We start from the raw sequence: 144,179 nt of genomic DNA on the forward strand, positions 1-144,179 counted from the left end.
GCAATTTTTTAGAGAAGGTGTCGCAAAATCAGGCATTTTAGGTCGCAACAATCTCAAAAAATATTTGAAAAATCCTGGAGGGAAAGATAATTGTGCAGTCACCACAGCTTATTCCTAGACTGTGTAGGCTACCACCTGTAGCCTTCTCAATATGTCTAACTGCTCAGAAAATGACTTAACATTTTATATATAGGTAGGTAGGTAACCTGTAGGCTAGGCTACGTGAGTGTCATGCATATTATGTCCAAAATACAGCATTTCTGCAGTAGGCTAAAGTGAAGTAACCTGACCCTAGCCAGATGAATTTCGCTCCGCCTAGCTCCACTCATCCATCTGGGACCAATCCATTGAAGTGTTGCTTCAGAAGGCTGGGCCTAATCAAAAAATGCTTGCATATGATTGAATAAGCCACTTGTCCGTCATCTATTGACGTGCTACTTCAACCACTCACATCGAAGCCAACCCGCCCTGCGTCCTGATTGGCTGAACCATAAAGTCGGTTGCAGAAATCACTCTCAATGGAAGAGGTCCCAGATGGATGTGAGTGAAGCTAGGCGGAGCTAAGCGGAACGAAATTCATCTGGCTAGGGTCAGGTTAAAAGTGAAGTAGGCTACTACTGCAATCCAGTTTTTTCACGTCCAAACATTGCATTTCCAGCATATGAATAGCAAACAATGGGCCTCCAAAACTGCAGTGTTGGCAACTGAAGTAGTACAGTTATTAGTTGTAAATGCACATCAAGCACTATTCTGACTAGGCCTACTGCTTGGAGAGGTTTGTTAAGCAAGGGCTTCTAGTGTAAGACAGGTAAAGCACCCTTTTAGCCTATAGGCCTACCTTAGTAAATACACCTATGTGGATTTGGTCTCTGCATTTATCCCAATCAGTGAATTAGTGAAACACACACAGCACACACTAATCCAGGCGCAGTGAGCTGCCTGCATCAACAGCGGCGCTCGGGGAGCAGTGAGGGGTTAGGTGCCTTGCTCAAGGGCACTTCAGCCGGTTAGGTGCCTTGCTCAAGGGCAACCCTCCGGTTACAGGTCCGAAGTGCTAACCAGTAGGCCACGGCTACTAAGGATTGATTGATAGGTTATTGGTTATATGGTTAAATGTCAAATTGGATGGATACCTCTCCTTCCCACCGGTGGAGGATGCTGTAGCGGGCTACCTGTCCCCATCGTCACCCACTGTACGCCTGGGCCATAGGCCCCACCTCCCCACCCCGCTGGGAAGACACCAAGCCGCCCTGGAAGAGAAGGGCTACCTGGCGGCTGGGCGAGCGGCCTGCTCCATCAACACAGCGGCACTGCTGCAGAGATACCAGGCAAAACTGCTCACTGAGCTGTCATCTGCCCTGGGCGACGACAGTGAAGTGGTGGTGGAGCTGCGCAGGGCAACGGACCTCTCTCTCTCTCTGCCTCACCCGCTGCTCCTCACAGGCTGTGGGGCGCGCAATGGCAGCATCGGTGGCGACACAGCGCTTGCTGTGGCTCTCACTGGCTCAGCTCTCAGATCGAGAGAAGACTCCGCTCCCTGATGACCCGGTGAGTGTGGACGGGGTGTTTGGGGACAGTCGGGATGATGCCCCGGTGAGTGTGGACGGGGTGTTTGGGGACAGTCGGGATGATGACCCGGTGAGTGTGGATGGGGTGTTTGGGGACACAGTCGGGATGATGACCCGGTGAGTGTGGATGGGGTGTTTGGGGACACAGTCGGGATGATGACTGCGAAGTTTGAGGCAGAACAGAAAAGCTGTGTGGCTTTTCAAACATGGATGCCACGCAGCAGCAAGGCCGAACCCCGTGGCTCAGCAACAGGGCCGACAGCAACAGGGGGCATGAAAAGGGGAAGTGGATTTCGCTCTCCAACCCCACCAGCGAAATTCCATGCACAAAGGGGGTGGCAGATGCATCTCTTCAGACCGCCTGCACTGCCGCACTATGAATAGGCCTCAGCGGACCTGTTGGCAGAGGCCTGAAGAGAGGGGGCGGGGAGGAGGAATCCCCACCGCGAAAAAAGACAGCCTGTTGCTCACATGCAAAAACCATGTCAAGCACGTTGTGCCAGTCTTCACAAGCACTACACACTTATGTTCAAAACACTGTCCCTGTTGGCGCAGAAATAAACCATGTTTGTGCAATGTCCCCCTGTAGTAGTAGTAGTTCAGCATCCAGTCACCCATGTTTATCTAAACAATGTGAGGAGCTGCCCTCTGATCACAACCCCCTCCCCCCAAACTGGGGTGGGGATGAGGTTGAAAACAGACATATTGGCCATGAGCGGGGTAGCCCCCGACCAAATATTCAGTGCAAAGCCCAACCTAGCTAACCTGAGTCTCTCCAGATGAATTTCGTTCCTTCCTGAGACTCTTTGGTGAGACTGTTTTGATTCAGACAACAATGGCGGCTTGCATCAGCGTCACGGGTTGGCTTCGATGTGAGTGGTTGAAGTAGCACGTCAATAAAGATGACGGACAAGTGGCTTATCCAATCATATGCAAGGATTTTTGATAAGGCCCAGCCTTATGAAACACCTCTCCAATGAAGTGATCCCAGATGGATGAGGTAGACTCCCTCTTGCTTAAAGATGTGATTCAAGTAGTCCCACAGGGGGAAGAGAATGCAGGTTTTTACAGCGGCTATTTTTTGGTCCCAAAAAAAGACGGAGGCTTTTGGCCAATCTTAGACTTAAGAGTGCTGAATAAATCTCTCATGAAAAGAAAATTCTGCATGCTGACCAACCGCCAACTCTTTCAATTCATAAAGTCAAACGATTGGTTTGTGACACTAGACCTGTTGGAGGCCTACAGTGGATACTACAATCAATTGGCCGGTTTCACACGTGATTCTCACCTGACCTCACGTGTGAATCACACAGCTTTTATTTATATTTCCCCAGTGAAGCTGCAATGACCCAAACAACCATCAGCCTACTTTTGAGTCTGGTTGGAGCTGCTCCAAACGACACGCAGTCTTGCGATAAAACTTGTTATTGTTTATGAAGGTGTCTTTTTTTATTTTATGAAGAGGCATCTGGCTGTTTTGTTTATGTTTGTTTTGCTTTCATTAATGGTTTAGCTCATGAGGTCACAACAGGGACGTTGGAAGTATTTTCTGAGAGGGGGTGCGGATGATGTGAGAGGGGGTGCGGATGATGTGAGCGGGTCCAGGGGTTTCTCCCCAGGAAAAAATAAATACATTTTGACTGCTAAAAACACCATTTTAACACAGTTTTCAGAGGGACAGAAATGGCAACAGAGAAAGCAGTGCCCGTCTTCTGTCTGAACATTGCCTACCTGCAATATCACTTCACTGCTTGACACTACCCCACATGGAGAAATGTCGCAGGTTAACAATGGAGAGAACCTTTCAGAAATTATTTATTGTGTGAATGGGTTAGTAAAACCATAGCTTTTGGTGAACAGAGATACAGATCATCACCCTAATTCATTTATTTGCGCAACAGACCGCTTTCCAGTGAGAGTAAAATAAATGTGTCATCGCCATAGGCTATTTGTTACGATATTTGCTACAGTACTATAGGCCTACTACAACAGTCTAATTTTTCGTGTCAGTTCAAAGACCTGTTATTTCCATTTTTGGATTAGACTAGCCAGTCTCTATGCTGTTTTCATGGACAGCAAGGATGCGCTTCGTTCGTTGTTTTTTGCTTCTACACGTCATCTCCAGTGGTTCAAAACTTGTGTAGACGCACACATTGAATGAGAGCTGACACCACCACCCCTAATTGCATGTCTCTTTATTTGATAACATTAAATTAAGAAAAAAATTCTAATCAGGAAAATGTTTAGATTATTTTTCTTTCAGTCTGCGGTTCCATAATAGGCTACCATTCAATTGTGCCGCAAATTATCCGTGGACTAGCAATCTCCTCGTCGAGGAGGCCCTAAGCCTACAGATCATAGACAGAGAAAGCATGCTCTGGGAACAGAACACAAGTGTCAGTAGTGCGCTTCAGGGGTGGGGGTCCAACGTCACTGGGTCACGAGGCCAGTGGCTACCCCACTTTTGGAGAAAACATAAAAAATAAAAGGTCTCATTTTCCAACGCACCACAAAACATCTGGCCTATTCGTCTAGGGCTTTCTATAGTTTCTGTACGGGCTGTATCATAGATAGATAGATAGATAGATAGATAGATAGATAGATACTTTATTGATCCCCAGGGGAAATTCAATTGTCATGAGACAAACAGCAAGAACAGAATAGGTGGATCTATCTTCATATAGCCAATCTATACAAAATATCAGAAAATGGTTTTGCATTCGGCTTATAGCCTAGCAGATAATAAGACTACCAAATTAATTAAACAAGAAAACTCCATGTCTTTCTTTCCTCCGATTGGAATTATTGAAATTACTGCGCAGAGTGTAAAGTGTGAGATTTCGCCAAATTTCGCTGCCCTGTTTACCGGCAATGTTACAGCGGACTTAAGCTGCTACCTCGTGCCGACAAGTTGTAATACATTTTACGCAGTTGCGTGAATCACAGAAAGTAGCCACTTGAAAATGGGACCCACTGTACTTTCACTTCCGGGTGGTACCCAGACACCGGAAATTTCTGTGGATTGCATTCAGTGGGACAGCGTACCAATTCTGTTGCCTACCGTTCGGGCTAGCACCCTCACCTCGTACCTTCACAAAAGTGTGTGGAGGCTGTGCGTCTGTTCGTCTGTGCGTCTGTTCAAATCCAATCGATGACTGGCTGCTGTGCAGCAGCTCTCAGGGGCTGGCAGTGCAGGAGACCCAATTAGTGTTGTCGCATCTGCATCGCCTGGGCTTTGCGGTCGACATGAAAAAGAGTGTTCCCAGACCCAGTCAACATGAAAAAGAGTGTTCCCAGACCCAGTCAACATGAAAAAGAGTGTTCCCAGACCCAGTCAACATGAAAAAGAGTGTTCCCAGACCCAGTCAACATGAAAAAGAGTGTTCCCAGACCCAGTCAACATGAAAAAGAGTGTTCCCAGACCCAGTCAACATGAAAAAGAGTGTTCCCAGACCCAGTCAACATGAAAAAGAGTGTTCCCAGACCCAGTCAACATGAAACAGAGTGTTCCCAGACCCAGTCAACATGAAAAAGAGTGTTCCCAGACCCAGTCAACATGAAAAAGAGTGTTCCCAGACCCAGTCAGACGTCACGCTATCTGGGCAGGGTGTTGAACTCTGTGACCATGACAGCCACCCTCTCTCAGGAGAGGAGGAAGGCCATAATGTTGTGCGCTGCCCAATTCAGGCTTGGTCAGAGGGTCACTTCTCTTCTCTGCCAGAGGCTTTTGGGCATGATGGTGTCCGCGGCAGTTGCCCTGCCGCTGGGGCTGCTACACATACGGCCTTTTCAAAGGTGGTTCCTGTTTCAAAAACTCAACCCCACCAGAGACAGGCACCACAGAGCAGTGGTGAACTCGAAATGCAGGAAAGCCCTAGGAATTCTCGAGCGGTTTACTGGCGTCTCCACCCGCATGTGGTCGGTCAGATATGGCTGCGTTTTACAAATCTCAGGTGGACCTGTTCACCACGAGGCAGAACATCCACTGTCAGCTGTGGTTTTCTCTAGGGGGCGACGATCCCCCGCTGGGCGTGGACGCATTAGGTCACCCATGGCCAGACATGCGTCTTTATGCCTTCCCACCAGTGCCTCTCATTCCACACATGTGTTGAACAAGGTTGTGGAGGAGAGGAGAGAATTGTTGCTGATAGCACCCTTCTGGCCCAACAAGCCATGGGTTGCAGATTTGAACAGGATGTCGGTGCAGCCGCCCTGGGAGCTGCCTCTCAGGAGAGACCTCCTGTCACAGGCGAACGGGACTGTGTGGCACCCCCGTCCAGAACTGTGGCAGCTCAGAGCCTGGCACCTGAACGGGGCAGGTTGCTAGCCTCAGGTCTGTCAGATGCAGTGGTCAATACGATACCCACGGGGGCATGACCCCACCACATGTGCATTGGGTGTCATATTAGAATTTTTACAGCAGATGTTCAATGAGGGCAAAGCCGCTTCGACCCTTAAGGTTTATCTGGCGGCCATTTCCACATGTCACATGGGCATTGATGGAAAAACCCCGGGGAGCCCTCCGTTAGCATCACGATTTATAGCTGGTGTGAGGCGCCTTAGGGTGCCTCATGAATCTCTGGTGCCCATGTGGGATCTGTTGGTGGTCTTGTGTGCGCTTACAGGGCCTCCCTTTGAGCCCCTGGGAGAAGTGGACATAAAATGTGTTTCATTAAAAGCAGCGCTCCTACTGGCGCTGGTGTCAGCAAAGCGTGTGAGTGACATGCAAACTTTAACTTTTTCTTTCAGCCCTTCATGTCTTCAGTTCTCTATGGATGGAGATAGGGTGATTTTGCGCCCCAATGCTGCTTATACACTCAAGGTGATCACGACTCCTTTCCGTAATCAGGTGATTGAGCTTTCAGCTTTCTTACCGCCCCCCTTTAGCCTAGAAATCTAGACGCGCCCCTAGCGGCAGCAAATTACATTTGCTGCCAGGGCTAGTCTAGCAACTCTCCGTTGGCTTGTGAGCTCCAGAAATCGAAACTTAATCAGGACATTGAAATCGTGTATAGAGTCGTTTGGTGGGCTTAACATAATGATTGATGGCAGAGTTGCAACGGTTTGGCTTGAATTCCCTGCTACTTGAAAACAAATATCCTATTGCGTCCTATTGCGTGCAGAGGGAATTTGAAAGACAACTGATTATCCCGCCCCTCGGACTGAACACTGCGAACGGTGAGTGCCCAGACCCTACATTTTAATGTGGGTCTGGCTCGCCAGGCTAGCCCCCCTTTGCAACAGCGGAAGATGAGCAGATGAGTAAACCCAGTGCGTGCCATCCGGTTTTACATGGAGCGCACAAAGGGGTTCAGACAGGGGGTCAGGATTTGGAGGGTTAGCATCAGCCAATTAGCATGGCATTTGGCCGTCGACATTTTTGAAAAAATGGTGGTACATGGTTGCAACTTCTGGCACCAGTTTTTACATGCTGATTGGTAGATGATAGGCTCATGCACGAGTGTAGTGTTGGGCACGAGCGTCCTCGCGCGTCCATGTTGGTTAAGCATATTTCTGGAAGACGACAAATAAAACGACTGCCTACTTGGATTAAGCTACTGATACTTGACTTAATGCCTACATGGTTTAGGCTGTATTATACCAGACTTAAACTAGAAATGCAATGCCAGAGGAATTACACTAGTGGATGGAAAGCTGCTGAGTTAATGTTGGTGGGGAGATTCCTGAAAAAAACATTGAATCACTTAATCTTTGAGTTCATAAATCCTTGTACCAAAAAACCTTGTGTGTCAGGCGTTCTTGAGATATCACACTCAAGGTGGGTTTGACCATGACATTTGACTTCATCATTGAGTCCATACAAATGTTCACACCAAATTTGAAGCATATCAAGCCGTTCTGAAGTATGATATTAACTTAGCAACCAGCATAGCAACCACCATAACTACCCTAGCAACAGCCTAGCAACCACCTCAGGTACCCTAGCAACAACCTAGCAACCACTTCCACAATGACAACCTAGCAACCAACATAGCAACCAACATGACTACTCTAGCAACCAGCATAGCAACCACCATAACTACCCTAGCAACTTCCTAGCAACCACATCAAGTACCCTAGCAACAGCCTAGCAACCTAGCTAAGTAACATGGTTACTTAGCTTAGTTATTGTTAACATAGTTAGCATTGTTAACATAACTGCTAGCAAACATTAGCTGAGTTAGCTAAGTAACATGGTAAGCATTGTTAGCATAACTGCTGGCAAACATTATTTAAGTTAGCTAAGTAACATGGTTAACATTGTTAGCATGCTAGCAAACAGTAGCTAAGTTAGCTAAGTAACATGGTTAATATATTTAACATTGCTAACATTGTTAACATAAGTAGTAGCAAACATTAGCTAAGTTATCTGTTTTAACACTATTACAGCATATGTTTTGAATTTTAATGCACTGGTAATTCCTTGGATTTCTAGTTCTTAGTTATTATTAAAATCTCTCTTAAGGTGATCCCCAAATATATTGTCCTTCATGTTGGTATTGTTATAGAGTGCAATAAAGATGTTGCCAATCATTTTAATCCTTAAAACTGTTTTTGTTATAGTTATAGTGTGAAAGCCCATTACTCTTTCTATGTTCACATGTATCTCTATGTAGGGGTCATCTATAACGTGCAGGTGATGACAGGTGACGTTCGTGGGGCAGGGACCAACTCCAAAATCCACCTGGTGATGTATGGGAAAAAGGGATTGACTAATAGTGGCAAAGTGTTCCTGGAGGGGGGCACATTTGAGCGTTCTCAGATCGACATCTTCAATGTGGAGATTTGTACGCTGCTCAGCCCCCTCAGCAGGGTGACCATCGGACACGACAACGTCGGGGTCAGCTGTGGCTGGCACTGCGAAAAGGTGTGTGAATATGAATTTGATTGTGTGTGTGTGTGTGTGTGTTTGAGGTTGGCAGGGTATTGTTGTTTCTGCGAGTGACTCTCAAACAGTTTATATGGGTTTGAAGAAGTGATGGATGAAAGGAAAGACATGCAGTAGCTCATATGTTTTGTGTGCTTGTGGTTAATAAGAGAGAGAGAAAATGAATGGTCAACTTATTTGTTCTGACTTTTTTTTCTATTTCTGACTGGTGGTGTGTGTATATGTGTGTGTGTGTGTGTGTGTGTGTGTAGGTGACAGTGTACTGTCCTTTCACTGGGATAGAGCAGGTGTTCCCTTGCAGTAGATGGTTCGATGAGGATGAGGGGGATGGCATGGTGGAGAGAGAGCTCTATGAGATGGTCTCACTCAGACAGAAAAGACTGAAGAGTGAGTCACACACATACACACACACACACACACACACACACACATGACACAAGCGTGGGCACACACACATACACACATGACACAAGCGTGGGCACACACACACACACACACACACACACACACACACACACACACAAACACATGACACAAGCGTGGGGGCACACATACACACATGACACAAGCGTGGACACACACACACACATGACACAAGCGTGGGCACACAAACATACACACACATGACACAAGCGTGGGGGCACACACACACACATACACACATGATACAAGCATGGGCACACACACACACACACACACGACACGAGCGTGGACACACACACATACACACACATGACACAAGCATGGGCACGCAAACATACACACATGACACAAGCGTGGGCACACACACATACACACACACACACACAACACAAGCGTGGGCACGCAAACATACACACACATGACACAAGCGTGGGGACACACACATACACACACACACGACACAAGCGTGGGCACGCAAACATACACACACATGACACAAGCATGGGCACACAAACATACACACACATGACACAAGCGTGGGGACACACACATACACACACACACACGACACAAGCGTGGGCACGCAAACATACACACACATGACACAAGCATGGGCACGCAAACATACACACACATGACACAAGCATAGGCACGCAAACATACACACACATGACACAAGCGTGGGCACACACACATACACACACACGACACAAGCGTGGGCACGCAAACCTACACACACATGACACAAGCGTGGGGACACACACATACACACACACACACACACACACGACACAAGCGCGGGCACACAAACATACACACACATGACACAAGCATGGGCACGCAAACATACACACACATGACACAAGCGTGGGCGCACACACATACACACACATGCCCTGTAGATACATACACAAACATAAAATCTACTGTGTACAGATGTGTGTTAATACTCTTGTCTATCTATATATCTGTCTGTCTGTCTGTATTTAGAGTACCCATGGTCACTATGGGTCTGGACGTCGGATGTGAAGGGTTCAGGCACTGATGCCCAAGTGTTTGTGCAGATCTACGGAGAGAAGGGCAAGAGTGATGAGTACAAGCTCCAGAACAAATCAGACAACTTTGAACAGGGACAAATCGACAAATTTGTGGTGAGAGTCTGTGTGTGTGTGTGTGTGTTTGTGAGCAAGTATTTGTGTGTGTGTTTGTGTGTGTGTGTGTGTGTGTGTGTGTGTGAGAGAGAGAGAGAGATAGAGAAAATTGAAGAACAAGAAAGGGAATCCCAGCATGCTTTGTGCTTCATCCCTGCCTTGCTGCCGTAGGTGGAGATGCCGGACCTTGGACGAGTGCGAAAACTCCGCATCTGGCATGAAAAAAGAAACCCCTTCTCAGGCTGGCACCTCAACAGGGTCTGTCTGAAGCACATGTCCTAACACACACACTGCACACACACACAGGAACACACTCATTCACATGCACTTGTTACAAAACATAGACATTGTACAAATATCATACTCATACATATATACGTTTTTTCTGAAATATGTATTTATGTAAGAGGTTTGTGGTAGTTCATTAATAAACTGTTAAAGCTGCAGTTGGCAAGTCTGACAGATTGAGGGGACTTAGTCAAAATTTTGAATGTTTACAACTCTCATGCCCCTCCCCCACTACCACCGAGCACCTTCTCATCGAGTTTGTGCTCGTCAGTGCGCACCAGACTGCACCAGACTGTGATTGACAGTCAGATCTCACACAGCCTTGCTCTGATTGGACCAGAAGAACCGGGAGCTGTGGATTTTTGTAAAACAAATAACAGGCAATAGGTGGGGGTAGAAGTGCATTTTTTTTTTCTAAATCCGGCTGATTTATGTTGTTCTGTCGGAGCATAGTGTCGGTTTCAGTGATTATGATAAAAAATGTTGCCAACTGCAGCTTTAAGTTTGTGGTGCCTCAAATTACATAAAGATGGACACAGTTTATTACATCCCCATAATTTCTTCTCTGTTCCTCTAAAGTATATATATAAAAAAATCCCCTAATGGGCTTAAAATGGCTTCAAACTTTGCACCTTCTTCTTCATTTTGGGAAATGGGATTGATCTGACCCTGCCCCACTCTCTACAAACTGTTCACCTGCTGCTGAGTGCTGCAGCTCACATGTTTGCTAACTTTGTGAATAACTGTTCCACCCCAGGATTGGTTCTGTGCCTTTATGATACACTGGACTATGAGCCCACCTGGGCTTTGATTGATCAAAACGTAGATCCAAAGCAGAAAACCTCAGTCATGACTTTGACTACTTTCACTCACTTTCACTCATATTTCTTGTAAACAAGGTTAAAAACTTGACTTTCTCCAGAATTGGCCTTTAATATGATTAAATTGGGCCAAGTAGCACAAGTTTGTGTATACATCTGTGCTTGTCTGTGTGTAGGTATCACTGTTGAATACACTAACTAAAGAGAAATACAAGTTTGCCTGTGGCCGTTGGCTGGACATCAACGAGGATGATCAGGAAATCATCAGAGAGCTGCCGGCAACTGGACCCCTTGTCCCAGAGCCATTGCCACGTAAGACCACACACACACACACACACACACACACACACACACACACACACACACAGAAGGAGAGAGAGAGAGACCCTGCATTGAGATAAACCAAGTAATTGGAAAGTAATTGAAAACTACCTGATTTCCCAAGCTGATTTCCCACCTGATTTAGTTAGTTTAGATTTTGTTACATTTAACATGATAAATGTTTTTCATTTGGGTGTATTTATTTCACCAGTCATCAAGTACCGAGTGACAATCTGCACGGGGAAAGTGAATGGGAGTGGCACGGACGCAAGTGTGTACATGACTATGTTCGGAGACCTGGGCGACACGGGGGAGAGACTCATGTTCCAGAGCCAGAACAACGTCAACAAGTTTGAGAAAGGCAATGTGAGTACTCCCGCCTAATCTACAGACATTAGGCTTTCAGTCACCAGGTCCAGTGAAGGAACTCAGATTGTAAACACAGTAGCCTCGCATAAGTCTATTGATGAGAAGAGGATGAGAGCAGTCGGTAGAGTAGACATACAGTAGAGGATCTTTGATCGGTTCAGTAGAGACTGACTTATAAACTAGATTTAGATTTGATCACTTAACTCTACCTGTAACTTTATAAACATGTTAGAAATGCATTAGCGTATGTGGACACACACATATACCCACACACACACACACACACACACAGACATACACACACACGCACCCCCCCCCCCCAAAAAAAAAAGCAGAGATGTGTTTTTGTACACCGTATATGGTGTGCTCTGTGTGCAGGCGGACGAGTTTACGGTTGAAGCGGTGTCGTTAGGCCAGATTCAGCGGATCCGGTTCGGCCATGATGGGAGGGGTGGAGGCTGCGGTTGGTTTGTGGATAAAGTGTTGGTCCGTGAGGAGGGCCAACCAGAATCGTCCGCTGTGGAATTCCCCTGTAACAGGCAGGACAGCCAGCCAATTACATGCTGTTTCTCACTATATCATTGCCTCCCCAGACTCTGTGAGCTTCTGTCATTCACTCAGTATTCAGGAAATACTATTGCGTTTTTTCACTCATACTGACTTGTAGGGATCTTCAGCTAACACTGGGGAGCCGCGGAATGTTCTCTGGGCTTCTCACACATAGCAGCACACACCCTCACACACTTCTCTGATAGCCTGTTTAACTCAGTGGCTAATGAAGTAGCGTTAGGTTACCACGGTTGCTAATGGAGCCTAAAGGGAAACATGAGCTAAACTGCCAAACCACACAGACTCACTCTCTCGCTCTCTCCTTGTTCTTTCTCTATCTGTCTCTCACACACTCACTCTATACCAATTAAACCATTGTGACTCATTCTTGCTGTCTCACACATTCTTTTTTCACACACACATACACATTCTCCCTAAGCTTCTCAGGGCCACATGTACGTACATTTGCGAACGTAGCGTTATCAGCAATTTACGAACGTCCACAACTGAATGGCAGAGCCTACATACAAGCGCAGTTGAATGAAGTTAATTGATGCCAACATTAAAAAGAATCAAACGTTTAGCTATCATGAAATAATACCATACATGATAATATGTCAACAAGCAGGGAGATAATGAAGATCAGTAGTTTTACTCAAACTACTTGTGCACGTAGGCTATGGAAAATTGGTCAAATCTAGCAAGTAGGAAAGTTTAAGTGAATGATGTGAAAGTAAGGGCCCGTCCCAATACCTCCCCTACCCCTAGATTTTTGTCCTAACCCTCGTTTTTGCGCGTGTACATTTTGGGCTAGGGTTTCTCATTACTTTAGGGAGCAAGGGGAAGTGCTATTTTCCCCTTAAAATCAACCCTCAAAATATAGCCAGGACCAATGCAGGCTTAAAACGAAGTGGGAGATGAAATTACCCAGGATACCGTGCGAGCTCAGCGAGCCGGACAAATGTTTCATATATTTTCGCAAATAAGCATATTAAAATTTCGAAATATGTTGGAATATGTTAGTTTGATTCACATCTGATCTTGAGTTTTGGACACTAATGTTAGAAAATATATCACGAAGCTATCTGACGATGTTCATGATATCTGCTGAGTGCTTTGAGAGAGTCTGCCCATCAAATAACGTTATATCTGATCTGGGTAGTTTCGTCAATATTTAAGGTGTGTGTTCTGGCGTTCAAGTGAACACGAATATCTTTGTTGATTAACCAGACGTAGATAAACCAGCACAGCCCACACAACAATGACCGCTGGAACGGGTTCCTGAATGAAAATAGTAGCAGGCTACTACCGGTAGACACGTCGGCGCTGCTCGTGACATAGGTGAGCACGTTCGCTACGCTAATTTGCATATAGTGGTATCCCAATTCATAGAGAGGGATCTTCACCTCCACTTCCCTTGTCGAGGGGGCTTTAATGTTGAGGGCAATCAAAACCAAGTGGAAGTTTTAAGGGGGGAGAAATGGGACGGGCCCTAAGACATTCGAAAGGCTAACGAAAGTTAAGGTTGCTTTTGATAGTACAAATACTTACACAACTGGTGCTCTAAATAGCGATTCTGTTGTCTTTGAAAGGTTCTCTTATTGACGCATTGAACTGCAATTTGGATTAACACCTGCTTTTACAAGGCGGAAGTATTTAGGCGCAGAATAGATGTGCGCTTTCAGGAGCAGTCTTTGTACATACCGCGGAATACATAATAGGCGCTCTTTACTCTTCCCCTCCCATCTTTTTACGCTAAACTCCCACTTTCCCCTGGATCCTCCCATGAATGCATATGTATGACATGAACAACGCAATCTGCCACTTTCAGCTCCCGCGTCAGGCAGTTTGCGCTTTTACATCATTGCGGCCTGTTTGTACATACCTCGCCATGATTTTACACGCACATTGTGAAACAAATACGCCTGAAATGGGCGCAAAAGCGTTTCTGTACATCTGGCCCTCAGTCTCTTTCTCTCTTTTAACCCTCCCCCCCAAACACACACGTTTCTTTCTCTCACTCACACACACACTCACACACACACACACAAACAAACAAATGCACTCATCTCCTGTTCTACTGTCTCTCAGATGGTTAGATCGTAATGAGGACGATGGCCAAATTGTGAGAGAGCTGGTCCCCACAGCAGATGGCCAGCGTCTATTCAGTGAGTTTAAAAACATATACTCACTGACACACACACACTTACAAATACAAACCATACAGATCACACAGACTCATTGTACAAGTAATGACCCATAAAGTCCCACATTGCACATTTCATGCTGGTTCTCTTAGCTCCTGCTGTTGCCATGAGTGGTGGTTTAGTTAATATATATTCACCAAACTGGCCAAACATCAGGTCTGAGGTACATGCCCTTGTCCGTTACAGATGTGAGTTACCACATTGCCATCAGGACGGGCAGTATAAACGGAGCCAGCTCCGACTCCAAGGTGTTTGTGAAGCTCTATGGGGAAAAGGGACACACAGTTAAATCTCTGTTGCTTGTGTCCGAGAACGACCTGGGGAACTACTTTGAGACTGGACAGGTGGACACCTTTAGACTGGAGACGTATGACATTGGGAAGGTGAGGGGGTTTATGAATCTAGTCCTGTACCTACAACTTTACTTACTTACTTTGAACTTAATTTAAAAAAGAGCTTATTTAGTTATTAGCTTACTTATCTTGAGAAAATACATTTGGAATTATATTCTACAACAGTGCAAACTCACACTTTTGCCAATTCTGCCTATAGAAACAGGTAGAAAAACAGTAAAACATAAATGACTTACATTGAAAAAAAAAAAAAAAAAAAAAAAAAAAAATATATATATATATATATATATATATATATATATTTGCTGTTGTCATCATATTTATATCTGTTCATATCTGCCTTTCAGAATGTATTTTGGTTCTACCATGTAAAATGTGTGTGTGTGTGCGTGTACGTGTGTGTGTGTGTGCGTGTGTGTGTGCGTGTACGTGTGTGTGTGTGTATGTGAGACAGATAAACCGTATGCTGATAGGCCACACGAATGAGGGTCTGAAGGCTGGCTGGTTTCTTGACAGCGTGCTGGTCAGTGTTCCAGTTCATGGCCAGCAGTACATGTTCCCATCACACAGGTGTGTGTGTGTGTATGTGTGTGTGTGTGGGAGAGAGAGAGAGAGAAAGAGAGAGGTCAATGGGAGCATCTGAATTGTGTGTTTGTATGAAAAACCTCCTTCTGATGTTCTGAGTGATTGTTGCTATTGCTGTGTGTATGAATATGCACATTTGTTTGTGCATTTAGTGTATGTATGTATGAGTAAAGAGTATAAGGATGATATTGTAGATAACTGTGTGTGTGTGTGTGTTTGTGCGCGCAGGTGGCTCTGCAGAGATGAGGCAGATGGGAAAGTGGAGGTGGAGATCTATCCCAGTGAAGTCCTTGAAATCGAGAAATGTAATCATCCCCTTCTCTCTTTCTCTCTCTTTTTCTGTGTGTGTATATGTATGGGGATAGGTCTAGCATCTCAGCTCGTAGGGCAAGGCTCTAACAAAAGTTCGTGTTCCTAGGATCACAAACGCTGATAAAAAATGCATACCCTGCACTGAAAGTCACCCGGGATAAAAGGGGCTGCTAAAAGACTAGATGTAAACTGGTCCCTCTCTCTGTGTGTGTGTGTGTTTGTGTGTGTGTGTGTGAGAGAGAATGAGTGTGTATACAATCTTCAAAGGGAGCACCTGAATTGGGTCGTGGTGCATGTAACATTTCTTGATATACAGGGGTACAAAGAAAAGATGTTGGAAAAATCAAGGTTGATAAAATGAGTCCTACCCCAAGATGCCCTACATAAAACACAACATACAAAGTTTATGTCTAAAGCTATCAAGCTGTCGGACTTATCCAACCTGGAGAAAAAGCACATAGTGGGGACAACAGGCATGTTCATTTCTCCTTCATGTGACTATATATTATCAAAATGATTTCAAGGATGTAATTAATAGTGAAAATCGTGTGAGCCCAGGGCCCCGTGAAGGATTAATGCAGCCCTGGTCTCATTTACTAGTCTCTTTGTTTGCTTACTAAAGATCCTGACCAGGAATCAAATGTGTGACACTAGATCCTGAACAGGATCATGCCCCTGCTGATAAAGGAGGAAACGTGTTAAACGAAATCAGAGCCTGGCATGATAGCAAAAGTCATGCAGTCCCCATGGAAACTTGAGAGGAAATGGTGTCTCCTGAAGCCATGTTGCCTGGGAGAGAGAGCCTCTTTAATCTGCCCGCGTCTCTGTGCACCAGTTAATCACACCATCTGTCCATCCCAACTGAGAAAAACAAAAACAACACTTGCCCCTTCGGTGACGATGCCAATTCCAGTTGGCTTTGTGTGTCTTTAAAGTCTAACAATATGTTTCATGATGTTACGACCTGTGAAATGGCTCCTGACCTATGGTCAAAACATGCTATCAGTTCAGAATGTCTATGAATTGAATGTGTCTCTGAGGTTTATGGCTTGTTTTACCAACTGAACACTTGAAGTAAGTTTCAAATATAATGGTAGTTTTTAAAGATCCTGTCAATTTCCCTAATAACACTTTTGAGTGTTAATAAATGACAGTTGCACCACTCTCCTGTAGTTTTGATGGTTGTCATTATCTGGTTGATCGATTATTGGTTTACTAACCTTTGCAGTGATCAACTATGAGGTGACAGTGGTGACAGGAAAGGTGTTTGCAGCTGGGACGAACGCACGTGTCTTTCTGCAGATCTATGGCACCGAAGGCAAAACGGAACTGCTCAGACTTGAGAACAGGTCAAACAATTTTGAAAAAGGAACTACAGAGATATTTAAGGTATTTTTGAGTGTCCACATTTAAGGTGGTTATGTGTATTTACACTTAAGTAATGATATTTACAGTAAATGCATGTTTTGGGTGACTTCTATAATGATAATTGAAGTGTATCTGTTAAATGTATGTGAATGGGGTGCAGGCTGTGTGGTAAGGTGTTTTTAAGGTGTTCAGATGTGTGTCTGTGTAAAGGTGAGAGCCTTGCGATCTGGTGTGTACGAAAGAGGAGTCAAAGGATCCTTACAGATCTTTACCTTGTCTGAAATGGAAACCTTTGAGCTTCAAGATTAATAGCATTGATAGCGTGTGTGTGTGTGTGTGTGTGTGTGTGTGTTTGTGTGGTGTGTGTATGTTTAAGTGTGTTTGTGTGTGTGTGTGTGTGTGTGTGTGTGTGTGTGTGTGTGTGTGTGTGTGTGTGTGTGTATGTTTAAGTGTGTGTGTGTGTGTGTGTAACTGTGTCATGTGAAAGTGAAACCTTATGGACAAACAGTCCCCATGTACAGAAATAATATACAAGGCAGGGGTTAAAACCTCCCAATGCAGAGATACCTTAAATACAATTAAAGACAAATTATTTTTATTATGTGTAGTATAGTGTAGTTAGTATTTCCTACTGTTATAGTATGGTGTTACCATTTTTTATGGTTTCCATTGTCTGGTTGAATTGATTATTGAGTGTTGAACTGAGTAGGCTACTGAATTCAACATGTGTTCTCTACAAATTCACCGCAAGCTTACAGGTGTGGTGTTATAGGAACGTGTTATATGTGGGATAAATCTCTGTCATTCTTAATCTCTTAAATCGACATTCATGTACATGTTTTTGTTTTATTGACTACACCAGATCGAGGCTCTGGATGTAGGGCGGGTCTATAAGATCCGTATTGGGCATGATGGCTCGGGCGTGGCCGACGGCTGGTTCCTGGATACCGTCCACGTCAAACGACTCATCATGGCGCTAGTGCCAAAGGAGGAGAAGAAGGAGGACAAGAAAGAGGATAAGAAAGAAAAGAAAAAGAAGAAGAAGAAGAAGGATGAAGAGGAGGGTCCAGGAGAGGAATGGAAGGAGGTGGTGAAGACTTTCACCTTCACGTGTGAACGCTGGCTCGCCCGAGATGAGAACGATGGAGAGCTCGTAGTAGAGCTGCTGGCGGATGACTACGATGAGCTTGAGGGTACGACGATAAACAGAGAAAGAGAGAGAAGCAAGGACAGAGAGAGAGAATCAGAGACTTTTTGTTATTTTGTTTGTATGGTTTTTTGTTAAATTTCAGTGATCAACCATACAACCAATATTTGTATGTACAGAAACTGTTATCTAAACCTATGTGAGCAGGTACAGGGAATCACTCATTCATAGTTGTGAATGTGTGTGTGTGTGTGTCTACTCAGAGAATACATATGAAGTGCATGTGTTTACGGGGACTTCATGGGGTGCTGGAACCGATGCCAAAGTTTTTGTCAACATCTACGGGGACAGTGGAGACACAGGAGAGAGACACCTACGCAAGTCCAACCACCTCAACAAGTTTGAGCGTAACCAGGTGCTCTGTTCACACACAGACACACACACACACACACAGACACACACACACACACACACACACACACACACACACACACACACACACACACATGGTTTCTAACCTTTGCCCTCCAATTATGCTTTTCTAAGGAGGATACGTTTGTGATTAGTGCGATTGACCTCGGGCCATTAAAGAAGCTGCGCATTCGTCATGACAACAGCAACGCAAATGCTGCTTGGTTCCTTGATCGTGTTGAAATCATTGATTCAAAGGATGAAACGACGTGAGTTTCTATTAAAAAAATACACACACAAACATAAACTGTGCTGTCCTGTAAGGATGACAAGAGAGGACATATTGGGGAAAAAACACACAACGATTAAATTTATTTTCTGCAACATAGCTTTTTTTTTGTATCTACCTGAGATTGGCTCTGGTAGAAAACTTGGGGACTATTTATGAAAACATTCTTTAGTCTTTGTCACTGCCGAATAAGATAAAGTTAGCCTTTTGTAAACGTTATACTTTTATTAACGATTTATTAACGATATTAACGAAAAACAAGCTTATTTTCCCCCATAGACTTTGTATTTGTATTATGACATCATAGAGCCAATTAAACTGAGTTGCACTTGTTCCAACTGCCATCTGCTCAACTGTTTCTAGGCCCTCTTCCTCTCTGTGTCTAAAACTGAGTTGCACCTGTTCCAACTGCTATTTGCTCAACTGTTTCTAGCCCCCCCTTTCTCTCTGTGTCTCTCTCAATTCAACAAGGATACAGGGCACCTTCCATCCAATTTTCTCTCCATTCATCTACTTCAAACCGCTTTATTTAGCATGGCAACCACAATATCTACCCTAGCAACCATCTCAATTACCCTAGCAACAATCTAGTAACCACTTTCATATTGTTAATTTAACATGATTACCCTGGCAACCATCATAGCAACCACTTAGCATAGCAGCCACTATATCTACCCTAGCAACACCGTAGCAAGCAACCATCTCAATTACCCTAGCAACAACCTAGCAACCACCACTATATGTGATATGATATGCTGGTTGCTTGGGTAATTGAGATGGTTGCTAGGGTGTTGCTAGGGTAGATATGGCTTGTGGATATAGCTTGGCAGTTCTGTTTGTAATTAAAAGATAACATGGGCCTGGTAGCCACCTAGCTATCTGAGTGGAATGCGCTTCAATCGGCATATCATGTGCTTCATTTGGGAGACATGGTTTACAAGATTGCTGCTAGGGCTGGGATAAACGATTATTTTTTAAACGATTAATCTAGCGATTATTTTTTCGATGCATCGATTAATCTAATGATTCATTTTTTCAGTCCGATTCGATTTCGATTTGATTCGATTATCGATTATCTCCCCATTAATTCACTAATAGCAACTTATACATGTTTATTTACACATCTGAATGAAAAAAGGTAGCATTCAATAAAGTTCAGTAGTGTATGTCTAATTGCAGTGCCATTTTGAGAGTAATTTTAAGACGTTCGTGTGGGAATCCTTGCAATTAACATTAACACTGTTAAAAGGCTGCTGATGTGTGGATGCAATTCATAACGTAGTTAGTTCAAATAACGGTTCGTACTTTGGACAAGCACTTTTGAGTCTTGGAAAACACTTTTCCATTTACATCGGGATTTTGCAAACATTCAGAGTCAATAAAATGAGCCCTGCATGAGTAACGAATAAGCAGCTGCAAGTAAGCATGCTAAACTTGACAACCAAACAGTATTCTAACGTTAGCTTTGAGATACTGCTTGATTGCATACTGTAACTTAACTTAGTTTAGTCTCCTCAATGTACTGTGTTATGATAAGACCTTAGCAGAGTTTACTTTAACTTTAATTCAGCAGTTTTAATGCTGCAAATTTGCGCAGCATGGTCACGATGCTAAGCGGATTTAATAGCAATTTAGCCCACTGTGTTCTACAGTGCTTCTATGTGGCAACAACAATCCTTCAACAATCGTGAATATTTTGTTAAATGCACATGCAGAGGAGGAGCAGCGGGCTCGTTATGAGAGAGAGCGGGCGGGGCGAGGAAAGACTGAGTAAAAAGTGCAGCTCAATGAAATTATTTGATCTTAGGCTATCTTTAATTTAAATAGTAGGCCTACAACATAGAACATCAATGTGTGGTGGCCGGTTTTGATTTCGTGGTGCCCAGCCACAGATTAGTCAACGTATGGAAAACACTGAAGGTGTAAAATTAAAAATATTTAGCAGCACACGTTATGCTTGACGAATCGACGCTCATATTTTGCGTCGACGTATTTTTTTGCGTCGACGTCATCGATTACGTCGACGCGTTGTCCCAGCCCTAATTGCTGCGCTTCTGAAACAATTTGTTAAGAGTTTAATACACCAATTTAAGTTTAATTTCTCTGCTAGTTACGCCCCTGCTGTAAGTTGTAAGTCAATAAACCTTTTCCAGACCCACTCTAAATCCTAATTGAGAAGGTATGCGTGCTAACCAGGCTGGGATAAAGTACTTCACATTTAATATATTTATCTATACAGTATCTCACAAAAGAGTACACCCCTCACATTTCTGCAAATATTTTATTATATATTTTCATGGGACAACACTGAAGAAATGACATTTTGATACAATGTAAAGTAGTGAGTGTACAGCTTATATAACAGTGTAAATTTGCTGTCCCCTCAAAATAACTCATCATACAGTCATTAATGTCTAAACCGCTGGCAATAAAAGTGAGTACACCCCTAAGTGAAAATGTCTCATAAATTGTGCCCAAAGTGTCAATATTTTGTGTGGCCACCATTATTTTCCAGCACTGCCTTAACCCTCTTGGGCGTGGAGTTCACCAGAGCTTCACAGGTTGCCACTGGAATCCTCTTCCACTCCTCCAGTCCATCACCTTTACCCTCAGCTTCTTTAGCAAGGCAGTGGTCGTCTTGGAGGTGTGTTTGGGGTCGTTATCATGTTGGAATACTGCTCTGTGGCCCAGTTTCCGAAGGAAGGGGATCATGCTCTGCTTCAGTATGTCACAGTGCATGTTGTCATTCATGGTTCCCTCAATGACCTGTAGCTCCCCAGTGCCGGCAGCACTCATGCAGCCCCAGACCATGACACTCCCACCACCATGCTTGACTGTAGGCAAGACACACTTGTCCTTGTACTCCTCACCTGGTTGCCGCCACCCACGCTTGACACCATCTGAACCAAATAATTTTATCTTGGTCTCATCAGACCACAGGACATGGTTCCAGTAAACTGTTTTCAGCAAACTGTTTGCGGGATTTCTTGTGCATCATCTTTAGAAGAGGCTTCCTTCTGGAACGACAGCTATGCAGACTAATTTGATGAAGTGTGTGGCGTATGGTCTGAGGCTGACCCCCCACCCCTTCAACCTCCTGCAGCAAAGCTGGTAGCGCTGTTAGCAATCTTCTCATAGCTTAGGCCATCTTGATGAAGAGCAACAATTCTTTTTTCAGATCCTCAGAGTTCTTTGCCATGAGGGGCCATGTTGAACTTCCAGTGACCATTATGAGAGAGTGTGAAAGCGATGATACCAAATTTAACACACCTGCTCCCCATTCACACCTGAGACCTTGTAACACTTTCGAGTCACATGACACCAGATAGGGAAAATGGCTAATTGGGCTCAACTGGGACATTTTTACTTAGGGGTGTACTCACTTTTGTTGCCAGCTGTTTAGACATTAATGGCTGTGTGTTGAGTTATTTTGAGGGGGCAGTAAATGTACACTGTTATACGAGCTGTACACTGACTACCTTACATTGTAGCAAAGTGTCATTTCTTCAGTGTTGTCTCATGAAAAGATATAATAAAATATTTACAAAAACTTTCGGGAGATACTGTATGTGTGTGTCTGTATGTCTATGTGTGTGTGTGTGTGTGTGTGTGTACATCAGGTATTACTTCCCCTGCATGAGATGGCTGGCCGTAGATGAGGATGATGGTCAGATTGCTCGTGAGCTGGTGCCAGTGGACGAGGCCTTCATGCACAGAGAGGAGGAGGATGATGATGATGAGGAGGAGGGGGGCTCTTCACCCACTCTGGGCCTCGAGCAGAAAGGTCCGACAGACACACACAGTGGGGACTCAATGACACAATCATCCAATACCTATCCATACAAAATATGTATATAGTCAACACATAGATACTGACTTTATTTCCTTTGGTACCAGTGATGTGTGTATAGGATTTCTACATGAAGTAATTCATATTTGTGTATGTCCATGTTTATAGCTATGTCTACCACATTTACTCTGAGAGTGAAGACAGGTGAAAAAAAGTATGCTGGGACTGATGCTAATGTCTACGCCATCCTGTATGGCACCAAAGATGACACAGGTAGAGACTGTACACTGGTACACATCCAGGTCTCTTGTCTCATTCTTTCCCTATTTAACTTGTACATTAGCATATATGTGCAATACATGCAAATATGTCATCAATGACAATGCTAATTTTAAATGTTCAAATTTGGCCTCATATGCTTATATGTTCTTATAAAATGTGAATGTACATATTAGTGTGATTTCCTCATTGGCAGGGATAATCAACCTGAAGGCCTCTAAGACCCATAAGAATAAGTTTGAGGCAGGGATGATTGATGAGTTTACAGTGGAGGCAGTGGACTTGGGTAGACTTAAGCGGCTTCGTATTGGTCATGACAACTCAGGTACATGAACATTATCTCATAAATACAGATAAACAAGCGATGCAACATTTATCATTCATTTGACATTTAACTTTCTGTTATTCTAACCAGATTTTTCATCCTTGCATGTGTCCCCATTTCGTGTATCCTGTTTGATGTGATGTATAAGTATAAGTATATATACTTTTTTGATCCCGTGAGGGAAATTTGGTCTCTGCATTTAACCCAATCGGTGAATTAGTGAAACACAAACAGCACACAGTGAACACACAGTGAGGTGAAGCACACACTAATCCCGGCGCAGTGAGCTGCCTGCTTCAACGGCGGCGCTCGGGGACCAGTGAGGGGTTAGGTGCCTTGCTCAAGGGCACTTCAGCCGCGGCCCACTGGTCGGGGCTCGAACCGGCAACCCTCCGGTTACAAGCCCAGAGTGCTAACCAGTGGGCCACGGCTGCCCCACAATGTGATGTGATCAGTGTGTATTTCTGTGTGTTTATAAACATGTGTGTCTTTGAGTGTTTCAGGTGGCTCTCCAGGCTGGTTTCTGGACTGGGTTGAGATTGACGCTCCGTCGCTGGGGGAACGCTTGGTCTTCCCATGTGGCCTCTGGCTGGACCGTGGGGAGGAGGACGGGGCCATTCAGAGAGATCTCTACCCAGCCCACCTCCAGACACAACACTACACACCATGTAAGGACTCTGTGTGTGTGTGTTCAGTAAGAGAGTATGAGAGAGTAAGATGTAATACTAGCCTCTGCTGGTTAGACATAGAGTGTAAGCACATTTAGAAGTTAGCTAGCAGTACTTAACAGTAGTTAGCTACAAATAGCTCTAGGACAGTGGTTCTCAAAGTGGGGTCCGCGACCCAGAGGGCAGGTGTCCGCAAAATAATTTGCTTTAAATGATAAAGTTGCGGTTTATCATTTAAAATAATTATATCGACAAATGGCGACCATTTTCACCAATAAAACAAGTAAATTGTGTCTATTTGCTCCCACCCACATTAACGATTATGAGGGGGTCCTCAGAAAATTTCCTTTGAAACCTCCCTGGAACCAAAACATTTGAGAACCCCTGTGGATAATGCTGTGTACATGTTTATAGGCCCCCTCCTATCTGTTTTTACATGTGCTCATATGTGTTTGTGTGTTTGTTCTAGTTGTTCCGTATGAGATCAAGGTTTTCACTACTGACATCTTCGCTGCGGGGACGGATGCAGATGTGTTTATTGTTCTGTATGGTTGTAATGGCGTGTGCACCACCCAGAAGTCTCTATGTGTCAATAAAAGAGAGAGGAAAATGTACTTCAAAAGAGCCGCAGAGGACATGTTCATTGTAGAGGTGCTGTTCTGCACACATTTACACACACACACACACACACACACACACACACGCAAACACGCACACAGTCACTTTAATAACAATTCACACTGCTCTGTGAGGATTTTTTGTTTGTGCATATGTCATACTTGATGGAATGTGTATTTCACATTAGTCACATGATCCATTGCTTGATATAAATGACATTGTCAATGCTGTGTCAGTAATGGCTGCTTAAATGTCCACAGTTGGAGGATATTGGTGATATTATAGAGAAGATTCGTGTTGGTCATGACAACCGTGGAGTGAATCCAGGCTGGCACCTGGATCGGATTGAGATTAGACGACTGCTGAGAAAGGGAAAGGTATGTAAACATACTATGCATGCTGACTGTACAAACAAACAAACAAACAAACACCAACACAAATGTGTGAAAAGAAATGCTGTTGCTTGATTGATTTTCATAGATATCATGTCCTTGTTAAGGTTTTCACAAAGTGATGTGTGTGTGTGTGTGTAGGGTTCAGAGACAGTGATATTTCCATGTGAGAGATGGCTGGCCACCTCAGAGGAGGATGGGGAAACAATCTGTGAGCTGGTGCCCTCTGACATCATCACAGAGAAACTCGCACGAGATGGAACTCTCAGAGTCTCAGAGATTGAGGTGGACGACGCTCTAGAGAGTAGGTGTTTCTGCATGTGCAGGCCTTACACATATATTTATATATATTTATATTTTCATTTGTTTGTTTGTAAATACCTTAGCTTAGCAATGTAAGCTAATGTAGTTTGAGAATGTTGACTTGGGCCAGACAGATTATGATGATAAGAAATGTTATTGACTCATAAACACATGCACACATGGCAGACATACTGTATGTTTGTGTATTAACCTGAACTTGTGTATGATTGTGTTTGGTGGTTGTAGTTCACACCTACAAAGTTGTCGTAAGAACGGGTGACATGTATGGGGCAGGGACAGACGCAAATGTGTTCATCACCATCTATGGAGATCTGGGAGACACAGGGGAGAGGCAACTCAGCAAATCAGCAACCAACAGCAACAAGTTTGAGAGAGGAGCGGTAAGACAAGAAAGACACTTATACATGTGCAAAGTGCAAAAAAGTCACACACAGTGATATGAACTGCATGTACAAATGGGAATAAACAGACAAATACAAAGGCCCTCTAACCCAAAGCTTAGATGTGATGATGATGTGTTTTTGGGGTGTTTTTTTATTTGCAGGTGGATGAGTTCAATTTAGAGGCTGTAGACCTTGGACAGGTGTTCAAGATCCGTATTCGTCATGACAACAGCTTACTGAGTCCTGACTGGTACTTGGAGGAGGTGGAAGTGATGGATCTGGACACAGAGGAGGATTTCCTCTTCCTGTGTGAACGCTGGCTGTCCAGGAAGAGAGAGGACATGAGAATCTGCCGAGTGTTCTACGTAAAGGTGTGTGTGAGTGTATGTTTGTATGAAAGTGTGTATACTGTATGTGTGTGAGAGTGTTTATGTCTCTGAGTGAGACAGGGAGAGATGATACTGGACAGACAAGGATATGTCTGCTTTAGTGTGTATAAGTGTGTGTGTGTGTGTGAGAGTGTGTGTGTGTGTGTGAAAGAGAGTGAGAGAGAGAGAGAGAGAGATATTTTGCTCTAATGTTCAATCTATGTGCTTTTGTAGGGTTATGAGGGTCCTAGGGATGACAGTGACTTACGGGGACTGGACAGCAACATGAACCAGAGAGACAAAGACAGCAGAGACGAGGAGGACAGTTTATGTGAGCAAAACACCCAAGCCCATTTATTATGTGCATAATGTAGAAACAATAGAACTGCCCTGACAAACAAAATATTCACATTCCAAACAGCCTGCAGATGACTTAATATCAATACATTTATAGAATTGACATAGAATTAACCCTGATGAATATTCTGAATCAGTAAATGTGTGCCATATTGTCATCTCTCTGGGACTATCATATCTCGCTCTACGTATGTTACCACCAAGTAGGTATTTATTACCTGATTAGTTTTGTTTCTCCCCATGGGACAGCACAGGTCCAGAGGGCACTTTACTAAATTGCATTGGATGATAGGAATCAAGTTCCTGCTACATATTAAGATAGTCATTAGAACCCTACCTGGAGCTATGCTTCATGCATGCATTTAAAACAAAATGGAAACTGGAGACCAGAGCAAAAGGCATTATTTATGCACAGTTGGACGAATGATACCACAGATGAGAATTAATGGAAATTATAAACAGTGGTGTGTGTTAAAATGAATTTAGGCAGTGCAGAATGATTCTGCATTATTCATCATCACAAATGACACCATCTAGGGGCAATTCCATGGAAAATTACATTTTTTTGTAACATCCATAATGCCAATAAAATGTAATGGTATGGTATGATGTGAATGATTACATGAAATTTGAGCATTTGCTATTTTTGGCTGGAGAATGTAAATGAGAAAAAATGCACAAAAAAATAATGTTATCATTCACATCATACAAATGCCAAGGCATTTCACTGGCGTTATGGATGTGACAAAAAGTCCATTTTCCGTGGAATTGCGCCTAGACAAAGACAATTTGTAACTCACACTCTGAGTGGGTGCATGATGATAATCAAAAGTGTCAACAGCTCACAAATATCTGCTTGGAAACACCAAGATTTTGGGTTCTATAAGAACATGGGACTTGGATCAAACCAGAGAACATTGCCACCCCGGCTGCACTCTCCACTAACTTTACCCTCTCCCACACCCCTCGCCCATCTGGACGAGGAGGTGGGACAGTCCTGCTAATCTCCAACAAATGGAAATTCACCCCGCTACTGCCTTCAAACAAATATGTCTCATTCAAATTCCATGCCATCACAGTGATCGCCCCAGCAAAACTCTACGTGCTGGTCATCTACCGCTCTCCAGGCTAACTAGGCGACACACTAGGCGACTTTATGGACGAACTTGACACTCTGCTGTCCTCCATCCCTGAGCATGACTGTCCGCTTCTCGTCCTCAGCGATATGAACATCCACTTAGACGCCCCAGGCTCAGCGGACTTTTTGGCCCTGATCCATTCTTTTGACCTCAAACTTGTTCAAAGCCCACCTACTCACAAAGCTGGCAAAGAGCTTGACTTGATCCTGACTTGGAACTGCAGCACAGACACCATGGTGACGCCTCTCCATCTTTCTGACCACTTCTTCATCCAGTTCAACGTCAGCCTGACAGAACAGCCTCCGGCTCCTCAGCCGATGGTCACGTTCCGCCGCAACATCCGGAACCTGTTTCCAACCCACTTTTCCTCAGTGGTTGCCTCCGCTCTTCCTCCACTCAACACCTTCTCGAAAACTTTTCTCAACCTTCAAATCGCTACTCAACCCTCAGCTGCTTCCTCCTCTATCCAGCCTTACTGCGGATACCCTTGCCTCATTTTTTACAAACAAAGTGGCGGCAATCAGCAGTCAATTCTCTACATGCCCACACAACGCATCAGACTCAGATACCACACTCCTACAACCTCTAGGGGCTGCTGGAACATCTTTTTCAGCATTCGCGCCTCTCTCCGAGAGTGAAGTATCTAGACTCCTGACATGTAGCTGTCTTACCACATGCTCGCTGGACCCTATACCTACGAACCTACTTCAGTCCATCAGCACGACCATCGCACCAGCTATCACACATGTGATCAATGCCTTCAATCAGCGTTCAAAATGGCCCAGGTAACACCGTTACTTAAGAAAACTTCTCTCAACCCTGCTCAAGTCGAGAACTACCGCCCTGTCTCACTCCTGATTTTCTATTGAAAGGCATTGAACGAGCAGTCTCCAAACAGGTCTCTGACTTCCTTTCACAGAACAACCTTCTGGATCCAAATCAGTCTGGGTTCAAAAGCGGCCACTCTACCGAAACGGCTCCGCTGTCTGTAACAGAAGCCTTAAAAGAAGCCAGGGCGACCGCTCGGTCATCAGTATTCATTCTGCTTGACTTATCGGCTGCCTTTGATCACCGCATCCTCTTTGCCTCTCAGACATAGCTACATGGATGAAGGCACACCACCTCCAGCTGAACCTCTCAAAGACTGAACTGCTGGTCCTCCCAGCTAAACCTACCATACACCACAACATCAACATCAAATTTGACTCCCTGTCTGTTTCAACTACCAGGACTGCAAGAAATCTAGGAGTTGTTCTCGACAACCAACTAACCTTCTCAGATCATGTTGCCTCAGTCTCCCGGTCATGCCGTTTCACACTCTACAACATACGGAAAATCAGGACTTACTTGACTCAAGATGCTACCCAACTTCTGGTTCAGGCAATAGTCATCTCACGACTCGACTACTGCAACGCCCTCCTGACAGGTCTCCCAGCCTGCGCAGTGAAACCCCTTCAGATGATCCAGAACGCGGCGGCGCGCCTGGTCTACAACCAACCCAAAAGGGCACATGTTACCCCGCTGCTCATCCAGCTACACTGGCTACCTATGGCGGCCCGCATCAAATTCAAGGCTCTAACCCTTGCCTACAAAGTAGTCTCCGGTTCTGCTCCCACCTACTTGAATGCCCTCATACAGACATGTGTTACCTCCAGACCGCTGCGCTCCTCAGACGAATGACGTCTAGCTCTACCACCGGTATGCTCAGGCCAATCCAAACTTTTCTCATCTTTTGTTTCTCGTTGGTGGAACACACTGCCAGTTCCTACAAGGGCAGGGACATCCCTCTCCATTTTCAAAAAACTCCTGAAGACCCAGCTCTTTAGAGAACATCTTCTCTCATAGCACCACTTACAACAAGTCTTGCTGATGCTAGCACTTACCAGCCGTCTTGAACTTGCACTTATTCTTACTGTACTCTGCCGTTTTTAAATTGTCTTAAAATTGTTGAGAGAATTGCTTTAAAACTTTTTTACAACTGTTACCATGTTGTTAGTCGCTTTGATTAAAAATGCGTCAGCCAAATGTAATGTAACATGGGAACCCATAATTGAAGACTTCCAGAATGTGTGGGCGTGCGTGTGTGTGTGTGTGGGCTGGCTAAGCTTCTATGGTGATGTTGTGTTGTGCCCAGTGATCCCCTATCACTTCACTGTGACGACGAGTGATGAGGATGATGCGGGGACCACCAGCCGTGCATTTGTCATCATCCATGGACGAGAGGGAGCCACAGACCGTATGTGGCTGAAAATGCCCCAAGAAAAAAACTGCTTCTTGCCTGGAGCTCTGGACAGCTTCCATTGCCAAGGCAGTGATGTGGGAGATATCAAACGAGTGGAGGCAAGATGCATAATTCACCATACAATATCACTTTTGTCATTAAAACTGTATTGTTTAGATCAGTGGTGCAGTCTTCTCCTGGTTCGGCTACAGGTTTCCACTTCAACTGAGCTTGATCATATTATCATATTCCCTTTACAGAAGATAGTTATCCACATTTTTTAGGTTTATAAAATCTCTGCATTTTAAAGAACAAATAATTACAATACTAATGTAATTTCCATCCATGTGTTAATAGCTGGGTCATGATGGAGCAACTCCCGAGAGTTGCTGGATGGTGCATGAGTTGTCAGTTGCCGTGCCAACGAAAGGAATGAAGTTTGTGTTCCAGTGTAAGTGCTGGTTGGCCAAAGACCGTGGTGACGGTCTCACTACCCGTGTGCTCCACATCATGGATGCTGTTGTCATCTCCATTGCACAAAAGGTAAGAAACACACATTCACACATGAATTCTGCGAACTGACACAAGAATATACAATAGATCCATTTTTTGTGAACACAGATTCTGATTTACTTACTTTATCTGCTTTTTTCCCCTGGCTTAGATCATCTATGAGGTAACTGTGGTTACAGGTGATGTGCAGAATGCAGGAACAGACACACAAATTTACTTGACTATATTTGGGGCCAACGGAAGCTCAGATGAGAAGTTGCTGCCAAAGAATGAAGACAGGTTCTCACCCCACACTCTCATTCTCACACACAGGGTTTATTATTATTAATAGTGGTACAGTGAAAGTGTGAATTTGTGTGTGTGTAGATTTGAGCGTGGACAGGAGGACACGTTCACTCTCGAGGTTGAAGACATTGCACCGCTGAAAAAGATGCGGGTCCGAGTTGACGCCTCTGGCAGCCGACCCGACTGGTTCCTGGAAAGGGTGTGTGTGTATGTGTGTGTGTGTGTGTGTGTGTGTGTGTGTGTTGATGTATAGGCGAATGTTGCATGCGTTGGATGTTGCAGTTGTTGGTGTGTTGTATAGGCGAAGGTTGCATGTGGAGGTTTGGTTTCTAATGAATGTGTTTGCATTTTATTTATTTTTTTGGCTAGCTACCAACACTCCTGAAGTGTAACTGAAACAGCTTCACACCTTTGTGGGCACATTCTTGGCCTGTTCTCCCCTCTCTTCAATATTATAATCTGACCCGCATCACTTTAGAGGGAGTGTGAAGCATCAAGTAGCCTAAGACATATTTGGCTTTATGTGTGTGTAGGTTGCCCTGCGTAACGTACAAACTGATGAAGTGGCAGAGTTTACGTACTCTGAGTGGCTGTCGACCACCCTTGGCACCAAAAAGACATTGAGCGCTGAGATGCCTGCTGTCATAGACGAGGAAGAAATGATGGAGCTGACCAACTACATTGTAAATGTCAAGACAGGCGAAGCCATGGGTACGCACAGATACACACACTACCTATCATACACAACACACACACACTCCCTGTATCATACAACATTAAACTGTTGACTCTAAAATGAGCACACACACATACACATACAAAATGTGTATAGGTTAATGTGGGTTATTCACTCACTATGATGTGACTGGCTGCTGTCGTTATATGTATGGCTTGCAGCTTATGTTGTCGATATGACATGTTTAGGTGCAGGGACAGATGCCAATGTGTGGTTAATGATCTTCGGTGAGAATGGGGACACGGGACCGCTGGCACTCAAACACTCCAACAACAATAACAAGTTTGAACGCAAACAGATGGACACCTTCAGATTCCCAGACATGCTCAGCTTGGGCGACCTGTCCAAAGTTCGGCTATGGCACGACAATGCAGGTGCGTCCATGCAGGGGCAGCGAAGTAATATACAGCTCTGGAAAAACCTAAGAGACCACTGCACATTTTTCTGCTGTCATCCTTTGGTTGCTGAGTTGACAGTCATATTCAAAATTGCACATTTGAATATAACCGTCAACTCAGTCAAATGCCACACAGCAACCGTAAGATGACAGCAGAAAAATGTGTAGTGGTCTCTTAATTTTTTTTAGAGCTGTATACTCCAGTCAATTTGAACACAGTTTGAACCAGATCACATAAGATTACCCAACTAACATGTGCGAGTGGATCTTATGGTAATTCACCTTTGTCATGACTGTAAATATGAATATGGTTAAAAAATAGCTGTGTGTGTGTGTGTCTAGGCCCAGCTGCTGGTTGGTATGTTGACTACGTGGATGTACGAGATGACGTCCTGGATCAAACTTTCCGTTTCCCATGCAAAAGGTGGCTTGCCAAGAATGAGGATGATGGACAGCTGATACGAGAGCTGGGCTGTGCCAACAACGACATTCTGGACCTCAATGAGAAAACCAGTAAGTGTGTCTTAAGGGGGTACCACTGAACATCAAACGATATCTTTTGTAAGACCATTAATGTACATCCATGCTTAGAAATTTCTTATAAAACTTATATATATATTCTATTGACCATAAATAGTAAAAATAATCCCCTCAGGTTAATGGATAGTGAGCACAAAAGCATACGTAGACAGTGAACACATATGTTCAGCTAATGAAGTTTGTACATTGTCAAATTAGTCTAGTGTAATACATACATCATATGTCTCTTGGTGAGGTGTTTCTTATGCACTGATGAACTGTTATATGAACTGAAATGTTTTTTTATGTCTGGTAGAGTATGAAATCATTACAGTAACCGCAGATACAGATGAGGCAGAGACGCGAGAGAATGTGTGGATGATCTTGGAGGGAAGGAAGGGACGTTCCAAAGAGCTTGTTCTAGAAAATTCAGGGAAGAAAAGGCGATTCCTACGGTAACGTGTAGGCCTAATGTGCCTTTGCTACATCATTTTGAATGTGTACTGTATATTGTATTTAATACATGTGAAGTTCTTTCATGTCTATCAAATTGTATGTGTATTGATGTGGTCATTTATATTTAATAACATTTCATTTTTGTGCACACACAGTGGGAGCACAGACAGATTTGAGTTCTCCTCTAAGGTTGTGGGTGACATTGCGGGTATCTGTGTTGGCCACATACCCAAAGATGGGAAGAAGCCCAAAATTGAAGCCTCTTGGCATGTGTTAGAAGTCACTGTCAGAGAGAAAGAGCTCGGAAACAAGTAGGTGGACTTTGAATGGATAAGTGTGATGACACAGAAACAAGTACAGCAACACCAGGTTATGTTGCTCCGTAAAGCCAGATTGACTATATTTGTATGCACAAGATTAATGAGATAAAATAGCCTCAGGCATAAACTGTGTATTCATTTTGAGAGATTCCATGTAGTAGAAGATGTACTTGAATGTAGACCCTTTCAAGCAAAGATTCTAGAGCGCTACGCTCTAGAATCTTTGCTTTCAAGAGAGTTCCATTATCAGGATCATAGTTGGCCCCACAAGGCTTCCATTTTAACATTCCATATGTTATCTTAACCTGTTGAGGAGTACGGTCACAAATATGTGATTAGAATGTTCACGAACCGAGAGTTCCACATTATGATGTCACAATTACCCTCAGAGATTTTCCCCATAGACTGTATAAGGAATACTGAAACTATAGATTGTTTGCATAGAATTCTAGAAGGAACTAGGAAAATAATTCACTCCTCAACAGGTTAATGCAGAGGAAGTAGATTGGGAACCAAATAGAACGTTCAAGCATTGTTTTTGTTTTTATTGTTGAAAGGGTCTATACCGAGTTATTGCTTAACTCTCTGTCTCCCTCAGGTACATATTCAACTGTAACGCTCAGATTCCCCTCTCCTCCAAACGTGACGACCCTGTGACGTTCGAGTGCAGCAAGATCGTGGAGAGCTTTGCCTCCAAGGCCCGCAGCCTGCGCCCAGTCAGGTACGAGATCATCGTGGTCACGGGTGATGAGAAAGGGGCAGGCACCGATGCCAACGTCTTCATCACACTCTTTGGCACAAACGGGGATTCGGGCCGACGGGCCTTGCGGCAGCGCCTGCGAAACTTGTTTGAGCGCAACCGGACCGAGCGCTTCACGATGGAGATGCTGGACATGGGCGATCTGACGCACGTGATCGTGGAGCACGACAGCAAGGGCTTCAACCCTAGCTGGCTGCTGGAGCGTGTGGAGGTCACCAACACCGCCAACGGAGTCACCACCATCTTCCTGTGTGGGAAGTGGTTGGACAAGAATCGGGCAGACGGACAGACGCGCCGCGTGATCTACCCCAAATACTGATGTACTGTAGGCTTACCCATGTACTGTGACTCGGAATTTGACAATAGGAGCACTGGCAGACACAAATGTGTGAGCTTAACATCCTGAAACAGGGTGCAGTTGAACTCCTTAAAGTGCCTTAGACTCACTTTACAGCCTTCATGGCTATGTTTGCCACTGCTTTAGTGGACTACTTTTGTTTCTGTGCTTCAGAAGCTTATTTGGTATACTATGGGCCAATGACTAAACTGTTCACTAAAATGCTTTGACTTGGTGTCTGCTAATTGTAAAATTTAAATTTCCTCTATCTGTCTTCAAACTGCCCCGAGTTGCCATTTGCAATTTTCAATTGTTTTATTCTACTACCCTTGACTAGGCCACGTTCACATTACCAGGCCAAATCCAAATGCTTCAGTTAATGTGACACATATGGGTTTTCTTTCATAACAGTGTGAACAACACAAGTCACATGGAATCTGACTTTTTCAGCTCTGATTTGGGCCACTTCCATATGTGGTACTAAATCAGATACAGCTCCCGTTTTTTGCAATGTGGCCTCAGTGTGAACGGTCATTGACATTCGTTATCACCTGCTTTTGAATTTGCTGGCTATCAATTTACAAATGGCACTCCCTGTTCAGTGTCCGTGTGCACTTCTGGAAGGTAGCGTGCTGTGTTGTTGATAGCCTGTTGATCCTTTCCACATACAGGTCAGCTCAGGACTTCCACACTAGTCCACACTGGAGTTTGGAGTTGATAAAACAAATAAAAAAAAAGAAAGAAAGAAAAAAGAAGATAAATCTGAATTGAGCATGTAAACATATAGTCAGCATCATGTTTTCTCTCTAGAGGAGTTACCCCTGATGAAATCGACTCAGTGGAGACCTCTGTGAATCCTCTAAGGCAGCACTGTGTCACTGCCTTCACTACTACATAACTCAGGCACATGCAGATACCACAATCTCCCTGACCTATGAACCCTACTGAGGTGAGGGTTACCAGACCTTGCCAGATATGACCTAGCAGTGCCAGGCAAAGCAGACAGACACAGCAGTTCCAATCTGATGTGCGTGGAGAGAAATTGAGGCCCGTGATTAACTGAATGTTGTGACAACATGTCTGCATGAAAGGGTGTGGAGGAATAAAGGTGTGACCCATGTTTACCTGGGGTCATTTAATTACATTAAATTATGACATTGTCTTTTCTGTCCTCGAACAGCTGGACGGATACAGAAACCATAGAAGCAAATGCTATTATTAAGTACATGGGACAATGTGTGCATGGGAAACAGGTTACCTTAGAGTTAATAAAGCCTAGGTTACTTATAATTCACAGAAAAAAGCCATGTGCATTACCACTAAACTACAGTATTTAGAATGAAGCTGCCTTGTAAAACTGCTGAAAGACTATGTAAGCCACATCATACACATGGACACACACAAATAGACTAGAATCCAGTCTTTAGATAACTATTAATTTATTTTAAAATATAATTTGAAGGAAGTCTGGCTTATTATAAACAAAGAATATTATAAACATTCCTCCTAAATACTGATGAAGGAAAATGAGCAGAGGGGGGGGGGGGGGGGGCCCACCAGCTTTTTCTACTTTGTCACCTACAGAGTTTGACAGGTACGATCTTTCGAAACGCCATGTTATTTCCCATAGACATTTGACGACCGGAAGTTGGATGGATACGGAAGTTACGGAGGTGGGACTTATTCTGGAGAGGTCTATAACAAAGGCAGCCCAGAGTTCGAGGATGCACCAGCGTCACATACTGTAACAACATAAGTGGGTGATTCTCCAACTACAGGCACTTTTGTGTCCTTGGCCTTTTTTTGTAAATAAACAAACAAACAAATGCACAAATACATTGTAATTATGAAGTTCATGTTCCAACATCCCAGTAACTACCAAATCTTGCCCCGGTTTTCTTTTAAAAATGCTTTTTCAAGGCTGTTTATTAGCAGATTTTGCAGTTTTATGCTCGTCTCCAACCCAGACTGGCCCTCTTTGAATGTTAAAAAAATATATTAAAGGATAAATTTATGAATAAAAAATATGTTTTAATATGTTTGTCTTAAGGACAAATAAAATATCATACCATCAGAATTCCATATGTATATCACCATTTTAAACTATTTTTGGAATAAAATAAGTCTGTCCCCAGGTTTCCCGTCATTTCCACCACCCTCAACAAAATCCACCTTAATAGACCCACTTTAAATATTTTATTTATTTGGTAACCATGGAAATAATAGTTAAAAGGAAGTATTAGTTGAAGGTGAAACTTCAGGCACATGTGCTCTTCAGATCAAGATAACTTAAGCTTTTACACAGAGTATTTTTATTCAGCTTCATTTCCACCTCGGCTGTAGTTCGGCTGAATTATGTACAACAAATATGAAAATAATGTATTTATGTTTATTATGAGTAAACTATATGCTAAGTCCAAAAGTAGCTAAGCCTGAGGGTGTGCTAATATTGCAGAAAAACTGCTAAAATGTCATTTCCAACTCTGAGAAATTACAGGGGTAGCTTTGGACATGATATATGTGCCGTTTTTGTGCGATATTGCATGTTCTAATGACATATTTGTGCTTTTGGACTGAGAACTTTATACATCACCATTCCAGTACACTCTATATTTATTTTTATTTGTCTATATTTATATTTAAGATGCCGAAATCGATGGCCCAGAAGTCACAGGAATACAGAATACAGAACAAAAGCAGATCCAGTTAAATATCAACAGAAACTAGAAAAGGACAGAGAAAGATATCGCAGGAATAAAGAAAAAGGGATAGTGAAACCAATTTCAGAGCTCTCCAGTAAGGAGAAGGAAAGAAAAAGAAAACAGTAGAAGGTCAATCAACAAAACCGGCGACGACATATAGCCACTGCAAATGCTGTGTTGGCCACTACGCCACCAAACACACCCCCAGACACTCCCCCCGTAGTGGAAAGATCTACATCCAGGGGTAAGAAGAAAGTGAGGAGAGATAGATCAAAGCTTTTCAGAGATTTGTCTGGGGTTAATATAAAGCTGGCTGATGCCTTGAGAAAAGTCGAAAAATATAAGAAAAGGTTCGCTAGACTACAGAAAAAAATCAGTCATAATGACTCGCCACGGAGTAAAGTGGCAAGACAAATGGCGGAGGGACTAAAGAAACTAAGGAGGACTCTAACCTTTCAAAACACCATCACTGCTCAGTTGAGGGACAAATATAGGAAAGAAACCTCTGCCAAAAAACAGCAGATGATAGCCAAAACTGTGTCTTCTAAAATTCTCCAGAAGTACAGGCTAATGAAATTTGCACAGAGAGAATTGGGTATCTCAGCAAAGGTCTTGAAGATTTTTTAACTTTTTCACAGTTCTCCAAGAGGCGTCCCTTTTGGGTGGTGCAGGACAGAGACACATGTCTCTGTAAAAGACATGCCAATACACAATTCATGGCAGATAAGTTGATGCAGTGTAAAGTGATTAACACAAACAACGTAGACGACCTCATGGCCACGCGCTGTTGTGAGAATAGCATGTAGCGTGATTGTGTTAATTGCAAAAACAAAGAGCTGCAAACAGCCTCTTTTGATGGTGGTGAGAATGTTTGGTGGCATGAGTGGAAGTTCATTACTGAGGAGAGAGAGAAAAAGAAAAAAAAATGGGCCAAATGTAAAGTTTCAAGCGCATTTGACAGTCAAGACCAAAGCTTGTGACACACTGGAATCTTTACTGGAAAAATTCTCATCTGTGCTGAAAAATAAATTTGGGAGACACGCATATAACATGAAGCACCAGTACACAGCAATCCGCCATTTCAAGGATAAGATGGTAAAGGGAGACTTAATTTTACATCTGGATTTCTCCGAGAACTATTTTTGCAAATATGGGAATGAAATCCAGTCAGTGCAGTATGGTGACTCTCACCAGCTGGACACATTGCACACGGTTGTGGCCTGGACGACACAGGAAGTGACGTCCATGTGTTCCCTGAGCGCCTCCATGAGGCATGATCCTGCAGCCATTTGGGCCCACACCAACAAAGTGTTGCAGTTTCTAAAAGAGCAAAACCCAGAACTGACAACTCTTCCAAACCATGTCTGAGTATAAATAGCTAAATATTTCATCACCCCAGAAATAGTTCTGTCCATCAGTATACATTCGTTGATAGTAGCCTACATCAGTGGATTCTCTTGCTGCCATACCTGCACAGCCTGTTGCACAGATTAATTATGCATGACCTTCCAAGGTTAATCAGTGTTAATCTCATAGTGAGGGATGCATTTGTCCATTGGCTCTCTCTGAAAAACATTGGAAACACATGGCTGCATAATTGCTCACTGTGCTGTTACAGCTATTATCACACATTCTTTTTAACTCACAAATACAGCAATGTGTCTTCTGTGTCAGGACGCGGTCTGCACCAGCCCCATCGCCTTCTATTCATGTTTGTCTGTCTGTAGCAGCAGGGTGGCTGGGGACCTGATAACCTGATGGGCTGTAGGATAAGAGGGCCTGGGCTCTGCAGTTTTTTCTGGACTCTTCTCCTTTCTTCCGTCGGCATTTTGTTTGGTTTTACACATACCCTAGACACACAATGTTTGGTTTTACTCCATTGCACTGACTTTTATATTTCACCTTAATAAACATACTGTATTGTTCCTATTTACGTGTAGAACTCCCTTTTGGTTCTCATGACTTGAGCATGTGTGACATCTGGGACTAGCTTTGTCTGTCTTACATACTTGGAACAGATTCTTAATGGTCACTTTCTCTTGCACAGAAAGGCATTCAGACAGACTCACACAGACACACACACACTCAAATGAAGAAATCCGAGCTACATGGGATTAAATAAGCACATACTCCAGAAGCAGTGCAGTCAGACCAATCAAGATTATTGTCACCAATGCAGCTATTACATATAACGTTTTTATAATATCTTACAAACTCATAAAAGTCTCTCTTAAACTCCATCATCCATCTCTGTGACAACTAAAGACATGGGGTTGATAGCTCAGAGAAACTGCACACAGCCCAGATGTGCCATGGGAATGGGCACATGGGCATCTCTAAAACTGACACAGTGCCCACACAGAGCTGCTGTGCCATGTCTGATGTTTCAGTCAAACGGGCATGAGGGAGCTGAGATGAAACCACACATAAACACCCACAGAGAAACGTTCAGCAATCTTCCCAAAAAAGTCTATATTTTTGTAGTGGGAGGAATAGCATTAACTGGCATAATTCCCAGCTGTCTTCCAGTCGCTTGTAAAGACATTGCAACAGAGAGTGATGACTGCTAAACGGCCGCAGTGCCACTGATGGAAAGCTGACACGACACCCACAAATCTGACACAAGTGGCACAGTGAGATGATGTGTTGAATGCCTTGATTAGAGGCTCGTTTGTGCTCTCTCTCTCTCTCTATGTGTGTGTGAGCGTGTGTATCTATGAGAGAGAGCGCTCCTCTTCCATTGTGTGTGAGAGATTTGCTCTTACATTCCATTTTATCCATACCAGAATAACATACAGTAGTTGTGTTTGTAACGTTACCTTGCTTAGACCTCCATGTCTCTCAGCCCTAGTGAGTCACGTTTGTGTAGTTGGGACTCTTGCCTTTTACTGGCTGTGGACTGGCTGAGGTCAAAGGTTCAGTGACCGGTAGCGGAGGAGGAGAGAGGAGAGAAACAGTAGTGGGGTGGTGGTGGCTGCCAGTGGTTTAGGTGGACGGTGCTGCTGGCAAATGCCACATTAAGAGGATAAAGGTAGAAGAGGCAGTGGCCTCAGGGATGAGGGCAGTGGCCTCGGGGAGAGTGGCCTCTGTCAAGTATTGTGATGTTGAAGATGTGCACTGTATGCGAGGAGGTGATGCTCTTCTCATTGACAGACAGGCACAGACATCCAATTGGTTGGACAGGAGTGTGAACATGTATACCCCGTTGTCTTGACAGTCAGTCACTCCAGTGGTGTTATGGTAATAAGAATGACTTATGCCAAAACATGTGACTACGCTATAGTCGATATGGTGTGAGAATGAGTTTGAGTGTGTGCTCAAAAGGTAAGGTGTGTCCATGTATGTGTGTGTGCATGTGTGTGGCTGTGTGCGTGTGTGTACAGTATGTGTTTGTGTGTGTGTGTGTAAACCGCACACACACACACACAGATGGAATAAATAAAAGATGCCCACAAAAGAGAAAAAAACGGCCCAGTTTGGAAGAGCCAGGTGACGAATTGAAAGAGAAGGAGACGAAGGCGAAAGGAAAGAGCAAGGCAGTTACCCACACCTCAGACGGGGAGACGGACAGGGGCACGAGCAAGAGCCACCCGGAGAAAAAGAAAAAGAAGGACGAGAGTGAGGAAAAGAAGAAAAAAGAAGAAGAGGAGGATGAAGGGGAAGACGTAGAGCTCGAGGATGAGGAGAACAACAATGAGCCCAAACGAAAAGAAAAGAAAAAGGACAAAACAGTTGAGGAGGACGATGGGAACGAGGGAGTGAGAGAGGAGAAAAGGAAAAAGAAGAAAAGCACCTGCACAGGGAAGAAAGAAAGGGAGAAAATGGGCTCAAAAAAGAAGGGGAAGAAGGGATCAGACAGCGATGAGGACAAAAAGGGAAAGAAGGGAAAGAGCACAGCGAAGCTCTCAGATTATTATGAGACCTACCACAACCAACTTCTCAACTACGAGTCGGAGTCCTCAGATGACTATGAAGAGGAGTATTACCGCAAGAAAGGTAAGGAGATGAAGTACAACATGGTGCAGCTGATGCTCCAATGATGTCTGAAAGTGTGTAAGAGTGGCATTGAATTTGTGATTACAGAAACAATCAAAAATCAGTTTTACCTTACTGAGAAAAAATATCCCTTTTTGAAGAACTTGCTACCCTAGGAAATCATATTCAAAAGTCTGGACACTGCTTAACGCATGCTGATTTTGATTGGCTCATGACCTCTGGGTGGCTACGAATGGCTGAGAAGAGCAAGCCTCCCCCTCAACTTGCTGTTAAAATGCTTAAATTATATGAAACAGAGTAGACTGAACTGCAGTTGCATTCAGAAGTGGTTATCTGGAGGGTTAGTATTCTCATTACTCTGAACGGTATCAGTATTTTAGGCTTGATGTGAGCTGTAGATCAGCTTCACCAAGAGTGGCAGCCATTTTAGAAACCATTAATTTCAGCCACAAACGCCTTAAATGATTGATTTAGGGGGCTTAGGGAAAATCCTTCCAGGAAAAAAACAATAACACAGCCATTTGTTAGAATTGTTTTCCATGTTATTGAGGCTCTTCAACACAAGATAGAACCGTAGTAGAAGATTCATTTCACTTAATTACTTCTGGGATTTGATCCAATTGGACAAACCTTGTTTAGTGGTCTGCTGTGCCAAAGTTGGGAAGACTGGTCAAGTTCCATATGACAATAAGTGTGTAGATGTGAGATGCCAAATTTGTGAGGAACAGTGATAGGCATAGATTTAGCTAATCGTCTCCAACTTCAGGCCACTTAGTGTAATCTTAAGTGGAGGGGGTGAAGTTGGAATTAATTCACTATACTTAAGTGAATGGAATCCCATAGTGAATTGCACTTTACTAAGGAGGCACTTCTACAGAGGGGAAACCCAACCACCACTAAAACACACATGAGAGGGGTCTATTTACCATTCTGTGGGCATACAATTGTCAACCTTCAAAAGAAGACATCTGTCATTCAGTGATGTAGCTGAATGTCTCTGTCCATCTCAGTTGATAGTTTTAGGGTGCAGGATGTGGAAGGTGCAGGAAGAAATAGTGGGAGCCAGTAAGTTCTAGTTGCTTGCTTCAGTAAAAAGCTGCTTTACACTGGATGTTTTGCAAAGATTTTCTAACTCCTATTTAGTTTAAGCACTATTCCTCCTTGATAACATCTTACTCACAAGGGGGTACTTGATTCAATGTTTTCACATTTCTGTGCATCTTTCAGTTTACCAGGCAGCTGAAACCACTTATTCATGCTCTCTGACTGGCTCTGACTAGTCTTTCTCTCTGTGCCTAGTTTATGAGGTAGTGACAGTAACAGGTGACGTGAAAGGAGGAGGGACTGATGCTAACGTGTTTGTCACCCTCTTTGGAGAATACGGTGTCACTCCCAAAGTTCACCTGGCCAACAAGTAAGTTTGTTTTACACACTATCCATCCATACAAGTCCTTCTGTTTTCGCCAATGAGTCCACTGGACCTCTATTCATTGATTCATGTAATAGTGTCAATGAGTATGTTCTTTTGGTTAATCATTAATTGGCAAACAACTAGTTCAATGAATAAATTGTTAAATGACCCAAAGGTGCAATATGGCTTTGACAAACATTCTTCTAGATCAACATAAATATTCACAATCCTTTAGAATATTAGGGTAGGCATACCTTATCTTTTCATGGTGTCTGTAGAAACGTATCCTATTTTCATATGATAAATAAATACATATTCCAAACTTGTGATATAGCTCCAGTAATTGGTGATTCCAGTGAAATGAGCTCATATGTAAGTGATAATGTATAGAACGCCGGTCATTATTGGGAAAATAAGTCCCGACAGGGCGAACCAGACCCCAACACGCCAGCAGAGGGGTCTTGCTTCGCCCTGAAGGGCCTTATTTTCCCAGTAATGACTGGCGTTTTATACATTATCCCACTTATTATACGGCCAAAACGAAAAAACCCATGAACATGCACTCAAACAGAGATTGATATATCATAAACAAATGCCTAATGTGTTGGCAAATTTCTCACATTGGGGTTATCCTGATTAAGTCGGACTGCCGAAACGTTGGTTAATAGTTTAAAGAGAAAGGAGTGTATGGCTACTCTTCATTAGTTTAGTCTTATAACGGGATTCAAGCATTTTTCATCAGGCAGGTCTCCTTTTATAAATATCACACAAATGGAGGCTCATTAAGAAAGAAACAAAGAAGGTTCATTAAGAACGAGATGTAATGTGATACTTCTTCCTAAGGCCTTGCATATCCACGATATTCTCCAGCCAACAATGGCCGTCGCCATGACACCTCAGTATTCAGAAATCCGGTTTTCTATCTCCGGCAGTAGCGGCGCGTTGATTTTAATGTGGCGGTAGACAGTGCTTGACGTATCCTAAGCCGTGTAAAAGCAAACTTTTATATTTGTCTGTCAGTCATATTATATCAAATATCCATATTGAGTGCAGAACATTTCAAAATAAATATAAGTTGAAGCATATTCTAGTTAGCCTGCTGAGACTGCACTAAGTGCATATAATGTATATATATGTTTATAATGTACAGAATGGACAGAAGATGAAAACCGGACAGATTTCCGGTTTCATGAATGAATGAAGTTGGATAAAAGAGGAAAATATGATTCTACTGAGATTATGACGGATGATGAATATCTAGTAGTTAGGCATAGAAAGCACCATAAATTCAGTACGCAGGTGGCCGTATATAGCCTATTTCTGCTTCTATAACTGCATTGTACTCCTCCACAACTAGTTTTTCATCCCTGTGTCTTATGGAGGTGATAAGAGAGAGAAGTGTCAATCAAGGACCATGAATATTTATGAGACATGCTCACACGCACTCCCCCCTGTCCAAAGAGGCCGGGGAGAATTCATCCCACAGAATAAGAGAGACATGTTTCAGTTATACTGAAATTTAATACAGACTATTTGGAACAAATTGATGCATTGGAGAGATACTTAAAAGCTGATGAATACTAGAGAGCGCACACACGCGCACACACACACACACACACACACACTCTACTGATTGAATCTGGAACGAATACTCTGGCATAACAATTGTTGCCATAGTGATGTTAATCTTTGATTAATACCCCCCTCCCATTGCCTTCTCCTCTCCAGCACTGAAAAGAGGTGCCCCACTAAAGTATTACACACACACACACATAAGCATGTATGAATGTACATGAATGTACCAACACACAGACTCTCTCTCTCTCTTACACACACAAACACACACACACACAAACATGCAGAAACACTATCCCATACACTTTTACACACAGACACATACACAAATCCTGAGACACTGCATGTCTCTCTGTCTTCTGAGTATGATACTGTATGCAAGGACAGCCACATTTAACCATGGCACTGCTTACATAGGCATAGATGTTTGAACACACACACACGCACGCACACACACATATCACCGTAAGAGCTTGTCAACTCTTCAGTAAAGGAGCAAACTTTTCTTTAAACTACAAAATATCTTAACATGCATTCCGTTCCAGCTTCACATTCCATTCAGCTTCACAGTACTGTTGTTCTGACATAGGCAGCTTCCTTCCATAGGAGTGCATGGTAGGATCATGTCAAAATAAAAGTCCCTTTTAAAGTGAAGTGCTCAATAAAAGTCCTTTGTCCTTTTTACAAGTTTTAACATTACTTTGCATAAACAAACTATAAAAGTATAAAACACATAGTATGAAAACACACTTATTTAACAGGGTTATCTACAGCATGACATGATTAGCCACCAACAAAATATTTTACCAATTAGGTCCACAGACAAACATAACATTCAAGTAAACAATATAAAAAGTAAAAATAAGAAGGCACATACAATGCAGAAAATAAGAGCAGCAAAATTTGAGTTGAAATTGTGCAATTGTGCATACAGTAGACAGTCAATATAATAGTGCAAAAGTCAGGCCAATAAATGGCTGAGGTAGTTCTGTTTGACCTAAGTATGCAAGTGGCATAGTGGTGCAAGTTATGTAAGAGCAGCAGAAGTGTGTTCAGAAGTGTTTTCAGGACAACAACAACCAGGCGCAAAGTGTGCAAGTGTACAAGTGGAGTAGCGCAAGTGGAGTAGTGCAAGTGGAGTAGTGCAAGGCAGCCATTGTGGGGCGTTATGTAAGGGATAATGTATAGAACGCCGGTCATTACTGGGAAAATAAGTCCCGACAGGGCGAACCGGCCCCGACGCGCAGCGGAGGGGTCTTGTTCCGCCCTGAAGGGAAGGAACAAGACCCTTATTTCCAATGTATTTCTGCATAATGTATTTGAGTTTATGTTTTGAAAAAGGAAATTTAAGGATTCAAATGACTTTTTGCATTTTGGTTGTGAAGATGCCTTTGTGTTGGATCTAGAGCCAGAAAAAGCTGCACTATTTGGTAGTAGAGCATGAAATTGCTCACATAGAAACAGAAAAGCCACACACATGCATGTGCACACATGGCTGGACAAACACAATAAAATATGCATACAAATAGATAGATTACTTGGCTGGGAGTTGTTTATATTGACTAATGATGATGTGACACCATGTCTTAATTTAGAACCAAACATGAGAACAGACAGAATATCTGGCTCAGTCTCTCATGTGGGTTTTGTTTCTTCCCTGCAGAAATGCGTTGGCATTCGATAGAAATAAAACCAATGTATTTCGAATAAAGACACACAATGTGGGGACTATACAGAAGCTAAGGTACTCTCTCTCTCTAACACACACACACACACACACGTATGTGGATGTGGATGCCTGGACAAGGCCATACACAAAAACATCACTAGTGCTTGAAAAACATGTATATGTACAGTAGACGATACAATTCATTACTGTATGTACAGTACCCTCCAGAATTATTGGCACCTCTGTTAAAGTTGATTAAAAAATGGTATAAAAAATATTCTGTTGGTGTTTTATTGTAATCTCACAATGAACAATTACGAAAAATCCAACCTTGAAGGGAAGCACAACCCCCCCCCTCTCCTCTCCCCCCTTCTCTCTCTCTCTCTCTCTCAACTGTTCCTCTCTTGCCTATTCCCACCATGGTATACTGTAACAATATATAGTACTACTGATTACTTATTGACATTAACCATTCTGATTTTCAGTAATACTAACCCACTCTACATCTCTCTTTCTTCCCCCTTACTGTACCTCACTTGTGAGGTATATCATCACCAGTCATCAACCATCCGTGATGGTCTCACCCATCTCACCTGAAGTCCCATCCCCGATTGCCCTATTACTGCCCTCTATCTGGACTCCTGGCCCGTACAGCCTAGCGACCCACCACCAGCCTATGGCAACTCTGCCCGGATTACTGGCCCGTCTGCCAACCCACCACATGCCCCTCGACAACTCCCTTCCCCTGGACAATTCCAACGCTGGACTATTGAACTTTCTGTCACTAAATCAGGAGTAATAAATTACCATAACGGATACGTAATCATCCCACCTCTTGTAACTTTCAGCTCAAGTGCTTTTAACACCATGTCTTATTCTCTACACCCGACTATCATATGCATTTGTCATGTATACAGACCTTACTGTCATGTACTGACCCTAGGCAGATGGGTCAGGCCCTTGAGTCGTGGATCTGCTCGAGGTTTCTTCCTATATGTATCTCCAATTCTAGGGAGTTTTTCCCTCGCCCCTGTTACCCATGGGCCTCTCTCTTGCTTTTCTTTTCTTCCTTTCTTCCCTTCTTTCTCTTATTGCCTACATACTGTAAAGCGCCATGATACATGTGTTATGTTTTGGCGCTCTATAAGCACAATAAATTAAATTAAATTAAATTAAATTAAGCACATTTTTTTCGAGAAAAAGGAAAATCTCATAAAAAAATAAATATTTTTAATGAAAACACGCTGCTCACAATTATTGGCACCCCTGAAAAATCTTATATACAAAACCGGAAGCATATTCCTGTCTAATTTCAATTTATTTAAGTTAATCAGAGTGTCTGTAAACTTTCAGAAGTAGTTCATGACTTTCTTTTTCACTATGGTATGAAAATAAAGTCACACAGAGGCTAAATCCTGTAGTCATTTTTCAACATCGGAAAGACAAGAGAATACACTAAATTTAAATAACAAGAAAGTGTGTTCACTGTGTTGACATTCGTAAGTCAGAGAATGTCTATGAAAACTAGGTACTTTGTTGAAAGTTCTAATCATCTGGAAATGTGACAAACATGCTTGGACAAAGACCCATAGTTATCTTGCCCCCACGTACAGTATGGAAGATGGTAAGATAGGCAAACAATTCCATAGGAACCACTGTTGGAGAGTTACAGACTTAGGGTACGTTCAGACTAAGCGTCTTTTTCTGACAAAAGAAGTTATGCAAAAACAAAACAAACAACCTTCGAGGCATTCATGTCTCCAGGCATTTGGCGCCGTTAAAGTTAACGTCTGTTATTGTAGAAACATGGCGTGATGTGTGATGTAGGCCTATGACATGAAGCAGTAACATTCCATTGCACTAATATTAATACTGAGAATTTAGATATTAAAATCATATACCAAATAATATTCTAATGACATATTATAGCCTAATGACATTACAAAAAAAAGTTGAATCCTTGTCTCAATTTCTGAGTCTGAATGGTCTGAATCTGAGTCCTAGTCCAAGTTCGAGTCATTCAGTGCTCAAGTCCAAGTCAAGTCACGAGTCTCTAAATTTAGCTCATGACTCGGACTCGAGTACTACAACACTGGATTATAATGTAAAACGGACGCTGGCAGCTGCGAAAAAGACGCTTAGTCTGAACATACCCAAAGGTATCATCTTGATACTGTAATGAAAACGGCAGAAGTGACTTTGTGTGGAAGTTTGGTCTATTGTCAGATGAAAGGAAAATTGCGCTCTTTGGCTAGAAACACGTTAGGTGTGTTTGGCATACATAGAAGAATGACTATACTGAAAAGAACCCCATGCCTAATTGGGTGGCTGTTTCTATTCCCCAAGGCCGTGGGAACCTAATTAAGGTACATGGTATCATGAACACCAAGAAAAACCTGAACATTTTCAAAGGAAATCTGTCTATCTCTGCCAAGACACTAAAAGTTAGTCATGACTGGATCATTCATCAGGTTAATAAACCAAAACAAATGCCCAGATCAAAACAAATATGGTTTGCTGAACACAAAATCAAGCTTCAGACATTGCCATATCAGTCCCCTGATCTAAACTCCATAGAAAAACAGTGGGGTGAGTCAAAGAGGAGAATGCACAAGTGTGGGAATCTGGACGATCTAGGGAGATTTTGTGAAGATGAACGGTCTTAAATCCCTTGCTTTGTATTCTCCAACTTTATGTGGTGTCACAGGAGAATATTTCAAGCTGTTTTATTGGCAAAGGGAGGCTTAAAGCAACACCAAAGAGTTTTGTACCTTAAAATAATGTTTCCAAAATCGTTTCAGTGGTTAATCAACTCGTAACAGGGTGAATGGCACTTCTGCATTCGCTTCGCGGCCCTCTATCGGCTATAACCGCACTATGTAAGTTTGCCAGATCGGGTAGTGGTTCTGTAGTTCGATGGAATGAGACATAAGAAACTACAAATTTGACTTGCATCTGATGTCGCAATACATCGTACTTTCATAAAATCATGCAACATATTCTACCTTGTCTGACATCGTTATTTGCAAAGCCAGTGCTGGATAAACAATTAGCATGCGTGCGACAGAGGAAAAGTTCTTTGGTGTTGCTTTAAGAAAGTATTACAAGCAGGGGTGCCAATAATTGTGAGCAATGCATTTGTTAAAAATAGTTATTTCTTTATGAGATTTTCCTTTTTCTCAAAATAAATTTACTTTCCTTCAAGGTTGGATTTTTCCTAATTCTTTTCATTGTGAGATTACAATAAACCAACAGATTATTTTTTATACTGGTTTTTAGTCAACTTTAGCAGAGGTGCTAATAATTCTGGAGGGTACTGTATATTATATTGTGTAAATGTGTATTTTTGTATCCATGTCTTTGTTTGTGTGTGTGTGTGTGTGTGTGTGTGTGTGTGTGTGTGTGTGTGTGTGTGTGTGTGTGTGTCTGTGTGTGTCAGAATTGAGCATGACAACACAGGTATGAATGCGGGCTGGTACCTGGACCGTGTGATGTTGACGGAAGTGAGTCGACCACATCTGCGCTTCTTTTTCTCCTGTACCAACTGGCTGAGCCGGGAGCTAGGAGACACACTCATCTTCAGAGATCTGCTGGGCACTCTCAACCCTATGGATGTGCCCAAACGTATGCCACAACACAGCATTCACACCACAACACAACCAGCAGTCATAAATACTGTACCTACACCATATATCCTTATGCTATTGTGCATTTACACAGACATGTCTAGATTTCAAATGTCTTCAACACATTCCTTACAAATACTGTACACCTATTTAACACTCCAAACATTCATACAGCAGATTGCTTTCATACCAAACTTGAGCATTCAGTCATCTTTGAAAGTATAAGATAATGAAAAAAGTTACTGCAAGAGCTAATGGAGGACTGAAAGTACATAAGCCAACAGTTAGCTAGGATAAGTTTACCTGTCTTCCCATCTCCACACACATGCATGGCCACATACCTTAGGACACAAAAGCTTTGTTAATCCCAGGTTGCAGGTTACAGGGACATCCCTGCAGTCACTCAATGTGACTTGACACATGAACATCGCACACTTGCACGTGCACAGCTTATAAATGTCTTGTTTTGGTGAGATTTGGTGAGAACCTTTTTTCAAGTGTAAGTAGGTTTTATCCATTGTAATAATTTGTAAAAATATTAAAAGATATTGTAGAATATTATTTTTTCTGAAAATATGAACAGATTGTAATTATAATTTTTTAATTTAACCTGTACAGTAGTCAACAAAGTAGGAGGTGTTCCTCATGCGTCGCGCATCATTCAAACACTAACAGAAACAATCAGAACAACAGAAGCAGATAGAAAGCCTAGGAGACGAACAAGTAAATACGAATACAACAACAAAGAAACTCGAAAGAGGTTGATTGCTCAGTCCAAAATTTCTACCAAAATAGGATTCTAGACTAGACTTCCGGTGAGACTTCCTGGTCGCCTCACACTGAGCTCCTACCAAAAGCCCTTTAATTGGCAGCTTAACTGCTTGTTTCCTGCAACAAAGTTGCTCATTTAACATATTGGATAGTTTTGAATACTAGTACCGTGAAATGGCATCAAAGAGAAGTGCAAGTTCGCCTGCAAAACAACACTCGGGCAAGCGTTTCAAAGCTAGCCTTAGCTCAGGAACCTCACTAGCTAGTTTACTCCCGGAGGAAATCTCCTTGCTAATCAAGCAGACAGTAGAGGCGGAGAGGGAGACACTACAAGACCTTGTAACCGAAATACTGAGTGAGACTTTGGCTAGAGCACTAACTACGGTTGAAAGTCAAATAGCTGAAAACGGAACGTTACTGAGATCATTGAATAGCGACATCAACGCTCGGCTAAAGTCGATACAATGCAAGGAGTGCCTCGTCAGACTAAAAAAGATACCAATCACTGTCTCACAGAGCTGGGTAGTCTCAGAATAGAAAGAAAGTCACCGAGATGGAAGATAGGTTGAGAACAGGGTTCAAATTATCTTTTTGTCTTTAAAGGGGTCTCTCTATCTCATAAAAAGTTGGCACACCCCGCGCATAACAAGGCAATACAATTAAATAGTCTAGGCTTAAGACTACAAAACAGGAGATATAATGGTAGCTGCCTCATAGGATGGCAGTAGCACCAAGGGAGTAGCTGTGTTAATGAGACGTAATCTGACTATAAACATAATTAAAGTAAGCTCAGATGCTTCAGGAAGGCTAGCATTCTGTTGTACCTCCATTGAAAGAAGGAAAGTAGCCTTTATTAGTATTTATGGCCCAGCCATCTTTGCCTGTGCATTTTTTCAGAACATTACAAAAGAGTTGTTAACTTTAGATGAGTACCACCTGATTATTGGTGCAGACATGAATACAGTTTTTGACAACACCCTAGAGACACGCCGCTCCGTCTGGCATCATGTTTTTGTTTGTTTTTATGTAATGTTCGTAATTTTATGTAATGTTCTGTTATTTTTTTCGTATTTAATTGTCAAGTTGAATGTTTTCACCCTTTATTTACATTCATGAGTATCCAGCTACATTTAATGAGTTAAGTAAAATACATTCACACACGCAAAATGTTGATGTTGTGGACATTCCTTTATTCTGAGATACATCAATAGGCTCTCAAAACAATCCCAAACAGACATAAGGTCTTTATAGAGCAAATCCATATAGATTATTTGTCAAATAAACCAGTAAAACAGAATTAGGGGATGGAATATATAACATTCACACTCATAGCTCATATTTTTAAAATAAATCAGTGAAAAGTATCCTGACAAACAAGCAGCATTTAGCATTTTAATGCCTTGGTCATATTTCATAATTTAAATTCTTCTGTAGGTTACCTGATAGCACAGTTTAAGACGCATGAGCGTGACATTATTCATTTTTGCAGCCAATCACTGCTGTCGTTTTATTTTATTGATTTGATCTTAGTCATTAGAAGCTAAATTCTAAGGCAGGCCCTAGGTAAAATCCAACAAACCGCATTCACCCCACAAGCCAATAGTTGAATAGCCCTCTCCTAGAGCTTTTGAGATATTGCCACTGCTCCAATGAAAGGCACTGTTAGAATGCTTGGATCAAGCCAGGTTCAGCATAGCATATGCCACTGTCTGCTCACGTTGGTGACCGGACCAGGGCAAGCACACTTTCGCAGTTCCTGCTGGAAATGCAGTCTAGTTGTTATTCCTCCGTTTTCTGATGGTATCTGTATTGTTACAATACCTCATATACGTTGTTACCTACCAATACAATAAAAAATTGAGTACAATTATTCAATACTGAAATGATATTCTCTCCCTCGTTCCACCTAGTTACCAACGATTGGTTGGCTAGTTATCTTGGGTGTGTCTGGACCACTTGAGGCTGCTGCAGACACGACAAGTTGATTTGTCCATTCCCTTCCTAGGGGCTATACTACTCGATTAGTGTCAAGGCATGTTGCGCTCTAAGCCAGGGTATGCTTATGAAAGTGGCTCTGTTTTAGCGTCACTTGTATCACCATGGTGTCTTATGCTGCCAACGAAACCTGGTCGGCAGCAGGTTATGTGCAGGTTTCGTGTAAGATTCTGTCATATCCTATCTTACAGGTGGAGCTCCGCCTCTCCAAAAGCCAGGCGCTTTAACAGTGTTGTGTGTGCAAATATGCCACTAAGGACGTGCATACCATACAACATCCGATGACAATCGATTTATTTGATGTTATAGGCTAGACACTATATGGGCTCTATCTTGCACGTAGCGCTATTGACTTTATACACTGGCACTTGTATCATTCCTATTTTGCATTGAACGCACAGCGGAATTTTCCCTCCACAGACGCAGGTTGTTAAATTAGGAAATGAATTTGCGCTCCTGGGGGGCTGTTCAGCGAAAAGAGGAAGCGTGTTCCGGAGCAAACATTCCCTGGTGCTATTTTGCAGATTCAGAAAACACTGACCAGGAAAAACCTAGTCTAAAGTCAGTGGCGGAATTAAATTAATTTTTTTTAATTAATATATTAGGTGCGAATTCCATATGTGACTTTCCGGACATGGGGAAATTGGCCAGGTCCTTGGTAAAGATGACTAAAAAGTGTAGGATTTATATTTACAATGACATTGAAATATGCATCATGTAATTCATAAGACTTAAATTAACAGGTTTGATCCTCTGAAATACATTTTGACGCATTTTTACATTGTTGAGAGCTCATGAAATGGACCGGACGCAAAAAGCACCGGTTTCGTAGAATGACCCGGTTATTCAAATGCTATTTTAAGGGCGCATGCATGGCCACAGGGGCGCCTGCAGGAATGTATGAATATATGCACACCCATCTACTGACACCCCTGAGCACGCACTGAAACAATCAAAGCATTGATACTATTTGTCCGTTTCCCGGTTTTGTTTGTGTGTTGGTCATCTAAAAAGTAGCCTATATACAACACCCACATGCAATATCTTCACAACAACGCCTAATAACGACCTATTCATTTGGACAACTTTATACAGCGCTATAAAGGCTAAAGTTACCTTTAGTTTTGTCCCAATTTACGGTTGTTTATGGCTTTAAACATCGTGTTAGTTAGTAATACATAATTACAAGGAAAAATACGAGGGATCATTGTGGTGTCCATGAAGATGAGGGAAAATAAGCATACTGTAAATCTAGTGTACACAACATTTCCATGAATCATGGATCTGTTGATGACATAAATTAAATGGTCCAAACCTATAATTTATAAAAATGAACCGCTGACAAATAGATTACACAAGGAAATGGCAAACAGTGTGCAGACTGTGTGTGCAGGCCATATGTCTATGTTTCAGTTTATCTTTTGTTGTTTTCGTTTAAAATTTGGATGGGCATTTACTTCACTTCATCCAACTACTGTACAGGTCACCCCTGGAGGATATCTAAATATGTTTTATGTCCACATAATACAATATTCAGTTTGGATGTGTTGTTTGTAGGCTACACATTATTTGTGTGTATTTGAGTGCAAACATGTTCTTTTTTGCAGTGAACAGATACATGGTGAGTGTGTCTACACCAGATATTAAGGGCAGCGGAACAGACGCTGATGTGTTTCTCATCATCTTTGGAGTGAAAGGAGATTCCGGTGTGTGCATGTGTTTTATTTTATTTTATTTTATTTTAAAATAATGCAACCTATTGTATTTATACAGAGTATTTATTTACAGTATGTGTGTGTATGATGTACAGTGTGTAAGTATGTCATGTATATGTATGTATGTATGTATGTAGTAATATTTGTGCATGTTTATATGTTTAGGTGATCGTAGGCTGGACAGTAAAGATAAAGATAACTTTGAGAGGGGAGGTGAAGACAAGTTCGTTGTTGAGGCTCCAAATCTGGGTCGTGTACAGAAGATCACTATTGGACACAACAACAAGGGAAACTCAGCTGGGTGGGCCTGTGGGAAGGTATGCACGCACGCACATTATTACGTCATTCATGGCTCACAAACAGTATACGTTCAGTACTGAAATGAGGTGCTGAGAGGAAATGGTGTAAATCTAGAGATGCCAATTATCTTAGTAACTACCAGTCTTTGTTATCTTCTTTTGCATCCACACTTGCAAAAAAGGCATTCTATTAGAGCAAGATTTCTACTTTCAAGTCTCTGCTCAATCCTACACTACCGTCATCATCTACTTCACTACTACTTCAGCAGATGACTTTTTTACTGACAAAGTTGCTTAAATAAGATCCCAGTTTGATAAGCCTTTACAGAGGGCTTTGCCTTGTGTTAACATGGTGGCATCATTGGACTCTTTCTCTCCTCATGATGAAGAAAAGGTTTCTCTACTGCTTGAGCAAAGTCCTCTTGATGAAGAAAAGGTTTCTCTACTGCTTTAGCGAAGACGTCCAACAACATGCCCTTTGGATCCTGTCCTGTCTACTCTTCTGCAGTCTATCGCACTGCTCTTCTGCTGGCGGTCACACATGCGTCCACAAACTTGAAAATCATGACAAACGCATAGTCAATAAGTGAAGGGAATAAATGACCATCAGATAAAATCTGAAAACTGAGGGAAATGGGATGTTTGCCAAGTTTAGGCTTCAAAACACTGTCCCTGTTGGCGCAGAAATAAACCATGTTTGTGCAATGTCCCCCTGTAGTAGTAGTAGTTCAGCATCCAGTCACCCATGTTTATCTAAACAATGTGAGGAGCTGCCCTCTGATCACAACCCCCTCCCCCCAAACTGGGGTGGGGATGAGGTTGAAAACAGACATATTGGCCATGAGCGGGGTAGCCCCCGACCAAATATTCAGTGCAAAGCCCAACCTAGCTAACCTGAGTCTCTCCAGATGAATTTCGTTCCTTCCTGAGACTCTTTGGTGAGACTGTTTTGATTCAGACAACAATGGCGGCTTGCATCAGCGTCACGGGTTGGCTTCGATGTGAGTGGTTGAAGTAGCACGTCAATAAAGATGACGGACAAGTGGCTTATCCAATCATATGCAAGGATTTTTGATAAGGCCCAGCCTTATGAAACACCTCTCCAATGAAGTGATCCCAGATGGATGAGGTAGACTCCCTCTTGCTTAAAGATGCGATTCAAGTAGTCCCACAGGGGGAAGAGAATGCAGGTTTTTACAGCGGCTATTTTTTGGTCCCAAAAAAAGACGGAGGCTTTCGGCCAATCTTAGACTTAAGAGTGCTGAATAAATCTCTCATGAAAAGAAAATTCTGCATGCTGACCAACCGCCAACTCTTTCAATTCATAAAGTCAAACGATTGGTTTGTGAAACTAGACCTGTTGGAGGCCTACAGTGGATACTACAATCAATTGGCCGGTTTCACACGTGATTCTCACCTGACCTCACGTGTGAATCACACAGCTTTTATTGATATTTCCCCAGTGAAGCTGCAATGACCCAAACAACCATCAGCCTACTTTTGAGTCTGGTTGGAGCTGCTCCAAACGACACGCAGTCTTGCGATAAAACTTGTTATTGTTTATGAAGGTGTCTTTTTTTATTTTATGAAGAGGCATCTGGCTGTTTTGTTTATGTTTGTTTTGCTTTCATTAATGGTTTAGCTCATGAGGTCACAACAGGGACGTTGGAAGTATTTTCTGAGAGGGGGTGCGGATGATGTGAGAGGGGCTACTGCCTGGGTGCAAAAGACATCATGCTACTTTATAATAATTCACATTACAGGTATTTGTCGACGAACGACAAACGAACACTAACAATTAGGCTATGTTTAAAGTTAGCTTCTCGGTGAGCATGTTGCGACTTGGCAGTATACAATGTAGTATACATGTATACAATGCCTACCCCAGTCAGTTAGGCTATTGCATAGTATTATAATCTGTATAATTGGGTTGATTGCGAATTTCATGTGACCGCGCTGCACGAAAATTAGTGTCAGAAGTTATTGCTCCCACTCCGTCGTAGGTGCTTGTCTGCATGTCAACAGGCACGGTTTCCAGCAGGCTACATGAGTTTTTTCAAGGATTGTATAAAGAACAACAACGAAATCAACTTAGCCATTTAGATACGCTTGTAGTTACTTCTTTACATGCGCCTATTGGTCGCTATTGCAGTGGAATAGGCATAGTTTACACAGAATGCCAGGTAGATTTGTCGACTAACGACAAACGAATAAAATAGGCTTCTGTGATGGACATTATAGAACATAGCCTACACAGTGCTTCTAATGATTAAGAGGGATTTATTTGTCACATAGCCTACACAGTTAGGCTATATAATAGCCTAGCGTTTTTAAATTGCATATAATCCGTTGCCATTCACTGTATGGCTGTCAAATGAATAAATGTAGGCTACTTCTCACGAAAACAAAGCAGCATGGCCATCATCACCTGAAACGAGCACAACGAATCAGGGAAGGGAACATGGGCTTGTACCTCATCTGTTTTCAGATGGTTCCGCAACACACTACAGACACACAGTCCACATTCGTCCAATGTGGCTATGGAGCAAAATGAGTTCGGGGTCTCCAGCGGATCCAAATTGCTCCTTTTTGGATACGCTGATCCGATGGTCTAATGTGGAAGGGAGGGCGAATCGTAACAAAAGTGCGTTGGATACATTTGTATCCGACATAGTGTAGATGGCCTCACGTCACGTCACGTTCGTGCGCACAACCCCGGGCAGTCCGAGCCAAATGGATAGCACCATAAGGAGAGGGCGAAGTATCTAGTTTCGGAAAGGGCCCATGTCTCATGCTTTGCAGAGATATGAGCTCACTTCCTGTTTCCTGAAAATGTTTTTGGCTGTGTCTCAAACCGCATATACATTGGGCATTACTTCAAATTGGCCAGCTTCCCTCGCGGTCCGCACGTGACATCACACGGGATCACGCAACTTTAATTTGTATTTTTCCAGTGACGCTGCAACGACGCTGCAACAACCCAAACAACCGGCAGATGGCTCTTGTGAGCAGGGTGTCTCGTAAAAAGAAATGGAGCCTGGAAAACCCTACACAGACTTCACTACAGACTTTAGCAGACTGGTTTAGAAATAATTTATTAGCCAGAAATATGCCTGCCCTAATAAAGAAATATTTGGTTAATATGCCCTAATAAAGAAATATTTGGTTAACTGCGAGTGAATCCCATTTGCAGCCGTAGAAGAAACGCAGGACGAATGAAACATTCCGGTTTTCTCCGAGTGCAACGATGATAGACAGACATCATTTAGACAAAATATAGAGCATATTAACCTCTGTTGCTCAGCCAAATGCTTTCCTGTGCTGTTATCACGGAGTTACAGGCGATAAACGATTTTTGATGGTCACAAGTGTACTTCATTAGCGGTTTATTTTTTTATTATTAAAGAGTGTTTTTCATTTAAAGGTTTGACTTCGTGCTTATTCAGTAGAGCATTTAGTGCTCTCCCCAATCCCAGACGTTTACATTGCATGTTTGTTTGTAATGGATGCAACCGTGAGATACGCGCTTGACGGCAATGAGTTGTTAACAGACATGAACCAAGAAATATAGCCCAGCAGCAATCTATCTAAAATAACACATACTTGAAATACCATTCATGATATGTTGTCAAATATTGAAGTTGTGGGAAGTTTACATAATTTAAGCTGTAGGCTATGTTTCATTCGTCCCCCATGCTGTTTCATTTGTCCCAGCCAGGAGGGACGAATGAAACAAAACACGTTCGACTTCTCCTTAAATAACTCTTGAACGGTTTTGTTCAGAGCTACATGCAACTGTATTTGACAGAGGACAGATGTATGTATGTCGCATAGGCTACTCAATGGTGCTATTTCACACGCATTATAGCGACCCCCACTCACCGGGGTTAGGTGGAAGGTGTTAATAGCCAGGGCTTTGAACCAGATTTTTTTGTCAGTTGGTTCGTTCTGAGCAGAAACAGTATTTTAACGTTTCCGGTTTTGGTTCCCACCCTAAAATTGACGTTCCCGAACCGGTTAGAACAAAAAAAATATTGTTCCAGAACCGGTTAATAACGTTCCATGTCAGCTGTCGGAAAAAAATATATGTATGCTTTCAAAACGGCTATTAATAGTCACAATATTGTCTTTTAGACTCTATCCTACAAACACTAGGCCTCTGCTTTATACAAGCTGCACCAGTGTCTTCATATAGCCTTTAGCCTAAATAGTTTCCTGGTCAAACAAAGAAAGTATATTTTTGGTGGGTACTGTAATATTTGATTCATGGATGCCTTCCCATTGTCTAAATGCCAAAATGAGGACTATTATGTTTATCCAAATAAATTAAAGCTGTAGCCTTAATGTTAATGCTAGGTTTTTCCAACAATGTTTGTCACGGCCTAGTAAAAAGAGAAAACAGGTGAAATGAAATCATTGAGATTTGGAGACTTAATAGGCCTTTTGATTGCCTGCTAGAGGCAAGCTCTGTCTGTCTGCACTCTCCATGCATTCATTGAATGACAGGTGGTGACCCTCACCATTTCACTGAAGACACAAAACTTTCCCAGGAACAAAAAAAGAACCGGTATTAACCGGTTACCACTATTTTAAAAAATCGTTTCTGTTCCGGAACATAAAATAATCATAAAGTTTCTGGTTTCGTTTCTGTTCCTAGCAAATTACAAAAGTTTCTGGTTTTCATTTTCGTTCCATGAACCGGTTAAAAGCCTTGTTAATAGCCTATTGTAGCCTACAGTGGACTAGGGCTGTCAGAATTGCTCAAAAATGATGTTTGAATTTTCCCTCTAAAATAAACACATGTATTCGAATATATTGGAATCTAGGCTATATTATTTGCGCATTATGTCAATGACGCGCATCACATCATCTGCTTTTAACTTTTTGGAAACTTTTGAATCAACTGAAAGAAGATAAATATTTTTCGTTAGTTTTGGAAGTTTATTTTTACGTAGCCTACAATAGCCAGTTCCGACAAAGCCGAAATTACTCCTTTTGAAACAATGAGTGAGCAGGCTGCGCGTTTGTATGGTTATTGCTTGACAGGGAGGGATCCCAAGCAGCTTTCAGCCATAAGGCTACTTTGAGAACATTTCCTAATTCACCCGACACTGATATTCGGCATAGCCTATAAGCAGTTTAATTAAATGTAATGTTAGTTGTAAACCAGTGGTTCTTAACTGGTCTGGCTTTGGGACCCACAGTTTCCGATGTTCATTTAGTCGCGACCCATATATTTGTTTAGTGTTCAAACCAACAGATATGGTGAACTACAGGGTAAGACATGCACAGTAGGCCTACCTGCAGGTCTACTTGTTTGGAGCATGCTAATGTTTGGCATTACATTTGTGAAGTCTTCAACTCCTGATGTAACCTTTCAAAGTACTCGACAGGTTTGTCTTTTTCTTTTTTTTTTTTTTTATCCACAAGCTCCACCACCCAGCCAGAACGGTTCCGCGACCCACTTTTGGGTCCTGACCCACCAGTTAAGAAACACTGTTGTAAACAAACAGGCTACTTGGTGAGGCTTGGCCTCACAGATGCGCTCATGCCTTAGATGGCAAGAAAAATCTTCACGATATAGGCCTAGCCTATTAACTGACCGCCCGATTCACGTTGGCTGGGGGCAGGGGGGGCCATCAGACATTTGTGCCCAGGGGTCTATGAATTGTTAATCCGGCTCTGCCCCCAACAAATCTCACCTATAGCGCAACCATTTACATCTTCATAAAATAACTTGCCAGATATGCCTTCATAGCTTTGGGCTTCATTCAGCATTTTGTTCTTCCACTGGAAATGACTCTTCAACATTTGGTGCCTGCTGCATCCTTTCTGTTTTTATTGTTTAGAAAACGTTTGAGGTCTTGAGGTAATGCATTAAACATTGTTTGCTGGTAACCCTCCACAAATAGCCTACAGATTCTTGCGTGCGTACATTCTCTATTCTCTCCAAAATATGACCATTCTATAGGCTGACCAAGTGCGTATTTCTGCGGCATAAAGCAGATGTATTTGTTTATTGTACAGAAAAATAAAAATAACCCGTCAAGCAGTCAATTGACTACATTGCATTCAAGAAGTAGGGCAAATTAATTTACGAAACCAAAACGTGGGTCATAGTTGTCTAAGCCTCTATTGCGTAGCCTGTTAAAAATGTCGCTAGATAGTATTAAATCGCCAACAACATTGTTTTCTGCAGAAGCCTACCCTAGGCTACAGATTAGTTCTGAACAGTTATTTCTCTACTGGCTCAATTATCAAAAAGGTGCTTTCTCTTCGTCCTCTTTCCGTATAGAGACGTTAGAATAAATTAACGTTTGCGATTGACAACGTTGTGATAAGTAGGCTATAACACTAAGTGAACTTGAATGCATCAATTTTGAACAAAGTTGTGTAGGCTACACTGCGCCAGTTGTAGTCTAATAGTTCTTGCACAAGACACTATTTTCGTTTTGTGGAGCGGCACCGGTAGGCTATCAAAAGCAGATTTCGATTTTCGTTACCACTGTGTAGCCAAGCCTTAAGCCATACCCAAGTACCCTAAATCGAGGCAATGTTTAATTATGCATGATATTATTTTGTTATTGAATTTGTAGGCTGGGATTCCTCTCGGCAACAATTATGTTTAAAGGTAGCCTTCTGCTTTTTCAGAAGGGGCGGCAGGCAGGCTACTGACAGAGCGATGTACAGTGGCAGAGTGACGCACATTGGCTGGAAGTGGTACTAAAGTTTCATGCAGCTTCACGCCGCGTAATGCGCGACTGAAGTGGCCATTTCAAAGTAATGCCCACTGTACTTCTGTCAGTACACTGCTAGTGTGCACTGAGCATTTACTTCGGTACTGCCAGAGCCCGTCTACGGAGAGCCTGGCCACTCCGTATTAAGTCCCATTGTACTGAATTTTGGTTGCAGTTCCACCAGAGTTCCACTGGGGGCGATCGCCATGAGTGCAAAATGAATGGGAGTCAATGGAGCTAGACGGCTAAATTTGTCTCTTTCACCTGATTGTCGTTGACAAATCTCAGATTTGATTGTAGTTTGTATAACTTCAACATGGATTATAGGACAAAAGTTGAATGAACGAGTACTTATGTCCTTTTGATTTCTTACAGGTTGGGTCGTTGTTGCCCATAACACGCTAGCATTGTGCTAATGAATGACGTCATTGACACGTTTGAAAGGCTTTTTAATACAATTAAGTGACTTTAAAAAATATAATACTCCACCAAAGTGTATTTTCTTTGCCTCCCCTTTCGAATACAATATTCAAATTACTTGAAAAAAATATATATCTCGAGAAAAGTGGATTTTGAGGGGTACAGCTCCATAGACCTCCATTCATTCTGCACTCGTGGACGAGTGCCCTCATGTGGAACCACAGAAGGAACTGCAACCAGTTCAGAAACCAGAAGTTTTCCGAGAGTGGAAGTTGGTTAGTATTGTTCGAAAGGGAACACATGTTAAAACACTTACCGGAAGTGTAATAGTAGTGCAAGTAGTAGTGCAAGTAGTGTCCATTGTTCCACACTGAACTTTTTAACCGTTATTAGGGCGTCATCCGGGTACTTTCAGTGCACTGAGTTTTTGTGTTATCTGCACTATTTACTTAAACTAAGTATTTATAGTGTGCAAGTAGGCGGTTTGAGACACAGCCTTTGTGTTTCTGACAAAATCCAATATGGCAGCAGGATTGATAATGTTGACATCAAATTTTGCAATGTATCGGCCTTAGGGCCACTCGCAGGATTAACAGACTAGATTAAATCTAAACACACAAACAGTTACAAGCCAAAATGCATTTTTGATCATTGCTGCTCCCCCTAGCGTGTATGTCAGTCAAATGTAGAGGTCTAAATGTAGAGGCGGCTTCGCTGCCAATTTCCATTGGCTGTGACAGGCGAACGCTTTTGAATATGGCTTCAGAAAGCAATACATTTGTGAGGCTTGGGCTGAAGATCAAGTGGTTCAAGTTTGGTGACGATCAAACTAAATTTGTGACCTGTAAAAATGTAGTTTCGTTTGAAATAACATCCAATTTGGTAGAAATTCCTAACATTCCTTTATACTTCGCCTAAACTTAAAGAATCCCTATGCAGGTCTGGTTATTCCTTCGCTGTTTCAGGGTTTTCGCCGGATTTGGGCTCGCATTTTTCACGACATAGCTCCCCCTGCAGCCTCGGTAGCAAGTCACTGCTACGCTAAACTCCCACTAGCTAGCAAGCTAGCCATCAAGAAACCAAGCTAAACACATACAGGGCTTACAATAAAACGGTCGAGCAAACACATTGTTCAAGAGACTATCAAACCACATTACAAAAACGAAGTTCACCCAAGGGTTGGCTACTTACAATTTCAACAGCAACAAAGCCAAGTCGGCGTCCGTTTTGCAGTCTTCTTAGAAACTACAATCTGACTACATTTTCGAGGCGCGATTGGATACTTCCGCTGAGTCACATCCGGATTTACCCGGTCCGGGATCAGAAAGTTGCATATTTGTTTTTTCCGCGGAGAAGCGATAGAGGGAGACGAAGCACCCACCAAACAACCCAGAAAGTGTTGTAGAACCATCAGAACAACCTGCATAATTAAGGTCATTTTTGCTAAAATTGTTGCATAGGGCTTCTTTTGTCCATGTTATATTCGAATTTGATTAATACTCAATGCTAGACAGTGTCTCTGCTCTGTTATTATGGAAGTTGCATAAATCCACGTTGTTCTATTATATGTCGTTACATAATTATAGTTTACAGACGCGCACAGGCATGCATTGAATGAATGCTCATACCACCACTTAATTGTATGCCTCTATGTTTGATGCCACCAAATTAGCCAAGTATTTTCTCCTGATTGCAGAAGTTTTTCTCTGCGGTTCCTTGATCAATTGCGCAGCAAATTATCAGATGAAGCAGATGAAGGGTCTAATTTCATTCCGCGGCTCCGTGGGCCAGCAGTGTCCACATTGCGGGCCGGTGCCGGTCCGCGGCCCGTAGTTTGAGAAACGCTGCTCTAAGCAATGTTGGGTAACATCATTCTGACAAAACAGAGAGCTAGCTCGCCCCTTCCTCCAGTACAACAGAAACTCTCCTGACATGCATCTCGTAGGCTCGATTGGCTGGATCATTTTGTTATGTTTAATGGACCAGGTGGTTTTTGTTGCCATTTTTGGAGCCTGCTGTCCACAGAGACCACATTTTTTTACTGTGCAGGGGACAGGCAGCTAGCAGATGGTGAGGTGATGTTCGCTTTATTTAACAAAAAATGTTTTAGTTTAGAAGCCACTTAGAGCACCTTTAGAAGTCTCTTAGAGCACCTTTAAGCTGCAGAGCTATAATTAAAGCAATAGAATAACATTTTAGCTATTAACAATTAAGCATTTTAACATTTAAGCTTTAAGTTATAGCTACAGCATCAGACTAACGTCTAAACTACAGTGCAGAGGAGACTATAGTTAGGAGTTACCACTGCATCTGTCAGTACTAGTACTAGAGGATAGGAGTGCCTACATGATAAGTAGGCTACTAGTCAAAGTATGTATGGAGAGAAGTGGCAAAAGAGGAGGTAGAGAGGGAAGTGGAGAGGGAGGAGGCGAGAAGAGGGGGAACATCCACCACCATACCTCTTGATTGCCTTTGTTGGCCTGTATGTAACCATGTGGGGCACTGATCACCGCCGTGACCCCTCACAACTCTCATGGCGGAAGAAAGCTGCATAATAATGAGAAAAGGTAGAAGCACAATGGTTGCCTATGCAGCTTCACTATCTTTGTAAAGATTTCAACCATGTAAAAAGAAAAAATTGTCAGTTGTCAAATCAGTTTTGTTTTGTTTGTTTTTTTGTATGTGTTTAGGTGGAGATAGAAGACAAAGGAAATAAAGAGGTGTATGAGTTCCCCTACGATGATGCCTGGTTTAACATCGACGATGGTGATGGCAAAATACAGAGGGACGCACTGGTGGGAACAACAGGCCTGTGTACCGGTAAAACCATACACAAAAAACAATTAACAAGAACAGTCTTGAATAGACTGAATTGTATTAGAATTGTAATTGTTTTAATTAAATTTTGATGCTTTATAGTAACACAATGTAGTCAACATACTGGGTTCCCCTTTTAGCACTAAGTGGGTCCCCAATTTGTCTAAATCTGATGGAAAGGGTCATGATCTTACCCACACATTACATAGTTCAGTGCCAAGAACTCTGGGCGTGCATCCACTCTCTCTGTGCCTTCTGCTTCTGCTATCCTTTCAGTGACCGGAATACAGTATGAAAGCAGGCTTTGAGGACGTTTTGGTCGATAAAAGGATTTACTTTCCTCCAGAAGCTATCAAAAGGGACTTAATTATGCTATGGATGGGTGTATTCACTTCAACTTAGAATACATACAAGGTGACAAGCAGTTGTGGAGAGTAGCCGTGCAAATCCCACTGACGTTAATGCTAGCTAGCTAGCTAGTGGAAGATTGATACTAAGATATGTTAGGTTACGTTAATATTTGATGTAGTAAGAATATAGTAGTTGGTTAATGAGCATTTTCATCTTGGGATTTAACAGGGAACCTGTGCCCACGTTGTTGGCTTAGTTACCTACATTACATCGAGCTGTTGCAAACGCGAGAGACGTCCTGTAGGCTACTTTTGATGAAAATATATCCCGTTTTCTAGCCTCTCGGGGTACCGGCTATCAGTATTACACGTCCCCAATGCAAAACGTTTGACCATGGTTATCCGTCGGGGTTTTTTGAGTTAATAAACTCCATAAATAACCATTAATTTGTCATTTTATGCCTGCCCCCTGTTGTTTCCTTTGGAGTTGTCCGAGCTGATGTCCGAGTCCCGTTGAGGCTGGACTGTGATTGGCTCATCAGCGTTCTAAGGGTGGTGCTTAGCGACAGGTCAATTAGGTTATGTGTACTTTTAGTGACTGTACACTCATTGACCTGTAGATGGTGGTGCACACATATACACAAGCACACACACACACACAGGCACGCACATACTATCGGTATCGGCAATTAGAACGGCCAATACATAATTACAAATTCAGTAGGATTAAAGGAAAACGAAATATTCATCATCATTTGGCTGCATTTCCTGTATTGGGGTTACGTAGTCGTTTGTCCACCAGATGGCGCATCGTTGCAGTGAGACGTAATTTTGTTGGAAGTTAATCTAAAGTGGGTTGGAAAGACAATAGACGCTTCCTACAAGGATGAGAATAATTTGTGTCAACTCGCCGCAATGTAGATTTATTAACGCACCCAAGATGATCTGCATCTCCATTTAAACCAAATGTTTTAGAGCGCACGTTGAGAGTTGTATCCAGGGCAGGGCTGTAGGCTACCTACACATATTAGTTGCACGTGCTACAAAAATCATTCTTTGCGATGGATGATTTAGTACCAACGTTACACCGGTCCAATACAGTTTTGCCTATGGCTATACCGTGAGACTGAGACGCTTTTTGTTTGTTCGAAGTGCGTGTTTAGGGTGTGAGAGGGGAGTCGATGTGCTTTGATTCAAGCTTGGTAGTTGTAGTCTATGCGATTAAAAAGCATGTGTGTGTGAAGTATCCAAACAATGATAACACTTTCATTATGGCTGCTTTAGCCACAGACCTTCAGCTACTGTACAGTGGGTCCCATTTAGAAGTGTCCACTTCATTCACGCTTTCCGTGATTCACGCAGCTGCGTGAAATGTATTAGAGGCTACTACTAATATGCAAAACTATTGTAACAAACGGCAAAGTTGTCTCAGAATGGTTTTTATTGGTCTCACACCAAAACACACAAACACATAATACTGGGCCATACCTGACCCTTATGCCCCAGCACTGAACATCTACTTTAGGCTCTATCTCAAACACACACCAATCAACCCTGGTTATGAATACTGCAGCTGCAAACATAAACACAACAGACATGACATACGACATTGTCAACCCGTATGGTTATTACATCAACATTACACACATACACACATTGCACAGCATCATGGGAGCACAGTCATAACCAGCTAGGCTCAGTTCATTACACTATTAACTTTTCGCCAAGAGGTGGCAGCTTATGTCCGCTTGATACTGTAAGCCATTGGTTCCCAAATGAGATTTTATTTGGGTCGCCAGCATAGCCTAGTGACAATTTATGTTGTGTAATAGGCCTAGAATAGGGCCTACCTTATATAGCTTATAGTTTGTTAACAGTCACTATTTGTCATAACTCCCTCTATGCATTTTTGGATTTAGAATAGCTCTGAAACCGGGGGGGGCAAACACATCGCAGAGGGGGCGCCAGTCCGTGGATATCTCCATCGCAAAATTAAACAATATTTCTATCAAGGTGAACCCAGCCTGATCTGCCGGCGATTTGTTTTTCGATTACTTAAAAGATTGAGCTTGGTCTGGCGAAAGCCAGACTAACCATGGACCTCACAGTTGCAAAATGCAAGGGAACATGAATCAGCCTATATTTGCACGAACAATAACAGCCAGCAGCTCTTCAACTTGGCCCGTTAAAATGTGTATGAACAGTCTAGCGATGCATTTCATGAAGGCCCTTTTGGACATGTCAGTTATTTGCACCACTGGGTAAAACTGCATTTTGTTTTAGACTACTGGTATTTAAAGGAATTATCCGGAGTAAAATGCACTTTAGATCAATTTACGGATGATTGGGAGTACATACATTGAGTTGACATCAAAATCATGTCATTCGGATGTGTTTTGAGAAAGTTCGATTTTACCGTTTTTAGTCAAAACTTGTTAGCCTGGAAGTGACCAGGGCAAGTCATTTCGCCGCTACAAAACGCTATTTTTATACCTCTTCTACAGTTCCAAACAACATTACATTACACTTACGTGGTAGTGAGTAGAGGGTCCCTAAAGCCAAACTGAAGTATCCCGAGGTCTTTATGTGGTCGGATAGAGAGTCCAGAATGAATTTCATCAAGCCAGTACCTTTCCGGAAATGTTGCTGCTGCAGCTGGCGTCTTTAGGGGAAAGTCCGTAGGAGTCGATTGCCGAGTGTGGAGTAACACGCTCTGGAAATTCACAATTTCGTCGCCGTTTTTTTTTTTTTTTTTAAAAACATAGTCTAGTATTTCTTTCGAAATTGAAATGAAGTTGTATGGACTGGACTATGTTTTTTTTTTTTTTTAAAACGGCGACGAAATTGTGAATTTCTAGAGCGTGTTTCCACAAATGGACCACAAAAAACGCCCACACACGACTGAACGTGGGGAGGCAGCGCGACAAAATGAAGTGTCGTGCAAGTGGATCGGTACCGTTATGGTACCGATCCACTTGCACGACACGTCATACGCATGGGGTCGCGCTGCCTGGCCTCGTTCAGTCGTGTGTGGGCGTTTTGTTTAAAATGTCAGTTACCAGCTCATACTACCTCGTTCATTTGGATTCATTTGCATAAAGATGGGCTTCGCCCAGCTTTTTGACGCGCGACATATTTTCAAATGCAGCGCTGCCTTCCCTGAATGCTTTGCGGGCACGTTAAAGTCGCTTGACGTCACCCATAGGACTAGAGTGGAATGCGACACAACAAAATGAAGTGTCGTGCAAGTGGATCGGTACCGTAACCGTACCGATCCACTTGCACGACACTTCATTTTGTCGTGACGCATAGATGTCGCGCTGCCTCCCCACGTTCAGTCGTGTGTGGGCGTTTTGTTTAAAATGTCAGTTACCAGCTCATACTCAGTTCGTTTTAACGTATCTTAAGTGTTTTTCCACAAATGGACCACAATTTTAGGCATGTACTTAACAGTATACAACACATTAATAGCCTAAACAAACTATGCAAGCCATTTCGAAATCTTGTTTTATTTAAACTACTCAAAGCAATCTCAAATCCTCACCAGAAACACCAACAGTCAATATATTCATCCAAATCCTAGTTTTGTTTGTTTTATGGACTACTAGGTGGTCGTGGAAGAGATTGTTAAAACATTATTTGTCTTGTAAGCGGAACCAAAGTTTCACAGGCACCGTTGTGGTAGAACAAAGGACCTACAACCTCGTCCTTGTGGGCTTCGCCCAGCTTTTTGACGCGCAACATTATTTCAAATGCAGCGCTGCCTTCCCGGAATGCTTTGTGGGCGCGTTAAAGTCGCTTGACGTCACCCATAGGACTAGAGTGGAATGCGACACAACAAAATGAAGTGTCGTGCAAGTGGATCGGTACCGTAACCGTACCGATCCACTTGCACGACACTTCATTTTGTCGTGACGCATAGATGTCGCGCTGCCTCCCCACGTTCAGTCGTGTGTGGGCGTTTTGTTTAAAATGTCAGTTACCAGCTCATACTCAGTTCGTTTTAACGTATCTTAAGTGTTTTTCCACAAATGGACCACAATTTTAGGCATGTACTTAACAGTATACAACACATTAATAGCCTAAACAAATTATGCAAGCCATTTCGAAATCTTGTTTTATTTAAACTACTCAAAGCAATCTCAAATCCTCACCAGAAACACCAACAGTCAATATATTCATCCAAATCCTAGTTTTGTTTGTTTTATGGACTACTAGGTGGTCGTGGAAGAGATTGTTAAAACATTATTTGTCTTGTAAGCGGAACCAAAGTTTCACAGGCACCGTTGTGGTAGAACAAAGGACCTACAACCTCGTCCTTGTGGGCTTCGCCCAGCTTTTTGACGCGCAACATTATTTCAAATGCAGCGCTGCCTTCCCGGAATGCTTTGTGGGCGCGTTAAAGTCGCTTGACGTCACCCATAGGACTAGAGTGGAATGGTCACGACAAAATGAAGTGAAGTACAAGTGGATCTGTACCGTAGTAAAGATGAACTGAACTGAAATAATCAACATTGATAAGGAGGATAAGCGCCGCGCAGCAGCAGTTTGTGACGTTGTTTGCCGATACTGGTGACGGCGGCCATGTCCTGAAGTAGCCTAAAGCATGTAGGCTACTGATTCCTAAAACATATACAAAGTCCATTCTGTGGCTATTGAAATTTGGGTATATTGTGTTAACTGTAACCCACCCTCTGAAGCCTTTCGTGACACATAGAAAATACTTTTTAATGAACCTGACGTGTTCTTCATTCTCTGATTCTAAAAATGTAATTTTTAAGTCATTAAAACTTAATACAAAGTGGTTTTGAGCCATTTTAAATCGCTGAGCTACAGCATCGGGTGTTCGTAGACTGTGCGTTCCTCCTACGTCTATAGACAGCCAGGGCATATACATTTCTTCTACGACTGCAAACGGGATTCACTCGCAGTTAACCAAATATTTCTTTATTAGGGCAGGGCAGGCTTATTTCTTGCTATTAAATTATTTCTAAACCAGTCTGCTAAAGTTTGTAGTGAAGTCTGTGTAGGGTTTTCCAGGCTCCATTTCTTTTTACGAGACACCCTGCTCACAAGAGCCATCTGCCGGTTATTTGGGTTGTTGCAGTGTCGTTGTAGCGTCACTGGAGAAATACAAATTAAAGCTGCGTGATCCCGAGTGGAACTGACAGGGATTGTTTTGTTTAATAATAATAATAATAATAATAATAAATAAATAAATACATTATGCTGCTACCTTCTGCTTTTCCAAAATACAAATGTAGCCTACAGGTGTACCTTTCATCATTCCAGTTGCAATGGATGGACTGTGATGAACTGCCCTACTTGTGAATGTTTAGAGATTTTAAAGGTTTTATCACAATGCTACACATTTTTTGGCAAGTGCTACAAATCTATTTACCTTTGCAGCGCCAGTAGGCTCATTTCTGTGCGGCCCGCAAACACACATGCCAAACAAGCATACACAAAAGTTTCACGAGTGGGGGATGGAGTAGAAGATGGAGACAAATTGATTAATGTGATTTATTTTCGCGGAATTGATGTAATGGACTTAGCGGCGGTCATATTATGTACCGCTATGCGGTACATCTAGTTATAACTAGAACAATCCTTAAAACTGTTTTTGTTATAGTTATAGTGTGCAAGCCCTTTACTCTTTCTATGTTCACATATATCTCTATGTAGGGGTCATCTATAACGTGCAGGTGATGACAGGTGACCTTCGTGGGGCAGGGACAAACTCCAAAATCCACCTGGTGATGTATGGGAAAAAGGGATTGACTAATAGTGGCAAAGTGTTCCTGGAGGGGGGCACATTTGAGCGTTCTCAGATCGACATCTTCAATGTGGAGATTTGTACGTTGCTCAGCCCCCTCAGCAGGGTGACCATCGGACACGACAACGCCGGGGTCAGCTGTGGCTGGCACTGTGAAAAGGTGTGTGAATATGAATTTGATTGTGTGTGTGTGTGTGTGTGTGTGTGTGTGTGTGTGTGTTTAAGGGTGGCAGGGTATTGTTGTTTTTGTAAGTGACTCTCAAACAGTTTATATGGGTTTGAAGTAGTGATAGAGGAAAGGAAAGTTTCATATGTTTTGTGTGCTTGTGGTTAATATCTAAAGATTGTGGTTAGTATCTAAAGGTTAAGCACATTCACACCCAGAGAATGAGAGAGAGAGAGAGGGAGAAAATGAGTCTATAACATTCAGTGGTCAACATATTTTTCGACCTTTTTTTCTATTTCTGACTGGTGGTGTGTGTGTGTGTGTGTGTGTGTGTGTGTGTGTGTTGTTGTGTGCGTGTGTGTGCGTGTGTAGGTGACAGTGTACTGTCCTTTCACTGGGATAGAGCAGGTGTTCCCTTGCTGTAGATGGTTCGATCAGGATATGGGGGATCACATGGTGGAGAGAGAGCTCCCTGAGATGATCTCACTCAGAAAGAAAAAACTGAAGAGTGAGTCACACACGTACACACATGCCCTGTAGATACACACACAAACATAAAATCTACTGTGTACAGATGTGTGTTAATACTCTTGTCTATCTATCTTTCCATCCATCCATCTGTCTGTCTGTATTTAGAGTACCCATGGTCGTTATGGGTCTTTACGTCGGAAATGAAGGGTTCAGGCACGGATGCCCAGGTGTTTGTGCAGATCTACGGAGAGAAGGGCAAGAGTGATGAGTACAAGCTCCAGAACAAGTCAGACAACTTTAAACAAGGACAAATCGACAAATTTGTGGTGAGAGTGTGTTTGTGAGCCTGTGAGTGTGAGAGAGAGAGATTGAGAGAATTGAAGAACAAGAAAAGGAAACCCAGCATGCTTTGTGCTTCATCCCTGCTTCATTGCCGTAGGTGGAGCTGCCGGACCTTGGACGGGTGCGAAAGCTTCGCATCTGGACAGAAAAAAGAAGTCCCTTCTCAGGCTGGCACCTCAACAGGGTCTGTCTGCAGCACATGTCCTAACACACACACACACACACACACACACACACACTACACACACACACAGGAACACACTTTTTACATTCACATTCCACATGGTACAAATATACATAGACATTGTACAAATATCATACACTTAAGTTTTTTTTTCTGAAATATGTATTTACAGTATGTAAGAGGTTTGTGATAATTAATTTATAAACTGTTAAGTTCATGGTGTCTCAAATAACATAAAATGGACTCCAGCAGTTTATTACATCCCCTTAATTTCTTCTCTGTTCCTCTAAAGCATATATTTAAAAAAAAAATCCCCTCATGGCCTTAAAATGGCTTCAAACTTTGCACCTTCTTCTTCATTTTGGGAAATGGGATTGATCTGACCCTGCCCCACTCTCTACACACTGTTCACCTGCTGCTGAGTGCTGCAGCTCACACATGGTCACTGGCGAAAAGCTTATTTAAATCTAGTGGGATGTCCAGTTCACATTGGGAGTGTTTTCGTTATCAAACGTTGGGTGGATGGCAGAACAAGGCGTTCCTATGTTACTTAAACAGTCATAGGTGTGTTTTGGGTGTAACATCATTTAAAGAGAAACTGTGCAGTATTGCCAATTTCCTCGCTGTTTTCTCGGTTTTTGCTTCTTTTTCACTGGCTCTATCATGACGAATGTCTGAGGAACTCCATCTTCAATATGTGTATTTAAATGCAGTAAAGCAATTCGTTACACTCCTTATACTTCCTGACACTGAGGCCGTCGGCACGCCAGCCCAAAGTTGCAAGGGTGGTTTTTCCGCTCACAGGTGCTAGAGGGAAGCGAGACGGCCACCATTCAACCCGAAAAAAGTCATATAACCACTCCAATGACTCCGAAGCTGTTAAGTCAAGTTACTAAGCTAAAAAAAACTGCATATTAAGCTAAAAAACCTGCATAGTTCGCCTTTAAATCAATGAGAATGACATCTGTCATTCCCTTTAACAGCAACTTCAAAGAATGCATCGGTATTTTAATAGTCAGCGGTGCATTTGAAGGAATCTGCTTGTGAGGCCGTATGGAATAGTTATTCAGTATTGGGGCAGCCGTGGCCTACTGGTTAGCCCTTTGGACTTGTTACTGGAGGGTTGCTGGTTCAAACCCCGACCAGTAGGCGGGGCTGAAGTGCACTTGAGCAAGGTACCTCACTGCTCCCCGAGCGCCGCTGTTGTTGCAGGCAGCTCACTGCGCCGGGATTAGTGTGTGCTTCACCTCACTGTGTGCTGAGTGTGTTTCACTAATTCACGGATTGGGATAAATGCAGAGACCAAATTTCCCTCACAGGATTAAAAGAGTATATATACTTATACTTATTCCACTAAACCATGCTTTACTAAAAACCTAGCATAGTATAGCCTACACGCATTTGAACTCGTCTATTATTTGAAGTCATTGGCAAAGTGAAACTAACTTCACTGTGGTGTCAATCAACGACAAAACAGTTATACACAGTTAATTACTTTCCCTATTGAATGACAATGGGTTCGAAAACATAGCCTGGAAAAAACAACACTTAGCCCACCCCAATAATGTTCGAATGACTGAATAAAAAAAAACATTTATACTGCAGAGGAGTTGCTTACATCTGGTGTCATATTGGCCTCTCCGTCATTACCAATTTGCAAATGATGGGGAATAACTACTCATTGTGAAATGTATTTCGTAATATCTTTATTCTAATTATGTTTCCCATTGTAATTGTGTAATTTGTAAAGTTTTGCCTGGATGTGCACTGGTGCGCGTTAATGGATGATAGAAGGATGGTGCGTTTGATAATTCGCTCTTAAAATAACATATGACAACTCGTCATGGACTTCTGACCAGGTTTCTCTTGGTCAGTGGCGTAATGCGTTTTAGATAGTGTACAATAGGGTTTTTTAGACAACGCGCCAGACCACTCCTTACAGTAGGTTGTTAATTGCCACACCCCTTGGCACATTGTTTAAAAAAGAGAATGTGCAAAATATGAAAATAAACTTTGCACTGGGAAAATAAGTTTTTCGCCATGCGCCAGTGTGAAAATAGGGCCCTAAGACTATGAACCCACCTGGGTTTTGATTGATCAAATCGTAGATCCATTGACTACTTACTTCACTCATATTTCTTGTAAAAGATGTAAACAAGGTTAAAAACTTCACTTTCTCCAGAATTGGCCTTTAATATGATTAAATTGGGCCAAGTAGCACCAGTTTGTGTATACATTTGTGCTTGTCTGTGTGTAGGTATCACTATTGAATACACTAACTAAAGAGAAGTACAAGTTTGCCTGTGGCCGTTGGTTGGACATCAAAGAGGATGATCAGGAAATCATCAGAGAGCTGCCGGCAACTGGACCCCTTGTTCCAGAGCCATTGCCAAGTAAGACCACACACACACACACACACACACACACACACAGAGAGAGACCCAGAGACCCTGCATTGAGATAAACCAAGTACCGGTAATTGGAAAGTAATATAAAAGTGTATATCAAAGCAAGTAATTCAATTGTGAATTTTCCCAAGCTGATCAACTGTACTGTATTTCCCACCTGATTTAGTTTGTGTTGTTTGTCATTTGGGTGTATTTATTTCACCAGTCATCATATACCGAGTGACAATCTGCACGGGGAATGTGAGTGGTAGCGGCACGGACGCGAATGTGTACATGACTATGTTTGGAGACCTGGGCGACACGGGGGAGAGACTGGTGTTCCAGAGCCAGAACTACAACAAGTTTGAGAAAGGCAAAGTGAGTACTCCCGTCTAATCTACAGAAATGTGGTTTTCGGTCACCAGGTACAGTGAAGGAACTCATTGTAAACACAGTAGCCTCACATAAGTCTATTGATGAAAAGAGGATGAGCGCAGTCGGTAGAGTAGACATACAGTAGAGGATCATTGATCGGTTCAGTAGAGACTGACTTATAAATTAGATTTAGATTTGATCACTTAGCTGTACCTGTAGATGCATTATGTATAATTGTAATGTATTAGCGTATGTGGAAACACACGCACACACACATACATCCCAAAAAGCAGAGATGTGTTTTTCTTCGTATATGGTGTGCTTTGTGTGCAGGCGGACGAGTTTACGATTGAAGCGGTGTCGTTAGGCCCGATTCGGCGGATCCGGATCGGCCATGACGGGACGGGCGTATGTAGCGGTTGGTTCGTGGATAAAGTGTTGGTCCGTGAGGACGGCCAACCAGAAGTGGACGCTGTGGAATTCCCCTGTAACAGGCAGGACGGCCAGCCAATTGCATGCTGTTTCTCACTATATCATTGCCTCCCCAGACTCTGTCTGAGCTTCTGTCATTCACTCAGTATCCAGGAAATACTATTGCGTTTTTCACTCATACTGACTTGTAGGGATCTTCAGCTAACTCTGGGGAGCCACGGAATGTTCTCTGGGCTTCTCACACATAGCAGCACACACCCTCACACACTTCCTGATTGAGCCTGTTTAACTCAATGGCTAATGAAGTAGCGTGAGGTTACCATGGTTGCTAATGAGCGTAAAGGGAAGCATGAGCTAAACTGCCAAACCACACAGACTCACTCTCTCTCTCGTGTTCTTGTTCTTTCTCTATTTGTCTTTCACACACTCACTCTATACCAGGGGTCGGCAAGTTTGGAAGAAGTTTGGATATTTAATGTACAGTTACTTTCATTCAACAGAGGATTTTTTAATTCATTTTCTACTAGTTTTAAAAGTAATGTGCAAGTAACTTGAAATGTAAAGTGGAATGACAGAAGTATAGGCCTTAGGCTTCCCATGTAGGCTAAACACCACCCCCTATTTTCCCAGTGTCCTTTGGTATGCAAAGTAACATCATAGTTCACAACACAACACTCAATTTTCATTGACATGTCATTGGCGAAATTGAACATTAGGCCTACCAGAGATTAGATTTGGTGATGGCCTTGGAGTCTGGCTGGCTCATATTCAGAAGTTTCAGTTTCAGGCAAGAATTGAGGCTGTCATCATTTAAGGGCAACTCTTCTGTCATATACTGTATCCATAACGCCAACCAAATAGCCTACCATGACATTGTGTTGGTTGGATGTGACAGTTTTGCGCGGAATTGCCCTTAAACGTGAGCGCAGGTTTGTCTTTATATTTTTCATATGTGAGAACGATTTCTCACATGCAGGAATAGGGTTAACACAGCAATACTAACTCGTTGCAGTGTGCGATATATAACGGGCAGTTCATTTCGCGTTTTCAGAATCAGTGTTCGGATGGAAACTTTCCTATTTCAGCCGGCTTGTGTTCGCGCTCGCAAGCTGTGGTCGCTGACGTTTCCTTATCTAGCCTACAGCAAGCACACACATCAACAATAACAATTAAAGACAAGTGTTTTCTGGTTGACTGAAATGGTGGGAAATCGGTGATTTTGTTTGATATTGACATGGCAACGAACAGCGAATGTAACAATATTGTGCAGGCTACGGTTACGGAGTCAAGTGAGGTGGGAAGTTATATAAATTACTCAGATAGACCTACGAACTAAAATAAAATAGGCCTACATTTTAATTAAATGGGCCTACTCATTATTTTCAAAAGCTGAGCCGCATCAGAGGGATCAAAGAGCCGCATGCGGCTCCGGAGCCGCAGGTTGCCGACCCCTGGTACAGTACATCGACGTAACCGTGAACTTCAGCGGTAGAGAACAGACATGGGATGGATTAAACTACGTGAACATATATTATATTTCGAACACTATTTTAACATTTTGATTTCAGTAGGTCCATTTTTAATTTAATACAGTGCCAAAATGATTCATGACTTATCGAGTAAACAAATGGCAGGTTTGTCCGAGAGCCAGATGCAGTCCCCAAAAGAGCAACATGTGGCTCGCGAGCCATAGGTTCCCGACCCCTGCTCTATACCAATTAAACCATTGTGACTCATTCTTGCTCTCTCACACATTGTTGTTTCTCTTTCACTCACTCACCTCCTTTTCTACCGTCTCTCAGATGGTTGGATTGTAATGAGGACGATGGTCAAATTATGAGAGAGCTGGTCCCCACAGCAGATGGCCAGTGTCTATTCAGTGAGTTTAAAAACATATACACACACACACACACACAATACAGATCACACAGATACATTGTAACAAGTAATGACCCATAAAGTCCCACATTGCACATTACATACTGGTTCTCTTAGCTTCTGCTGTTGCGTGGTGGAGTGGTGGTTTAGTTAACATATATTCACATGCCCTTGTCCATTACAGATGTGAATTACCACATTGCCATCAGGACGGGCAGTATAAGCGGAGCCAGCTCTGACTCCAGGGTGTTTGTGAAGCTCTATGGGGAAAGGGGAGACACAGTTAAAGCTCTGTTGCTTGTGTCTGAGAACGACCTGGGGAACTACTTTGAGACGGGACAGGTGGACACCTTTATACTGGAGACAATTGACATTGGGAAGGTAAGGGGGTTTATGAATCTAGTACTGTACCTACAATTTTACTTAGCCAAGACAAGACAAGAAACAGACTGCCCAGTTGAAATGTTATGAGAAAATATATTTGGAATTATATTCTACAACTGTGCAAACTCAAAAAATTGAGAAATTGGAATGTAAACAGTTGACCAGTGATCTAGAATAATGTAATTTGATTGGCTGTAAGATTTAGTATAAAAGAAATATAACCCGCAAAACAGTCAGAAGCCACTGGACTTTGGAGCAACACAGTCTTTTGACCTACACAGAACTATTAAACAGATACAGAACGATTACACAGAACTACACAGTTAATCTGTAGGAAAAGTAAAAATCCTATGTTTTTATACTTTATGATTTGAAATTCATAAGTAAACAGACAAACAACGAACTTTGGATTCAAAACTTTTATTTTCTGACGTTTTGTACAAAAGAACTTTGGGGTCCTTAGCTAGTGAGTAAGCTTGCTGACTCACACTTTTGCCAATTCTGCCTGTAGAAAAATAGTTAAAAAGAAAAAGACTTACAATGAAAATACATATAATTGCTGTTTTCATCATATCATATCTGTTCATGCTTGCAGTACCTTTCAGAATGTATTGTGGTTACTTTACTTTGGTTCTACCATGTAAAATTGGTAAAATTATTTTGGTTACTTTACTTTGGTTCTCCCCATTTGTGTGTGTGTGTGTGTGTGTGTGTGTGTGTGTGTGTGTGTGTGTGTGTGTGTGTACGTATGTGAGACAGATAAACCGCATGCTGATAGGTCACATGAATGACGGTCTACGGGCTGGCTGGTTTCTTGACAGCGTGCTGCTCAGTGTTCCAGTTCATGGCCAGCAGTACATGTTCCCATCACACAGGTGTGTGTGTGTGAGAGAGAGTCCAATGGGAGAATCTGAATTGTGTGTTTGTATGTGTTACAACCGAGGGTTCACCCTGCGACCCACAAACACAAGTTCCGCGGATGCCAAAGTCAAACGCGAAAACCAAAAGCCAGCCTACCTAATTTACCAAGATAGCTCGTTAGTCTAGGGGGGTTTAACAATAGCTGGCTAAATTGAGCCCTCAGTGCAACTTGCCCTGCGTGTATGTGGTAACTTGAGTTGGGAGTCTATATCAGTGGTGTGGGTGAAGATGTTGATATGTAACTACTAAAGACAGAGGAACCAGCTTACCGACTTCCCAGGCGAGCGTGCGTACCGGGCCAGCACAGGTCTTGCTCTTTCCCGAGAGCGGCCAGCTCTCTTGCGGTTGTTCAGTTTTGGGAGTTCAAGTTTTGATTGGTAAAGTCCGGGTGCCAGACGAAAATGTTGTATAAGGATAAACAAAAATCACAATAGTTCGAAGGGACGTCGGAGAAACAGGTAATCCTAGTCAGCGTTGGCGAGTAGCGTGCACACTTTTAAACTCTTGCGCGAGACTGGCGTTTTGGCGCTCCTCCAGGTATCCACCTGTAATCAATTTTTAAAACATCGCGCCTGCCACGCCCAGCAGTCAGCTGGTCCTCAGGCAGCCATTCATCAGTGTGTGTTATCCCTCAACCTGACCGTAACAGTATGAAAAACCTCCTTCTTATGTTCTGAGTCATTGTTGCTTTTGCTGTGTGTATGAATATGCACATTTGTTTGTGCATTTATGTTTGTGTGTCTGTTTGTGTTGTAGAGACAGAAATCATGTCTTATCATGTCTGACAGTGTCAGAATGCAGAGTAAAGAGTATAAGGATGATATTGTAGATGACTCTGTGTGTGTGTGTGTGTGCGCAGGTGGCTCTGCAGAGATGAGGCAGATGGGAGGGTGGAGGTGGAGATCTATCCCAGTGAAGTCCTTGAAATCGAGAAATGTAATCATCCCCTTCTCTCTTTCTCTCTCTTTTTCTGTGTGTGTAGGTGTATGGGGATAGGTCTAGCATCTCAGCTCGTAGGGCAAGGCTCTAACAAAAGTCCATGTCCCTAGGATCACAAACGTTGATAAAAAATGCATACCCTGCACTGAAAGTCACCCGGGATAAAAGGGGCTGCTAAAAGACTAGATGTACTGGTCCCTCTCTGTGTGTGTGTGTGTGTGTGTGTGTGTGTGTGTGTGTGTGTGTGTGTGTGTGTGTGTGTGTGTGTGTGGTGTAAGAGAGACAGTGAGTGAAACACTTCTTGATATATACACGAATCCGGCGAAACTACTGGAAGTAAGCCGGCGCCATTATGCTGGGTCTGGCTGGCCAAGTGAAGATGTACCCAGAGTTTAAATGTGCTTGTGTCTGGCTGGCCAAGTGAAGATGTACCCAGAGTTTAAATGTGCTTGTGTCTGGCTGCCGCGGCTTCTGGCCACTGGGACAAACAGAGTTTAAAAACAGATTCAGTCTAAAACTATCAAGCTATCGGACTTAAGGAAATTGTCATGTGCTATAAGGAAATTGTCATGTGCTATCCAACCTGGAGAAAAAGCACATAGTGGGGACAACAGGCATGTTCATTTCTCCTTCAGTTGACTATATATTATCAAAATGATTTCAAGGATGTAATTAATAGTGAAAATCGTGTTAGCCCAGGGCCCCGTGAAGGATTAATGCAGCCCTGGTCTTATTTACTAGTCTCTTTGTTTGCTTACTAAAGGTCCTGACCAGGAATCAAATGTGTGACACTAGATCCTGAACAGGATAGATAGATAAATAGATAGATACTTTATTGATCCCCAAGGGGAAATTCAAGAAATTCAAGGATCATGCCCCTGCTGATAAAGGAGGAAACGTGTTCAACGAAATCAGAGCCTGGCATGATAGCAAAAGTCATGCAGTCCCCATGGAAACTTGAGAGGAAATGGTGTCTCCTGAAGCCATGTTGCCTGGGAGAGAGAGCCTTAATCTGCCCGCGTCTCTGTGCACCAGTTAATCACACCATCTGTCCATCCCAACTGAGAAAAACAAAAACAACACCTTCGGTGACGGTGCCAATTCCAGTTGGCTTTGTATGTCTTTAAAGTCTAACAATATGTTTATTTTTGAACACTTTTAAGTATTTCAAATATAACAATGGTAGTTTTTAAAGATTCTGTGAATTTCCCTAATAACACTTTTGAGTGTGAATAAATAGCAGTTGCACCACTCTCCTGTAGTTTTGATGGTTGTCATTATCTGGTTGATTGATTATTGGTTTACTGACCTTTGCAGTGATCAACTATGAGGTGACAGTGGTGACAGGAAACGTGTTTGGAGCTGGGACGAATGCACGCGTCTTTCTGCAGATCTATGGCACCGAAGGCAAAACGGAACTGCTCAGACTTGAGAACAGGTCAAACAATTTTGAAAAAGAAACTACAGAGATATTTAAGGTATTTTTGAGTGTCCACATTTAAGGTGGTTATGTGTATTTACACTTAAGTAATGATATTCACAGTATATGTATGTTTTTGGTGAGGGCTCTACTTCTGTAATAATTGAAATGTGTCTGTGTGTATGTGGGTTAAATGTATGTATGTGAATGGGGTGCAGGCTGTGTGGTAAGGTGTTTTTAAGGTGCTTACGGATCTTTACCTTGTCTGAAATGGAAACCTTTGAGAGCTTCGAGATTGATAGCATTGATAGCACAAGTGTGTGTGTGTGTGTGTGTAACTGTGTCATGTTGTAGCATCAGCCACATAAATGGGCATATGATTTGATTAAGGCAGATCTTATTTATTGTTACATATCAGATGTGTTACTAAATATTTCGTAGACCTAAGTAAAAGTAAAATTTTAGGTTATCTCTCTTTATACTGTTTAAAACCTGGCCAGGTACTTTTTAGCTCTATTTCTATACCTTTGTAAATCTCTTGCTATCTTGATTATGGGCGTCAGTGATCCAGGACAAGTAAGCATTTAGCAGACGATAGGGCCCAGAACTGTCACTCACCTTTTCACTCACTCGCACCCACTTTTCCTGTTCTTGCCCTATGGCTGCACTCACAGAGAGTCACGTTATGTTTTTAAACGGGACGCGGGAGAAAGCCGGGGGGAAATGAATGAATGAATGAAGGAAGGGGTAGAAGTCTAATGGCGTTCTGATATCCTCTAATCGCTTCATGGAATTAATGATGAATTGTCCTGCTCGTATACACCCGTTACATGGAATATCTGACTCTACAGCTGTTTTTTCAAGGAGGTGAGATCGATCCTTTTTTCCCTTTTTTTTGCTGGAGTTTAAAAGACTGTCTTGCGACAACCTTGGACTCATGGAATACTATATTTTTTGGGACTGAAAGAAGATACAGAGTTGTTGGCGTTGTTTTTGTTTAATGGACTGAGCGCATCGCTTGATGCTTATTTTTTGTTGTGCCGCATCTGCGGCGTTTGGACGATATCTCTCTCTCTCTCTTTCTCTCGCACTCACTCTCTTTCTTTTCCTCACCCTCACGAGAGTGCTCTAAATAAAGCCAAGCATTATAGAGATCATTCTTGAATGCATGTTTTAATGTACCCATGACGTTAATTTGTTGACGTAGTCATACTCAATTCTAGTCAGAATATGAGTCTGATACTGGGACTGGGACTACTCCATTGGGATGTGATTATGGGGCGTGTTTCAACCGATACAGGGGAGGAATGCCTCTGCACTCAATTGGATAGACCATCAGAGCAACGAAATAGATTAGGTGTAGGAAGAAAACACACGAACCATCCTTCTTCTCCACAAATGCCTTAATATTATTTTCTGGTCTTTTGTAAAAGTTAGTGCCGTCAATAACTCCTTGCCTACAACATTCATTAGCGAAATCTAAGAGATACGTAGCCTAGTAGGGTAGGCTATTAGGAAAAAACTGATATAGTCAGTTCCCCTCCGTTTTTAAAAATAATTCTGTTGAACACTGATATGCTACAAACATGTTAAACAGCTGGAAAAGGCTGTCGCAAATCCCTCGAACAGGTGGTCAATCAGAGATTTCAAACGAACGAGGAACATGTCGCAATGCAACAGCGCTGTTTTCCCTTGATGAAAGGGAAACCACGAGTTTTCCCACATCTCAACTTTGGCCAAAGTTTTCAGAAATAATAGTTTTCAGTGATAAAACCTCATTAAATAATATGCATTTTCCATATGGGGTCTTAAAAGCCATGTATCCTTCTAGCCACAGCGTTTTTGTTTCAAACATAAGCCTAATCTAAGCGTGCTCAGATGACGTGATGGAGCAATGCCAGACCGAACTTCCCGACGTCAAATGTTGTGGGCAGGACTAAGTTCGGAATGGCACCCAGGCTACTACTCCACATGTGTTCTCTACAAATTCACCGCAAGCTTAGTTGACAGGTGTAAATAACAAAGGTTTTCTTTGAGCTTGTGGAAGATTTGTATGTGATGTGTGTAACAACTGGAACGTGTTATATGTGGGATAAATCTCTGTCATTCTTTAATCAACATTGATGTACCTGTTTTTGTTTTATTGACTACACCAGATCGAGGCTCTGGATGTAGGCCAGGTCTATAAGATCCGTATTGGGCATGATGGCTCGGGCTTGGCCGACGGCTGGTTCCTGGATACCGTCCACGTCAAACGACTCATCATGGCGCTAGTGCCAAAGGAGGAGAAGGAAGACAAGAAGGAGGAGAAGGAGGATAAGAAGGACAAGAAGAAGAAGAAGAAGGATAAAGAGGAGGGTCCAGTAGAGGAATGGAAGGAGGTGGTGAAGACTTACACCTTCACGTGTGAACGCTGGCTCGCCCAGGATGAGAATAATGGAGAGAATGTAGTAGAATTGCGGGCGGATGACTACGATGAGCTTGAGGGTACGACGATGAACAGGGAAAGAGAGAAGCAAGGAGCAAGGATGGAGAGAGAATCGGAGACTTTTTGTTATTTTGTTCAATTCAATTTCAGTGATCCATTTTAACCATACACCCATATTTGTATGTAATGAAACTGTTTATAAAACTGTTGTCTAAACCTATGTGAACAGGGCATCACTCACTCATAGTGTGTGTGTGTCTACTCAGAGAATACATATGAAGTGCATGTGTTTACGGGGACTTTATGGGCTGCTGGAACCGATGCCAAAGTTTTTGTCAACATCTACGGGGACAGTGGAGACACAGGAGAGAGACACCTACGCAAGTCCAAAAACTTCAACAAGTTTATGTGTAACCAGGTGCTCTGTTCACACACACACACACACACACACACACACACACACACACACACACTACTTGGCATTGCGAATACTTGGCATTGCGGGGTTTCATTTTCTAACCTATGCTCTCCAATTATATTTTTCTAAGGAGGATACGTTTGTGGTCAGTGCAATTGACCTCGGGCCACTAAAGAAACTGCGCATTCGTCATGACAACAGCAACGCAAATGCTGGTTGGTTCCTTGATCGTGTTGAAATCGTTGATTTAAAGGATGAAACAATGTGAGTTTCCATTCAAAAAGTACACACACAAACAAAAACTGTGTTGTCCTGTAAGGCTGACAAGAGAGGACATAAAATTGGGTGAAATTTAGAAAACAAAGATGAAAAATAGAGCTTTTGGTTTGTATCTAGGCCTACCTGAGATTGGCTCTGGTAGAAAACTGGGGGACTATTTCTGAAAACATTCTTTAGTCTTTGTCACTGCCGAATAAGATAAAGTTAGCCTGGGAATACCGATACGAATCTTTGCCAAATTTGGGATTGCAGGTGCTCTGGAGGTCCATCTGGGCAAGAGGTCATTGAAGCCTATTTCCAATGTCCCTAAAACCCAGGTTACGGGTACGCAAATACAATCGCTAATCCGGCACGTGTATTTCTTTGGAATTGAGTAAACAACTGCATTTAAAACCTTTGTTTACAACAGAGGTTCCCAAACTTAAAACTGCTGAGGCCCACTTTAAATTCTGAAAATCTTCTGCGGCTCACCCAACCAAAATTTAAATGATAAAGTCTATTGACGGAAGGAGGACTGTGCGCGTGAGCATTCAAAAAGGGGGGTGTGTCGTGCATGGGAAACAAATCTGGTTAAATTCATGAGTTGTAGATTTTTTTGAATGCTCACGTGCACAGTCCTCCTTCCATCAACAACACGAGATTCAAGTTCGTTGATAGACTTATCGAGTCTTAAATTCAAAATGGCATCGCCCAGAAAACAAGCAGAAATTTCACTTCAGGTACTGTGTGTATATAATGTCTTCTAAATAAGCTTTCAGCACACATACAATGTTGCCAATGCTTCGTTTTAAATGTTAAGAGCCTAATTACACTGTTGACGAAGTGTGTATCTAGATGGGTTAAAAGAAGCAATTTATGTGCAGTATGAGAGATGCCCGGTTGCTAGCGCTAAATAGCGCAATGGAAGAATCAGTAAAAATTGCAAAGAATCGGTAAATGTTCAGAATGCTTCGGGGCTGGATAGGGTCACTCTTTGTCCATGACTCTAGCTTACACTCATACTTATCTAAACATCATATCTAAACCCCATTTAACACCGGATTTTTCCTTTAAGTTAACGTCTGCGTGCTAACCAGGCTAGGATAAAGTACTTCACATTTAATATATTTATTTATATATATGCAGTATCTCACAAAAGTGAGTACACCCCTGACATTTCTGCAAATATTTTATTATATCTTTTCAAGAAACAACACTGAAGAAATGACACTTTGATAAAATGTAGTGAGTGTACAGCTTGAATAACAGTGTAAATTTGCTGTCCCCTCAAAATAACTCAACACACATTAAAGGTGCTCTAAGCGATGCCACGCATTTTTTAGGTTAAAACATTTTATGTCACTTACTGCAAACATTGCTACTTGTCTGTGTCCTGAATACACTGTAAAAAAACGCGATCTCTGTGGACAGCCCAGGCAACAAAAACAACCTGGGCAAAACCTAGCCTGTAAAAACATAACAAACCGTTCCAGCAAATCACAGAAGAGATGTGCGTTTAGGAGAGTTTCAATTGCACGGGAGCAGCACAGGAGGGAGGGGGAGGAAGTAGCGAGCTAGTTCTCTGTTTTGTTTGAAAGTCAACAGAAGTTATGTTACCCAGCATCGCTTAGAGCACCTTTAACACCATTAATGTCTGAACCACTGGCAACAAAAGTGAGTACACCCCTAAGTGAAAGTGTCCAAATTGTGCCCAAATATTTTGTGGCCACCATTATTTTCCAGCACTGTCTTAACCCTCTTGGGCATGGAGTTCACCAGAGCTTCACAGGTTGCCACTGGAATCCTCTTTCACACCTCCATGACGACATCACGGAGCTGGTGGATGTTAGAGACCTTGCGCTCCTCCACCTTCCGTTTGAGGATGCCCCACAGATGCTCAGACACTCAATAGGGTTTAGGTCTGGATACATGCTTGGCCAGTCTATCACCTTTACCCCAGCTTCTTTAGCAAGGCAATGGTTGTCTTGGAGGTGTGTTTGGGGTTGTTCTCATGTTGGAATACTGCCCTGCGGCCCAGTTAACTCCCCTCATGCTCTGCTTCAGTATGTCACAGTACATGTTGGCATTCATGGTTCCCTCAATGACCTGTAGCTCCCCAGTGCCGGCAGCACTCATGCAGCCCCAGACCATGACACTCCCACCACCATGCTTGACTGTAGGCAAGATACACTTGTCCTTGTACTCCTTACCTGGTTGCTGCCACCCACGCTTGACACCATCTGAACCAAATAAGTTCCAGTAAACCATATTCTTAGTCTGCTTGTCTTAAGCAAACTGTTTTTGCGGGCTTTCTTGTGCATCATGTTTAGAAGAGGCTTCCTTCTGGGACGACAGCCATGCAGACCAATTTGATGCAGTGTGTGGCGTATGGTCTGAGCGCTGACAGGCTGACCCCCCACCCCTTCAACCTCTGCAGCAATACTGGCAACACTCATACTACTGTTTTCCAAAGACAACCTCTGGATATGATGCTGAGCATGTGCACTAAACTTCTTTGGTCGACCATGGCGAAGCCTGTTCTAAGTGGAACCTGTCCTGTTAAACCGCTGTATGGTCTTGGCCACCGTGCTGCAGCTCTGTTTCTGGGTGTTGCCAATCTTCTCATAGCCCAGGCCATCTTTATGTAGAGCAACATTTTTTTTTTTTCAGAACCTCAGAGAGTTCTTTGCCATAAGGTGCCATGTTGAACTTCCAGTGACCAGTATGAGAGTGTCAAAGCGATAACTCCAAATTTAACATACCTGCTCCCCATTCACACCTGAGACCTTGCAACACTTATGAGTTACATGATACCGGAGAGGGAAAATGGCTAATTGGGCCCAATTGGGACATTTTTACTTAGCGGTGTACTCACTTTTATTGCCAGCTGTTTAGACATTAATGGCTGTGTGTTGAGTTATTTTGAGGGGACAGTAACTTTACACTGTAATACAAGCTGTACACTGTACATTGTAGCAAAGTGTCATTTCTTCAGTGTTGAAAAGATATAATAAAATATTTACAAAAACTTGTGAGATACTGTATGTGTGTGTGTGTGTGTGTGTGTACATCAGGTATTACTTCCCCTGCATGAGATGGCTGGCCGTAGATGAGGATGATGGTCAGATTGCTCGTGAGCTGGTGCCAGTGGACGAGGCCTTCATGCACAAAGAGGATAAGGAGGATGATGATGATGATGAGGAGGGGGGGGACACCTCTTTACGCACTCTTTTGCTCGAGCAGAAAGGTCCGACAGGCACACACAGTGGGGACTCAATGACTCATCCAATACTTCACCTATCCATACAGAATATGTATACAGTCAACACATACATGCTGACTTTATTTCCTTTGGTACCAGTGATGTGTGTATAGGATTTCTACATGAAGTAATTCATATTTGTGTATGTCCGTGTTTATAGCTATGTCTACCACATTTACTCTGAGAGTGAAGACAGGTGAAAAAATGTATGCTGGGACTGATGCTAATGTCTACGCCATCCTGTATGGCACCAAAGATGACACAGGTAGAGACTGTACACTGGTACACATCCAGGTCTCTTGTCTCATTCTTTCCCTATTTAACTTGTTCATTAGCATATGAGGTAACACTTTGCTTAAACTCAGTTTGTATCAACCCATAAAGCATTATAAGCACATCTATAAATGTGTATTAAGTGTTTATAATGCATCATAGCAACAGGCATAAGGTTACAGTATAGCTATTTACGTATATCGACTGCCCTCATAACGTGTTGTGATGTTTTAGAACAAGCCCCACTCAAGTATCAATATAAACGTTTGGTTGAGGTCATATATGACATGTGGTGAATAAACAGCATTTGATGTAAAGCAAATATGTCATCAATGACAATGCCCATTTTAAATGTTCAAATGTGACCTCATATGCTTCTATGTTCTTAAGAAACAATGATTTCCTCATTGGCAGGGATAATCAACCTGAAGGCCTCTAAGAACTACAAGAATAAGTTTGAGGCAGGGATGATTGATGAGTTTACAGTGGAGGCAGTGGACTTGGGTAGACTTAAGCGGCTTCGTATTGGTCATGACAACTCAGGTACATGAACATTATCTCATAAATACAGATAAACAAGCGATGCAACATTTATCATTCATTTGACATTTAACTTTCTGTTATTCTAACCAGATTTTTCATCCTTGCATGTGTCCCCATTTCGTGTATCCTGTTTGATGTGATGTATAAGTATAAGTATATATACTTTTTTGATCCCGTGAGGGAAATTTGGTCTCTGCATTTAACCCAATCGGTGAATTAGTGAAACACAAACAGCACACAGTGAACACACAGTGAGGTGAAGCACACACTAATCCCGGCGCAGTGAGCTGCCTGCTTCAACGGCGGCGCTCGGGGACCAGTGAGGGGTTAGGTGCCTTGCTCAAGGGCACTTCAGCCGCGGCCCACTGGTCGGGGCTCGAACCGGCAACCCTCCGGTTACAAGCCCAGAGTGCTAACCAGTGGGCCACGGCTGCCCCACAATGTGATGTGATCAGTGTGTATTTCTGTGTATTTCTGTGTGTTTATAAACATGTGTGTCTTTGAGTGTTTCAGGTGGCTCTCCAGGCTGGTTTCTGGACTGGGTTGAGATTGACGCTCCGTCGCTGGGGGAACGCTTGGTCTTCCCATGTGGCCTCTGGCTGGACCGTGGGGAGGAGGACGGGGCCATTCAGAGAGATCTCTACCCAGCCCACCTCCAGACACAACACTACACACCATGTGAGGACTCTGTGTGTGTGTCTGTGTGTGTGTGTGTGTTCAGTAAGAGAGTGTGAGAGAGTAAGATGTAATACTAGCCTCTGCTGGTAAGACATAGTAAGCACATTTAGAAGTTAGCTAGCAGTAACAGTAGTTAGCTACAAATATCTTTAGGACAGTGGTTCTCAAAGTGGGGTCCGCGACCCAGAGGGCATGGGTCCGCAAAATAATTTGCTTTAAATTCTAAAGTTGAGGTTGATCGTTTTAAAGAATTATATCTACAAATGGCGACCATTTTCACCAATAAAACAAGTAAATTGTGTCTATTTGCTCCCACCCACATTAACGATTATGAGGGGGTCCTCAGAAAATTTTCTTAGAAACCTCCCTGGAACCAAAACATTTGAGAACCCCTGATAATGCTGTGTACATGTTTATAGGCCCCCTCCTATCTGTTTTTACATGTGCTCATATGTGTTTGTGTGTTTGTTCTAGTTGTTCCGTATGAGATCAAGGTTTTCACTACTGACATCTTCGCTGCGGGGACGGATGCAGATGTGTTTATTGTTCTGTATGGTTGTGATGGCGTGGGCACCACCCAGAAGTCTCTATGTGCCAATAAAAGAGAGAGGAAAATGTACTTCAAAAGAGCTGCAGAGGACATGTTCATTGTAGAGGTGCTGTTCTGCACACATGTGCATGCACGCACACAGACACACACACACACACACACACACACACACACACAGTTGCTTTAATAACAATTCACACTGCTCTGTGAGGATTTTTTGTTTGTGCATATGTCATAGTTGTTTTTTTTTTCACATTAGTCACATGATCCATTGCTTGATGATATTGTCATGCCTGTCAGTAATAGCTGCTTAAATGTCCACAGTTGGAGGATACTGGTGAAGTTATAGAGAAGATTCGTGTTGGTCATGACAACCGTGGAGTGAATCCAGGCTGGCACCTGGATCGGATTGAGATCAGACAACTGCTGAGGAAGGGAAAGGTATGTAAACATATTATGCATGCTGACTGTACAAACACACAAACACACACACACACACCAACACACAGACAACACAAATGTGTGAAAAGAAATGCTGTTGCTTGATTGATTTTCATAGATATCATGTCCTTGTTAAGGTTTTCACAAAGTGATAAAGGTCTTACAGAGAGCTTTCTTCATTATAACTTGCACCACTATGCCACTTGCTTACTTAGGTCAAACAGAACTACCTCAGCCATTTATTGGCCTGACTTTGCACTACTATATTGACTGTCAATTGCACAATTTCAACCCAATTTTGCTGCTCTTATTTATTCATTGTATGTGCCTTCTTATTTACTTTTTATTGTTTACTTGAATGTTATGTTTGTCTGTGGACTTAATTGGTAAAATTATGTCTTGTCGCCACCGTGGGATAGTGAGAAACGTAATTTCGATCTCTTTGTATGTCTTGGCATATGAAGAAATTGACAATAAAGCAGACTTTGATTATGTGTATGTGTGTGTGTGTGTGTGTGTGTGTGTGTGTGTGTGTGTGTGTGTGTGTGTATGTAGGGGTCAGAGACAGCGATATTTCCATGTGAGAGATGGTTGGCCACCTCAGAGGAGGATGGGGAAACAATCTGTGAGCTGGTGCCCTCTGAAATCATCACAGAGAAACTCGCACGAGATGGAACTCTCAAAGTCTCCCAGTTTGAGGTGGACGACGCTCTAGAGAGTAGGTGTTTCTGCATGTGCAGGCCTTACACTTGCGTTTATTCACTATATTTATAATTTTCATTTGTTTGTTTGTAAATACCTTAGCTCAGGGGTTCCCAAACTTTTCCACGACAAGGCCCCCCAAATACCACTACTGTAGGTTCTGGCCAAGGACCCCCTTGATGTGTTATTAAACCCATCGACAATACTACGGAAAATGTAAAAATACATTAAGCTAATCCTAATAATTGTTTTAGCCACAAGCACTTCGCGATAGAGCATACAGTGTGTAAAAATTGCATTTGGGGCTTTCTGCTATATGAGAGCTATCACTCTACTATTATTCCCAGTCATTATCATAGAAAATATAATGTTCAGATATGTAACAAATTATTCTAATGGCATTGTATAACAACCCTCATAGTAATAGGCAGAGGTGGGACCAAGTCACTGTTTGGCAAGTCACAAGTAAGTCCCAAGTCTTAGCAGTCAAGTCCAAGTCAAGTCCCAAGTAAATACAGAGAAGGGCAAGTCGAGTCCAAGTCCAAGTCACATCAAAGCCAAGTCGAGTCCAAGTCCAAGTCCCAATCTTTTTCAAGTCCTGAACAAGTCATCAGGTACTCTTCACTTAATAATGCCATTATTAGACTATCGATCATAATTTTAGCACTTCCATCTAATCCACAGTATTTTTTTTATAAATACAGATTAAAATATGTTCAATGTTTCTGTCTTGTAATCTTTTACGACATATGCATGTGCATACTTGTGTAATATACACATGTGCATACCTGAGTAATCTCTACAAAATGGATAGCTACATGACACTCAGCACAGCTGCAAATATATATAATGTTTTTCCAAATTGCGGAGCCCACTGTAAGGATGAGTAATAATTTGACTGATGGTATTTCACTGCGCTAGGCCACAGATTTGCCTGCAAACAATTTATTAGGCTGTCTGCCAGTGGTGACTCATAAGGGAAGCCAAGGTCAACACTTTTATATTATTTAAAAGATAATAATGACAGTAATTTTGTTTTAAAGTATTAATTTCTTAAGAAATACTAGACATTTGATGCTGTTTATCTAATTTGTAAATGGTGCACGGTCACTTTAAGCCCATTGTGTGCCACTGTCCACACGTTCTCATAATGATCTTTTTTTACCAGCTCCGTTCAAATATAGCCTATGGCTAGTCCACAAACTTGTTTGTGCCACATGTATAGCACAATTTTAACAATGATAAGCATGATATTAAGTTGGCACAAACAGCTTTCATTCCTTTGGAAAGAGAAGCATGTATGACATGATGCTTGCTTGACATTTTCTGTTTGCAATTAAAAGTGAATTATGAGCCTGGTAGCCAGTAGCCACCTAGCTACAGTAGCTGAGTGGAATGCGTTTCAATCGGCATATCATGTGCTTCATGTAAATAAATTATTGAATACTTCAAGACTCACCAGTTCCATTACACAAGGCAAAGACAACTCTTCATAATATTCTTGTCCACTTTCCAAATCACAGTGAGTGCAGCTATGTCATAGTGACCTGGATCTCATAGTTTATAACAGTATAGTAGGCTAGTGAGAAACGGATAAATTCACAATCTCCTCTAATCTCGTATTTTTTTGCCTCCACGATTTCTTTTTATATGTTTCTTATATTTAAAAGAAGATATCAATCATCATCAACAATGACAAGCCAGCTGGAACCTACTCGTTTTCTCTCCCTCTCGTGCGTGCTTAGATGTGTTCTCAATTAAATGCAGTAGCTTAGCATAAGTTTAAGTTGGATCTTAATGGAGAGGACTCGAAAAGTATCATCTTTATGTAACATGCTGTTGGTGCTTTTTGACAAACGTTCTCTAACAAGAGTGCAAATCAGTTTGCAGTAAAGCTACTAGTGATTGGCTAAATGTTGGTCCTTCCTCTGTCTCTTGGTGCCCTACACACAGTGCGTAACGCGTGTGGGGGTAGTGGCAGTAATCTACTGAACTGTGCTCTGGCCGCTTGTCTCCGCTATTTATTTATTTTTAGTCGCGGGAAAGCGTCTCTGGGTTGACTGGTACACGATCAGGAAATTTAGTTTTTGATTCGAGACATGTCAAGTCATCACAAGTCAAAGAGGCAAAGTCCGAGTCAAGTCTTGAGTGAATAGTATTCAAGTCCAAGTCGAGTCGCAAGTCATGCCGAATTTTATCAAGTCAAGTCTGAAGTCATTAAAATCATGACTCGAGTCTGACTCGAGTCCAAGTCATGTGACTCGAGTCCACATGTCTGGTAATAGGTATATTTTACATTTTCCAAATGTATAAATTTGTTGCTTTTACTTTTCCTTCCAACTTGCTTAGGCCCCCCTGGCACTCCCTCACGGCCCCCACTTTGAAAACCACTGCCTTAGCTTAGCAATGTAAGCTAATGTAGTTTGAGAATGTTGACTTGGGCCAGATAGATTATGATGATAAATGTTATTGACTCATAAACACATATACACATTGCAGACATACTGTATGTTTGTGTATTAACCTGAACTTGTGTATGATTGTGTTTGGTGGTTGTAGTTCACACCTACAAAGTTGTCGTGAAAACAGGTGACATGTATGGGGCAGGGACAGATGCAAATGTGTTCATCACCATCTATGGAGATCTGGGAGACACAGGGGAGAGGCCACTCAGCAAATCAGCAACCAACAGCAACAAGTTTGAGAGTGGAGCGGTAAGACAAGAAAGACACTTATACATGTGCAAAGTGCAAAAAAGTCACACACAGTGATATGAACTGCATGTACAAATGGGAATAAACAGACAAATACAAAGGCCCTCTAACCCAAAGCTTAGATGTGATGATGATGTGTTTGTTTTTTGCAGGTGGATGAGTTCGATTTAGAGGCTGTAGAGCTTGGACTGGTGTTTATGATCCGTGTTCGTCATGACAACAGCTTGCTGAGTCCTGACTGGTACTTGGAGGAAGTGGAAGTGATAGACCTGGACACAGAGAAGAATTTCCTCTTCATGTGTGAACGCTGGCTGTCCAGGAAGAAAGAGGATATGAAAATCTGCCGAGTGTTATATGTAAAGGTGTGTATGAGTGTATGTGTGTATGAAAGTGTGTATACCAGTATATGTGTGTGAGAGTGTTTATGTCTCTGAGTGTAGCAGGGAGAGAGAGATGATACTGGACAGACAAGGATATGTCTGCTTTAGTGTGTATAAGTGTGTGTGTGTGGGAGAGAGAGAAATATTTTGCTCTAATGTTCAATCTATGTGCTTTTGTAGGGTTATGAGGGTCCCAGGGATGGCAGTGGCTTACGGGGACTGGACAGCAACATGAACCAGAGAGACAAAGACAGCAGAGACAAAGAGGACAGTTTATGTGAGCAAAGACACCCAAGCCCATATATAATGTGCATAATGTAGAAACAATAGAACTGCCCTGACAAACAAAATATTGCAGATGGCTTAATATCAATATTGTAACACCTCCATTTATCACCCATTTTGTCCGAAAATTCTAAAACAACGATGTTTTTTAATACTTCAAAATAACATTTGATAAATTAACCTTACATTTTTCAGTAGCCATAGGTGTGTAGATTTGAACAAAATCTGGTTTGGTTCTTACCAGGGCTTTTACTGCCTGAAATATCCGATTTTGTTTACCGCGCTCGGAGGTTAGTGCTGGCCTGGTGTGTCATCTACTTCCACCCTTTCAACGGCACATGAACGGTTCGACTGAGAATTCTCGTCGTTACCTCAAAATTCCACTGGAGCTCCAAGCGGATTTGTACACACAGCTTATAAGACTGTTTATAGCTTTTTGAGTCACGGTAAAATGTAATTTTTGGGACATATCTAATTTAGATACACTTATGGTGTGGGTTACCACCACCAACTAGGTATTTATTACCTGATTAGTTTTGTTTCTCCCCATCGGACAACACAGGTCCAGAGGGCACTTTACTAAATTGCATTGGATGATAGGAATCAAGTTCCTGCTACATATGAACCCTACCTGGAGCTATGCTTTATGCATGCATTTAAAATAAAATGGAAACTGGAAACCAGAGCAAAGGGCATTATTTATGCACAGTTGGATGAATGATACCACAGATGAGAATTAATGGAAATTATAAACAGTGGTGTTTGTTAAAAATTGTGTGTTATTCATTGTTACACCATCTAGATAAAAACAATTCTTAAAGGATAATTCCGGTATTTAGCACTTTGAGTCCCTTTTTCTGGTTTGTTTTAGATGAACTAGAGTGGTGGACACCGACATTTTGACGATGGGTCCTGTGTCGACTTTCTGACTCGTTTAGAATCGCCTTTGACTGGCTGGCTATGGGCATGCACAAACATGTCCTTAAAACAACCCTTAACGTTCATTTTTAAAACTGTGCAACTCACCGAGTGGTTAGTGATATTCGTTGATGTTCCAAAACAAGTAGCGTGGCGAAATACAGTTTCTGTCGTGTTCTATTTGCCATTTTGTAAAATCCAATAGATTTCTGTTGGAAGACTCATTGCTCCTTGATATTACTGCACTACCGGAAACGGAAAGGGGGTCTGTTTACGGTTGTAGTCTTTCCCCCGCGAGACCTTCTTTTACTGTCTATGCTTCAGACTCAAATATTGAGCGGAAGTTTATACACGGTTGTGAGGTATCTGAAAAAATAGTTCCACAATAGCAAATAACACAGATTGAATTCATACATTGTGCTGATTTGTTTAAAATAATCAATGAACACCACCACTAACCACTCGGTGAGTTGCACAGTTTTGAAAACAAACGTTAAGGGTTGTTTTAAGGACATGTTTGTGCATACCCATGGCCAGCCACTCTGAAACAGTCAAAGGTAATTTAAAACGAGTCAGATAGTCGAAACAGGACCCATCGTCAAAATTTCGGTATCCACCATTCTAGTTCATCCAAAACAAACCAGAAAAGGGACTCAACGTGCTAAATACCGGAATTATCCTTTAAAACAATCAACATTTTCAACAGCTCACTAATATCTGCTTGGAAGCACCAATATTTTGGGTTCTATAAGAACATGGGAACCCATAATTGAGGTCTTCCAGTATGCGTGCGTGTGTGTATGTGTGGGCTGGCTAAGCATATATGGTGATGTTGTGTTGTGCCCAGTGATCCCCTATCACTTCACTGTGACGACAAGTGATGAGGATGATGCGGGGACCACCAGCCGTGCATTTGTCATCATCCATGGACGAGAGGGAGCCACAGACCGTATGTGGCTGGAATTGCCCGAAGGAAAAAGCGGCTTTTTGCCTGGAGCTCTGGACAACCTCCACTGTCGAGGCAAAGATGTGGGAGATATCAAACGAGTGGAGGCAAGATGCATAATTCACCATACAATATCACTTTTGTCATTAAAAATGTCTTGTTTAGATCAGTGGTGCAGTCTTCTCCTGGTTTGACTACAGGTTTCCACTTCAACTGAGCTTGATCATATTATCATATTCCCTTTACAGAAAATATTTATCCAAATATATATTATAGGTTTATAACTATACCATCTCTGCATTTTAATAACAAATAATTACAATACAATAATAATGTAATTTTCATGCCAATTTCTTGATAAATATTATAATAAATTATGATAAAAATCATTTCTATACTATGAAATTGTGTATGTGTTAATAGCTGGGTCATGATGGAGCAACTCCAGAGAGTTGCTGGCTGGTGCATGAGTTGTCAGTTGCTGTGCCAACAAAAGCAGTGCAGTATGTGTTCCTGTGTAAGTGCTGGTTGGCCAAAGACCGTGGTGACGGTCTCACTACCTGTGTGCTCCACATCATGGATGCTGTTGTCATCTCCATTGCACAAAAGGTAAGAAACACACACTCACATAAATTCTGTGAACTGACACAAAAATATACAATAGATCCATTTTTTGTGAACACAGATTCTGATTTACTTACTTTATCTGCTTTTTTCCCCTGGCTCAGATCATCTATGAGGTAACTGTGGTTACAGGTGATGTGCAGAATGCAGGAACAGACACACACATTTACTTGACTATATTTGGGGTCAACGGAAGCTCAGATGAGAAGCTGCTGCCAAAGAATGGAGACAGGTTCTCACCCCACACTCTCATTCTCACACACAGGGAGTTTGTCTCAATTGGTGTGCTTTCATGAGTACACTTTCGTGTAGTACCCTATGTGCACTGTGTGCTTACTGGCAGAGTGCGCAAATTTTAACAGAATAGTATTGTCTCATATCAAACATTAACTCCGTGCACTTCACGGAAATGACGATCGCAACATTTAAATATAACTTTATTGGCGTCCTCAATTCGACAGTGACATGGTCATACTGTGTCAAAACATGAACGGTTTATGTTATAACTTGCTTGTACCTCTGTAAAGTGTGTTTTCCACTGCTGCTGCTTCAGCTTTCTCAACCGTGATTACCACGAGTTTGAAAACGCTCCCTACCCTTCCGCTATTTGGCCAAGATGCCGTCCGTTGAGGGCGAATAGTGTCCAGTGTTCCACACTTAGCTTTTTGACCGTTATGAGTAGAGGCGGACAGAGTACACAGCTTCATTACTTGAGTAAAAGTACAGATACCCTTTGCTAAATTTTACTCAAGTACAAGTAAAAGTACAACAGTCAGATGTCTACTTAAGTAAAAGTACTGAAGTACCGGTACTTATTTTTAAAGTACTTGAGTATCAAGAGTACAAGAGTAGCTTACATTTTCTAAATATTGCATTACTACTGCCACAGTGCTTACATTTATGTACAGAAACATCCTACATGGAGTTATGAAAAATTTTAATGTTAATACCTTGGAGAATATAAAAGGAATTGAAAGTAAAATCAAGTCATTTTGATCTTTTTACCATGTTGCCAGGGATGGGCAGTATTTCTAATGTATATAAATGTATACATGTATGTTTGCATGTATATAAAATACGTATTTCAAATACAAAATACTATTTTGTAATTGAAACACTTGAAGCGAAAACTATCATTAACTTGTTCAGAAAATTGAAATAGTCTGGCAAAGTAGGGCCACGGGTTGGCACATTCCCGGGATGGACCTGTTGCGTCTTCATCCACTGTTTCGTCTCTTATCTAAATCTGACCATGGAGTTGACTTTAGCGGAAAGCTGAAGGTGATTGCTGATAGGCTGTCCCAATCAGTGGCGGCTGCACAATCCAATCACGTTTGAGAGGAAAACAACAAATTGAAGGTTTCCGAGATTTTTCTTTTTCCCTTTTTTTTTAGAAGAAGTACTCACGGTTATGGGTAGAAATGTAGTGGAGTAAAGAGTACAATATTTGCCTCTCAAATGTACTTGAATACTCCCCAAAAATGATACTCGAGTAAAGTACAGATCCCTCAAAATTGTACTCAAGTACTGTACTCAAGTAAATGTACTCCGTTACTGTCCGGCTCTGGTTATGAGTGAACCATCCGGGGACTTGCAGCGCCCTTCGTGTTGTTGGAATTTTCAGTGTGAACACCCTCATGCACATAAAAATAGGTATTGTAAGTGCAGAAGTACGCGATTTGAGACACAGTTTGGGTTTTATTAGTGGTACAGTGAAAGTGGTATAGTGAAAGTGTGAAGGTCCCAACAGAATGTGTGTGTGTGTGTGTGTGTGTAGATTTGAGCGTGGACAAAAGGACACGCTCATTCTTGAGGTTGAAGACATTGCACCCCTGAGAAAGATGCGGGTCCGAGTTGACGGCTCTGGCAGCCGACCCGACTGGTTCCTGGAAAGGGTGAGTGTGTGTGTGTGTGTGTGTGTGTGTGTTGATGTATAGGCGAATGTTGCATGCGTTGAATGTTGCAGTTGTTGGTGTGTTGTATAGGCGAAGGTTGCATGTGGAGGTTTGGTTTCTAATGAATGTGTTTGCATTTTAGCTACCAACACTTCTGAAGTGTAACTGAAACAGCTTCACACCTTTGTGGTCACATTCTTGGCCTGTTCTCCCCTCTCTTCTATATTATAATCTGACCCGCATCACTTTAGAGGGAGTGTGGCAATGTTTTTATTTCGTCAGGTATTTCTGGGGCGTTTCTCTTTTGGTCTTTTGGGAAACATACACCTTATAACCAGAAGTAGCCAGAAAGTTGTGGATATGGTTCTCGGCCATTCTGCCCCTGAGAAAGGCACCTTAACCCAAGTTGCTCTAGGGGATTGTCCTAACAGTTGTTTTTTTTTAAAAGTCGCTTTGGATAAAAGCATCAAGTAAGACATATTTGGATTTATGTGTGTGTAGGTTGCCCTGCGTAACGTACAAACTGATGAAGTGGCAGAGTTTAGGTACTCTGAGTGGCTGTCGACCACCCTTGGCACCAAAAAGACATTGAGCGCTGACATGCCTGCTGTCATAGACGGGGAAGAAATGTTGGGGCTGACCAACTACATTATACACGTCAAGACAGGCGACACCATGGGTACGCACACATACAAACCACAAATGCACACACACTACCTTTCATACACACACACACACACACACACACATGCGCGCACACACACACACACACACACACACACATGCACACACACACACACACACACACACACACACACACACACACAATGTGTATAGGTTAATGTTGGTTATTCACTCACTATGATGTGACTGGCTGCTGTCGTTATATGTATGGCTTGCTGCTTATCTTGTCGATTTGTCATGTTTAGGTGCAGGGACAGATGCCAATGTGTGGTTAATGATCTTCGGTGAGAATGGGGACACGGGACCGCTGGCACTCAAACGCTCCAACAACATTAACAAGTTTGAACGCAAAGATATGGACACCTTTCAATTCCCAGACATGCTCAGCTTGGGCAACCTTTCCAAAGTTCGGCTATGGCACGACAATGCAGGTGCGTCCATGCAGGGGCATCGAAATAATATACAGCTCTGGAAAAAATGAAAAGACCACTGCACATTTGAATGAGTTGAAAGTCATATTCAAAATTAAGAGTCCACTGCACACTTGATTATAACCGTCAACTCATTCGAATGTCACACAGCAACCGTAAGATGACATCAGAAAAATGTGTAGTGGTCTCTTAATTTTTTCTAGAGCTGTATACTCCAGTCAATTTGAACACAGTTTGAACCAGATCACATCAGATTACCCAACTAACATGTGCCAGTGGATCTTATGGTAATTCACCTTTGTCATGACTGTAAATATGAATATGGTTAAAAAATAGCTGTGTGTGTGTGTGTCTAGGCCCAGCTGCTGGTTGGTTTGTTTTCAACGTGGATATACGAGATGACGTCCTGGATCAAACTTTCCGTTTCCCATGCAAAAGGTGGTTTGCCAAGAAAGAGGATGATGGACAGCTGATACGAGAGCTGGGCTGTGCCAACAACGACATTCTGGACCTCAATGAGACAACCAGTAAGTATGTCTTAACCCTTAAAGGTGTACCGTGATGGGAATTCAACATAGAATTCTTTTAGAAGCTTCAATTGTTGCGGAACGGAATCTTATGTTAGAATGTTCAAAAACCCACACCTTTAGGCGGGTTTACATTAGCCAGCGGCAAGCGGCAGACTTCCTATTGTTCTCTATGGTTCGGCAGCGGAACGGTGGCAACGCTAGCGTTGAACAAGCTGAGCATTGAACAAGCTGAGCGTTGAACTTAGTTCAACTTTCAAAGCGCAACGCGAGCGTATTCAATTGACAAACCGTTTGTGTTGCTTAGGAACAAGATAAAACGTATTATGGTCTGAGCGTTGCATTACGTTTGCAGCTTGCCGCTGGCTGATGTGATCCTCGCCTTAAGGGTTAAGGGGTACCACTGAACATTAACCGATATCTTTTATAAGACCATTAATGAAATGTAAAAAAGTAAAATTCTATTGACCAAAGACCAAAACATAAGTCTCTAGGTGAGGTGTTTCTTATGCACTGATGAACAGTTATATGAACTGAAATGTTTTTTTTATGTCTGGTAGAGTATGAAATCATCACAGTAACCGCAGATACAGATGAGGCAGAGACGCGAGAGAATGTGTGGATGATCTTGGAGGGAATGAAGGGACGTTCCAAAGAGCTTGTTCTAGAAAATTCAGCGAAGAAAAGGCGATTCCTACGGTAATGTATAGGCCTATTGTGCCTTTGCTAAGTCATTTTAATTGTGTATATTGTATGTATGTGAAGTTATCTTTCATGTCTATCAAATTGTATGTGTATTGATGTGGTCAATCATATTTAATAACATTTCATTTTTGTGCCCACACAGCGCGAGCACAGACAGATTTGAGTTCACCACTAAGGTTGTGGGTAACATTGCGGGTATCTGTGTTGGCCACATACCCAAAGATGGGAAGAAGCCCAAAACTGAATCCTTTTGGCATGTGTTAGAAGTCACTGTCAAAGAGAAATCGCTCGGAAACAGGTAGGTGGACTTTGAACGGATAAGAGTGATGACACAGAAACAAGTACAGCAACACCAGGTTATGTTGCTCCATAAAGCCAGATTAATAAGATAAGTTATTGCTAACTCTCTGTCTCCCTCAGGTTCATATTCAACTGTAACGCTCCGATTCCCCTCTCCACCAAACGTGACGACCCGGTGATGTTCGAGCGCAGCAAGATCGTGGAGAGCTTTATCTCCAAGGCCCGCAGCCTGCGACCAGTCACGTACGAGATCATCGTGGTCACGGGTGATGAGAAAGGGGCGAGCACAAACGCCAACGTCTTCATCACACTCTTTGGCACCACTGGGGATTCGGGCCGCCGGGGCTTGCGCCAGCGCCTGCGTAACTTGTTTGAGGCCGGCCGGACCGATTTCTTCTCATTGGAGCTGCTGGACATGGGCGATCTGACACACGTGATCATGGAGCACGACAGCAAGGGCCTCGACCCCAGCTGGCTGCTGGAACGCGTGGACGTCATCAACACCGCCAACGGAATCACGACCTCCTTCATATGCGGAAAGTGGTTGGACAAGAATCAGGCGGACGGACTGACGCGCCGCGTGCTCTTCCCCAAATACTGACGTACTCGTGCACCGCTCCCAAGATGCACCGCTCCCAAGATCAAATGAATACTGACGTACTCATGCACCGCTCCCAAGATCAAATACTGACGTACTCATGCACCGCTCCCAAGATCAAATGGAAACTACATTTCTGATGTTACAAAAATTACATATTACGCCCCAGCCGAGGCGCAACTGGCTGGGGCACCTGCACCATACGCCGACGACCCGGGTTCGATTCTTTTAAATATATTAAAAATATATATAAATGTAACCGGGTGAACAGAGGGCAGGGGAATTTCACGTTGTAGCTTTAAGAGGCGAGCCGCGGGAGAACTTTTAAACAGTAAATAAAACAGCTCGCGCACAATGACGTCAGTTAAAGCAAAAGTGTCGTTGAAGGCAACGTGTCAGATTCTCCAGCCGGTACGTAGGTAAAATAAATAATCTATCAATATTCATTAAATATACTATAACTCGACAGTAAATGCCTGAATATGTGATGGAGCTAGTGCTGTGAAGTTTAGGGAATAATGACATTTTGTTATTAATGGTTCTTGTAGATAGTGCATCAGACCGGAGCTACATCTCCCACTAGAACTAAGCTGAGAGCGGGACGAAGCAGCGTAGCAGCGTGAGTGTTAGCGATTCCTCACAGAGTTTAGCCGATCCACACGGAGTTTTAATACATCTACCACACTGAGTTAGATAAAACTACCAACGGTCGTATTGTCTCTATAGTCCAATAAATGTGCTGATTTCTTTCCCCGTTGTATAACACTTGTTAAATACAGAGGGGAGTTTGAAGCTACATTAGCTGGTGACAGCCAACGGTCACATCCAGGGGTTTAAACGAGTGAGTGTACCATTTCGATGGTTAACAAGCATTTAGTTGTGTATGTGTTTGTCATGTGATGTCAACTGTTGGTTGAGTGATTATCGTTTTTAATGATTTCTGAATGAAACAAATACAGGTAAAATGTTTATTGAGTCAGTGTGATATGAGTTAAATGCAGAGTAACATATTTTTAATTACTTCATTTTCTAAATGGAACAAATACAGACAAAATGTTTAATGGGTCAGTGTGAGATGAGTTAAATGCAGAGTTACATGTTTTCCCCTTTTAATGCATTACAATGGGTTACATTGAATGTACTGTGTTAGAGGCAGCTACTGCTAAGAGTTAAATGTGATGATAGAGGTGGCTTGGTAAATGTGCTATGTTGTTATTTATTTCTTGTTGTTTCTATTTTTCTTTTACTCCAGTCACCCAGAGCCACTACTGTTGCCTATTGTCATTAGAACATATTCGATTACTGTTTGTCAATCTGCACTGGAAGTTAGAGTTTTTTTTTATTTTGTTGATCTACTTTACCTAAATCCATACAGTTAAAGCTGCTCTCAACCAGAAGCAGTCGGGGAATAAAAGACCTGCAGTAAAATCATTTATTTGTGTCCTTCTCATCCATTCAATCAGGCCACATATATATATATATATATAAAAATTACATATTGCATGTGCTGCACCCTGTGACTCAGAATTTGACAATAGGAGCACTGGCAGACACAAATGTGTGAGAGCTTAACATCCTGAAACAGGGTGCAATTGACTGAGTGCCTTAGACTCACTTTACAGCCTTCATGGCTATGCTTGCCACTGCTTTAGTGGACTACTTTTGTTTCTGTGCTGTAGCTTATATGGGCCAATGACTAAACTGTAAAATGCTTTGACTTGGTGTCTGCTAATTGTAAAATTTTAATTACCTCCATCTGTCTCCAAACTGCCCCGAGTTGCCATTTGCAATTTTCAATTGTTTTATTGTACTACCCTTGACTGGGCTAAGTTCACATTACCAGGCCAAATCCATATGCTTCAGTTACAGTTTTTTTCAATCGCTAACAAGCACTTACCCATACTTAAGATACTTTTTCTAAACTCTTAACACAGACTCACACCTACAAAACACAATTGGCCAAATGGATCATTTTCAAAATACTGGCTATTGTTGACATTACAAAAACGGCATAGACTTTTATGTTTCAGTTTTACAGGTATTTGCATGCAAAACATGCTATCCAGAATGGAAAAAGTTTTACAGTATTGCTTACAGTAAACAAAATATCCATGAAACACAGAAGAGCATTCTGAACAAAAAACAACAGCAAAAAGTCCAGATAAAAAGGGGGGGGGGGGGGGGCTAAAAATTACTGTATCTAATCTCTGCGATCTTCAGAGTTAGGCCACATGTTTTCATCAACATCGCATCATATATTATCCAAGGCGATGCACCTGGGATAAAACCATTTGGTAGCAGAAGCAGAGGTTTTTATATCTAAGGTTTTGATGTTTGCTATTGTGGGATGTTATATGTATAGTATGTATACTCTTGATCCCGTAAGAGAAATTTGGTCTCTGCATTTATCCCAATCCGTGAATTAGTGAAACACACACAGCACAGCGTACACACAGTGAGGTGAAGCACACACTAATCCCGGCGCAGTGAGCTGCCTGCATCAATAGCGGCACTCGGTGAGGGGTTAGGTGCCTTGCTCAAGGGCACTTTAGCCGTGCCTACTGGTCGGGGTTCAAACGGGCAACCCTCCGGTTACAGGTCCGAAGTGCTAACCAGTAGGCCACGGCTGCATTGTGTGTTAAAGGACAAATTTCATGCGCAAAATGAACCTGTGGTTAATAACAAATGTGTACCGAGTTCGGCCGTTCGCTGGGATTTATTTTCATGCTAGTCAAATGTGACCAGTTTTATTGCAGACCGCTAATTAGCGTTTAACGCTAGCCTTCGGGGCATACGTACAGTAAAAAGAAATCGCTATTTCTATACCACTAACAAGGCTCAAAATAGCACCACACTTACACAGTAGCATAATGAGGGTCTCTACATGTAAACCGAAGCATTGAGAACTTTGTAAATGTACAGGCAGTTTATTAAAAAGAAACACATTTGTTATTAACCCCAGGTTCATTTTGCGCCGGAATTGTCCTTTAACATAAATACTACAAAAACAATCCATAGTTTTGTTGGGAGGTATAGCTTGTCTGTTAAGAAAATGTAAGCATTGTGGAAATGTGTTCACTGACTGCATATTGTGTGAAAACGACATTAAATGTGTGAATAAGGGGTTTGCACTGAAGTCACGTTCTGGCCGGTAACTATGGTAACCCAGCACGCGCGGCCATATTGGCGATACTCAGTGAATGAAGTACAATGGAGTATTATGCACTTTGGATATCTTACGTGATTGTAGCCGTGTCTAAACAACAGAAAAGCTAATCAAAATGCGTCTAAGATGCAAAGGCATATAGGGCAGGACAGACCACAGAAAAGGCGTGATATTTCGAGAAATTACGGATTATTGGCAGCGCAGATCCATATGAGTTGGGTGAGGGAGACGAAGTACCAAGTTCAACCACAAGCGCCCCCTTCCTCTGATAACTTCTGGCATTATTGTCCCTTCTCCCTGCTTTTTTAATAACTTTTGGAAGTCGATACCTACACCAGATGTTCTCAGTCTGACCTATTTGTACAACCTAAAACACGGCAATAATTAACCATTTTCCTTGACGATGTTAGGGATTTACTTCAGTGCCTAATGCTTTCTAATGAGGCGAGTATCTCCAATATGGCGATGTCCAGATCTGATGACACGCCGTGCAAACCCCTAATGGTATAGACTGATGCTGTAATTGTGTTTAGAGTTTTGAAAATGTGACAACTGGTTAGACAAACGCTTGTTAGCGACTGAAAAAAACTGTAATGTGACACATGGGTTTTCTTTCATAACAGTGTGAACAACACAAGTCACGTGGAATCTGACTTTTTCAGTTCTGATTTGGGCCACTTCCATATGTGGTACTAAATCAGATACAGCTCCCATCTTTTGCAATGTGGCCTTGCAATGTGGCGAATTGACATTCGTTATCACCTGCTTTTGAATTTGCTGGCTTACTGGCTATCAATTTACAAATGACACTCCCTGTTCAGCCTCCGTGTGCACTTCTGAAAGGTAGCGTGCTGTGTTGTTGATGGCCTGTTGATCCTCTCCGCATACAGGTCAGTTCAGGACTTCCACACTAGTCCACACTGGAGTTTGAGTCTGATACTGGCCACATTTAAATTGTTAAAATAAATTTCACCAAAAGAAAAATCCAAAAGAAAAAAAATCAGAATTGAGCATGTAAATCAGAATTTGAGCATGCAAAGAGAGCCAGCATCGTTTTCCCTCTAGAGGAGTTACGATGAAATCGACTCAGTGGAGACCTCTGTGAATCCTCTAAGGCAGCACTGTGTCACTGCCTTCACTACTACATAGCTCAGGCACATGCAGATACCACAATCTCCCTGACCTATGAACCCTACTGAGGTGAGGGTTACCAGACCTTGCCAGATATGACCTAGCAGTGCCAGGCAAAGCAGACAGACACAGCAGTTCCAATCTGATGTGCGTGGAGAGAAATTGAGGCCCATGATTAACTGAATGTTGTGACAACATGTCTGCATGAAAGGGTGTGGAGGAATAAAGGTGTGACCCATGTTTACCTGGGGTCATTTAATTACATCAATTTATGACATTGTCTTTTCTGTCCTCGAACAGCTGGACGAATACAGAAACCATAGAAGCAAATGCTATTATTAAGTACATGGGACAATGTGTGCATAGGAAACAGGTTACCTTAGAGTTAAATGGACACCAGGCAACGTTTTCGTGTTAATTATTAAAAGTAGGAAGAATATCCCGCTTGGAAGTTTGGTGTAACGGAAGATGCAAAGAAAAGGAAAAAAGCTTCAGACCGAGCGAGGGGGAGTTTCGTAGAGAAAAAGCATCAGGCTTGCCTGTGGGGTATACTACGTAGACATATCGAGGGGTATACTATGTGGGGTATACTACGTAGACATATCGAGGCTTGACAAAGCCTTGACTCAGGGGTATACGTTAAGTGATACTACGATTGCAGTTATGTGATATATTTGTCAAACTAGGCTTTCAGCTCATATCTGTGCGCGCTCTCGGTGTTGGGAGGACGTTGGCCAAGTGAAGACGCACAAGACCGCCTCTATTTAAAAACAATTACTTCCGCATTCATGAGCGATAGCTTAATCTACACTGCGTATTTTTTTGTGTCTAACCTATAACATCAAATAAATAAATTGTCATCAGTTGTTGTATGGTATGCACGTCCATAGTGGGATATTTGCACGCACAGCACTATTAAAGCGCATTCGAAATCCAAAATGTTAGTAGAGGCTGAGCTCCACCTGTAAGATATATGACAGAATGCACGTGAGATAACTTCGTTTTTCCTACACGTGAGATAACTTCGTTTTTTAAGACAATTGATTGGTCGGTGTGCGGTAGATTACACGATTTGAGCTATATCTTAGCACATAACCTCCTCCCGACCAGGTTTGGTTGACAGCATAAGATGCCATGGTGATATAGCGACACTAAAACAAATCCACTTTTGTGTCACAGCATAGCCTGGCTTTGAGCGCAACATACCTCACTAACCCATTAATCGAGATTCGTAGTACACCCCACTGGTGTCCCTTTAATAAAGCCTAGGTTACTTATAATTCACAGAAAAAAAACATGTTCATTACTACTAAACTATTTAGAATGAAGCTGCATTATGTAAAACTGCTGAAAGACTATGTAAGCCACATCATACACATGGACACACACACACAAAGAGATCAAGATCCAGTCTTTAAATAACTATTAATTTATTTTAAAATAGTTTCATTTCTCTCTACATCATATTTGTCATTTGAAGGAAGTCTGGCTTGCAGAAGCAAGAGAATATTATAAACATTCCTCCTAAATACTGATGAAGGAAAAGGAGCAGAGGGAACAGGGAGAGACGCTCCATAAGAATCAGTGATGGATGTCAGATGTGTGTGTGTGTGTGTGTGTGAGAGAGAGAGACTCAATGCTGTAACACACATGTAATGAATGTTTGATGTACGTTCATATAGGATGGGATGCAGTAGAACTTAAATCATCATCAGATGCAGAAGTGTATGAGGACATCAGTAGTTTCCCACACATAAGATGTACACACATTTACATTGACCAGTCTTAATGTGTCAACCCCATCTCACCAATATTACATGAAATATGACTTCACTTCAGAATAGCATTTACCATCGCGCATATATATATATATATATATATATATTGCTGACCTGTGGGGAAACACTGCTGTAGTGTAAGTGTATTTAGGTATGTATGTATGTATTTGGGGTTTAATGCGGTAGCCTAGCAGTGTTCCTCCTTTAGAGGTTCATCTTTCCTCCTCTTCCTGCTTTTGTACATCAGAACTCTGGTGTTGTCCATCAAGGTGAGAGACATCAATTATTAGCCAATAATCAGGCCAGTAGGCTGAGACTCTGTGAGCTAAGGGTGACGAGGACAGTGAGAGACCCAACAGCAGAGAGATCCTGTGGATGAACAGGAGGACTGAATGCACTTACATGTGTGTATTGGTGAGGAAAAGTACTGTAGGGTGTTGTGTCAGCAAGAACATGGACATGCAAGGGAAGGTGTGTTTGTTATTAAACTCACTGTAAATATTATTCAAAATTCAGGACGTTCATGTGCATTCTTTGAGTCTCGTATCTTTGTTTTTGTTGCATTTGTTTACATGTTTGGGCCCTGATGTTTTTAAATGCTCAGAAACACCTGCAATCAAGTCTGGAATACTAAGGAACTTTAGGGACTGAGTTTTCACTGTCCCTTCAGAGTTACTACAACAAAAACAGCAAAGAGAATCACTTTTCAAATGTGTGTAGAGGATTAGAAAACATGATGTAAGTACAAAACATAGTGACACATGAATTTATATCTGCGATTGACTGGTACCCACAAACAATACAGGAACACATATGATGCAAGTACACACAAATCAGGATTTTCACACAGGTAGGAGCAAGTATTTGCAACCCTATTTAGCAGACTCGCATACACAAACACACACACAAACACACACATATAAACAGACATGAGGCAAAACAGTGCCTTCCATGAGAACTGAGACAAGAAAAAATGTAATGACATGATGCTGAAGTGCTGTCTGGTTCATCAGTCTGTTAAAGTATGTTTCAAAGTACATGAATCCACCCCCTTATTCTCCATTACACATACATAATTCCCTAAGCATTCCCCACTGCATACAGATTGAGCAGTTTGTACAGCTTACGCCTCTAAATATCCAAGTGCATGTCTCCCCTCAAATGCTGCAGTATTCATACAGAGGTTGTCATATGACCCATCAACATGACAGTCTTGATGCAAAACAAAACAATCGTCTATTGAAGATAAGAGGAAAAATAAAAGGCAAAAAAGCTTTGTTATCTAAGATTTCCAGCTAGACAGTTGGCAGTCTAATTGTTAGAGCTGGTAAAAATGATGCTTAATGTGACAGTAACAGTGTGAGTACCAGGGACAGAGGGTCTGTACATAATTTAAAAGGGAAAAATAATCTGCTTAGTTAGGGCAAACAGCACCTGCACTCTAGGAGGTGTGTGGTGTGTAGTGTGTGTGTGTGTGTGTGTGTGTGTGTGTGTGTGTATGTATATGAATGAGGGAGAGCGTACTCTTTGAGTCATGTTCTGCTTGACAACCCATTCAGGTTCTCTCAGGAGAGAACGAGCGAAACCCTCCTAACAGGTTAGCCTGTGTTTTTTTCTGAGAGTGTACGCCCGATCGTGATTGTGAATTCATGATTGTGAAGTCTCTAAAGTGCAGCAGCGACAACAAAATGTTATCGTCTCGAGCCTCTGCATTACAAACAACTCGTGCAGCAGCTTCTTAAAGAGTATATATCCTTTTCCCTGTCTCTCTCACAGACAGACAGACAGACAGACAGACAGACAGACAGACACACACACACACACAACTACACATACATTCCTCAAGCAGCAGCTTATTATGGGACCCTCACTTGGTCACACACACACAAACACACAATCATATTGCTTATTAGCTAAGACCTGACACGGGTATAAAGGAAGATAAGGAGGACTCAGGCTAATATTGATCAGTGCACACACCTCAAAGCGTCAATGTGCTTGTGTAAGTAAGTGTCTGCACTTCAAAGCAGTGTGTGCGTGTGTGCATGTTCCATGTGTTTTTGATATGTAGTGTATGCACCCATTGGAATCTATGGGACTGTACAAAACATTGTGGGTTTTACTGCAGTTGTCAATGTAAAGGGGCACACCTGTGAGTGTGTGTGCATGTCGTAAAGCAGGTAGGGGTAGGGGTGTGTGTGTGTGTGTGTGTGTGTGTGTGTGTGTGTGTGTGTGTGTTACAGCAGGTTTCTGTGTGTTTGAGGGCATCTCTTACAGTAGGTATATGTGTGTGTTTGTTTATGTGTGTCACAGCAGGTATCTCTGTCTGTCCTCCTCCAGTGTCAAATCCACCACTTCTGAGGGTGGTGCCCATCCGGACTGGTTGGGGTTTGTGTTCCACGTGGGCTTGGCCCCAGTCTTCCAGGAGGACAGAGATTGAATGACGCCTCCACGTGGAAACCTGCATACACAATAGGGGGTGAAATGTAAAGGACATAATGTATAGTATCGTATTACAAAGGCAATGGCAGTAGTGGCTAACTAGGTACTCTAAATTCTGCACAAGGGTCCTATGCTAGAAACAATGGGTTTGATGGGTATAAAAAATGCACAGGCTATAAATGCACTGATGGACATTCTCTCAATAGTCTCATGCATACAGAGACCATATGAGCCAATAGAAATATAAAAACTGCTAAAAAGTGCAAGGTAATAATCAGATGCATAAATCACGGGATGAATATAAATGTCAGAGCATTGTGAGACAAGATACAGTGCAGTGCAGAGGAACAGTAAAGTTTGTAAGGCTATGCGTTCAGTTCTGCATTTGTGTACCTGGGATTCTCCTGAACGCCGACAATCTCCACTTCACTGTCGGAGGAGGGTCGACTCACCTGCGGCTTTGCATCTGCCTCACCTGAAACAAAAATTTCAACCAAAACGTTAAAAAATGTTCACCTGTACATTTAAACTACATTACTATGTCATAGTGTTTTAATATTACAGCAGTGCAAAATAAATTAGTAAATATTTGAAACTATTGTTCATTTATGTAGCACTGTTCAGTAATGTATTTGAGAATTAAACCAACACTTAAAAATTGAATTCACATAAAACAATGGGTCTGTGAGGTTTATACCTGTTTTTAAGGGTTAAGACCTAAAATGGGCCTATGTAAACTATGCTTTATTAATAATTTCAATTAAACTAGATTTGATTTAAAAACAAAAACATGGACACTAATTATTTATGTTTGAAGAGAACTGATGACACAGCCATCGTTGTGAACGACAGAAACCAGAAAATGACACTGTTTGCATGTAGATGTGCAGTTCATATTTGACAAATTATAAAGAACAGCCTACCACATCTACTGGAATATTAAGGCACCTGTGGTACCAAAGCCAACACGCATACCAAATCACACACAATCTCAAAACCTTCACCAATGGACAGGTCTAAAGAAAAATGGCTTTCAGACCTGAACCTAGACATGTCTAGCAAGATGGACTGAAATGTTTGGCAAGAGGTTTTTATAAAACACGGTGGTCACCATGGACACAGACCTGAGGGGGCCAGTGAGTGGGGGTGTGAAGGCTGCTCCTGCTCTGAGTGGGTGTCTGATAGGTCATAATGCCCGACCACCTCTGGGCCAACTGCACAAACACACACAAAATACCAATGAACACAAAAGCTCCAATCAAAATTATGTGTCTGTTGGGTTAAGTCTTTAAAGGGAGATATTGAAGACTACACTTTCTGCGCTGTTTTCTGTAAGATCAGGGGGTAAATGAAGGGAGAACTGTTTTGTTTTTTTTATCTTGGTAGGCTAGATTTTGGTGCAGCTCTTAAGCAATCACTTCTAATAGTGGTATAGGCCTTCCACTATCTACTAAAGCAAGCTAACAAACAATGGTCACAAACAGGGTTACTAATTCTGTCTTGTACCTTCATGACAAATAAGTCAAAGTTATACTTTTGAATATATGACACACAATTGAAGACACTTTCCTTGTTGTTTTTGCCTTAAACTATAGCGCTAATCAAATCTAGTCACTCAATACAATTAAACCCTTGGCCGCTAACCTTCTAAAGCATCTAGCTAACATTAACCCAAAGTAATTTCAACGATCAACATTCCATACTGGCACTATCAACCAGCTAAGCTGCAAGAATTTTAACTGCCATCTTCAAACATAGCAGTTAGATTCTGTAATTATTTTTGGATTCCTGTTGAAATGTGACAGATAATTTTGAGAGCTTAGAGGATTTCGATTCTTTGTGTTGTTTGTCATTAGTTGGCCGTGAGCGTGCAATCATGGAGCGTGTACCATGTAGTTGTGTGTTACTACAACTAACACCATGACAGATTCAAATTGAACAAGCCACTGTTCTGGTTAAAGAAAAAAAAAAACTGGTAATTCATAGGGACAGCAAAAGGCTTCCTGCCAAGAAACATAGAAAGTCTGGTGTGAACTTTCTTGTGCCTTTCCCCATCCAAGATGTTAATACCAAATGAAGACAAGACATTTGGCCCAAGATATGAGTCAGGTGTTCTGTTGAGTTTGGTTATACAGAGAGGGCATTGGTATATTGGTTTGAATCATTTTTTAATTAACAACTCTTGATTGCTGTTCCCACATACACAACCTTTTTGTGACCAGCTACTATCTACTGTAGTGCTAGTTAAAGTTTGACAACAAATAGCAATAAGCATTTTAGCAGTTCTTGTGTGTATGGATGGAACACATCTTGGTTATCATGGATCTTTCAAAACGGCATGACCGAACAACAAAAATTGTGCATCAAAGACTCACCTCAGACAAAATCAGCAATATTGTTGACCAAGCACAGCTAACAGACCCATTTTACACCTGACCTGTGTCTGTCTAGCCTGTTAACCGGTCAGATACACATCAATAGATGAAATGGTTCCATTCTAATTATATTTCCTGCATTTATATCAATAAACAACAAAATGTTACACACAAAATAAAAAATAAAAAACATTACTGCATACTGTCCGATCGGCTGACACTCAGAGAAATGCAATAGCAAATAAGAGATCACTCTCCAAAAAACACCCATGTTGCTCAACTGGTGGGTCGTGGAATCATTCTAAGGTGTTCACAGAACACGTGTTCCTTCAGAACCACAATGCCTTTGGAAGAAAATATATGAAGAGTTGTGTTTATTCTGAAATGGGACTGGTGAAGTGAAAGCTCAGTTCTCATACCTTAGTCACAAAGGGAAAAGGGGACTTTCATAAAGAGACAAAGTTCTGTGCAAGCGGCAGATGCATGGTCTAATGTAAGAGACTCCAAATTTCAAAATGTCCGCTAGAACAGTGCTCCAACATGAGTAGGAATTCATAATTGTGTTAGAAAAGGAAAAAGCCAATTACTGAAGTTATGGTGCCTTCCAGTACTCGTATTTTCAGTCGCATTTCCCAATTACGAGCAGGAAGTCACAATTCCTGCTTGTTCGAACCCTTAGTACCAAGTTCGAATTTACAGTAATAGTAAATGAGAACCATAGACATGCACTATTTATTAGCAGTTCTGTCCTATGTGTTTAAATCGGTTTTAAAAACAATAGGGTCCAACCTCTATCTGTCGCTATGTTGCTACAACGTTTGTGTAAAATACTATGTAATGCATTGTTAGGGTTGGGAACCAAAACATTAGAATCGAGTAAAATCAATAAGAAAGAACCGGAACTGAAAACCAAGCAAATTTGAATACATTGTTGCATCGTTCCAAACTTTATCTGGTAACAATTGCTAACAACAGCAACAAAATTGCTTACAAAATTGCTATTTGGCCGATATTTTGGGCCCTCTCACACAATGCAAAATCAACGGAGCATGAACAATTGTTTCCCCTCCGATGGGCATGGTTTTCAGTGTATGACAGTTTGCGCACTGTTTCTATAGGTTTACTTGTGAAATCTTCATTAAGGATAGGCTATACAAAGACAGAGATGCCCATGGCTTGCTCTACTACATATCAATAGCCCTTAAAACACACTCAGACAGAGGTCACTCTTACTTGTATGTATTTAATGTGAACAGGCATTCAAATAAACAGGCACTCTAGTTTAAAGATATTTAACGTTGACAAGCAATTAGGGAGATACCCTAAGCTCCCCATTAAAGGTGTAAAGACAGCCTAATATTTGTTAGCACTTAGAAAGTAGCCCTGCACTCAGTCCATACAAAAAAATATAGTAAAGCAACTTTTATAGCTTAAGTATTTTTAAAATTAACTGGTCATTTGTTAAAGAATGGATCTTCACATGGTCACTTGTAAGCGTGCAGTTACTGTCAGAGTATCTAAAGACTTAATGTAAACGGTAAATGGTACAGTAAATGTGTTAACCACATTCATGAGCAGTGTGTGTGTGTGTGTGTGTGTGTGTGTGTGTGTGTGTGTGTGTGTGTAAAATTGTTAACTCTGTGAGTGAGTGCAAGACAAGCTAAGTTGGCTTGTTTTGTTTTGTCACATGCAGGTTACCAGTTACAGCAAAGAAACATCAGACATACAACTCAAAGCAAACCCAAACAAAAATCATAGCTAATGACAACCAAATCAGACTCTGATCCATTGCTAAAAACACACTGAAATGTCAACGTAAAAAAAATGTCCTCAAACACATCTAAAAGCAACCCTGAGACGTTGCTGGCCAATTCCTGGGCAATCGGTGGGTTCCAGTGTTAAGTGGCACGATAACATAGAATTGCTGGCATACTGAAATAAGAGGATCCGGGGGGGTTTTTCAGCGCCGCCGTGCACAAGTCAACAAAAAAAGTCAGAAGCTCCTGAGTACCTCAAAGGCACATGCTCTCGGAAAAGGGGGGGGGGGGGGGGGGCAAGAAAGAAACAGGATTGAGGAAGTTAATTGTGGGAAATGGAGAGATGCAGGGAAAAAAAGAGAAAAAGAAAGAGGTAGGGATAGAGATGAGAGGCAGACAGTATGCGGAGTATTCCCCCGTCTATACATTTAGAGGATTGGGATCAACACAATCGGGGGCTCCGCTGCATGTGGTATTTTGCGTGGTAAAGTTGGCATTGACATTGGCACTGGCGCTGAGCTGGGCCATGCGCCAGGCGGCCAGCGTCTCCTGGGACTCGGACGACGGCAGGAAGGAACTCTGACGGCCCTGCTCGCTCTCCGATTGATCGCTGTCCGAGTGGAGGCGGGCCAGGCGATCCATCCACACGCGGAAGTGCTCCTCTGTCTGCCTCTGCATGACGGCAAATCGTGTTAGGGCCTCCTCCAGGACTCCGCCCAGGCCGCTGCTGGTGGTGGTGGTGGTGGGGGGTCCGCCCTCTGGCAGGAGGCTCCTCCCATGGGAAGAGGTTCGGGAATATTCTGTCCGACGGCGACGGCGAGCTTAAAGACAGTGGCCAAGCCGAGAAACACACGTCACACGTCACGAGCACACACACAGGCGGACACATGCGAACGGACGGAGGTCATGCTATGTTGGTGTGTGTGTCAAAAAGCCTTCATGGATAATGACACCCGCTAAAAAAGGCGGTGGTTCAAACTTAACTGAGACATGCTGTAGACATAATGCCAAATCTGTACAAAACACAGACCTCACAAACAAATCATATGAAAAAAACTTATGGACAAAGCTCTGGTCAGGCAGAACTTCACCAACAACAATGTTTCACTTTAAATTGAACTAAAAGGCGTTTACAAATATTTGTATAGCATCCCTATGGTTTTGTGAACATGCTTGTGACCATGCAAAGAGTATTAGATGTCCAACTGCTGAGATTAGATCAACTTGCATCTACAGAATCACCAGACCTTATCCTAACTGAAGTCCAAAACAAAATGAATACTATGGCTTTATGAAAATAATGTCTTTTGAATAATTCAAATTCACCATATCACTCTTCACCCACCAATGCTTTTTTTTTTCCAATGTTTTTTTTGTTTGTTTTTAAAACTAGTGACCCGACTAGCTACAGGCCAACAGACATGCCTTCCAAACACCAAAAACCACACAACTGACACTGATGAAAGCTAGCTAATTCGGTGATCTATTTGGCAACGATCCTACATTTTCCAGGGATTTCGGACCCAAAGTACAAAGCTATAAAGAAATTACATTGTATTGCCATAACAATAGTAACAACTAGCCAATCATAACATTCCCTGCAGCCACCAAATACACCACCACTGACACAAGCTAGATGGCTAAAAACAATTTACAGGGTTTGAGAAACAGAGCACAAAACCTGAGAGTGATTAGCCAGGGAAAGAGAAGGTAGGTGTGTTCTCTCATTCTTTCACATTACCATTTAAAATCATAACAATTTTGAGGTGAAAAACATCAGTTCCCAGCAAAAACTCTTCTAAAAACGGTGGCCAAAGAGCCGTAATGTTGCTTTGGCAAAAGGGCTTAAATCAGCCCTGATATGATACTATTCAATGTTACATTCAGCGCTGGGCTGGCCAGTTGCCAATGTATATTTATTTATGAAAAGAAACACAAATTTGTAAAACTGCCATTCCATTTCATGGATATAGGTATGGATGATCTAGGTGTGTTAAAGTGCAATGTTACAAGATCAGGTATATGTATATTTAAAATTTACATGGCATTTGTTTGAATCATGTATATATATCTGTCTATTTGAGTAAGAGGTGAGACTAATGAGGATTTTAAAAGGGACTAGGATAAAGACTAGCCTACTAAGTGTGAGCCACCAAGAGAAACTTCAAAGAACAGTTCACATTAAAAAATATTACTTTGCAGTCATTTAACAACAGTCTACTTTAGTGAATTAGTTCGCGTGTAGTGGATAGTGGATTCTGGGCAATGTGATCTTGTTTGTGATGTGTGAATACTATGCAATGTATCATGGATATAATGCAGTGTGTACTTTAAAAACATTTACCAATACTTAAAAAATAAATAAAAAAATAAAAATAAATACAATTTTCCTTAGCTGAACTGGCCATTATTTAAAGTTAACCTATGACCTGATAGATGTCAAAGATGCCATAAGGCCTTGATTAAACACATGGAGGAAAGGACAATAAGAGCCATGGTGGACTTCTCAACATCAGAGTTGAAGAGGCAACCAATTTGACAGGAGACAGGCAAAAACATTGATTGACTGACTGACTGATTTCCAGTCTCAATCAACACAACCACTTGTCAGCCCGTGAGGGTAGCTGGTGGGGCAATTAAACATGATTGCGAACAACTGAGTACTCTCAGCCTCTAAGCTACAAACTTGGCTCAGCCTTGAGCTACGCTAGATTTTTCATTCCCAGCTTTGTGCATAATAATGGCCTTAAGCTAATAGCAATTCAATAGTGAACACTAGCTAGATGTCATTTCAGTGTCTGATGAGGACACGGAGTCAACAAATGGTAATCAAACAGCCACCAACTGATGCAATGACCACAGTGCCAAACTGAAACCTGTAATCACTGAAACCACATGATTATCAGCCACTTTTGTCAAGCAGCTGTGCTCTGAGAATTGCAGAAAATAAATCAGGACAAGACAACAAGAGATTTTTGCCCTCTCACAACAAAACAGCTTCACAATTTCTATGATTTTTACAGACTTCACAATACCTGAAGGCCATGAAATTATTTTGAGATTCATCATTTATTTTCCAGGTCAAACATGCCCATAGGAAAGCTGCCTAATTTCCACCAATCTTCTCTTCACAGACTTATAATATTTCTTTTAAAGACGAATACTTTACAGCACACCCTCCCTGTCAGTTTCATGGGCATGTTCTAACCTCATTTATCTTGGTCTCCAAGCTGTGCATAATTTGTTTAGTCATGGCAAGAGTTTAGGAAATGAGTTTGTGCACAACGGCGTTATCAAATAGCCTAATCTACCTACCCCTTGGATGTTGTGTGAGGATGACAGACAGGAGTGTGTGGAGGTGCATTTGTAGAGGTCCACATGGCCTTACCTGGTGTATGTGAATTGATGCCAGCACCATGCTCATTATCTGATGATGATGACGATGACGACGATGATGACGACGACTGTGCGGTGATGTCGCTGTCAGACGTGCTGCTGTCCTGCAGCAGGTCCGGCTTGCGCCTCGCGGCCGCCTCCCTTTTCTGTCGGCGCATGCGCATGCGCTCCTTCTGCAGCCGGCTCCGGTGGCCCCGGACACGCACCCGCCCGTTGGCCTGCCGCTCCTGGCACCGGTTCTTCTTGGCCGCCATGGAGGCGTTCGGCGTGTCGCTCTCAGAGTGCGAGCGGCGAGACTTCCTGCCCGTGGCCGCCGCATCCCCAGCAGCAACAGAGCCGGCCACCACTGAGCCGGGGCCTGTGGTGTGGCGCGTGCCTTCCTCCGCCGACGACTGCGTGTCCGAGTCGCCCAGGTGGCCGGAGGAGGACGGCGAGAGCAGGCAGGGGGAAGAGTCGCTCTCCTCGTGTGCCCGCGTGCCCCCGCTGGAGCTCGTGTTCTGGGGCCGGAGGTCTTTGAGCAGGCAGGGCATCGAGAGAAGTCCGGCCGAGCAGCTCTCCGAGAGCGTGCTCCCTGCTGCCTCCTCGCCGGGCGGGGAGCTTGTGGGTGTGGTCTCAGACTTAAGAGGCGTGTCCTCTGTGCTGCACTCAGGGAGAGTCTCCGCCTCCTTCTCCTGACTGGCCATCCTCAATAGGGTGTGGCGGGGTCTCTGAGACAGGCTCTTGATGGGATGAGCTTGCCTGCAGAAGAGATCACCAGATATCATTAGTAAGCACTAATGACACATCAATAACACATTTCATGTGTCCCATTAATGTTCTGTGCAACAGAGAAAGACAGAATCTACAGGGGCTAGGGGCTAAATGCTACATTTACATTTGCACACATTCACACAAGCGTATTCATTTTTATACACATTAAAAACCCACTGAAATATAACATTCTATTGCCATGTGATTCCAAGCCCATAACATGTCACATTCAGCGAATATCTCTTCACGATCCACACTAGCTGCCCATCTAGAGCCCGACCAATTTATCGGCAGGCCATTATTAGGTATTTTCCAAACTATCAGTATCGGCATTCATAACAGCCGATACATCTTTTTAAAATCAGTAAAGGAAAACCGCATATTGATCCTTCATTTAGGCTGCCTTTCCAGTATTGGCATTATATGGTTTGTCCAGCAGACGGCGCAGCATCTTGCTGCAAGATAAACATGCTTGACTTGGTTCCACTTCACTTCCTACAACGAAGGAAGGACAACGGTAGCTTGTGTGTATTCATGGTTGGATGATTTTCACGTGAAATGTAATTCCCATTTCTTCTCGAAGCCGAAATAAACTTGAGAATGTTTATCGGACATGCTCGTTTTTTACTGCAGTAACATTAATCTTACAGCTATTTGTCATCAGCTTAATGGTATGTCCAAAGGTAAAATAACATTAACGTTAGCATTAATTGAGTGATGGAGGCTGGTTTGATTGTTGGTGTATTTGTGAAACATAAACACGGTTATACCAAGTAACTTGATACCAGCACTGTAATTGTCACTATCGACGGTCATCCCATTCATTTTCTTACCATGATGACAGGAGCTAAGTTCTAAGCTTCTATTCTATTCTATTCTATTCTATTCTAGTTAGACACAATGCTAACGTCCGCTAATGCCATGGTTTGCTGGTAAGTTTTTGATGCATCCTAAACGTTCTGTTTGCTAAAAAAAAATTTCTGCTGTTGACTTGCTCACACTGTCTTTGGTGGCCCTGTCAGTACTTTGTAAACTGACCACGTAGACTGCACACTAAATAAAGCATATGAAACAAGAGTTCTGAGCTAACATTAATTTCAAAACACCGACTACTCCATCATTTCAGTCTTCAATTTCTTGCATTTTAGCAAAGGTGTTTACACCAAGTAAGGAAGTGCATGGTTTACAAAGGCTAAATGTAAAGTAATAGATCATACTTGTAATCGGTTTTGCTTGCATAAAACGATACAGTCAAAGCATAACCTGCTCACAATGTAGATTGTGCCAATGTGATTATCACAGAACAAAGATCTGACACTCATTTCATAAAAATAAATTACTGTATAAGAACCTTTCATTAGGAAACCAGATACTTAGGCCTATTTGATTACATAATGTCCCACCTTGATCAGAACTGTGTTACATTGTGTTTGTTAAAAATGACTTTCAGCCAATATATCGATTATCTGGTTTTTTTTTTAAACTGAAATATTAAAATCGGCATCGGCCTCGGCCTCCAAAATCCCATATCGGTAGGGCTCTATGCTCCTCCCGTGAGAAGCCTACACTGTAAAAAAACAAAAACAAAACACTGTGTGGAGTTTCTCTGGGAATACTGAATGGAGAAGTGAGTTACTTCTTTGGTCTGTTTTGTTTGGACCTTGATTAAAATATAATGCATGTTGTTTTGGACAAAAGCGTCTGATAAGAAATTTAAGCATAAACATAACCAAATGCGATATATTGCGCGATCGCTCACTGCACCTTTAACCTAGGAGATTTTCCCTCCAAGACTAGAGCACACAAAAACCTTACAAGAAAAAAAAATAGAAAGTAGGACAATGTGTCACTAGAAATTTAAGAAAAACTAGCCTTTTAACTGAGGGCTGAGGACTGCATAACTATCATCCAGGTCTAAAAATCCATGCTATTCCTGGACTTCTGTCTCCCTCCAGTGGCTAGCCTCGATTTAGTAGTTGACATTGAAGACATCTGTCGAGCCAACTCAAAACAACTGATGCTTCACCAATACAGCATTCAGAAATGTGGAAATGAAAATGAACTTCTGCTTCAAGAAACCAGAGAATGTCAATTAGGAAAGCGGATATGCTTGTTGCCTGCATGTGGCTATTGACAGTTTCAACACAGACTCCTCACTTCTAGGTCACTGTACAAGCATAAAACCCGTCTTGGGATCCAATGCAGAAAAGCAGAAACAGGACAAGGAGAGGAAGAGAAACAAAACCAAGACACTGAAGCACAATTCATCTTGCGGGGGCGAGTCTTCCAATGCTTCCAAATGAATTCCCATAAGAGTGAACGAGCCTGCTGCAAGGCCAACTGCCCAAAATGGGACACTGAGCCACAGGTGATTTGGCACACTGGAATGAGAGACAAATGCCAGATAGTGCACCCAGCACTCCTCCTGAAGACTCATTATACCACACCTCTAAGCTAATCAAAGCCATCTGGGGACACCTGATGTGAGTGCCAAGTTCACTATGCCTGGAAGTCAGGGATGCAAATTGACAGTATAAATTGGCAATTATACTGCATTAGATTTGCAGAAGGTAGATTAAGCTACAATGCTGCCACATCACTGTCAGAAGCCTGACACCCAATCTAGTAATGGAACAATCAGGAAGACTTAACGGTTGTAAATGGTCAAATCAAACTCACATTGGGGAAAGTATAAAAACACTGACAAGATTCAATCAGAGCTTGGATCTGGCCTCCACCATGTGATGGCTATCTCTAATGGCGTCTAGTATTCTTACTGATACCAACCGAAGGTCCCCTTGAAAAGGTAGGATGAATAAGACTTGGAAGGAGAGGTGCAAACGCACACCGAAATCGAGGTGTAGGCAACTAGTTAGTGGAATTAGTTGAAGGAGAGAGATGCCGCACACTCCGAGTACGCTAATTACTTTATTGAGGCGATAACGTTTCGGCCAGTCTGGCCTTCTTCAGATCGCATGTTAAATGAATATAGGATGAATAAGACTGCAATAAGACGCAATTTCAAATTGAATTCAGTTAATCAAGCATAGCATGGGCTATTGTCTATGAGGACAACAACTTATGATACGAAAGAAATGAAAGACATTTGCCGATTAAACGAGGTTAAATAGGTTCATGTGCTTGGCAGTGAGACAGAAACAGTATTCAGTGAAGAGGGAGTTCTCATTTGTTATTATAACGAATGGGCTATGGTAGGAACAAAACAGTATATTTAGGCACAGGCATTCACACAACCACTCAAAGGTGAAGTTAAGATTAACATTACTCAGATAACACCAAAATAGTGACGAAGTTAAGTCTGCAACATACAACAGCAGAGTCAAGAAACGGCATGCAAACCGCTTAAACTCTAAAAGAACACAAGTGAACATACATAGGACATACAGCAGCCATATAACTGATTAGAAGTATGGACTGGACTCCCTATCTAACAAGTCTTATCAAAAGACCCTTATTGCTAACAATACAGTGCACAAATTAATGAGGTCCTGAGGCTGAACACCAAGACCGTGATCAGGCAAGCTCTGTCTACATCATCCTCCCACGGGTTCATCTATTTAGGTGTCAAGGTATCCGGCTCATTAGGTCGGATACCTGAACATTCTCTCTAATGAGTCCTGGTAGTTGCTGTATTAACGTTACAGTTCAAGAAAGCCAGACTCGAATGCCTAATGTCGTGACCCCTTAACTGTATCGCCAGCCGCACATCACTCAAGTCTGCACGAGAACTTGTTCCGAGACCCGCTCATGTTGCAGACGGGACCTTACGGCGCGACAGTAATTTAAGATAGCTACTCACACACCTATCCAGTCACTCAAGGTGCGGCAGACCGCTGCAGAGTGGTTATCCACCATGCATGAAAAGATACCGGTAAACGTGCATAAGAGAAGAGTTAGATGAAGGATAGACTGGGCTAATTTTTGATGACTAACATTGATGTAGAAAAGAAGCTTCTGTGTCCCTTCACTCACGTAAAGATACAACCAACAACGGTATCAAATCGGTATTGTGCACGTATAGTTTGCACTCTCTGTAGCTAAAACTTCATGAAGTTAGAGCTGTGCGTCTGTCCCCTCCATCCTATCAAATGCTAAACTGGCTAGTGCGCCTAAAGCCCAGTAACCTCACTAGCCAGCTAAAGTTAGCCAACGTCGTACTCTACCTTTGACTTCCTGGCTAACTAAATTAGCATGCTAGTCTTTAAAGGCCTTGGAGCGATTTTTGGCTAACGTTAATGAAATAACCCCACTCTTAAATCTAGACTACACAACCTACGTAGCTAGCCCGGTAAGTCCCTGTTTAAGGTTTTTAATGAGCAAGCATATAGTAAAAACTAAAAGTGGTCACCTAGTTATCGGTGACTGAAAACGCTTTCAAAATGGAAGGCTAGCCATGGAAGGAAATCACTGGCTTCCCCAGCTGTCTGCTTCTGCTTGCTCTGTTAGCCAGCTAGCTAGGCTGCTAATGTTAGCATCCACAGCAACGATTATTAGCCAGCTTACCTGGGATATAAAAAAGCCCTCAAGTGTCTAAGCTCTTCACCATCCTACTGGATCTTCTCCTTTCAGTCAATCATCAAACATCAACAGTGCATAAGCCAGATGCAATTAAAGCCTTATGTTTTTAAGTTTTTAACAGACTCTTTCGAACGCCGTTTCACTTTGGTCAATTCAAAATGTCCCCACTAGCCGGAGTTTGAGTAATTTTTGTTTACGCAACTTCCTGTTGGTGTAGCCAAGAACAACTAGCACTCCTTGTGGGCCGGCGAGGAATTGTCTTGTCGATTATTCATCAGGATCAGGATGAATGTGGCAGGTCAGGCCATTTCAGAACTTACCTGGACATTTCTACTATATAGAGCCCTAGCCAATGGTTGTAATATTGTGCTAAACGCAGTTTGGCATTGTTTTCTTGAAATATTTAAGTTTTTCTCTAAAAAAGAGAATAGTGCCATTAATTGTGTCCATACTATTATAGTGTCATATAGGCACTAATTCACCCCCATACCATCACAGATGCTTGCGTTTGAACTGTGTGCTAAGAACAAGTTGGATGATGCCTCTCCTCTTTAGCCCAGATGATGCAGAGTCCATGATTTCCAAAAATAATTCCAAAATGTGATTAGCGTAACCAGGCCCAATAAGACGAAAGCATTTCTGAATCATAAATATTATTTTTTCTTTCCTTGGTATGAGTGAAGGAAAAATGTTGGATTACTAACATTTTTATGAAATATAAGTGATTATTAATAATTTTACATGTATTAGAAGTGAATACTAATCTACATTTATTACATAGAAGTGATTAACATTTCATTTTCTTATATTCTGTGTATGCTTTCCATACCTGTCAACACTCCCGTTTTTCCCGGGTTTCTCCCGTATTTCAAGGTCATCTCCCAGCACCCTCCCGTTTTGTTATTTCTCCCGGAAAACTCGCGTAATTTGCATGGCCATCAAACTTCATTTTAAAATCATTGATCCATTCAGGTAGCCAGATTGTGTATGAAATACACTCTACACATACACGATCACTTAGTTTCAATTTCAACCATTTTGTCATAGGCTAAAACCTGGCAACCCAAAACCCAAATAAGGAAGCGGGTGCCGACTGCGCAGCCTGAGTCTCGTCGTAAGCAAGCGGGCTAGTTGAATGGCCTACTCCAGAACTAGCTGTTGTGAAATTGTTGGGAATTTAATTGATTAACACATCACATAAACTGTTATTGAGTGTTGTTGATACACTGCACTTGTGCCCTCGGAACCAAATCTGACAGCAAGCAGCTTTGAACCTTGAATTTCCCCTGGGGATCAATAAAGTATCTATCTATCTATCTATCTATCTATCTTTGTAGTTTTGGAAGTAGGCTAGGCTGCAGGCAGGCAGCTGGTGGATACATAACTGGCATGCGTAATGGTAAGGTAAAAGCAACGACCGAAATGCAGTGTTGACACGTGTATGAAGCGTATTAAATATGCAAACACAGATCCGGTATAAACACTCCCGTTTTTGGAAAGCTAAATGTTGACAGGTATGATGCTTTCTATACATTCAATACTGTGCATCAACTTTGCTTTGTCTGTCATTTGCTCTCTCCATGTCACGATTTTCTAATAAAGGTCATGCGACCCCCTTTGTCACGAGTTAAGGGTATTCTGCCTGAGACAGTAATATTAGGAATATCCCGACAGGAATGCTGAAGGATGTATATGTATTGTATTGACCAATTATCTACTTGCTTGTTGTAGCCACATGACTTGCATACGGCGCATGGATCACATGCTATGTCCAAGAAGTGTCCATGTATTGTATTTCTGCATGTATGAGGATTTTTGGAAAAGACCATTGTAGCCTACTCATGTGATTTGTATTACCAATGTAATTAATATGCATAAGATGGTAACCTGACTCTCGCCAGATGAATTTCGTTCCGCTTAGCTCCGCCTAGCTTCACTCACATCCATCTGGGACCTCTTCCATTGAGAGTGATTTCAGCACGAGATTGTATGGTAGAGCCAATCAGGACGCAGGGCGAGAGTTTCATAGATGTGACTTACGTTCATGGGCTTCGGAAAAACCTTTCTCAGAGTGAAAACATCATCATTCCGCGTCATTCACGTCACTTAATGTGTGAGTCAGAGGTCGGAAACTGGGGCTAGATTTTGCTAACAGAGTTGCCCAGTTAGGGGCTCGTCATCACTTTTGTCGTCACGTTGTAGTTCGTTTGTAGTCCATGTGGCCTTTCATGTCCAACAGTTTTAACGTGAACTTGGGAATTTGCCCTTTTTATCACTTGAAAAGCTGCATATCTTTCTTTCACGAGCATCTTACACTAGCCTAGAAATCTAGACGCACCCTAGCGGCGGCAAATTAATTTGCTCAGCCTGTACGTCTAGTATCAAACCATAGGGATTTCTATTGGCTGACGCCGTGGACTTTATCCAATCACAGCGCTCTATTTTGTTAGAGAGTCTTAAGGCGGGCTTAACAGGATAACCACAGTCCTGTGACGGTGAACAACAAGGAAGGGGGCTATGGCTAACGAAGAGCGGTTGTTTGAATCGGCGTTGGCGTCAACTTTGGAGGAGTTGGACTTGTGCTTTTCTTTGAAAGTTGAGCAACACAATGCACTTAAGTAATTCCTTTCAAAGAAGGATGTCTCAGATGGATGAGTGGAGCTAGGCGGAACGGAATTCATCTGGCGAGAGTCAGGTTATAAGATGGGGCTTCGTCCTAGAGAACTTTGAGTAGTGTTACTGGAACATGCTGTTGCTAGTGACGTTGCTTCTGGTATCGTGACTAAACCTGCAGTGGTTCCTCACACCTGAGTGTTGCCTGGATATTTTTGACCACATGAGTTTTAACCAGCATTTGTGGATGAGCATCAATCTGTGTTCATACACAATGCTGAATGTTTTCCTAAGCCCATAGAATGATTTTCTTTACAGAAACAGGTCTGTTTTTAATGCAGAGCCATTTGAGGCCCCAGAGCTCACAGCCATCCAATATTGTTTTTCAGCCCTTGTTTATAAAGATTTCTCTGGATTCTCTGAATATGTTAATTTTATGTAAAGTGCAACAGGCCTAAATTATTTGCAATACAAGCATTATTCTTATATTGTTGCAGACCAGCAGCCAGACCAAAGGATACTCTTGGATGGGAGACCTCCTTGGAAAACTAAGCTGGAAGTGGTTGGGTGAATAGCAGGTGGCACTCTTCCCTCTGGCCAAAAATCGATCCCAAGGCACCAGTGCAGTGACAGGGACACTGTGCTGAAGAAGATGCCGTCCTTTGGATGAGACGTTAATGAGATGAGACTCACTGTGGTCATTAAAGATCCCATGGCCCTTATCACAAAGAGTAGGGGCTTTCCCGGTGTCCTGGTTAAATGCCCAACCTGGCTCATTTAATCTGGCCCCCTAATCATCCCACTGTGTTATTGGTTCTTTCATTCATTCCCTCACTCTCCACCTCAAGCTGGTGTGTGGTGAGTGTTCTGGTGCATATTGGCTGGGAGCCTTGAAAAGCACTATACAGAAAGAAACGTGTCTATATTTGTAATGTTGTTCTGTGAAGTGTTACACAACAACTTTGACTATTGATGTCAACATGTTATGAAAATGTCAATTATTGTTACTGTGTTGTAATTCTCTCTCTCTCTCTCACACACTCACTCACTCACACACACACACACACACACACACACACACAGAGAGAGAGAGAGAGAGAGAGAGACAGAGAGACACACACATATAGAGACATAGACATAGCAGCAGTATACAGTATTTTAACTGGTCGTTGAAGATTTTATCCATATAATGTTCAATCAAAATATTTTATTCCAGCATCCATTTCAACACATTATTAAAGTAGTGATATTAGCCACATAGGGTACAGTCTGTCATTAACTACTCTTAAACGTTACTGCTCTTGCACACAACTTTCTGTATAATGTTCAAAGGTAAAACAATAAATATATAAAACCAGTTCATCTCTTGCAGCAGTCCCACATGGTATTTTTGGAGGTGGATTTAGTAGGCTATTTGAACATGTACATGTTATTGCAACTGGTTGAGGGAACATTTGTGTGTTTTTAACTTGAGTCAAATTGATTTCAAGTTAATCCCTGCGTGTCTCTCAAAGACGTAAGCGGTGAGACTGCTGTCCAGTTTGCCTAACTGGCCTTCAGGACAGCGACGTGTCCACCTGGATGCTTGGACTTCATGCTTCCAAAGTGCCTGGGAAAAACAGGGGAGAGTTCAAATATTAAAAATGTAAACCTTTTGTGCCCATTCATTTTCCTTTTTGGTCAATTTATACATGTTCTGTCTGGATATAGCTCTATATAACTCTGACTGTCTATTTCTCTCCTTACCCCTCAGTTCCCTTCAGCCCCACAGTCATGTTACCTCCAGCAGTTGTTTTCATGCTCATAGGCCTCCATAGTCTTGTGATTTGAGACTCCATCAGATCCTCCCACAGCAAGCAGCAGATCATTGAACACCAGCAATGACACCTAACACACACACACACACACAAATGCACACACTCACTCACATGTGTACACGTACACACACACACAGTCATACAGATGGCAATAGTTCAGTCATAAGTCCATTCCATAAATCAGTGGGTTCATTCATTTTAACAAACACATCTGTGTGCTTACTAACTTGGTATCTCTTGTTATTCATAGGTTTGACAGGGGTCCAGCGGAAGGACTCCGAGTCATACTTCTCTGCTGTTTTAAGTGGCAGACCCAGGTCATCCCGGCCGCCTGCCACATAGATCCGACCCAGAAACACGGTGCTGCCGGCGCCCTCGCGCGGGGTCCGGAGTGGTGGGCACAAAGCCCAGCATCCCTCTGCTGGGTCGAAGCGCTCCACTGGCACACGTACAAATAAGTATAAGTATATATACTCTTTTGATCCCGTGAGGGAAATTTGGTCTCTGCATTTATCCCAATCCGTGAATTAGTGAAACACACTCAGCACACAGTGAACACAGTGAGGTGAAGCATACACTAATCCCGGCGCAGTGAGCTGCCTGCAACAACAGCGGCGCTCGGGGAGCAGTGATGGGGTTAGGTGCCTTGCTCAAGGGCACTTCAGCCGTGCCTACTGGTTGTAGGTTTCATAGCTCCGGTTTCAAGTCCGAAGCGCTAACCAGTAGGCCACGGCTGCCCCCAACATGAACATATGCATATGAATGTCTATGCTTTCATGTGTGCATACCCATGCACCAACACACATACAAAATATATAAGCACAACTAAGTTCCATTTCAGTTCTATACTGAATGATTAAGTTTCAAATTGTAGTATTTGTGCATGAATAACGGAGACACGGAGCCAAGGTAAGTGCTGTTTTCTGTATCCCGTTCCTCGAGCTCTGAGATACACACTGCGTGAAAGAGGATGTTATGTACTGTATGTGCACCTGAATCAAGGATGGTGTTCCCATCAGTTCCTCCTATGACATAGAGCTGTCCATTCATCACCACAGCAGTAGCCCCAGCCCTCTTGTGCTGCAAAGGTGCCAGCTTAGACCAGGCATTACGGGAGGAATCATACCTGTACATGTAACAGGCACAGACAGTAACAGCCACAACACACACAAACACACACAGAGACATAGATAACACAAGGCATATAGTTGACCTTAATGTCAAAGCCAGTGGTGGAGGAAGTACTGAATCTCAGTACTTAAGTAAAAGTACAAATACACAGAGAAATATTTACTTTAGTAAAAGTACCACAATGACAACCCTACTTAAGTAAAAGTAAAAAGTACCTTCCCCTGGGGATCAATAAAGTATCTATCTATCTATCTACCTGCTTTTAAATGTACTTTAAGTATTAAAAGTAAAAGTATTTGCATAATGATTTATTCTCTTAATATCTATATTCTAAAAGAAAAAATAGTATAGGCTGTGGCATTTTAATTAAGCTAGTTTTAGGTTAGGCTATATTCGACTAGATAGTTTTAAGCTAATGCAATTGTGCTTACCATCTGTGGCCCAGTTTACATTCTGACCTACAATTCTAGAGACTGTAATTTTGGTTATCTACTAGGGTGATCTGCTGAGTACAGAGTCGGACTGGGAACAAAATTCGGCCCCCCCCACACACACACACACACGCACAAGCCCACCGATACCAAAATCCCCCCCTGATTCCCCCCCATAAATAACAAACACACAGTATCATGCTGTAGCAACACTTCATAAACTGAACCCAAACATTTAGATTTGGACCTATAGGTTATTATAATCACAATAACACGGGGGTCCAGGATTTTTTTTTTTAATTCTGGTTGCTAATCACACCATTTTAAAGTGATTTGAGAGGGACAGGATTCAGGGATAGGCTACTAAAGACTCATCTTCTGTCTGTCTCACGTCATGTTACGCCATGCATTAAACCACATGTCACTGCTTGACTAAATGAAAAATATAGGCTACTGAACATGCATGGAGATCGTCATAGTTGACAGAAATCACGATTTGTGCCAACATGTTGTAGAAACACAACCGCAGCCTTTAGGCCTATTTGGTGCAAATCTTCTCCTTTACTTTGGTTATAGTCAGCGATTCACATTAACTGTAGGCTATCACCACAAGTGTATACTAAACGTTTTTGCCCAAGTTTGTGTGCCGTCATCACATTTTGCAAAATTAGGCTACCTTCGTTACTAACCTACTGTACCAGTTGATAATTTTTTTACGTGCATCGACTCGCGATTGATTGTGCATCTAATGGAACACTCGGTGGAGAGACTTCCACTTTCCAAGTTTCACTTTCACTGTCGTTGTGAGCTAAAAGGCTACTACTGTATATGGGAAATACTTTGAAGTTCCTTTTGAGTCCAAACATGAATAGGTTTTCTTTAACCTGTGCTACACTTTTCCACCAAGTTGTGTGAAAATTGTAGGCTACCCGGAGTTTTTTTTATGTTGACAGAACACTACAGTAGCCTACATGGTGCAGTAAATGGAAGCTCTTCGTAGCGCGTGCAACTAACGTCAATAAAAACAATATATTTATGGAATAAAACTAGACACCTCTGATTGCTGTTTACGGTTAAACTGCGATGATGTGAACACCAGCCAGCCGAGGGCACTTATAGCCTAGGCCAGGGGTTCCAAAACTTTTCTACGACAAGGCCCCCCAAATACCACTAGGTTCTGGCCAAGGACCCCCTTGATGTTTTATTAATTAAACCCATCGACAATACTACGGCAAATGTATAAATACATTAAGCTAATCTAATATTTCTTTTAGCCACAACCACATCGCGATGGAGCATACAGTGTGTAAAATTTTTATTTGGGGCTTTCTGCTATATGAGAGCCATCACTCTACTATTATTCCCAGTCATTATCATGAGAAATATGTTCAGATATGCGTCACATTATTATAATGGCATTGTATAACAACCCTCATAGTACAGTATATTTTAAATGTTTCAAATGTATTTATTTCTTGCTTTTATTTCCCCCTCCAACTTGCTGAGGCCCCCCTGGCACCCCCTCGCGGCCCCCCAGCGATCGTAACACACACTGAACCGGTCATGAAGAGGTCAAAATGATTGACCTGTCACCCCCCAATCCAAATGGATGCAACTGCATTTATAGGCTAAGCCTAGGTCTACATGACGGGCCGCAAATAGGCTAAATAGCTTAAAAAATAAAATAAAAAATCCCGGAGGTCACCGGCCCACATGTGGACCGGCCCACCGGGCATTTGCCCGGTTGTACAGATTACCAGTCTGAGCCTGTATATCATTCAGCAAAACACGAGAGCCTGAAGTTTAACGGGGTAGACCAGGGAAACGTCGGGTGGATCGTAATGCCAATTCTGCTGATTGAACAGAAAAGTTGCTGAGAAAGGTGTCTTTATGATTAGGTTCAGTTTCACTTGCGCAGACGCCCATAGACATTGAATGAGAGCTCACATTTCTACCCCCCCCCCCCACCCCCAATTGTAGGCTATGCCTCTTTATTTGATCACACACAATTAAGAAATATTTCCTAATCTAGAAAATGCTACGTTTTTTTCGGCCAGCGGTTCTATAATAGTCTACCATTCATTTGTGCCGCAAATGATCAGACGTGTGACAGAAGCATGGGCATAGCTTGTAACTTCGCTTCGTGTCTGTGTGTGTGTGTGTGTGTGTGTGTGTGTGTGTGTGTGTATTGCCTACCTCTCTACTGAATTGAGGTACATGTGTCCGTCAAAGCCTCCAATGCAGACAAGGCATCCGTCCATCTCACAAACACACACTCTACTTCTTGGAGAGGAGATTGAAGGCAGCTCACCATTCCACACACTTTGACCAGGGTCATACCTACACACACACACACACACACACACACACACACACACACACACACAATTACACCAGGAGCTATGTGATGGCTGCTAACAATGTTTTTATACGAGGGCAATACTTGTGTGTGATTGTGTGAAGGATGTTCAGTGAGTATTAATAGAAAGTAATCTGTTGAATTAAATAGGAAGTACTGCTTGAACACCCCCAAATCGTCCACCTGTCACATGGAATTCAGCGTGTCCCTGGCTGTAACTGACACATGCTTTAGGCTTTTCTTTTAGACACATTCAGGGTCACCCAGCCTAGCACCCCTCTCTGTACTTTTATTTTTTATTTATTTGTTTATTTTGTAGCGGCAGTGCATATTTATTCGACATCAGTATAAAATAGGCTACACAATGTAAATACGGCAGAATTAGCACGTAGCTAGTTTTCATCTGTTGTCCCTAGGCAAAGTGACATACATACAACACCCTCATACTCAATTGAGGGACAAGACAAAGATTAAAAGCAAAAGTCAAGACGAGGTATAAAATGCAGGATAGTGAAGTGTGTGAGGCAGTTAAAAGTGAGTGCAGCTTTGATTTTCCATGAGCCACAAATAAGTCTTAAAGTTCACATGTCGGACATTCCCTTATTGTGGGGGGCATGCTATTCCAAAATGTATTTCCCTTTACTGACAATACAGTTTGTCCAAAAGTAGTGTGTCTAAAATATATTACACCTCGTAGGCCTACTAATACTACTTTGTTGCAGGTAATGTTCTAAATGCACAGCTTCCTTTATCCTCAAATAAGTGAAGTGTGTGTGTGTGTGTGTGTGTGTGTGTGTGTGTGTGTGTGTGTCCTCACCTCTCCATGCTGCTAATACAAGTAATCTCGTCGGCACCACCGACCATGTAGATAAACCTGCCGACAGCACACACTCCTGCGTCTCTACGGTGACGCATGATGGGCGTGGTCATTTTCCATTCGTTATACTCAGTGCAAAATTGTTCAACGGGACACAAGGGGTCATCTTTGCTCCATCCACCCACTGGACACAGACACAGACACAGACACACGAACAAAGTCATCATGAACACCAGTGCTTTGCAGGATTCAGATTTGATGATGATAGAGTATTAATGATGTACAGTTCATTTTCCTAAGGCCTGACAATTCGGAGACAATGACTCACCCACATACACCACGTCTGATTGTGAGGGTTTGGCTTTCCTGTTGTTCTGACTGGCAGGTATAGCTGAACCTTGAGGCTCTAATGACCTATTAAGAGTTGTGGAGTCCAAAGTTTCTCTACCCATGTTTACCCACATTGAAAAAAATACAAAGTTGAACGCACAACCATAATTTGTTATTTTCATACCTCATGGTAGGTGGTGGAGTGTTAACAACTTGACCCATCATGACATTTGACCAAGTAAAATGGACTAAATTGTCCAATTTTGTCTAATATCTCTGTTTTAGAATGGATTTATCAATAAGTACATCACTGATGTTTCATAGTATAGCACGAAGTACCACAATTATGCACTTGCATTTTACAATCTGATTATATCAGTAAAATCAATAAATCAGTGTAATACATTAATACTGTACCTATATGAAAAGAGAGTTTTGTGTTAAAATGTTATAGTTAGATAATAATCCCTGAAGTCTCTAAAAGATGCATTACTTACCCATTTTGTGTGTAGACCCCCATATCTCACAGTGTCCTGTGAAGACTGCTGTCCTTTGTCCTCCTGTCTTCTCGTCGTTCCACGTCTCCTCTCTCATCACATGTCACTGAGGAATTTAAATGCCTGTGAACAGCAGTTAAAACAACATGCCCAGTTGACAGTCCGTCCACACACACACACACACACACACACACACACACACACACACACACACACACACACACACACACACAGAGAGAGAGAGAGAAGGCAGAAAGAAAAGAACTTGGTGAGACGTGCTTGATATTTTGGGATATCAGGAAGAGCTACAAAATGGGAAGGAGATAAAGAGTTACCATAGTGTCCTGCACCAAGAACTATCTATCAAGGAGATGTGGGGGGGGGGGGTCGTAAAGGTCATTTGTGTGTGCCTGCGGGTGATGAGATATTCCTGTCCTGACGAGCTGATGATGAAGTCCCTGGTCGCTCGTCAGTCATCATACTTCACATAATATCATCACCCATGTACTTGACACAACCACTTATGTGCACACACACAGTACCCAACCCCCCGGTCATTAAGGTCATCAAATAGAAACATAATCACAAAGGATCATGAAGGGAAAACCCTTATGTGCTCAACACATAGTGATTCTATTTTTTAATTTTGTTAGTCTGAGTTGCAAAGCCTCAATATTCTTCTCAACTTGCATGAGTCAACACAACGCTATCTGGCAGGACTCGACTCACTTGAAGGACACCGGAGGAATGCTGCAGTGAAATCTAACCAGTCTTGTGGGTGTTAACATATGATGACTTAATGATGACTTTACCCCTTTCCCATGAAACATCTGAGAGACAGAAGTACAGAGAAAAAATAAGAGCTGTGTTTTTATATCATAACCTCTACAATTATAAATATGTCCTCGCCACATGCAACATAGCATTGGACATCGGACACCCTCTGCCTGTATGTCTCTTTTGGATGAACTTCACATCATGAAATCTTAGCAATCCAGTGCACGGCAGGTGGTTGTCCACTCCCTGTATAAGTGTGAGCCAGGACTCCATCACATTCTCACACCAGGCACCTTACCACAAACTTCACACACACAGACACACACACACATTGACTCATCCACCCCCTCACACACACTTCTGGGAATACATTCGGCACAGCTTTAATCCAAATTACCACAGAGCCCAACTGGGTCGTTCATTTAACATTTTAATAAATAGAATTAGGTAAGGAACTACTCAGATACCATCTTTGTGTGAGCTGTACTTTGTTGTACTTGAGTTGTACTTTCAGTTGTATGAAGTATTAATGATAACACTATTTCACAGAACTTCATGACATCCTTTTCACTAAAAAAAGGATATATCAACTGTAAACATAATATGATCTGTGAGACTTAAACGGCTCAAATGTCTTAAAAATGTAAAAATTATAGTCCACACCTGCTGCCAGCTCACATGGACTGACATTCCAAACATTGCTACACTACAGCTGGTATATGAAGAATGTATTTCACCAGGGTGATGGGTTGTAAATGTTGCGGAAAATGCAGTAAAAGTACAGTATGCACAATTAGGTTTAATTATTGTCCCTCCGTTTTTGCTGTAATTTACACAATACGTATTGCTTGTATTGACAGGGAGGTAATTAGTTCAAATATGTCCAAGCAGTGATTGTATATATTATGTTCTAATGGCATGGCTAATGGCTTAGTTCCCTTGATAAATGTGGTGTTGTGTATTGCAACGGCATAGTGGTTTAGCAATGTGAAACCCAGGATTTGAAATGGCCAAATGGTAATTTCAGTCAAAAAATGTTCATAAAGGTCATTGGTCAATATTTCTCAGGTAAGTATTTTACTGCAAGTGTCATACCCAGATGGGTTGGTTGATTGGATGACTGCGATTGTTTATTATTTTTATCTGATTTTTATTCCTTAATTTGTGGGAAAAATTGGTCATGTGGTCGTGGAAATGCCATTCAATTCAAAAGAACTCCATTGGGTTGTTTTAGTTGACTTGGGTAATGAAACCACACTTACCAGAACACAAATGCATGCACAGACACTACATCAGCTCTTGTCTTGACTGTCTGGTATGTAGACACACAGCAACAGGTGCAAAAGGTGCTCAGTGTTGGGGAGTAACGGAATACATGTACCGGCGTTACGTATTCAGAATACAAATTATGAGTAACTGTATTCCGATACAGTTACAAGTTGAATAGTTGGTATTTAGAATACAGTTACATTGTTGAAATCAATGGATTACATATGACGATACTTCTCTGTTTCATAAGTTTATTCACTCTCTAAATAAATTAAGGCAACTCCATTTCTCAGAAGCAATCTATGATGAAATTGTTTCCATGTTTAAATCCAAGCCCCGCCATCTTGCACTAGCCTCAAAACGCAGCCAGCCCGCATTATGGACGCGTCATCGGAGACCCTGTAATGACTGTTTGCACAGCAAATTAGGAGTAAAGTAAGTGGAGGTAACTCCTGTTCCTCACTGATCGTGGTTCCTGATGTCTGTTCAAAGGATATTTTCCCAAGTATTAATAGCTCAGGCTACTTCGGCTAATCGGTTACACAGTTTGCTAAGCAATAAACAAAGCCTAGTTCATGTGTTGATTTAGACCTACAATAAAACCAATCTCTAAAGTAGGCACTGCATTCTGAGTTTTTTATTCTAACTTTTTATAATTAGATCTACATTTACGTTTTAAAATGAATTATATGGTGCAGTCTCTGAAGAATTATTCTTGCGAGTAGCATATTTTAACGTGCAGTTTTTGATTGTCATTTTGTCGTTCATTTTGAGAGCACTGATATACAATAGCCTATAGTGTTTACATTTACAGGTCATTTGCGTTCCACCTGTCATATGCGCCCCTCACTTGTACTGGGTTGATGCCACCGAAAAATCTCACAGGCACACCTTAATTATAATTTTTGGCTACGCCCTTAAAGTAGCCTATTTGTTTGTTTTAATTAGCCTAGTCACCTGCTGTAGTTTTAGTGGTCACCTTGCTATTTTAAAGTTGTATCAGGTGGCTCAGTTGACTTTACATTATCCTAGCCTATGTGGGCCTAACACTTCAGCCATTTGGAACAGAAGAACAAACCAGAATAGGCCTGTTTAGTAGGCCTAAGCAGGATTTGATGGCCGCATTCCTACACTTATAAAATGCAATTCAATGCGGAAGTAATATAAGTATTCAGAATACCTTACTCAGATTGAGTAACGTAACGGAATACGTTACAAATTACATTTTTGGGCATGTATTCTGTATTCTGTAACGGAATACGTTTTGAAAGTAACCCTCCCAACACTGAAGGTGCTACATATGATCTTGAGATAAATGATGACATGATAACCAACTAAATACAGAACACATGTCCTATGCAGACATACACAGTGAAGTGTTGACACTTACTTTGAGAATTGCAAAAAAGTTATCAATCCAAGAACTGTGCTTTATGGTATCATCGATCTATTAAGAAATAATTTAAGAATTTAGTAGAAGCCTTAAGCAATATCTATCTGTCTTTATATCTTAAGTAACCACTTACTCTGATAAAAGTTTATTGGATGGCTATTGCTTACTGCTTAGAAGCATATAGAACAAGTATAACTAACCTCAGTGAATATATTCACAGGTTCACAGCCTATACATACAGTATATATTTTATTTTCTCATAGTAAGACTTTGGATATGTGTCAGCAAGAAGTTACAAAACTTCTCTGGGGGTAAAGGGTGAGTGTCCTCTGATACGTACAGCTGTTTTAAACAAGACAGTTAAGACAGAAATATCACATCTTAACTTTACTTTTTGGACACAGATTATTACATATCATTTAATACCACTGTTATCAAATTATTATATGTACACATGTCATACTCCTTCTTTTACTCTATATAAAGCATCCTAACTTACACACACACACACACACACACACACACACACACACACACACACACACAACCAGTCCAAGAAAAGGGAATGAATTATTGTGTTGTTTTGAAAGAGGTGTTGTGTCATGATGTTATTTTGTGGTTGGAAGACAGATGGTGATGCCAACTCCTGTGATCATCAATCAGAGGGACCTGGAAATACTGTTCCGATTTTCTGTCTCAATACAGACAGTGAGATCAAAAGGGCCTCCTGTGAACAAGGCAAAATCAGCACAACAGAAGAGGAGGAAGACACACTCACAGGTCACAGCACACAGAAGACAGTGGCACATACAGTACATGATGAACTGTTCTAGTAAAAGATCTGGAACATAATGGCTGTTTTAAAGACTTGCCAGGGCATTTCAGCGGAGCAGGATAGCATGCTGATTGATGCCATAATGGAGTTAACAGTGTCCAGATCTGGACCATCACAGGACTATCAGGCCGTACCTCCCACAAGTACACAAGGCAGCATATATTTTCTTTTACAGCTATTGTCCCCGGCCTTGCATTGTCCATTTAGCATCCTTACTGTATTTCATTTTTTTTAATGTCACTGACACTGATGCATCTGTTTTTTTTCTCCTCTTTCTCACCTCTGTTCGTATGGTGCGACTTCCCTGCATAGGGCATGTGTTGAGATACAGGTTGAACAAGGAACTTGGGTCAGAAATATCCAGGTTTTGATCAGAATCAACGCTAGCCTCCAGGCCTGCCAAACCACCAAACACCACAAGCATATGCCTAAAGAAGGAGAGAATAGACTATGAGCATGTAAGACAGAGGATGCAAGACAATAAGGCAAGGCAACAAAAAACAATGAAGTAATGTTCAAGTTGTATACACCATGTCTTTATAGGACTTTGGTATTTCAAGTATACAGCCAGTTTCCTGCACCTGGATTAAGCCTAGCCCTAAATCGAAAGATTTTGATTAAAGTTTTCTTTTAGTCTCGGACAGGGGCTGGGAACTTATGGCTCTTGTGTTGACTGCATGTGGCTTGCAGAGAAATTTGAGCAGAGATTTTGTATCGCTGTAAGTAAGTGGCCAAAATAAGCTAATATTACACTATTGTGTCAATCCAATGCATAATGCCAATGGCAGTAATTGTATTTCTAAATGATAACACCCACGGAATTGAACCTCCATTGAGCAGCCCGACACTGGACGTCGTCACGTCAACATCAAACTCTTCACATTCAATCTCTGTACTTCCTTACTTACTCGTAGGTTACCATTAAAGTTCATAAAACATGTCCATAAGGGGAAAAGATCATAACTACTGTCTCTCCAGGTCGAGTAGACAGGCTGGGTCTGTTGTGCCTTGAATGTTAACGCTATGTTTGTATCAAAATCAGCTCAGCAGGAAAAAACGTTCAAAGAGCTCCAGTGGAAGGTAGCATCTCCATGCATGACGTTAACCATTTTCCAGATCAGCTTGAGAGGTATGCGGTGTAGGTGTAGGCTATTCTGCAGGTGACACGTTGTGCAAAGACAATCTTGCTGTGTTTGCTAAAGACAGGATCAGTAGTCAATAGTAAATAAAGACTTGAACCTAACAATTATAGCCTTATACAGAACAATAGTGAAAGTGTATGCCTACTATTAAAAATTCAAATTACTATATGGCTTCTAACTAAAATACTTGGTATTTTTGACTCCCCCTGGCTTAGGAAAAGGCTCAGTCCATGTACAAGAAACCGATCCATAGAGCCTTAAGTTGTTGATTATGTGAAGTGTGTTAAACCCAACTTAAAGGAGACCTAAGGGAATACAGCAGAGAGGTAGCATGGTTGACCTGAATGGGGATATTGTAATGCTGTCTACATTGCTTCCCTTCTCAGAGGTTCCAATAGTGACGTCATAACCTTCTTTATAAGGACATTCAGTAAATACAGCACCTGTACACACAAGAAGAAGAATATATAAAGACAAATACATATAAATACCAATCAAACAATTGGAGTATAGTTCTATACAGATTGACATTCTGAACACGGTGCTAACTTACTGAGACAGGAAGCAAGTCGGACAGTGTAACCCCAATAAAGCCCCTTTTCTGTACGGGGAACATGAGGAGCCACCACTACACCTTTATAGCGTTTACCACCTGCAACACACACATACACACATTGTATTATTTTATTTACACCGAGTTGACTGAGCTGAAGATAGAAAAGGGGATGAGAAGATCCTACAACTCTTTCTAACTGCAAATTTCAAAAGCTACCATTATTAAGCCACTTACCCGAGTCCTGATTCTTGTTGAGTTTCACCGTTACTCTTAATCCTGGCTTAAGCTGCTTATCAATCTGAACCTCCTACAAAACGAAACACACACATACATACATTAAAAAACACATAGTGACAATAGTGACAAAATACACTAAGTTACAGAAAGACCATGGAAATACACACACCTTCCTCATGCCACAGTCCACATAGGAGCCCTTTTCTGCCTTACAGGGCCTATCAAGGACCAGGCCTTCCCGAAACACTGCCTCCTCATCCATACGCATGTGATGTGGACTATCTAAAGGATTCAAGAGACCTGCGCACAGAGACACACATTGGACATATGCAAATATGTACAGGACCATGCAGGTGTACGCATGCTTGTGTGCTTGCCATATGGAGGTATCAAAAAGGGTGACTTACCTGCAAACTGTAGGTCCTGATGTTTAGGAAAAAATGCTTTCCTCAGGTACCTGATAATAGAGGAGAAGGTGTAATTACAAAACAAAGGTAAATATATTTTCCTATACAGTCTCTCTCTTTCCCTCTGTGTGTGTTTCACTATAACTTGTGGGAACAGAAGAATGTGCTTCTGGGACTATACTTACTGTGGACACTCTAAGTACTGGAGAATGCGTGCAAGCTGGACACATGCTCTTCCTTTCTTCCCAACACCATTATACTCTCCTTCAGTGTTTCTTTAATGATAACAATTTACAAAAGGTTACAAAAAGGTTAGGGTTCAGGGTCAAAAATAGTTTTTAGAATAGTTCTGGCCTGTACTGGATGATTTGTGTGACAGACCTCAATAAATAAATACTCACTTCACATCCTCTCCTTGTTCATCAAACACAATTACTTCATCGACACAGAAGACAGTGCAGGCACGAGCGATCTGCCCTGCCAGGTACGTGCGCAACTCAGGTGACTGTGCATTGTCCAGCACAGAGCCCGGCAGTGCCACACTCAATGTATATGAGCGACCTGACAAAGATTAACACATTTTATAATTAATATCTTGTGTCTGCTTTTCAAAACACAAAGGAGTGTCTTTTTCTTTGTGTAGATTATACCAAATTGATATTTGAATGTCTCTTAAGTGGACAAGATGCTTACCATTACTCTTCTCCTCCTCTTCCACCTGAGCCTTTTTTTCCTCCAGCTCCTTCATCTTCTGTTTCTCCAGCTGTGTGATGAGTCTTTCCTCCTTCCGTTTGCGCTTATCCTCCTTCCCTGAAGAGAGCACATAACCAAGTTACCCTTCTCTGTTACCACTAGATCAGTAACGTTATTGATATGATGCAAGTCTTCACACTCACGTTCTGTTTTCCATTTCTTCCAGTCAACTCTCTCTTGGGCCTGTGTTAAGAAAGCATATGCCTATTATCTACGTTTCTGTTTGGAACAGACCGTGAAGTTTGCTTAACTAACGTTACAGTCACTTGAAAACGTGTTTACGTCGGAGCTTAAACACACGCTGTCTGTGTAGTTCTCTGAGTATAAACTATCACAAATGTCATATAGAGGCAACTACATCACTGCAGCTCCTTCATATTCAACAAGTTATTTACAAATATCTATAAGATCAGACAATTACCTCTTTAGAAAGTCCCCCTGGCTTCTTCATGGCATGTTTTTCCGACATGTTCACATGTGTGTGTTTCCTTGAAATCATTCCCATAAACACAGAATGCAAACATTTGAGTTCCGTTGGCATCATAGATGTCTATCTCCTCATGAAAGAAATACATTAAACTTAACGTGGTCAAATAGCATATTTTACACTTTTCAAATAGTACACTTTACACATAAAAACCATTAACTACATTCCAACCATTTCGAAACTATATTTAACAGAGTGTAAATCAGCCAAATGTCTTCACTCGGACGTTTTAGGTTGTAACACTTCCTTTTCAAGCAAAGGCCTCCGGTGGAAAACATCAGACACCGAGCCTTAAAATTAGTACCAGAAATAGTATTCCCCAATTCATTTTTTTAACATCAGAAGAGTTCTACCGTTTGTTGGAATACCTGAACATTAAAAGTAATCATGGTAAGTAGAAATATAACTCGGTGTACAGACGAAAACGCTGTTCTTGTCTAGTTAGCAAAACATGCTATCAATCGAAACGTGGTGGCATGGTAAGTGCTCATGTATGACGTTGGCCTTAGCTTGTTCTCTGATGTCTCTTGACTGATATATCGAAGGGAGTTTTCATAAGATTTGTTTAAATACTCAATTAGTGTTGGCTACGATGTAAGTAACAGGCGATGGAGCGCTATGTAGCTACATGTTCTAGTTAACCATATGGGGTAATTCAATGATATAAAAAGCAAGCCTATACGCTAATGTTTTGTTTATCTGCAGCTGTTGGTAGCAAATTGTGATAGTGATTTCAACTTCGACATTTCTAGTTACGTGAAAAGATCAGGAATTCCCTGTTTTTCTTGATTGTCTGGTATAAATAATACCAGCGTTTTAACACGTTGTAGAAGATACCCTACTATTCAACTTTTCCAGTGGCCATGAACGTTGTTAATATGCATTTACAATGTGTTGACAACACTTACATTACAGACTTATTTGAGCTAGCCTTATCTCAAGTGTCATTTCAGCTTGAAACAAAACATCACGTCATCCAGTAATCACTTGGCCTACTTTGTGTTCAGATATTTCTGTTACTGATTTATCTTTTTAGACTTACCATATACATTCTTGTTTTTTCTTCCACGTGATGCAAAGCCTAATGAATAATGCTGTATGTTTTTCCTATGTTTGCAGCCTCAGAACGAACATATTGAGTTGCACCGTAAACGCCATGGTTACCGCCTGGACCACCATGAGAGGAAGAGGAAGAAGGAGAGCCGTGAGGCACATGAACGCTCTCACAAGGCACGCAAGATGATTGGCCTAAAGGCCAAACTCTACCACAAACAGCGACATGCTGAGAAGATCCAGATGAAGAAAACGTGAGTGAGCTGAATGGAATAAATAAGCAAATGTTGTCATGAGCATCGTCACAACTGACTGATCTACTGGTATAATGATAAGAGCTTTATTGTGGTTCAGAAGCAAATCATTTAAAGATATAATTTACATTAACCATGGTGCCACATCAGCTGATATACATTTCCCTTTAGAATTTATTGTGTATGTGGATAGGTGGCATGTGTATGTCCCCCCCCCCCCCCCCCCCATGCATATTTATTGTTGTGCGTGTATCTGCTTGTTCTAGCCTGAAGATGCATGAGCAGAGAAAGAGCAAACAGAAGGATGATGAGAAGACACCAGAGGGAGCTGTGCCAGCATACCTGCTGGACAGAGAGGGTCAGTCGCGGGCCAAGGTCCTCTCCAACATGATCAAACAGAAGAGGAAGGAGAAGGCTGTGAGTATTCATTCTGAGTGATCACCCATTCATTTTGAATACTCATATACCACTTTAGAAATACTGTAATTTAAAAAACATGGTTGTTTGTGCTTTTGTATGACGAGAAATGTCTATTATGTTGTTGGTGAATTAAGTAATAAGGTTATCACTCTGCGTTTGTTTATAGGGTAAATGGGAGGTCCCCCTGCCAAAGGTGCGGGCACAAGGGGAGACAGAGGTTCTAAAGGTGGTGCGGACAGGCAAACGTCAGAAGAAGGCCTGGAAGCGTATGGTGACCAAAGTCTGCTTTGTGGGTGATGGCTTCACACGGAAACCCCCCAAATATGAGCGCTTCATCCGACCTATGGTACATAGACTGTCCTACTCACTCTGTGTTCTTTTCTGTACAGTTTTGTTAGTAGTCAGTTGTGGTTCCTGATCAGTATGCCGACGGTGGCAGTTGAGAAGATTTAAAACCTTCTGCACACAGGGCTTACCACCTACAAACTTGGAAAAACCCAGACTAATCATATTTTGTTGTTCTTCCTATAGGGACTTCGCTTTAAAAAGGCTCACGTTACTCATCCAGAACTGAAAGCCACATTCTGCCTGCCAATCCTGGGTGTGAAGAAGAATCCCTCCTCACCCCTTTACACAACACTAGGTGTCATCACCAAGGGAACAGTCGTGGAGGTCAATGTCAGTGAGCTCGGTCTTGTCACACAAGGAGGAAAGGTCATCTGGGGTGAGTGCAGCTGTGATTGTATGAAATTGGTCCATTGGCTGTTGCTGCTGTGTGCACTGTAGATCTGATGACTGTATGTCTGCTGCTGATTGTTGAGTAAGGGATAATATGTTGTCCGCCGGTAATTATCGGAAAATAAGTCCCGACAAGGCGAACAGAACAGGTTTTGCTTCGACCTGAAGGGATAATTACCAGCGGACAATACATTATCCCACTTATTATACGGCTACTTGCCAAAACCAGAATAGAAACTTAACACAATGTGTCTTTCAAAATGACTTGGCTACCGTTTCGTGGCTTCCACTGACAAAATAAATAGTTTGCCACACAGACAGAACATCATGTGAATGGAACTTTCTGCATCACTCTGAAGAGCCGTGTAATAATGTTTATTATAGGAGGGACTCATTTGAATAACACACACCTAATGGTTTGCTGAAGTTGTAGTTTTATTTTAAAATGATGCCTGAAAAGGGCATACAAATCATTTGTCACGTGTTGCACTCTCTTATCGCGGTCATTTGTTGTTTCAGGTAAATATGCCCAGGTAACGAACAACCCAGAGAATGATGGCTGCATCAACGCTGTGCTGTTGGTCTAATGGATCCTGGCTAAATTAACTGTACCTCTGGAAGCTGCTGTTATGCATTTACCAGCACTGGTCTGGTGTCCTCCCAGAGTGTCTTGTAATCATTGGCAAAAAAATGAGGAATTATGAGATACTGCTGTACAACCAGATGAATCTCAGCAACTTTTGGAGTCACTTCCGCAGTGGCATGTATTATATTTGAGAATGTTCTGTTTATAATAAAAAAAATATTAAATTGACTTGCTGAATGTGTCATACCATTTTTATGAAAAAGGAGTCAAGCTGACTTTCCGTTTAGGGCCACTGTTTTTCCCATGTGCATAAACGCACCATTAGATACTATCAGTGAATTTTAAATCGCAGAATAATGAGATCATTGGCCTAAGAAGAGCAGCCTCAAAGCCATGAATGACTTAAAACCCATAGCCCTCCCTTGTCATGAAGGCCTTTGAGAGGATTGTGAAACCTCACATTATCTCTTCAGTTTGCATATCGTGCTAAAAGAGGGGTGGATGATGCCAAGGTCTTATTGATCAATGAACATTTAGAAGGCCCAAATTCTATTGCCCGTCTCCTATTTGTGGATTTTTTATCTGCCTTTAACACCATGCAACCTCACATGCTGGCTAAAAAACTCATTAACTGTTTCTAGCTGGATCATCAGCTAATTCTGTGGATCATGGATTTCTTTCACCCAAAGCACACAGAAGGTGCTGGTCAACAAAAGGTTCTTTGACATCAGATACACATCCACTGGCTCATCTCGGGTGTATCCTCTCATTGCTTTTCATCTTGTATTATAAGTAAGTATATATATACTCTTTTGAACCCGTGAGGCAAATTTGGTCTCTGCATTTATCCCAATCCGTGAATTAGTAAAACACACTCAGCACACAGTTAACACACACTAATCCCGACACCGTGAGCTGCCTGCTATAACAGCGGCACTCGGGGAGCAGTGAGGGGTGAGGTGCCTTGCTCAAGGGCACTTCAGCCGTTCCTACTGGTCGGGGTTCGAACCAGCAACCTTCTGGTTACAAGTCCGAAGCGCTAACCAATAGGCCACGTCTGCCCTGTGTGAGGCTCGAACTCACGACCTTCAGATTATGAGACAAACCCAAGGAGCTGTTAGTGGACTACAGGAGACTGCAGGCAGGGATGGATTACTGCACGGGCCTACCGGGCCCAGGCCCAGGGGCCCAAGGGGTCAGGGGGCCCTGAAGCCCAAGCCTTTGCATGGAATCATTGCCTCAATATCAACAAATCAGGATGTAGGCTATGAATCTGATTGAATTTAGTATTGGCCATCCCCAAAATGCACCAAAATACATTAAAAAATTTCTGGGGGAATATAAAATAAGTGACTAAAAAAATATAATACTCAGCAGTTTGTATTTT

General features: G+C 42.1%; 6 protein-coding genes and 1 pseudogene across 13 annotated transcripts in view; 4 read left to right on the forward strand and 3 right to left on the reverse strand.

The window, feature by feature from the left end:
* The first annotated feature begins 26,745 nt into the window (after positions 1-26,745).
* On the forward strand, positions 26,746-29,383 carry LOC121680570 (annotated as a pseudogene).
* Positions 29,384-30,278: 895 nt separating this feature from the next.
* On the forward strand, positions 30,279-35,387 carry LOC121680084 (lipoxygenase homology domain-containing protein 1). Of its 2 annotated transcripts, none has more exons than XR_006021554.1 (10): positions 30,279-30,458; positions 30,580-30,707; positions 30,795-30,912; positions 31,247-31,424; positions 31,638-31,823; positions 32,189-32,359; positions 32,682-32,820; positions 32,977-33,132; positions 33,740-34,287; positions 34,910-35,387. XR_006021554.1 is itself a non-coding variant. In XM_042059266.1 (10 exons), the coding sequence occupies exons 1-9, from the start codon at positions 30,309-30,311 to the stop codon at positions 34,218-34,220; spliced, it is 1,707 nt and encodes a 568-aa protein (XP_041915200.1). In that variant the 5' UTR covers positions 30,279-30,308; the 3' UTR covers position 34,221; positions 34,910-35,387. The 2 variants fall into 2 exon arrangements, 1 of the variants encoding a protein (XP_041915200.1); XM_042059266.1 differs by having other exon boundaries at positions 33,740-34,221.
* A 2,603-nt stretch (positions 35,388-37,990) lies between these two features.
* On the forward strand, positions 37,991-101,985 carry loxhd1b (lipoxygenase homology PLAT domains 1b). The gene is made up of 44 exons (XM_042059987.1): positions 37,991-38,248; positions 40,158-40,180; positions 40,416-40,936; positions 42,236-42,350; positions 45,586-45,666; positions 49,031-49,215; positions 53,591-53,689; positions 53,864-54,015; positions 63,845-63,962; positions 70,007-70,257; positions 70,636-70,771; positions 70,900-71,060; positions 71,174-71,260; positions 73,518-73,653; positions 73,874-74,025; positions 74,356-74,516; positions 76,257-76,333; positions 76,517-76,713; positions 77,476-77,591; positions 78,497-78,573; positions 79,894-80,054; positions 82,153-82,483; positions 82,691-82,842; positions 82,973-83,106; positions 86,175-86,347; positions 86,523-86,627; positions 87,050-87,178; positions 87,692-87,856; positions 88,331-88,512; positions 88,731-88,847; positions 89,403-89,565; positions 92,109-92,263; positions 92,416-92,625; positions 92,824-92,920; positions 94,694-94,899; positions 95,216-95,401; positions 95,521-95,648; positions 97,194-97,311; positions 97,813-97,990; positions 98,241-98,426; positions 98,783-98,953; positions 99,514-99,652; positions 99,801-99,956; positions 100,079-101,985. Exons 1-44 carry the CDS (start codon positions 37,991-37,993, stop codon positions 100,557-100,559), a joined length of 7,326 nt encoding a protein of 2,441 aa, XP_041915921.1. The 3' UTR covers positions 100,560-101,985.
* Positions 101,986-106,261: 4,276 nt separating this feature from the next.
* On the reverse strand, positions 106,262-122,083 carry c13h18orf25 (chromosome 13 C18orf25 homolog). 3 transcript variants are annotated; one of them, XM_042059273.1, is made up of 5 exons: positions 121,876-122,083; positions 116,594-117,339; positions 110,198-110,287; positions 109,467-109,548; positions 106,262-109,092 (listed from the first exon to the last, which is right to left on the reverse strand). In XM_042059273.1, the coding sequence occupies exons 2-5, from the start codon at positions 117,282-117,284 to the stop codon at positions 108,939-108,941; spliced, it is 1,017 nt and encodes a 338-aa protein (XP_041915207.1). In that variant the 5' UTR covers positions 117,285-117,339; positions 121,876-122,083; the 3' UTR covers positions 106,262-108,938. The 3 variants fall into 3 exon arrangements, with proteins under 3 accessions (XP_041915207.1, XP_041915208.1, XP_041915206.1); XM_042059274.1 differs by lacking the exon at positions 110,198-110,287; XM_042059272.1 differs by lacking the exons at positions 106,262-109,092; positions 109,467-109,548; positions 110,198-110,287 and adding an exon at positions 112,678-114,026.
* A 3,612-nt stretch (positions 122,084-125,695) lies between these two features.
* LOC121680333 (kelch-like protein diablo) lies at positions 125,696-132,011 on the reverse strand. 4 transcript variants are annotated; one of them, XM_042059664.1, is made up of 8 exons: positions 131,886-132,011; positions 131,387-131,472; positions 131,059-131,242; positions 130,079-130,222; positions 127,313-127,446; positions 126,548-126,759; positions 126,284-126,390; positions 125,696-126,112 (listed from the first exon to the last, which is right to left on the reverse strand). In XM_042059664.1, exons 1-8 carry the CDS (start codon positions 131,906-131,908, stop codon positions 126,049-126,051), a joined length of 954 nt encoding a protein of 317 aa, XP_041915598.1. In that variant the 5' UTR covers positions 131,909-132,011; the 3' UTR covers positions 125,696-126,048. The 4 variants fall into 4 exon arrangements, with proteins under 4 accessions (XP_041915598.1, XP_041915596.1, XP_041915595.1 ...); XM_042059662.1 differs by having other exon boundaries at positions 131,387-131,502; positions 131,886-131,973; XM_042059661.1 differs by lacking the exon at positions 131,886-132,011 and having other exon boundaries at positions 131,387-131,634.
* Positions 132,012-135,696: 3,685 nt separating this feature from the next.
* On the reverse strand, positions 135,697-140,798 carry spout1 (SPOUT domain containing methyltransferase 1). Its single transcript, XM_042059115.1, has 13 exons — positions 140,784-140,798; positions 139,676-139,742; positions 139,398-139,437; positions 139,195-139,311; positions 138,903-139,062; positions 138,687-138,776; positions 138,502-138,551; positions 138,264-138,394; positions 138,092-138,164; positions 137,855-137,953; positions 137,642-137,744; positions 136,440-136,587; positions 135,697-136,051 (listed from the first exon to the last, which is right to left on the reverse strand). Exons 2-13 carry the CDS (start codon positions 139,721-139,723, stop codon positions 135,980-135,982), a joined length of 1,131 nt encoding a protein of 376 aa, XP_041915049.1. The 5' UTR covers positions 139,724-139,742; positions 140,784-140,798; the 3' UTR covers positions 135,697-135,979.
* nsa2 (NSA2 ribosome biogenesis homolog (S. cerevisiae)) overlaps positions 139,963-144,179 on the forward strand; it is a 13,467-nt gene continuing 9,250 nt past the window's right edge. The window contains exons 1-6 of one of the 2 annotated variants that reach the window (XM_042059118.1): positions 139,963-140,131; positions 140,861-141,048; positions 141,315-141,465; positions 141,635-141,814; positions 142,000-142,192; positions 142,726-143,020. In XM_042059118.1, the coding sequence (XP_041915052.1) occupies positions 140,129-140,131; positions 140,861-141,048; positions 141,315-141,465; positions 141,635-141,814; positions 142,000-142,192; positions 142,726-142,793 (783 nt within the window). In that variant the 5' untranslated portion in view covers positions 139,963-140,128 and the 3' untranslated portion in view covers positions 142,794-143,020. Of the gene's footprint in view, positions 140,132-140,860; positions 141,049-141,314; positions 141,466-141,634; positions 141,815-141,999; positions 142,193-142,725; positions 143,021-144,179 lie in introns of those variants that run through there. The other variant, XM_042059119.1, reaches the window with a different exon arrangement.

The sequence above is a fragment of the Alosa sapidissima genome, chromosome 13 (genome assembly GCF_018492685.1).
Source record: "Alosa sapidissima isolate fAloSap1 chromosome 13, fAloSap1.pri, whole genome shotgun sequence".
Lineage (NCBI taxonomy): Eukaryota > Metazoa > Chordata > Actinopteri > Clupeiformes > Clupeidae > Alosa > Alosa sapidissima.

Coding starts and splice junctions, on each gene's coding strand:
- c13h18orf25 (XM_042059272.1), bottom strand. CDS start 117,284: ATGGCCAGTCAGGAGAAGGAGGCGGAGACTCTCCCTGAGTGCAGCACA. Junction 114,027..116,593: donor CATCAATTCACATACACCAG/GTAAGGCCATGT, acceptor ACTGTCTTTAAG/CTCGCCGTCGCCGTCGGACA.
- LOC121680084 (XM_042059266.1), top strand. CDS start 30,309: ATGGTGCATGAGTTGTCAGTTGCCGTGCCAACGAAAGGAATGAAGTTT. Junction 30,913..31,246: donor CCGACTGGTTCCTGGAAAGG/GTGTGTGTGTAT, acceptor ATGTGTGTGTAG/GTTGCCCTGCGTAACGTACA. Junction 32,360..32,681: donor GGACCTCAATGAGAAAACCA/GTAAGTGTGTCT, acceptor TATGTCTGGTAG/AGTATGAAATCATTACAGTA.
- LOC121680333 (XM_042059661.1), bottom strand. CDS start 131,570: ATGAAAATAACAAATTATGGTTGTGCGTTCAACTTTGTATTTTTTTCA. Junction 131,243..131,386: donor ATCAGACGTGGTGTATGTGG/GTGAGTCATTGT, acceptor GTCTGTGTCCAG/TGGGTGGATGGAGCAAAGAT. Junction 130,223..131,058: donor TGTATTAGCAGCATGGAGAG/GTGAGGACACAC, acceptor GTGTGTGTGTAG/GTATGACCCTGGTCAAAGTG.
- loxhd1b (XM_042059987.1), top strand. CDS start 37,991: ATGAAGCACCAGTACACAGCAATCCGCCATTTCAAGGATAAGATGGTA. Junction 74,026..74,355: donor ACAAGTTTGAGAAAGGCAAA/GTGAGTACTCCC, acceptor CTTTGTGTGCAG/GCGGACGAGTTTACGATTGA. Junction 99,653..99,800: donor AAGAAAAGGCGATTCCTACG/GTAATGTATAGG, acceptor GTGCCCACACAG/CGCGAGCACAGACAGATTTG.
- spout1 (XM_042059115.1), bottom strand. CDS start 139,723: ATGTCGGAAAAACATGCCATGAAGAAGCCAGGGGGACTTTCTAAAGAG. Junction 139,312..139,397: donor GAAGAAATGGAAAACAGAAC/GTGAGTGTGAAG, acceptor TGCTCTCTTCAG/GGAAGGAGGATAAGCGCAAA. Junction 138,777..138,902: donor GAACAAGGAGAGGATGTGAA/GTGAGTATTTAT, acceptor TTATCATTAAAG/AAACACTGAAGGAGAGTATA.